The sequence below is a fragment of the Ahaetulla prasina genome, chromosome 2, assembly GCF_028640845.1.
Source record: "Ahaetulla prasina isolate Xishuangbanna chromosome 2, ASM2864084v1, whole genome shotgun sequence".
NCBI classification, from domain to species: Eukaryota; Metazoa; Chordata; class Lepidosauria; order Squamata; family Colubridae; genus Ahaetulla; species Ahaetulla prasina.
The window spans coordinates 160,286,126-160,430,304 of record NC_080540.1 but is presented as its reverse complement, the minus strand read 5'-3'; the positions used below and the strand labels follow the sequence as shown (position 1 = coordinate 160,430,304).

The window sequence follows — 144,179 nt, the reverse complement described above, 5'->3', positions numbered from 1 at the left end:
AAGAGCTGAAATAGTTAGAATAGAATAATAGAGTTGGGAGGGACCTTGGAGGACTTCTAGTCCAACCCCCTGCTTACACCACTTCAGACAAATGGTTATCCAATCTCTTTTTAAAAACTTCCAGTGTTGGAGCATTCACAACTTCTGGAGGCAAGTTGTTCCACTGATTAACTGTTCTGTCAGGAAATTTCTCCTTAGTTTTCTATGTTGCTTCATTCCTTAATTAGTTTCTTCCCATTGCTTCTTGTCCTGCCCTCAGGTGCTTTAGAGCAGTGGTCTCCAACCTTAGCAACTTTAAGCCTGGAGGACTTCAACTCCCGGAACGGGAGTTGGAGACCTCCAAGCTTAAAGTTGCCAAGGTTGAAGACCCCTGCTTTAGGGAATAGCTTGACTCCCTCTTCTTTGTGGCAGCCCCTGAGATATTATTGGAACACTGCTATCATGTCTCCCCTAGTCCTTCTTTTCATTAAACTAGACATACCCAGTTCCTGCAACCGTTCTTCATATGTTTTAGCCTCCAGTTCCCTAATCATCTTTGTTGCTCTTCTCTGCACTCTTTCTAGAGTTTCAACATCTTTTGTGTGGTGACCAATACTGAATGCAATATTCCAAGTGTGGCCTTACCAAGGCATTATAAAGTGGTATTAACACTTCACATGATCTTGATTCTGTCCCTCTGTTTATGAAGCCTAGAACTGAGTTGCTTTTTGGCAGCTGCTGCACACTGCTGGCTCATATTTAAATGGATGTCCACTAGGATTCCAAGATTCCTCTCACAGTTACTACTATTGAGCAAGGTACCACATATACTGTACCTGTGCATTTTGTTTTTCCCTAAATGTAGAACCTTACTTTTTTCACCATTGAATTTCATTTTGTTAGATAGCGCCCAATGTTCAAGACTCTCAAGATCCTTCTGTATCTTAAGCCTGTCTTCTGGAATGTTGACTATTCTTGCCAGCTTGGTGTCATCTGCTAATTTGATGAGTTCCCCATCTATCCCCTCATCCAAATCATTGAGGAAGATGTTGAAGAGTACTGGGCCTAAAACAGAGCTCTGCGGTACCCCACTGCATACCTCCCTCCCAGGGGTGAAATGGTCCCGGTTCGGACCAGATTGCCCGATCCTCTAGCGATGGCGGCAGGTGGTTTGGAAAACTGGTAGCAAAAATCGCTGCCCCACCCCCGCCCCACGCAATCATCAGAGGTGGTTTTTTTTACTTTTAAAAGCATTTTTCTTCTACCAAAAATGTTTTTAAAAGTAAAAAAAACGCCTCTGATGATCGCGCGGCTCAGCTGGGATTGTCAGAACCCTTTAAAAGCTTTTTTTCTTCTGGCAATCCCAGCTTAGTTGCCTGATTATCAGAACCCTTTAAAAGCATGTTTTCTACAAGCTCTTTGGCCAAAGAGGTTATAGAAAAAATGCTTTTAAAAGTTAAAAAAAAAAGGTGGCCACACCCACCCAGTCACATTACCCCTCCACCAAGCCATGCCCACAGAACCAGTAGTAACGAATTTTACATTTCACCCCTGCTCCCTCCATGTAGATGCAGTTCCATTGAGGATAGTTGATAGGTTAGACCTGTGGAATGTGAATTGGTTCCTAAATTCTTATGTAGAAAGCAATTGTGCATTATACGATGAAGCAGAAAGCATCAAGGTTATTTTGATTGTGACAAATCATAGAATGTATGTCAGGAGGTATTGGGTAGGTTATTGCAGGAAAAGGCTAAAAATCTATTGCTGGTCTCTACCTCTGGCCCAGATGTCCCACTGCTGGGTCAAAGTGATGAATGTTGGAGATCCTGGCTCCAAGTCTAAAATAGTGAACACCAGGTACGTGCAATATGACTGCATTTATCCATTGTTTGACCATGGATGAGCAAACAGTATGTGTTTAGGTGAATTCATCACCTTTATATGAAATCCCAATGAATTGTATAAAACATGTTCTCTGTTGCACAATCCATAAATATAAACTCAACAGTTTTAATGGTTGCATATATGCTTTATCTCCTGAAGGAAGTAAAATAAACTTCTATTCCTACAGACCTGATGTACAGTTGTTGCTCTTACTAATAAATTTCCAGGTACAATTGAAGTGTTGGTTGTGACCCACAGTACTGTATGAAGTCCTATATGATTTGGCACTGGGGTACATAGAAGACAGTTTTGTCCAGAAACAGCCCACTCAATTCATTAGTCTGTCAGTCTCACTGTTGGCCTTCTGGAGATTATTAAAGACAGAGCTGTTATGGGAGTGAATGGTCACCATTGTGCCCACTGTATTACGCAGATTTGAGCCTTTATTGGTGTTTAGGCATTTATTATGTTTATATGCTTTTTATGATATGAATTTCTGGGAGATGTTTTCCGAGTCCAGCAGTATGTCAACAAAATGATAGCTAGCTAGATATCGCTAGCCAGTCTACGAGCCAGCTAGAGAGGCTGACAGTATTATTTGCTGCCAGCAGTTATGGCATGGCAGCCAATGGAGGTGCTTTTAAAGAGACACTGGACAGGTTTATGAAGGATCAAGCTATCAATGGCTACTGGTATTGATGTTTACTACCTCCTTAATTATAGACAGCATTCTTTATATCCTGGTTGCTGGGAAACAACAGCAGGAGAGAAGTAGCACCCTGCAACCTACTGTGTGACATAGATGGATGGCTTGATCCAGCAGGACCTTTCCTTAAGTACTTATCTTAACATGTTTATTTGTTTTTCCATTGTGGAAGGATCTGCTGTTTTTACGTTTTTTTAAAGCAATATCTTCCATCTGCTTCCCTTTCCTTGCACTGAGGCATTTTGCAACAGTTCCACACTTTCACCAAAACCTTCTCCCCTGCCTCCACACGGCTTTTTTTATTTTTCCTGAGGAAGCACTCTGTAAACTCAGTGTGTACTAAGCTTGTTCCTAATGAATATTTTACTGCCTGGGGGGTTTTGCTTTTAAAAAAAATACTGCCAGGGATTCCCCGTCCCCTTTTCTCTTTTAGATTCGTACATTCATAGATTCATGGGATAAAAGCATGGTTTGGGTTTTTTGTTTTTTGTTTTTACTTTGGAAATTTTGTGATAATTGTCCCAGTTCTCTAAGCAGTAAAAATTCCCAGCCGCACTTATCTGGGTTTGATGATGTTTGGAATAATGTCACTAACCATTTATGAGACTGGGTAGTATTTGTGATTATTACATTATTGTATTTACAGTATTAACTATACAGCCTAAACAGAGCTGGGGGTACAGTATTCATTTGCGTGTACATTGCATCTTTTTTAACAGCTAGTATTCCAGATTGCTTTTAGGTTTTTCACAGCTCAGCCTAGGTCTCCTTTGTGTTCTGAGTCTCTTCCAGCTTGCTTCCTATTTGTGCACATTTAGTTGGCGGAGAGGAGAAAGGGAGAACCATTCTATTCTTCATCAATGATTTGGATGAGGGGATAGATGGGGAATTCATCAAATTTGCAGATGACACCAAGCTGGCAGGAATAGCCATCACTCCAGAAGATAGGCTCAAGTTACAGAAGGATCTTGACAGACTTGAACATTGGGCGCTATTTAACAAAATGAAATTCTATGGTGAAAAAAGTAAGGTTCTACATTTAGGCAAGGAAAACAAAATGCACAGGTACAGTATATGTGGTACCTTGCTCAATAGTAGTAACTGTGAGAGGAATCTTGGAGTTCTAATGGACAACCATTTATATATGAGCCAGCAGTGTGCAGCAGTTGCCAAAAAAACCAACACAGTTCTAGGCTGCATAAACAGAGGGATAGAATCAAGATCACGTGAAGTGTTAATACCACTTCATAATGCCTTGGTAAGGCCACATTTGGAATACTGTGTTCAGTTTTGGTCACCACAAAAAAAGATGTTGAAACTCTAGAAAGAGTGCAGAGAAGAGCAACAAAGATGATTAGGGGACTGGAGGCTACAATATTTGAAGAACTGTTGCAGAAACTGGGTATGTTTAGTTTAATGAAAAGAAGGATATGATAGCAGTGTTTCAATATCTCAGGGGCTGCCGCAAAGAAGAGGGAGTCAAGCTATTCTCCAAAGCACCCAAGGGTAGGACAAGAAGCAATGGGTGGAAACTAATCAAGGAGAGAAGCAACTTAGAACTAAGGAGAAATTTCCGGGCAGTTAGAACAATTAATCAGTGGAACAACTTGCCTCCAGAAGTTGTGAATGCTCCAATACTAGAAATTTTTAAGAAGAGATTGGATAACCATTTGTCTGAAGTGGTGTAGGGTTTCCTGCCTAAGCAGGGAGTTGGACTAGAAGACCTCCAAGGTCCCTTCCGATTCTGCTATTCTATTCTATTCTATTCTAAAATTTAAAAGCTATCAGCCTTACAGGTAGGGTAAGCTTGTCCAACCAGTCTGAATAATATGTTATGCCTCTTCAATAAGTATGTAGAAAGAGTCCTGCTAGATCAGTTCAACTTCAAAATCGATGTAATCTAACATTTGGTGTCACACAGTGGCTGACCAGATGCCTCTGGAAACTGTCAAGCAGGATATGAAGGAGGCATTCTCCTTCCATGGTTTCTCCCCTAAAAGCATATAGCTATCAAGAGTGGCAGCCAGTGATATTCTTCCCTGGTCTCCTTTTAAAGTCTCCCATCACAGAGCACAGAATTGGAAGAGTGTCAGATTATTCATGAACTGGCAGAGAGACGTGGTAACAAGGTCAGCCAATGAATAGGCATAGGAACTAAAACAGCCAATTGGGAGCTGAGACAGACTGGAGCCAGGGTGTGCCTTAGTCTGCAGCTCCTCAGTCTGTGCAGAGAATTGAAACTGAAACCAGTGTGCATGCTGTCTGCTCTGCTGAAATGAAACTGTTCTCTCCTGCCTTGTGTTGTAACTGCTACTACGTTGAAAAACAATCTGTATTGGTATTGTAAATATTTCATCTGTTATTATGTATATAAAGAAGTTAATGAATCCAGCTTAATCAGTTTATCTGTGTGTGCTTCTGGATTTGATTTTTGAAAGAAACTCTGACAAAGCGTAGCCTTACTTGTTTCCTAACAATACTTTTAAGAACAAATTCCTTATCTTGTGTGGTCCTTTTGGGCTAGATGTATGATAATTTTATTAAGGGGAAGATTAAAGATCTAAGACTCAGCAATTCCCAGATGACATTTGTGATCGCCCTAATCAACTGTCTGGATTTAAAACAGTGCACTAATTCATAATGTGATTTGTAAAAAGTAGTTTATGGCTTAATGTGATAAGCGAAACTTGCAACTGAGATATATTTAATAAACCAGGGCTTAAAATGTTTTTGATTTGATGCAAAGTGTGATCCCCAATCTTTGAGCAGTTGAACTGGGGAGATGCCATTTTAAATTCGCTACAATACCAAGCAGCAGTTTTACACTGCATATCTTGAGTCATGATGCTTCCTAGCCACTCACCAGACAAGGGGATATGGAGTGTCCACTATTCCTAGATTATCCTTTCCCAGGGGCACCTTGTTTACCAAAACTGTAATCTAAGAGGCAGGAAAGGCAAAGCTTCTCCAATCAGGAAAAATATAGCTGCCATCAAGATAGTTTTGGTCTGCTGCTTTTTGTCCTCCACAGATATACCTTTCCCTGTCTGACTGGTTTTTGGAAGGAGTCTGTTATAATTCTCTTCCAATAGTACCCATGGGATTAATATTATCCATAATATTATCCATAAAGTTATCCATAATAACTTTATGGATTTTTATACTCCCTATGCAGGAATTCATGATTGTAACTAGCTGAAAGAAAGATAATTCTGAATATAAAGCCTGCTTCCAATTTCCCCATTTCAAAAGTAAATTGAAAATTAGGGGTGGGGGGAATTAAATATTTTTTCAGAGCAGCGTACAGGTAGTCCTTGACTTGCAACCACAACTGGCCCCAAAATTTCTGTTGCTGAGACGTTTCTTAAGTGAGTTTTCTCCCATTGCACAACCTTTCTTGCCTCAATGTTAAGTGAATCATTGTAGTTGTTAAGTTAGTAACTTGGTTGTTAAGTGAATCTGGCTTTCCGCATTGACTTTGCTTGTCAGAAGGTCGCAAAAGTTGATCACGTGATCCCAAAACACTGCAACTATCATAAATATGAGTCCGTTACCAGGCATCTATATTTTGATCACGTGACCATAGGGGTGCTGCCATGATCAGAAGTGTGAAAACAGTCATATGTGCCATTGTAGCTTTGAACAGTCACAAAACAAACTGTTGTACGTTGAGGACTATTTGTAATATAGGCAAGGATTCTTAGTGCTTCTCTTCTCCAAAATACGAATTAAAGGCAGGCTGTCAAAAAAACCCAAGTGAACTTAATCCAGCAACAGTATGTTTACTCTGTCTGATCAAAGTTCTTGAGGGGGAGGCATGTATTTTTTTCATAACATGGTAAATGATAGCAATAGCACTTAGACTTATATACCATTTTACAGCCCTCTCTAAGCAGTTTACAGAGTCAGCATGTTTCCCCCAACAATCTGGGTCCTCATTTTACCGACCTTGGAAGGATGGAAGGCTGAGTTCAATCTTGAGCCTGGTGAGAATTGAACTGCCGAATTGCAGGCAGCTGGCAGTCAGCAGAAGTAGCCTCCAGTATTGCACTCTAACCACTGTGCCACCATGGCTCATGATCATTAACTCTTACCTGGAATGCCATATTCTTCTAAGCAAACGCTTTGCTGCTCAGCTAGTGTCTCCATAGGAAAGAACTGATAAGTCAGAGGTGCTTATTGTTACTCTAGCCAGCCTGACAATGGATTTTGAAAATTAGCTGGGCTGCAGTTGAACTGGTTTTGGCTCAACACTAGCAAGACAGAATGACTCTGGGTTTATATTTCCTCAGCATCCAGCAGAATTGGACACAATGCTCCAGCTACAACCTGATCAGTCAGCATAGAGTCCCATTTGCCTTGTTTGCTGCATTATATAGCTCTGCTGTTGTCACCAGTCTGCCCTGGTGTTGTTTTGGTAGCTGTAATTTGTAATCTCTGGTTTACCAGGATGCCCAGATCCTTTTCATAGTAGTAGTATTGCTCAGCAGGTACTTGTATCTTGCACTTAATCTTTCCTACGTAAATGTAGAGCCATGCATTTCTCACCACTGAACTGCATAGTGTCGGGTGCTATTCTAAGTCTTTTGAGGTGTTAGGAATTCCTCTCCTCCTGCTTTGTGTTGTCTGCAATTTGATGAGCATCTTCTCTATGACTAAGAAGGTGTCTAAGTCATTTTCAAAAATATTGAAACACAATGAGCTCAGGACAGAATCCCTTAGACAACCCACTGCATCTCTCTCTCTCTTCATGTAGACACAAATCTATTATGGACCACATATGGGATATGGTGATTCAATCGACTCTAAATCCTTTTGATACAGTGGTAGGACTAATGATCCCACATTGTTCCGTTTTATTGAGAAGGAGGCTGTTTCTTATTGAAATCAAAGTACACTATATCCAAAGCACTTCCTCGGTTTACTACCAATTTAAGTTATTTCTCAGAAACAGCAATAAGGTTTGTCTGGAACCAACTTTTTTTAAACAAACCCATAATGGCTTCTAGTAATCATCTAGTTCCTAAGTGCTTAGATCTTCCCAAGTACTGATGTCAAGCCAATTGGTCTGTAATTTCCTGGGTCTATTTCCCCCATTCGGCAGGTTCTGACAGGTTCTGGAGAACCGGTAGCGGAAATTTTGAGTAGTTCGGAGAACCGGCAAATACCACCTCTAGCTGGCCCCAGAGTGGGGTGGGAATGGAGATTTTGCAATATCCTTCCCCCAGGAGTGGGGAGGGAATGGGGATTTTGCAGTATCCTTCCCCTGCCACGCCCACCAAGCCACAACACACCCACTAAGCCACATCCACAGAACCGCTAGTAAAAAAAATTGAATTTCACCACTGTGTCCCACCCCCCAATTTTCTTTTAAAGGATGCAACAATATTAGCTCTTCTTCAGTCAACTGAAACTTCTTCCCCTGCATTCCAGGAGCTCTCAAAGAGTACAGCCAGCGATACTGAGATCACATTTGCCAGTTTCTTTTAACATCCTGTCCCAGAAATGTTAACTCATTCAAAGCAGCGAGGTGTTCTCTTGCCAGTTCCTTATCTTGCTTAACCTGCATTTCTCTTCTGCTTCCCATGGTGAGGCTTCAGACACATTGAACTATGCTTTCCTCGTGGGAAAAAACAGGTGCAAACTAGGAATTAAGCAATTTTAACCCCTCCTGTTGTCCGTCAGCATCTTGCCATCTTTTGCAGCCAAAGGATGCAAACATACCAAAAGACCCCTTATTTGCCATTTTTTAGCATTTATTTCAAGCCTCGGTTCTTAAGAGTGTTGTTTTTGTGTGTGTGTAACAAGGACTGTAGCTATTTGCACTCTGCCCTCTATGGGGAAAAAAGTGTTATTTCAAATTTTATTTCTTTTTAAGTGAATTTCTCCCATTCTTTGGATCATGCTTTATCTTACTATAAAAATGTTTGAAAATACTATAAATAAATTTATAAAGGAAAGGCCATAGATATAAATATACTTGACTTGAACATTTACCGTATATAGAATAGAATAGAATAGAATTTTTATTGGCCAAGTGTGATTGGACACACAAGGAATTTGTCTTGGTGCATATGCTCTCAGTGTACATAAAAGAAAAGATACGTTCATCAAGGTACAACATTTACAACACAATTGATGGTCAATATATCAATATAAATCATAAGGATTGCCAGCAACAAGTTATAGTCATACAGTCATAAATGGAAAGAGATTGGTGATGGGAACTATGAGAAGATTAATAGTAGTGCAGATTTAGTAAATAGTTTGACAGTGTTGAGGGAATTATTTGTTTAGCAGAGTGATGGCCTTCGGGAAAAAACTGTTCTTGTGTCTAGTTGTTCTGGTGTGCAGTGCTCTATAGCGTCGTTTTGAGGGTAGGAGTTGAAACAGTTTATGTCCAGGATGCGAGTATATACTTCTCTATAAAATTTGTACCTAGAAACCCCATCGATTTTCGCTCCATTCCTCCACATTTTTATTAGGACACTATGCCTGTGGCCCTTTCCTATCTTCCCTCTACTGTCATTTTTTTCCCTTTAAGAGTCAATTGTTTAAACCTTAATAGGTAAAAGTAAGGTAAAGGAGTCCCCGCGGATTGTATTCTGCTAGTCATTGCCGTCTATAGGGGGCGATGCTCATCTCTGTTTCAAGGCCATTGAGCCAGCGCCGTCCAAAGACATTTCCACGATCATGTGGCTAGCATGATGCCATGGAGCACTGTTACCTTCCCACCAAAGTGGTACTTATTTATCTACTCGCATTTGCTTGCTTTCGAAATGCTAGATTGGCAGGACCTGGGGCGAGAATGGGAGCTCACCCTGTTTTGTGGCACTCAGATCTCGAACCTGGGCTGCCGGCTTTCCAGATGAGAAGCCCAACTTTTTAAGGGCTGAGCTACCGCGCCACCCCAAGCTTAATAGAGCTGTCTAATAGTACGATACATTAATTTTCCAATGCAAACGGTTACGATGTGAACAGCAACTTTGAATCCAAAGTAAGTGTGATTCAAAAACAGCTAATATTTCAAATTATTTCAGATATGAATATTTGAAAAGATCTATTCTCTAGGTTACGTTACCGACATCCATTTGGAAAAGGCCCAGAGGATTTTCCTCAAGTTCCCTAGCAAAAAGTTTCATACGCTTTGAGAGTTTTGTTTTCATGACCATTGTGTCACTCAGTCTCAGGAGGAGGAGGAGGCAGGAGCCTTACAGCACGATCTGTTCATCCTGGGTGGCTGGTCTTGCTCCAGGTTTCCAACCAATACACCTGCTAACGGGGGTGGCTTACCAGTTTGTGCATCTGCTTTGAGGTCCCCACCAAAAGCTGAAATCATGGTGGGCCTGACTCAGCATTGGCATGCTTGTGTGGGAGATAAACTCAGCTCTGCCAAGCTTCTGGGAATAGGCTTCGGTCCCAGTGAAGGCAGGAGGGAGGTGACTGTGGTAGAGAGAGGCCTCAAGGCAAATGTTTTCTTTCCAAATAATTTTGCCAGTCTTGAATTTTGAAACATTTTGATATGTAGATGTTATGGCTACTCCCCCCTTCATCTCAAAAATACATTTAGAGGAAAATGTTTACTGGAGAAAAATGACATTTGATTGATAGTATGCTGACAGCCGTTCTGCAATGTATTTCTTCATTTTTTTGTTTGCGGCAATAAAGATGAGACAACTGACAACAAGGTTAGGGTAACAGAAAGGCATGGTGTAAAAAAAACCAACCCTATTACTAGGTTTAGACCTGGAAGGGGATAGAGTGTGACTTAATGCGATTCGTATTGGTGCATCAATAATTACATTGGTGTGTTGGTAAGATTCGGTTAAGGCTATCTTGCTGTTTTAAAAAAGAGTAAAATTCTATCTCCAATTAATGTGCCAGCTATAGATGAATTTGGCATTGTATGACTATTTATGGATTGTTGTATTTTTGTCCATATTTTTCTTATTATGCTGATTCATATTTGTATGAATCAAGGGTAAAAGAACAAAAGAAATATGTAAGACATAGAAACCTTTAACGGGATTTCAAATCTTACCAGTCTTTCTAGATCTTATTAACTTCCTTATTTCCAGCAACATGGCCCTCGTGTTTTCAAACAGATTTGTACAACTGTAGCCTTAGGAACTTTTTTTTTTAATATAGACCTGCTGAATGCTGAAAACAGCATTAACATTCTTTGTTATGATTTACTATGATTCTGCAGAATCTATCTTGCAAATCTCCAGTTTTAGGAGATAAAGCAGTATCTGTCTGCTTGTTTCTGTCTATCACAGATACCAGAATTCATACCTAGAACCAATTTCCACTGACATGCTTGTCACGGAAGTGGGCAGCCTGTGGCTTTACGAAAGGTGTTGGGTCATTAGCACTATAATTCCTTAGGACATGGATGATGGGATTTATAATCCTATAGCTAGAAGACAGCGGGTTGCTCATTCTTTTCTAAAAGAAAAAGAAAAAGACAAGGCTTTTAAAGAGCTGAAGGTTTAATAAATAAAGAGGTCCAAACCATCAATGTGACTTGCAGCGAGGAATTTGTATTACTGGGAATTATTGTTCTACGTGCACCAAATTACACGGGATAGGATAATTATAAACAAGAACGACATATCAACAAAGATTTCTATTTGCACAGGTTGAATCAGGGAGAGATGTGGATGGATGAGGCAGAATATGAATTTTCTAATGTTACTTTCCATGGTCTTTAATAAAGAAGTAAAATATTGGATAAGATTTTAATGATTAGAGATAAATGTTTCTGTGCCCAAATATTGGGATTAATGCCAAAACACATTTGGAAGCTGGGTCAAGTCGGCCTAAAATTTCTCTTTTGCCTAGTACAGATGGTAGCAGGCTTTCTACTCTTGTTTTGTCCAATATCCTCGTATATTATCTGGAAGCCTGGTGCACAGCTTTCTGTTGTACATAATTAGCTATTCAACTTTGTTGTCTTTATTCTCACCCAGCTTGCCTGAGGTCATGCAAATATTTTTATAACACAAGACACCCCCCTAGTGCTCAGTTAGACTTGCTGTTGCCCTGGCTGCCAAGTAGGAAGCGAGTTTCAGTAATCAGGAGCTAAATGGTATTACAATAATGATTTCGCAACTTGATGTCCTCTAGTTATGTTGGACTTTCCGGCTGGGAATGATGAGAATTATCATTCAAAATAATTGGAGGGCACCAGGGTGAAGGAAGGTGATACTGAAAGTTTGCAGCAGAAAATGAACTATAGCACTCCTCTGGGTTCATGAACTTACCAAGAGTTAGCGTTGTGCAGGTTGGCCACAGTAAGTGAAATTGTAAGTAAATAAATATGGTACCTGAGCTTTAATCTTTCAGATTAAGAGCTTCTTCGTCAGATGCATGATCCGACAGCACAAAATTCAGAATTGTTCAAGGCATGCTGGCAGTGAAGTCAGAGGGGGGTTAACAATTCCAATTGAAGCCCTTTGTTACAAAGCAGGTTGAAGTATTCAAGCTGGAGGCAAGGAACAGCTTTCCCAGGCCGGCAGAAAAGGATGTGACAGAACCATGGTGTGGCGCAGAGTTATGCTTTTGTTATTATGCGGAGTACGAAGTTGGGATTTTTTTTCAACGGAACCAAGAGATATACATTTCTCCAAGGTTAATAGTGTCCTCTATAAAGCCAAAGGGCACGCACCAGCAGTAATTGTGGTTTTATTGTACAATTTTCTTCTAAACAATTGCCTGTCCTCTGGTTATGCCCGTTGCTACTGATTGATTTCTAATTTGCCCATTAAGTGAAGTTATTTATTTACTTTGTTTCTTTTCATCTCCTGTCTTTTCTCTGGCAGCTGAAGATACCATAGACATGAGAAACTTCCCTACTGCGATTTCCCACAGCAACGACCCGCCAAGCTGCGGATGGACTGAGGGACAGCCATTGGCTCAAACTCGGGAATTCGAATCTGGGTTCCACACCAATCCCCATTAGACTATCTTGGTGTGAGAAAATCCCCAGAAACGGGTCCCTCATCTGAACTCAAACTTCCCTTTTGATTTTTTAAGCTTGCCACTGACTTCACTGCTTTGCTTTCTTGGTTAAAAGCCAACAGGTTGAGCTTTTCCCCTTTCCTTTTGCTGCCCTGAGAGAACAATCTTCGTTGATTCGTTTCTATGGGTGAGGTAGCTAATAAAGGCCAAGCTACCTAGTATATGATTGGAACACTCGATATTCTTTCTTTTTAAATCAATAGCTACAAGGGACTGTCAATTGTATTAAATCAGCGGCGGTGTTGGGGAATGGTCCAGGGCCATTTTTCTATTAAGTATTTGCTCCTCCCACCTGGGTCCTTTTTCCTAGTAGGGGAGAACAGTAATTCCCTATGGGTTAATGAGATTAGGAGTGTTTTCTCCCTGTGTGAAAGATTTTGTTCTGAGAAACTATAAGCGGGGCGGGAGGGCGGGGGGAGAAACCCTCCTTTGTTCCTTATTCAACTCTGATCCAATTGGCAAGTTGCCTCCACTTCATTTTATTAAAAAATGGGGGGAGAAAGGGCAGACAATCCATTATGCACCCTCATGTAATATAATTTGATCCCAAGTGTCGACCAGACCTATTATTAATATAATATCAGACTTCAGGGCCAATACTAAAGCACAGGATGGAACTATGTCTATCCTTTTGAAACAACCATACTCATTTGTCTCTTTCAGGGAGAAGATTTCATTATCATTGTTGCTCTTTGATGTCTAGGAGAGAATCTGACTGTTCACATAAAATCAGCCCAAATAGCTGCATCCTTTTCTTGCTGATATAGAAGTTGGTGTTAAACCTTAAGAGCCTTTTAACCAGCATTCCCTCTACCCCCACTCTGAATACAGTCTACCAGTTATGAATTCTAATGGCTTAGAATTTTAGTGGCTTTAGAACTCTCTTTTTTTTAATCAGATAAAAATCAAAGGGAGGAAATCTGTTGAATTGTGTATGGGCACCCATCGGCTGGTAAATTTTACTTGGCTAGACAGGTCAGCAATTGTCTGTATGTGTATTTTATAACCGTGGAGTAACAAGTGTGGACGTTACAGCCTTGTGCTATAAGATTAGCTTTGCGTCACACATCATTTAGCACAGCCTTTCCAATTGGGTATCTATAGATTTCCCCAATCCGTGGTGATAGTTTAAGAACATCATTCTGTAGAAGACTGTTATACTAGTGTGAATTATCCTCTGAAGGTTGGGCTCTTCCCTCAATGTTGTCGTATATAAATGCCAGGTTGAACAGACCACTACAGATACTCTTTGACTTACAGCAATTCGTTTAGTGACCATTCAGAGTTACACAAAAAGTGACCTATCACCCTTTTTCACACTTAAAACCATTGCAGCATCCCCATGGTCACATGTTCAAAATTCAGACACTTGGCAACTGACTCATATTTATGACCATTGCAGTGATCCAGGATCATGTGATCTTCTGACAAGCAAAGTCAATGGGTAAGCCAGATTCACTTAACAACCATGTGGCTAATTTAACAACTGCGGTGATTCACTTTACAATTGTGGCACGAAAGGTCTTAAAATAGGGCAAAACTCACTTAATAAAGTTGTTAGAAGTTGTTGAAAAAGTTTGAGAGGAACAAAGGACCAGTTTTTTTTTTTTTTTATTCAAAAAGTTTTTATTAGTCAAAAAAGGTTTATACAAATACATATCAGGTATGGTAAATTTTCATTTTTCTTATCTAAAATAAGAATTTTACTCAAATTTTTTAACACATACAACAGCCATAAGGCAAGCAGGTGACACGAAGTAGCTAAGTTTGCAAATTTTAAATACGTAATAAAGAAGAGTCAAGAATAATCAGAATATCGTACAAAAGAGAATAAGGAAAACCAACACAATCCCAAATATCTTTATCACTTCCTAGTTTTGGATCTCAGAACTCTGGGTTCAGCCTGACCCAACTCCAGGGCCGCAACAGCAGCCGCTCAGCCCCATGATCTCTCACCTCCCCTTCTTCAATTCCTGCATCATCTGATTCCAGGAAGGCTTTGTGTTCCTCCACATAGGCCGTAGCCTCCACAATTGTACTGATTTTTTTCGTAATGCCCTCCCGGAAAATCATCAATCCTCTGGCATCAGCCATCTGAAGCCCACTCCTTCTGGTACAATTTGCTTGACAAAAATAATATTTCTTTCTTTTTCACGTACCTGTCTGGGAATCTGCCTCAGAATGGCTATCTCCTGCCCCTGTAAATCAGTGCCCCACTCCTATGTTTTCTAAGAATTTCATCTCTCGCCTCTTCTCACAAATTTGACATGAACCTCTCTGGGAACTGCATGCTATGCATATTGCTAATTAACTCTATAAACTCGATCCACATCCCACTTCATGAAATCAACACCTCTCCCAAGAAATTCTCCCAACAATTTGGTCACAACATCTCTCAAGTCTTCTTGGTCCACTTCTTCCAAATTTTGAAACCTAAGGAAATAAGACATTTTATCCATCTGTAGTCCAAGCACAGCATTGCCTGTCGCCTCCTCTCTTTCTGCACTGCCCGCATATCACCCTCCAGACCTTCCACTTTCTGCTTGTTTTCTGCTGAGACTTGTTGAGTATCCTTTAAATCCTTTTGGATAGTCACAATTTCTGCTCTTATTTCCGCTTGGCCTCTTTGCAAATCATCCAATTTCTTGTCCATATTGGATAACTTTTCCAGAATTCTCCATCTCTCCAGCAGTTGGTCTCTGACCTTTGCCATTTGAAAAAAAGTATTCAAAATCCTCAGGCAAGCACAGTATCCTTGTAATTTCCTCCGGATCCACCAGGGGCACTCACAGGAGCAACGAGTCCAGAGTACAGTTAGTCAACCAGGAAGTCAAGGGAAGTGATGTCATCAAAATTCTCATAGTGAAGGCGGAAGCTGGACGCCACCACTGTTCCCCAGAAGGAGGGGGCCTCAAACCTTCCCTCCTAAATTTCTCCATCACCTCTTCTCCAGAGCTCCACAAAACCGTAATCTTCTTATTTTAAGTTCTCCTCTCCAGAATAACTCGTGCTCCTTCCAACCGCAGGGGAGAAAACCCCCGCACCGGAGCACTCCACCACGCCACCGATATTCCCTTCCCTTCTCCTCCTCAATTCTTCTCCGTGCCCTGTTCACCACCAGGCTGCTGCAGTTATAAATCCAATGCCCCGTGTCACCGGGCACAGCGCCCAGGCGACGACCAAAATAATGGCCGCGCCTGTGGCCTCGAACCCCGCCAAGCCTAGGACGCGCCAGCATCGGGTCCCCACAGTCCTGTATGTCGGCTGGGAGACCCTGGCGAGCCGTCCGTACGGCAGGTGTCCTTTTCGGAACACCTGGCCCCTGAGGGCCTCGGCGGCGGCCGGATTCGGGCGCTGGAGGCAGGAGAAACCTTCCAGACGTCCGTTGCCGCTGGATACCGGAAGTCGTCTCCCAAAGGACCAGTTTTTGATTGATAAACTGGTTTTAAAGAATTTGGGGGGGAAAAGAACAAATTTGTTTATGGCTTGGATAAATTATAAAAAGGCATTCACTTCTGTTTCACATAGTTGGATTGAAAAATGTCTCAAAATTTATGGAATCATCAGAGACATTTGGCAATGTATGAATACTTCAATGAAATTTTAGCAAAAAAAGCTAGTGGCTAATGGGGAAAAGTTAGAAGTTGAAATCAAATATGAAATTTTCCAAGGTGACTCATTATCACTTTTACTCTGTCAATTGCCTGCTGACAACGGTTTTGAACAAGACAAAATGTGGATATGAATTAGCCAAAAAAGGAGTAAAAAATAATCACATCTACTCCATAATTTACACTAATTTGTAAAAACAAAGGCTGAACAATGCAAAACAAACAAGAATTTAATGAAAATATTGGAATGCGATTTGTGCAACCATAACAATGAAGGCAGGACAAATTGATGAAGATGCTGGAATAAAGCTGATAGTAGCTGATGAAGCTACTACCTTTATCTAATGAAGAATTGATAAAGATAGTAGCACTAGAACAGGGCAGTGTCAAACTCACGTCACGGTGTCATCCTGTGATGTATTGTGACTTTTCCCCCATTCGCCAAACCTTGCATCGCCAGTGTGTGACACCTCTGGCCCACGGGCTGCAAGTTTGATAGCCCTGCACTACAAGGTGGTTACAAATATTTATAAATTTCAGAAAACTTTGAAATCAAAGCTAAATGATGGAAACCTCATTAAAGCAATTCCTGGTATTCAGTATACTTATTTATTTATTTATTTATTTAATCATATTTATATACCGCCCTTTCTCCCAAGGGACTCAGGGCGGTTTACAGGCACTAAAAACAGATAAATAGAATATAAATACAATATAAAACATTTAAAAAACTTATTCTAAAGCCCGTCCAATTAAAAATAGAAATAAAACCCAATTTAAAACCCAAAATTTAAAATCTAGCTCAGTCCTGTAGGAATAGTTGACTGCTCCCTGATAGAACTTGATCATCTGGATCGGAAGATAGAAAAAGCTAATGACAATGTGCCATGCTTTGCATCCAAAAAGTGCTATTGATCAACTATATTTGCCAAGAGCTGATGGGGGTAGAAGTTTTGTACAGGTGAAGCAAACTGTAGAGGAAAAAGCATGGCCTGAATGACTATATTAAGAAAAGCTAAGAACGCTTGCTAAAAGAACTCAATCAAACAAAGTTCTTGAAAACAACCACAAAGATGAAGGTTGAATACAGAAAAAAAAAAAAACCCAACTTGTTACTTGAATAAACAAGCCAATGCATGGTCAATATTTGAATGATCTACAAGGAAAAGCTGATAAAAAAATACCCACATAGAGTTGGTTAAGATCAGGAGTGTCGAAGAAAGAAATTGAAGGCTTATTTTAGCAGCTCAAGAACAAGCTTTGCCAACTAATTTCATGAAGGCAAAAATCGAACTTACAACAATCAACTGCAAATATTGCTTTTGTAGTGAAAAGGATGGAACAACTGACCATTTGATCCGTGGCTGCAGCAAAACTTCACAAACCCAACTACAAGCGATACGTAATGCCATTTGCCTGCACACAAGAACTAGTGAGATTACAAAATAGGGCAATAGAAAATGAAGAAACAAAAGTGCTCTGGGATTTTAGAAATCCAACAGGCAAACAATTGCCACATAGCACCTCAGATTAACAATAGTTGATAGGACAGCCAAAAGAGCCTGGTTAGTGGATGTTGCAGGACCCGGAGACAAAAGAATAGAAGAGAAAGAGCCAGAGAAAATCACAAAATACAAAGACTTGCAAACAGAAGTAGAACAACGGTGGCAAAAGAAAACAAAGATAATATCAATAGTGATAGACAACTTGGGCACATTCCCAAAACATCTGGAGCACCACAGTAACACCATCCGCATTGACAAAATCACCAGTAAATGCAAAAGACAACTTTACTTGGAACACTTTACATTCTGCGACCATACTTTTAACATCAAACAATTGTTCGATGGTCGTTTTAATATCAAAGGACCATCAAACAACATCGGTCTGTCCTTGGTCCTTGGGAAGGACTCCGTTAAAGGTGATTAAAAATGCCAAATCCAGTCTAAACATCTCATAATGCAACCAAATAATAGCACTAATCATGTTACCTAGCTATCAATCGTTCTAAAATCGGACAGATTAATTTTCCATTAAGATAGGTTGCAAGAAGAAATGATGAGAAATAGTTCTACCGATCTTGCCAATATTTCTACTCCCAAAATATGCTCAGCCAATACATGTACTTGGTTCACCTTCCTTCTCCTCAGTTCTGTTTTCACTTGTAAAAGCAATGTGCTCTCAGATCTTCAATAAACGCACATCAATAGTTCCCTGTATTTACATATCTAGCAAATTTCCTATCACCTGTTTGGGCAGCTAGCTTAAAAGCACTTAGCCCCTTGTTCTAAGTGAAATGCTCCATTAACTAGAACACTTCTCCATTGATCTCCTGTTCTGCTGCCACAAAGAGCAAAGACTGAGTTCTTGAACTCTTCGTGAAAGAATTAAGGCCATAAATGTGAAACAATATAATGATGTTGAGGAAAAAAATGCTGAATCTTACGTTTGGAGAAAGAATGGAATGCTGGTGGGCTCAAATCAGAATAGATTCTCCCCCCCCCAAAAAAAAAACAAATCAGAATTCTGACTGAAGTTTACATTTAAACCATTCTGGAACCTTGCCACCAATTCTTCATACATTACGAGCCTACTCATTTCAGTAGGAATTCCAGTTTCTAATATATAAAGAGCAAATGTAAGTATATTGTCAACTCTCGAAACAACTTTGGCTCTAGCTGAAACTAAATATTTCTTGCTTCATTTCTTAGTTGCCATACTTATTGGGGGGAGGAAGGGGACTTATAGAATGTAGAATGTTTTCCTCCAATGTGCCAGACATAACAATAATAAGGCTTCTGAGAACCAAGGCCAAATCAGCAGGCCCTAACAAGGGCAGGAAGGAGTGCTGAGAAGTTCATCACTTGCTTGGTTGGCTAACATGACCTATGACATGAGGGGCATGGACAGTATCTATTCTTTAATTATACCAAAAACATGGGAATTATTCAGTGTTGGTTTCACCTTTGACGGTGCCGATATGATGTACCCAATAAACCACATTTTTGAGGAAGCCATGGCCTTAGAGTCTTGGATTGGTTGGGACCATAATATATATATATATATATATTATGGTCAGGCAGCATTTGCAACCTGGATAGAACATTGCTTTAAATCATTCTCAGGCAGATTTCACAAACCTCTACAAATTTATCTAAATTCCTCTTAACATAACATAATAACAGAGTTGGAAGGGACCTTGGAGGTCTTCTAGTCCAATCCCCTGCCCAGGCAGGAAACAGACAAATGGGCTATCCAACATTTTCTTAAAAATGTCCAGTGTTGGAGCATTCACAACTTCTGCAGGCAAGTTGTTCCACTTATAGATTGTTCTAACTGTCAGGAAATTTCTCCTTAGTTCTAAGTTGCTTCTCTCCTTGATTAGTTTCCACTCATTGCTTCTTGTCCTGCCTTCAGGTGCTTTGGAGAATAGCTTGACTCCCTCTTCTTTGTGGCAGCCCCTGAGATATTGGAACACTGCTATCATGTCTCCTCTAGTCCTTCTTTTCATTAAACTAGACATACCAAGTTCCTGCAACCGTTCTTCATATGTTTTAGTCTCCAGTCCAGTCATTGATGAAGATGTTGAAGAGTACTGGGCCTAAAACAGAGCCTTGGGGTACTCCACTGCATACTTTCCTCCATGTGGATGTAGTTCCGTTGAGGACTACACGTTGAGTGTGGTTGGTCAGCCAGTTACGAATCCATCTGGTGGTGATGCTGTCTAACCCACATTTTTCTACTTTATCTAGTAGTAGGTTATGGTCTACTTTATCAAATACTTTACTGAAATCCAAGTAAATTATATTGACAGCATTCTTCTGGTCCACTAATTTTGTCATTTTGTCAAAGAATGCAATGAGATTAGTCTGGCATGATCTGTTTTTGACAAATCCATGTTGGCTTTTGGTTATTACTTTGTTTGCTTCTACGTTTTCAATGATTATTATTCAATGATTATTCAATGATGTTAAAGCGTATAAGCTTGTATTTTATCGCCAGAGAGTGAGATCTAGCAATACATCCCATCAAACCTTTAAGACAATCTCTTTTCCCTTTGGAAAAAGCAAGATAAACTTAGATCTGAAATTGCAATGCTAGATGAAGAATCCACTATGAGAGTTCTGTTAGCTGCTCTCTTTCCCTGCCAGTTTTTCTTTGACTGCCCTTCTCATCCCTCCAGCTGAGCTTCAACTCTGTAGGCACCAACAGTTCCTTCTGTTTCCAGAGCCAGATTAATCTTTCAGTCTTCCAAAACCCTGTTTTCCACCTGCAGGTGCTTCTGGCTTAGCAAGCACTTCATGAGCTTGTCCCATAAATAAAGTTTAAGAAAGGCTAAAATGCAAAGTTGCCTTTTTATCACATTATAGGTAGTCTTCAGTTTATGATAGTAGTAGAATTCTCAGCTCCATAGCACAATTTGGTGAAAAGTTACAACTTTCAAGTGTCTTTTTAACAATGGTTTTCTTCATATTCTCTTCCAAGACCTCAGATTCTTCCAGTCTTCCCATTTACACTTGGAGGACACAGGAAGATAACACTATAGAAAGGAAGCCTCAATGTATATTTTCTGAGTTGACAATCACCGTTTTTAGTTCTTTTCCATGATTAACAAATCTGAATTAGATTTGTGGACCAGCCTTCTCTCCTACCGAGACTTGTCATTGCTTTTTGTTTTATGGATTAAGTTATTTTATTATATTCACCCTCCAAGGAGTTCACTGTGGCAATTCATAGCTCTAGTTTCTATCTCATTTTATCCTTGCATTAGCCTTATGTGACTTTAACTGGGCATAAATGATCTTCATGGCTGAATTGGGATTTTCCTATATCAATGTAATACCCCCCTCCCCCCAAAAAGGGCCTGGTAATTTCTGGCTTTAGTATATTCTGAATTTGGATAAATCTATATCATCAGTGCACAGCACTGGTCTACAGTCTGCTCTACCATAGCATTAAGCACAGTAAACAAAATGAGCAAAATTGTTCTACCATATTTAGTAGAAATAGTAGAAATTCCCAGTTCACTCATTTGTGGCATCTCTTGCAAGCCACCTGATTCTATACTTTTGTCCTCACCTGGCTGATTCAAGCTAAATTTAAAAGCATTACGTCTAACGTTCTGTTCTATCTCCCCATAGATTGTGGGGGGGGTTATGTTAATTAGCATATATTAAAAAGCTTGCAGGACTAATTAATTAATTATAATAAAAATCACCTGCACAGGGGTTTTCTCTGCCATTCCTCCAAAGGGTTAAAGATGTAAGGAGTTTCTCTCAGCTCAGGGGAAATTTCTTCGGTTGCAGTTCTGGCTATACTTTTGCCTTGTCCGTTACCTTGATTGCTTTGGAATGTGCTAATAGGAGTATCAAGCATCTGGTAGATCTAATCAAAGTTGTTGTCTGGAAAGACAGGCACTAAAGGTTGCAAGCTGTCTCCTTCCAGCCTGTACCTTTCCTTGCAACCCTGACTTCACAGCATTAGTTAAAGCTCCCAGGTTTACTAGGTTGATGCTTTTCCACTTGAACAGCTCTGCCAAGAGACAAGTGTTGAATTGGACTAGACAGGTTGCTTCACAAAGGGTTATGCGATTCCAAATGGATTCCCAGGTGAGACAGCTAGATTTGTGTGTGTGGGGAAAACACATCCATCCATTTTTCATCTGAACTATATTCGTGGTGCATCAAAGACTCCCTAGACTTCCTTTATTACTCCCAGTCCAATTTGATCAAAAACCAAGTACTGATTAAAATCATAATGCCTAAAACTCTTGGTGTGTGTTGTGCCTTCTCCTGTTCATCCCACCATTGGTTTCTCAGGGCAGGCTAAAAACTCCATTTTAGCAAATGCTCCCAACTGTTTTTCCTCGGAAGCAGCAAAATCTGCTTCAAACGAAATACAGCTAGTCCTCAACATACAACAGTTCATTTAGTGAACCATTCAAAGTTACGACATCACTGGAAAAAAGCGACTTATGACCATTTTTCACACTTACGACCATTGCAGCATCTCCATGGTCATGTGATTTATATTCGGACAGCTTGACAGCTCGTTCATACTTACGACAGGCTCATGTGATCATCTTTTGCGACCTTCTGACCAACCAAGTCAATAGGAAAGCCAGATTCACTTAACAACCGTGTTACTAAGTTAACGACTGCGGTGATTGACTTAACAAATATGGCAAGAAAAGTCATAAAATGGAGCAAAACCAGTGGTGAAATCCAAATTTTTTTACTACCAGTTCTGTGGGCTTGGTGTAGCTTGGTGGGTGTGGCAGGGGAAGGATATTGCAAAATCTCCATTCCCACCCTACTCCAGGAAAAGAATACTACAAAATACTACATTGCCTTACACAATGTAAGCCGCCCTGAGTCTTCGGAGAAGGGCGGGATATAAATTCAAATTAAAAAAAAATAAATTCCCATTCCCTCCCCATTCCATATTGCAAAATCTCCATTCCCACCCCACTCTGGGGCCAGCCAGAGGTGGTATTTGCTGGTTCGCCGAACTGCTCATAATTTCCATTACCGGTTCTCCAGAACCTGCTGGATTTTTCACCCCGGGGCAAAACTTAACAAATTTCTCACTCAGCAATATAAATATTGAGCTCAACTGTGGTCGTAAATTGAGGATTACCTGTAAAGTTAATATATAACAATATAATTGCAAATAATAAAGGAAGCAAAGAAGCAGTAAAAACACTGATATAATTAGATTAGAATAGAATAGAATAGAATAGAATAGAATAGAATAGAATAGAATAGAATAGAATAGATTAGAATAGAATAGAATAGAATAGAATAGAATAGAATAGAATAGAATAGAATAGAATAGAATAGAATAGAATAGAATAGAATTTTTTATTGGCCAAATGTGATTGGACACACAAGGAATTTGTCTTTGGTGCATACGCTCTCAGTGTACATAAAAGAAAAGATAGGAAAGGGGCTATCAACTGCAACAACAGTCCAGAGATTTCACGAGAAGAGTCTTCCAATCCTCTGCTCACAACAGAATACCTTATGCCACCAGGCTTGAAATTTTGGGCTTAGACAACTTAAAACTACACTGCCTTTGGTCTGACCTAAGCGTAGTACATAAAATTATCTGCTACAACGTCCTACCTGTCAATGACTACTTCAGCTTCAACCGCAATAATACACGAGCACACAATAGATACAAACTTAAGGTAAATCGCTCCAAACTCGATTGCAGAAAATACAACTTCAGCAACAGAGTGGTCGATGCCTGGAATGCACTAACTGACTCTGTGGTTTCATCCCAAAACCACTAAAAATTTAACCTTAGACTGTCTACTGTTGACCTCACCCCATTCCTAAGAGGTCTATAAGGGGCATGCATAAGCGCACCAATGTGCCTACCGTCCCTGTCCTACTGTTCCCTTTTATTCGTATCCATTTTCTGTATTCCTAATCATGTTTATATTTATATCTGTTATCTTATACATGTTTGACAAATAAATAAATAATAAAAGGGAGAGCTGCCTTCATAAACCTCTGTGAGAAGTCCGAGGCAATGAAGGTCACTTCAACTTTACGCATGTCCAAGATGGCGCCGCGCCGCTGAACGGGAGATGCGGCGACGGGCCTCTTCCGGACCTGACCGGGCTTGGGGGGGTCTTTTTAGGAACTTGGACCCCCCGCCCGGGTAGAGGGCAGTGTGCGTCGTCAGGGAAGGGGTAGAGTGGGGCTGGGCGGCTCCGGGTTGCTTCAGGAGGAGCCCCGGAGCGCTCTCCCCCCAACGGCGATGGCCTGGCGTTCTCCAGCGACGGCTGCCGCGGCCGGGATTCTTTGGATTCGCCGGCGGCGGTGGCGGCAGCCGGGCGTCGCATGGCCTCGGGGAGAGCCCCAACGGCGATGGCCCGGCCTTCTCCAGCGGCGGCTGCCGCGGCCGGGCTCTTTCGGGATTCCGGATTTTTCGGCGGCGGTGGCGGCGACCGGGCTTCACATGGCCTTGGGGAGGGCCCCGGAGCTCTCTCCCACCAGCAACAGACCATCGTCGGGGATGGCGGCTTGGCCTGGTTCTCCCCGCTGGTGGTGGCGACGGCGGTGGTGGCCGGCTCGGCGATCCCTTGGGAGGAGCCTGGAGCTCTCTCCCTCCCAGCGGTATGATCTTCAGTGGCGGCAATGGCGGTAGCGGCGGCCTGGCCTGGCCTGGCCTGACCGGTCTGGAGATGGCCTGGCCCGACGGTGGACCGCTGGGCCCGGCGAACTGGCCTGGGGGTCGGAGCCGGTGGTGTGGCCCAGCGGGCCCAGCGGGCGAGTGGCCTATTCCAGCGGCCTATTCCAGCGGCCTATTCCAGCGGCCTGGCGGCCAGGCCGGCTGGGCGGCCTATTTGGAGAGTGCAGGTGGGCCCGACGGACGCCTTGCTGGTACCATCTGGAGGCTGTCCTCGGGCCTAGTGGACGTCCTCTCTATCATTTTTTACCACCTAAAGGACGTCTATGGACCGCCTGCAGGGGGGGGACCTTTTTAAGACCCTGCTCCCCGCCCTCGGATTTTGGGAGAGACATGGCTTAGCGGCTGAGCGGCCTTGCCTGGTGGATGTCCCTGGCCTAACAGTGTAACAGCTTCCCCCTTCCTTCTTTAACCACCCCTCGGGACTGTAGAATGAGGGGTTGGTGAAAACGACTGAATTATGGCGGTGTTATTCATCTACTGCCCAAGAACTATTCCTCAACTGTGCCTACCCGGAATTGCCGGAATTATCAATTATCATCTTGACTGGTCCAGGATGGGCTTGTTTGCCGGACTCTTAGTATGCGGACTTTTACAGCGGCTGACCTTCTTGCCCTCGAGATTCCCTCTCTGGGTTTGGCCCCTACACTATCGAGGGCCCATCTTGAGGACGGGTTTTGGAACCCCGAGAGGTGGCATGCCAAAATAGGAGACTTAGGGATTTTAATTAATTGTTTTAATCGTTTTTTTAAGGGGAGTTTTAATGGGAATTTTAATGCGGGGGGGTGGATGGGTGGGGGGGAAACCCCGTCGGGGAGGGGGCTAGGTCCACCATGTGTTCGTGGCGGTAACTTAAAAGGTCCTGGGATTATGGCGAGGGGTGGCGTTCCAGTTTGACAGGGGCGAGGTATTAATACGGTAAGTGGGAGAGGCAGATATGACGAAAGGGGGGGCCACATCAGGTCTCGGGGCTCGCCTCGCTGTTCTGACGATTGCGTCCCCCAGCCCCCCGGAAATTTCCCGTGACCCAAGTGGCCAGAGTAATCGGGACCTGGGCCTCCGGCTGATGTTATGTAATGCCAGGTCCACGGTTAATAAAGCCCCCCTGATTGCAGATCTTATTCAGGAAGGGACCGCGGACGTTATGGGCATTACGGAGACCTGGTTGGGCACCGAAGGGGGGGTCCCCCTAGTGGAGATGTGCCCACCAGGCTTCCGAGCATTCCATCAGCCGAGGGCCCAGGGTAGGGGTGGAGGGGTGGCGGTTATCATTAAGGAGAGTCTCGAGCCGAGGGAAACCACTGTGCCTCAGATAGCTGGGTGTGAATCCCTCTTCATGAAGTGGGGTCGTAGAACTCAGGTGGGCTTGTTGATCACGTACCTGGCTCCTTGCTGCGTGACTACAGCCCTGCCTGAGCTGTTGGAGTTGCTAGCCGGGTTGGCAGTTGAAACCCCCAGACTGTTGGTCATGGGGGATTTCAATTTGCCATCAGCCGGCGTAGCATCTTCGGCAGCTCAGGAGTTCATGGCTTCCATGACGGCCATGGACCTGATTCAGTTAATTGACGGCCCTACCCACGTCGGGGGAGGTACCCTAGATCTGATTTTTATCTCTGGCCAGTGGTCTAATGATCTGGTTTTAAATGATTTAGTTGTTGAACCTTTGTCATGGTCAGATCATTTTCTCCTTCGTCTAGACTTTCTGACCGCTACCCACCACCGCAGGGAGACGGAACCAATGCGCTGGTTCCGTCCCAGGTGCCTGATGGACCCGGAGAGGTTCCTGACGGAGCTTGGACCGTTCCCCGAGCACCTGGCCCACGACTCGACTGAAGAGCTAGTTGCGGCCTGGGAACGGGCCGCGGCTGGAGCTTTGGACCGTGTCGTGCCTTTGCGGCCTCTGACCCGGCGTCGGTCTCAACCAGCTCCTTGGTTCTCTGAGGAGCTGAGGGAGATGAAGCGCCGGAGAAGACGCCTAGAGAGTGCCTGGAGATCCAGCCGCTCTGAGGCTGACCGGACACTAGTTAGGTCCTATAGTAGGACCTACCTAGTGGCAATGAGGGTTGCGAAGCGTTCCTACGTTTCCTCCCTCATTGCGTCGGCAGATAACCGCCCGGCCGCCCTGTTTCGGGTGACCCGCTCTCTCCTTCAACAGGAGGGGCGGGAGGACCCCCTACAAGGGCGTGCCGAGGAGTTCTTGATTATCTATCGACAAAATCGTTCAGCCGGGACAGATTGGATCAAAATTGGGTAGATCCAGGCGAGGGTTCTGAGGCCCGTCTTGTTGAGGTGGTTTGGGATGACTTTGATCCTGTGACTCCCGAGGACATGGACAGGTTGCTGGGTAGGCTGAACGCCACCACATGTTTACTGGATCCGTGTCCCTCCTGGTTAGTACTGGCTACTCAGGAGGTGACGCGAGGCTGGCTCCAGGGGATTACAAATGCTTCTTTGCGGGAGGGGGTCTTTCCCGCGGCCTTGAAAGAGGCAGTGGTGAGACCCCTCCTCAAGAAGCCTTCCCTGGACCCAGCTGTTTTAGGGAACTACCGGCCAGTCTCCAATCTTCGCTTCACGGCGAAGGTTGTTGAGAGTGTGGTGGCATGTCAGCTACCCCAGTACCTGGATGAAGCTGTCTATCTAGACCCGTTCCAGTCCGGCTTCTGGCCCGGATACAGTATGGAGACAGCTTTGGTCGCACTGGTGGATGATCTCTGGAGGGCCAGGGATAGGGGTTATTCCTCTGCCCTGGTCCTATTAGACCTCTCAGCGGCTTTTGATACCATCGACCATGGTATCCTGCTGCGCCGGTTGGAGGGGTTGGGAGTGGGAGGCACCGTTTATCGGTGGTTCTCCTCCTACCTCTCTGATCGGACGCAGACGGTGTTGACAGGGGGCAGAGACCGCCTCCAAGGTGCCTCATGTGTGGGGTGCCGCAGGGGTCGATTCTCTCACCCCTCCTGTTCAACATCTATATGAAGCCGCTGGGTGAGATCATCAGTGGCTTTGGGGTGAGATACCAACTGTACGCTGATGATACCCAGCTGTACTTTTCCACCCGGGCCACCCCAGTGAAGCTGTCGAAGTGCTGTCCCGGTGTCTGGAGGCCGTACGGGTCTGGATGGGGAGGAACAGGCTCAAACTTAATCCCTCCAAGACGGAGTGGCTGTGGATGCCGGCACCTCGGTACAGTCAGCTGCAGATGCGGCTGTCTGTCGGGGGTGAATCATTGGCCCCGATGGAGAAGGTACGCAACTTGGGCGTGCTCCTGGATGGTCGGTTGTCCTTTGAAGACCATTTGGCGACCGTCTCCAGGAGAGCATTTTACCAGGTTCGCCTGATCCGCCAGTTGCGTCCCTTCCTGGACCGGGATGCCTTATGCACAGTCACTCATGCTCTCGTTACCTCGCCTGGACTACTGCAATGCTCTCTACATGGGGCTCCCTTGAAGAGCACCCGGAGACTTCAGCTAGTTCAGAACGCGGCTGCGGGTTATTGAGGGAGCGCCCGAGCTCCCATATAACCCCTATCCTGCGCAGACTGCACTGGCTACCTGTTGTTTTCCGGGTGCGCTTCAAGGTATTGGTTACCACCTTTAAAGCGCTCCATGGCTTAGGACCGGGCTATCTACGGGACCGTCTACTGCCGGCTTCTATCTCCCATCGTCCGGTACGCTCCCACAGAGAGGGACTCCTCAGGGTGCCGTCAGCCAAACAGTGTCGACTGGCGGCCCCCCGGGGGAGGGGCTTCTCTGTGGGGCTCCACCCTGTGGAACGAACTTCCCCTCGGACTTCGACAATTACCTGACCTTAGGACCTTTCGCCGCGAACTTAAAACTTATTTATTCCGTATGGCTGGACTAGCCTGATTCTTATTTTTATTGGATGGGTTTTTAAAATTCTGTGATTTTACGGGGAAGTACGTTTTTTAATATTTTGGGCATTTAAATTAGTTTTTTAAGGGATGTTTTTAATTATTGTGTGTATGTATATTTTATCTGCCTGTTCACCGCCCTGAGTCCTTCGGGAGAAGGGCGGTATACAAATTAAAATATTATTATTATTATTATTATTATTATTATTATTATTATTATTATTATTATTATTATTATTATTATTATTAAACAAGTAAGCATTATTGGAGGTAGATGGGCTTCCTAGGAAAAGACATTGCCCAGAGTTGGCTTCTTGTTCCAAAAGACCTGGTTCCTTGTAGAAAGGTCACTTTTGAATTCAAAAAGTGAATTATCACCTGCATCTGGGTTGCCATGGTTTAAGATGAATTATACTACAGCTATGTTTCATGGATTAAAAAAAAAAAGGGGGGGGGAGAGAAAAATGGTTCAATAAGCATTTTTATAGCCCTTAACAACCCTAAAGCATTTTCAACTAAAGGACTTAAATAAAGAAGTTAAAGCTAAATATTAATCATCTTTAAAAGTATGTGATTTCAGCTTCCTGCTTCCATCATCCACTTCCATTTAAAATATAAGAATGTGTACAGTCATTCAACAATTAAGGCATAACTCATCTTTACACAACAAGAGGGACCAAGTTCAAAATGTTGGCCTTATGTTTTAAAACCTTAACTTTCTTGAGAGCTGATTACCTGGACTTCCTTTACTCATAACTGCTCACTGAGGAAAAGCCAAAGTTCAACTTCATTCATCCTCGGTGAATACGAAGGACATCTTGTAAACAGGTAGGAAAACTGCTAACAATTAGTTTTCGCTTGTTTAAGCTCCAGATTGCTACTGCCAACCTAACCTATATGGACAAGGAAATTAGTGACCTTTGATGGGAAGACAATTTGGCTCAGATTGTATAGATACCTATGTATAACATGTTATACTTACCAAAGCGTAAAACATATGAAAATGAAAATAGTGGGAAAATGGGGAAGGAGAAAAGAAGTGTAGGGTAAAGGGGGAGGAGGCATTGACTTCTAACTTTAAGAAGAGTAGAATAAAAATTTATTTGCTTGCCACTCATCTTGCTGCAAGGCAGCTGTGGGCGGAAAGGATAACATTACAGCCTCAACTTTTTACTTTTTGCATATCTAATATATATTATTTCTATAACAGAAAACTTATCTAATTGGCAAAACCCAAAGTGTCTCTGTTTCTCTCTCTCCTCTCTCTCTCTCTCTCTCTCTCTCTCTCTGTGTGTGTGTGTGTGTGTGTGTGTGTGTGTGTGTGTACACATATATACATATGTTTTCTGAGGTTTTCACGGGTGTTTGTATGTAGGTCTTTGGTCATTCGGGTTTTCTCCCGCGTAAAATTGGAAGTGTCTTGGCGACGTTTCGACGAAGTCTCATTCGTCATCTTCAGGCTTCAGCTTCGTGCTTCTGGGAGCAATGTGTGATTGCAGCTGTTTCTTCCTTTTTAACTCTAGTGGGGGTTTGAACTGATTGGGTGGAGCTTGGCTGTGCTCTGATTGGATGGGGTTTTTTTGTGCTCTGATTGGATGGGGGGGTGTCCTGTTTGGGTGGGGGCTTGGTTGTGCTCAGATTAGTCTGAGTTGCAGGGGGATTTGAGCTGGTGAGTTGTATTGTTGTTGTTTGGCTTCGTGTTTGTGGTCGTGCTACATCTTCATAGTGGGTGTCTGTCTGCTGCATGTATGGATTGGAGGGGTTTGAAATGGCTAATGTTGCAGCTGCAGTCTGGCTTCTAGTCCTTGGTCGTGCTTCATGATTAGTGTGGATTTGGGTCTGCTTTCTGGGTGGATGTGTGGTGGTGACATCCTGTGTGGACCTTGTGAGTGTGGGTCTGGTGTCATTCCTCATGTTAGGGACTCGTTTGTCAATAAGGGCGGGTTTCCAAATGGCTGGTAGGCGGGAAGTATCATCTCGTTTGTTCATGCTGTGTGGACGTTTTTCTATCTCGATGGCTTCTCTGATTATTCTGTTGTTAAAGTGTTCAGTTTTGGCAATAGTTCTGGTTTTTTTAAAGTCAATATCGTTTCCTGTGGCTTTAAGGTGTTGGGTGCTCCTTCTATTTGTTTGTATTTTTGTCCATTATAGATGAAGTATGTGTTGGATAGGCAGTGGTTGGTCAGATCTAGGATGTGCTTGGGGGGGGTTATATTTGTTTTGGATAGCTGTCAAGGCTTCTTTGATTGGCACTTGGGTGAAGAGGGATATGACATCAAAGCTCACGAGTAGGTCGCTGGGCTGTAAGCTTTGTTTCTTTATGATCTCTATGAACTGGAATGAGTTTTTTACGTGTGAGGCGATGGATTCTGCATAGGGCTGTAGTTGTTTGGCGAGAAATTTGGCCATATATAAAAGGCACCACAGACAGAATCAGCAAGATCCTCCACAAATATACCATCAAGACAGCATTCTGCACAAACCGAAAAATATCCACCATCCTAAGAAACCCCAAAGACAAAATTGAGTTAGAAAATCAAGGAGTATATGAAATCCCATGCACCGCCTGCCCCACCACATACATTGGACAAACCAACAGAAGAATAAGTGTACGCATTGAAGAACACAAGAACTCAGTCAAAAAAGAGGAACCAACTTCTTCCCTGGTCCAACACCTTAAAGCCACAGGACACGATAAAGTCACAGGACACGATTAAAAAGACCAGAACTATCGCCAAAACTGAACACTTTAACAACAGAATAATCAGAGAAGCCATCGAGATAGAAAAACGCCCACACAGCATGAACAAACGAGATGATACCTCCCGCCTACCAGCCATTTGGAAACCCGCCCTTATTGATACTTAGTAGGTAAGTATCAATAGTAGGTTTCAATTTTCTTTGCTACTGGTTCACTATTGGGAGCGTACAACGCTTCTGTGCATGCACAAAAGTTTCTGCACATGCACAGAGCATTTTTAATGACATCTGGGTAAGTGGGCGGAGCCTCCCACTGCCGCCACTACTGGTTTGCCCGAAATGGGGCGAACCGGTAGCAACCCACCATTGTTAAGTATGAAAGGAATCTTCAGCAGATTTTGGAATGTTTCTGAAAAGGAGCTTCCTTCTGGCTTGCGTTTACAATATTACCCCTTGTTAAAAGATTTCAGTATCACAAATAGCGTTTGTGTAGCAGCGGATGTAATGCTCCACCATGGCATTGGCTCTTTCTGACGTTCCGTTAGTAGCCAGATGGAAAGCCGAACTCAGGACCTGATCATTCTCAGGAACTCCCGCCAAAATTTGGCCATGAATTGCAAACACCCAATCTGAGATGATCTGCCATGGAATGCCGTGGAGGCGGTAGATGTGGGTGAGGAACATCTTTGCCATTTTGAATCCCAGGCCACGAAGTGGGCTTGCTTTGAGAAGAGGTCAACAACCATCCAGATAATGGCGTTCTCCTGGCTCTCTGGGAGCTCGACGATGAAGTCCATGGCTGTTTCTTCCCATGGTCGGGTGGGATTCACCACATTTTGCAAGAAGCTGGGGGGGGTTCCCCAGTCATTTCTTCATCGTTGCACAGACTGTACAGCTCTAAACATAGTCCTCTATGTCTCTTTTTCATCTTGGGCCACTAAAATTGCTGGTTGGCCAGATGTAAGGTTTTCAGAAATCCGAAGATTTCTTCCTTTAAATTAAAGGCTTTTAATATATCTTTTACCAGCTTCGGACCGTGGCTGCAAATAGAGGTACCAGATGATGGTCTGGGAATAAGGAACAGATTCTGCTGCCTCTTATGAAGGCGGTGTTGGATTTGGATAATACACTAACACAATCTTTAGAAATTAAGCTTGAGACTTTGTGGGGAAATGGATAAAAGACTGGACAAGATGTCAGGGGAAATCAAGCAAGTTAATGATAGGATGGAACTTTTACAGAAATAGTCATTAGAGATTTGGACTTAGAAAGAGGGCTGGACATTTTGGCTATGCTGGAACTCGAGAGAAGAGATTCTGTCTGAGGTTTATGAGTATTTTGGAGGATCTTTCTGAAAATATATGAAAAAAGCTTGTTCAGGAATCAGCTGATTTATTGAGCTCAGAAGAGGAATGGAGGGAGGGAGAGTTGGACAATGTCTATCACTTAAATGCACGTTGTGTTGTAATGAGACAAGTATCAAGAGATGTTTGGGTACGTTTTCTGAGGAAAAGAATAAGGAATTTATTTATTATTTATTTATTTATTTGATTTCTATACCGCCCTTCTCCCGAAGGACTCAGGGCGGTGTACAGGCAAAAATAAAACAAACAGTGCAATATATAATTTAAAATGCAATTAAAAAACTTATTTTAAAATTGGCCTGAAAATTAAAATATACAGTGAGCTAAAAACCCCATTTAAAATTAGTTAATAAGAATTTTAAAAATTTGATAAAATTCAATTTAAGACAGCCCCGCGCGAATAAAAAGATGTGTCTTCAGTTCGCGACGAAATGTCCGAAGGTCAGGTATTTGGCGTAAACTCGGGGGAAGTTCGTTCCAGAGTGTGGGAGCCCCCACAGAGAAGGACCTTCCCCTGGGGGCCGCCAGCCGACATTGCTTGGCGGACGGCACCCTGAGAAGTCCCTCTCTGTGAGAGCGTACGGGTCGGTGGGAGGCATGTGGTAACAGCAGGCAAATTTTGCAATGTCATTTTGAGACAAGATTGATAATATTGATGTACCGTATTTTTCAGAGTATAAGACGCACCTTTTTCCCCCCAAAAAGAAGGTGAAAATCTGGGTGCGTCTTATACTCCGAATGTAGCCCCACCCAGCTTCTCCAACTGAGGTTTCAGAGGCTGAAAGAAGCTTCAGAAAAGAAGCCCCCAAACAGAGCTTCAGAGGCTTTTTTTCTGAACTGTTGCGGAAGCTTTTAGAGGCAGGAAAAAAAGTTTTTTCTGAAACTGAGTTTCAGAAGTTTCAGAGGCAGAAAAAAAAGCAAAAAAAAAAAAAAAGCAAGGCACAGAGCTCACAACCAAGGAACCTGTTGCTAAAATTCACTTCTGGGAACAGCTGATTGGGGGTATTCCGGGAAGCGGATCCTACCCACCAATCAGCTTTTTTCTTATTTTCCTCCTCAAAAACTAAGGTGCGTCTTATACTCTGAAAAATACACTAATTGTTTTAAAGGAGATTTTTATTAGGATCCTGACTAAGAGGGAAAGATTATTTCTTCCTAACATATATTTTGAAGCAGAAAAGGATTCCATTTCACTGGGATAAATTGGAAGGAGTAACTCTTACTTTTCAACATCAAAGCTATAGACTGATTACTGTCCAAAAAGTTAAAAGATTTTCTGTAAAAAATTAAGGAGGAACCATACTTCAATGGAGGTGGTTGATAAAGATTCATAAAGACTGCAACCGACTAAAGATACTGAGAACTACTTTGGGAGCTACAGTTTTAAAGACTTTGATAAAACCTTCTCTTGAATATGGATTATAAAATTTTAACATAGAATGCAAGTGGGGGAAAAAAGAAAAAAAAGTCTTTTCACTATAGCAGGGGTCTCCAACCTTGGTCCCTTTAAGACTTGTGGACTTCAACACCCAGAGTCCCTCAGCCAGCAACTCTGAGAGTTGAAGTCCACAAGTCTTAAAGGGACCAAGGTTGGAGACCCCTGCACTATAGGTAGTCCTCAACTTATAATCATTTGTTTAGCGGTCCTTTGAAGTTACCGCAGCACTGGAAAAAATGACTTATGATTGGTCCTTGCACTTACCACCTTTGCAACATTCCCAATGGTCACATGATCAAAATCCAGGTGTTTGGCAACCAGCATGGATTTACAATGGTAGCAGCGTCCCAGAATCATGTGATTGTCATTGGTGAGCTTCCCAGATGGCTTCTGACAAGCAAAATCAATAGGGAATGCCAGATATATGGCCACGTGATTCACTGAACAACTGCCATGATTCATTTAATAACCATGGCAAAAAAAAAAAGGTCATAAAATTGGACTCAATTGTACATTTACCATTACATTTAACAATTTTACATTTAACAACTTGCTTAACACAATGGAAATTCCAATCTCAACTGTCATAAATTGAGGACTATCAATATTTCAGAAAATTGAAGTAAGATGTGATTTGTTCATAAGCACATATGAGAAAAAAGATGTGAAGGATTTGATCTGTAAGACTCTGGGTAAAGAATTTGTATCAGTGGGCTTAAAAAAAAAGACTAATGGAGTAGTTTTGTACATCGATCCATAATTAAAACCTAAATTATTATTGACTGATGAACTTGGTAGATACGTTGCAGTTGATGTTGACATCCAAGGGATTAAATCTATAATTGTTGGTCTTTCTGTTCCAAATGAGGATTAAAGCAAAGTTCTTTAGTTATTTAATAATATAATATAACAACAGAGTTGGAAGGGACCTTGGAGGCCTTCTAGTCCAACCCCCTGCCCAGGCAGGAAACCCTACACCATCTCAGTCAGATGGTTATCCAACATTTTCTTAAGAATTTCCAGTGTTGGAGCATTCACAACTTCTGCAGGCAAGTCGTTCCACTTATTCTAACTGTCAGGAAATTTCTCCTTAGTTCTAAGTTGCTTCTTTCTTTGATCAGTTTCCACCCATTGCTTCTTGTTCTATCCTCAGGTGCTTTGGAGAACAGCCCGACTCCCTTTTCTTTGTGGCAACCCCTGAGATATTGGAATACTGCTATCATGTCTCTCCTAGTCCTTCTTTTTATTAAACCAGACATAACCAGTTCCTGCAACCGTTCTTCATATGGCTTAGGACCCGGGTACTTACGAGACCGCCTGCTGTTACCCTATGCCTCCCACCGACCCATACGCTCTCACAGAGAAGGTCTCCTCAGGGTGCCATCTGCCAAACAATGTCGGCTGGCGGCCCCTAGGAGTAGGGCCTTCTCTGTTGGAGCATCGACGCTCTGGAATGAACTTCCCCCTGGCCTACGTCAAGTGCCTGATCTTCGGACCTTCCGTCGTGAGCTAAAAACATATTTATTTATTCAAGCGGGACTGGCATAATGGTTTTAATAGTTTTAATCTTAAACTGGGGTTTTTATTGGGTTTTTTAAATTCTTTTATAATTTTAAATTTAAACTTTTAATTATCAGCCTTTTGTAATTTGCTAGGTTTTAATTGTTGGTTTTAATTGTATATGTATTGTGTTTTATCTTTGGCTGTACACCGCCCTGAGTCCTTCAGGAGAAGGGCGGTATAAAAATTTAATAAATAATAATAATAATAATAATATGTTTTAGCCTCCAGTCCCCTAATCATCTTTGTTGCTCTTCTCTGCACTCTTTCTAGAGTCTCAACATCTTTTTTACATCATGGCGACCAAAACTGAATGCAGTATTCCAAGTGTGGCCTTACCAAGGCATTATAAAGTAGCACTAACACTTCACATGATCTTGATTCTATCCCTCTGTTTATGCAGCCCAGAACTGTGTTGGCTTTTTTAGCAGCTGCTGCACACTGCTGGCTCATATCTAAATGGTTATCCACTAGGACTCCAAGATCCCTCTCACAGGTACTACTATTGAGCAAGGTACCACATATACGGTACCTGTGCATTTTGTGTTTTTTGCCTAAATGTAGAACCTTACTTTTTTCACTGTTGAATTTCATTTTGTTAGATAGCGCCCAATGTTCAAGTCTGTCAAGATCTTTCTGTAACTTGAGCCTATCTTCTGGAGTGATGGCTATTCCTGCCAGCTTGGTGTCATCTGCAAATTTGATGAGTTCCTCATCTATTCCCTCGTCCAAGTCATTGATGAAGATGTTGAAAAGTACTGGGCCTAAAACAGAGCCTTGGGGTACTCCACTGCATACTTCCCTCCATGTGGATGTAGTTCCGTTGAGGACTACACGTTGAGTGCGGTTGGTCAGCCAGTTACGAATCCATCTGGTGGTGGTGCTGTCTAACCCACATTTTTCTACTTAATCTAATAGTAGGTTATGGTCTACTTTATCAAATGCTTTACTGAAGTCCAAGTAAATTACATCGACAGCATTCCTCTGGTCTACTAATTTTGTCATTTTGTCAAAGAATGCAATAAGATTAGTCTGGCATGATCTGTTTTTGACAAACCCATGTTGGCTTTTGGTTATTACTTTGTTTGCTTCTAGGTGTTCGGTGATTCGTTGCTTGATTATCTTTTCCAGAATCTTCCCCGTTATTGAGGTCAGGCTGATAGGTCTGTAGTTTCCTGGATCTGGTTTTTTTTTCCTTTTTTGAAGATGGGAACTACATCAGCTCTTTTCCAGTCCTCTGGCAGCTCCCCTGTGCTCCAGGATCTTTGAAAGATATAGTTCAGTGGTTCTGAGATCACGTCTGCCAGTTCCTTCAGAACCTTGGGGTGTAATCCATCCGGTCCTGGTGATTTGAACTTGTCTAGGTAGACAGGTGTTCACTTACCATTTTCTTCCCTATTTTAACTTGTGTTTCTAATCTGTTTTTTATAGTGCTGTTTTTGATAGGTTGGATTGTTTTTTCCTTTTGTGTAAAGACAGATGCAAAAAATGAGTTAAGTAGATCTGCTTTCTCCCTGTTGCTTGTCATCTTCTTGCCACTTTCTCCCAGCAATGGGCCAATTGTTTCCTTGACTTTTTTCTTGTTTTTAACATGTTGAAAGAAGCTTTTTTGTTATTTTTTACTTTTGTCGCTAGCCTTTGTTCACTGTGAGCCTTAGCTTTCCTCACTTCATCTTTACAGGCTCGGGCTATTTGCTGATATTCTGCCTTAGTTATTTACCCCTCTTTCCACTTTTTATATTTGTCCTTTTTGTCTTTCAATTTGTCAGATAGTTCTTTATGCATCCATGCTGGTTTTTTTTATAAAAAGAAACCAGTTTATATTTTATAAACTAATTAACTGTTTTTTCATATGATATGATGGGGGATTGTGTATGGTGGGGATTGAAATGGAGTTGTTGCTCCACACAATTTGATAGAGCTTCATATAAGGAAAATAAACTTAACCAAAGAAATGTCTCTAAATATACCCTGACAATTTGAGACTTAAGAAAAAAAATCTATAACTTTTAGGTGGAGATTAAATGAAGTGTTATTACAAAAGTTTTCGTAGTCAATGACTGCAGGAAGAAAATCGCTGAATTCTTTGACAACTACCTCGAAAAAGGACAGATTTAAAAACCATTTCAGATGCCAAGAAAGCTTCGGATGCCAAGAAAGTTTTATTTTATGCAATATGATCAAGAGTTTAAAAGAAAGTCTTGAAGGAAAAAAAATGCAAGTTACTTTGGAGGAAATTAAAAAGGAAGAAGATTTACAAAAGTTACCAACAGATGCATGTATTATATAACAGATTAAACTTTTACGACAAGAATTATCTATGCTGACTGTTAAGGGAAATAGAAATGAAGTTGAAATATGTGAAACAAGAATGTGTATGGAAATTCTCAATCATGGTTGTCCCAAAGATGCTTTTTCAAAAGGCAACTAGACTTTTTTTGTTTTGCTTGAAGACGTTTTGTTTCTCATTTAAGAAGTTTCTTCAGTGTCTTTTGAAAAAGCAACTATGGGTGAAACAGAAGAATTTTGAGCTTACAAATAAACCTGAGAAACTGAGAAAGGAAATAGAAAAGAAAATAATAGTGAAAATTCAAGAAGGAGATAAGGAGTTAGTGGACAATTCAATTATAGAAAAAACTTTTTATTATTACTACTCCAATTTCCATAAAGCACAAGGTATTTTTTTAGGAAAAATTGGGTAAAAAACCAAAATTTTACCAAAACTTTCACAATCCCAGAAACAAATTATGAAAATTGTGTATCTGTTTCAGAAATATCAGAAGCTATAAAAAAAGGAACTAGGACTGGACAGACTACCCGGTTTTTATCATAAACATTTTGAAGACCATCTTGTACAAGTACTTCAGAAAATGATGCATTCTACTTTACAAGGAGATGCAATGCCAGAATCTTGGAAAGAGGCCAATATTGCATTGTTACCAAAGGAAGGGTAATATGTAACTTCTACTAAAAATTATAGACAATTTCTTTATTGAACAATTACTATAAAGTGTTGTCATCAGTTTTGGCAGACATGCTTTTTACTAGAGTTTATTCATGAAGATTACTTAGATTTTTACCTAAAAGACTGTTATAATATGTGAGAAGTGTGCTGGATGTAACGGAATATGTACAAGATAATGAAAAACAAACGGCATTAATTTTTGCTGTGATGCTGAGAAAGCTTTTGACAATTTTTTTTAAAAAACATGTTTTTATTTGCAGTTTTCTTTTCACACCATACATATTTTGTAGACAGGGTATTGACTGGGTCAAATCTTTTTTAAACAACACTTACAACAATAATACAAATAAGTATGTGTAATCCTAATCTTCCAACTTCAACAATACTATTCTCTCTTCATAATTCATCATTTTCCCCATTAATTCATTTAAACATAGATAGTATTTCTTTGCGCCTTGTATTTGTTATCTCCTACTAAATTACTAATATTTAATATTTTAAGAATTACTCATTATTCCACCATAACTTCAATATTCCAAATGTGTAGGATTACTAATAAAGCCAAATATTAACAATATTTAATCAATCCTGGAAGTTTATCTCAAAATCCCCACAAATTCTAAGCCTTAATATTTTAAATTCACAATATACTTTAACACCCTATTATTGTTAATAATACTATTAAATTACCTAATTCTAAATTTACTAAACTTATTTTTAGTTATAATAAGTTGTATTATCTATTAATATATATACTACTATTTCTCCTGTTTCTATTTTTCCATTTAATTAATATATTTTCTCATTATCCATCATCTCTTAATCTTTTTAAAATTCCATTATTTATTGACTTTTTTCATATATTTCTCCATATGCCTCTATAATCCCCTGTAAATCCATTTGATAACAATTTAGTAAAAATTACTCAGTATATTTCTATAGTTCCAACGTCTCAATATTTAAAAACTCCTGCTTAATAAAATTTCATCAATCCCATAATTATACCTCCAGAACCCCTAAATTTATGATCTTTAAACTTCTTTAGTAATTTACAGCCTTATAGTTTCCCAATTATATATCTTCCCAATTGTGCAAATGTTAAAGTCTTGTTTAATTTTCCTTCTTTTCTCTTTTCTTCTATCAGCTTTCTTCTTTTGTCTCGTAGAATGTTCTGTTGGATAAGATTAATAGTCCAAATCCAAGTTAATCCACTAGATTCCTCCAGTCTTTCAGATCCATAATCCAATAGCCAATTTTAATAAAGTTTAGTTATTTGCAAGTTAGTTCCTTTTAGAAGTCTTCAGAAGGGGGGAAATCTCATTAAATATTCTCAAATTATCCAAGTCATCTTCTAACATAAAGTTAAGGTCAGGCTGTCTTCCAGATGTTATTACTTCTATTCTGTGTTTTAGACTTTGTGTGTATTGAGTTCACTTTCACTGAGTATCAGCTGTAGTAGTTCTCTTTTTCCAGTAGATGGCTCTCTTATTCCCAAATGCAACATAAAACAGTCTGTCAAAAACAGCTGATTATCCAATAAATCCAGGGGGGTTAGAAATACAAATAAACAAGACAGTTTCTCCCAAAAATCACTTTCAAATTGTTTAAGCTTTTTTCAAGCTTTCTGTGTTTTAAAGCTTCCATTGGGCTTCTTTTGTCTCTCAATTTTCAGTTTTTTTCCCCTTCTCTCCATGTATTTAGTCACTGCTTTCTTAGGCTTGGAAGTTATTTTTTAAAATTCTTGTACTTAAATCAGATCTTTAGAGTAAAAGTTGGTAATTATCTCATCCAGTTTCAATGCTCTGTCCATGAACTGCTAGCAGCACAAATATTGTGGTCCCGATTGTCCCAGTTTGTAACTGGCAAAAATGGCCGTTGTCCTTGCTGTCATTTGGGAGACCTTGCTTTGGACCTAACAAGGAAATTGTGGGTTCCTCATGGTCAGTGAAGCACCTCTTCTTCCTTCACTGCCCATACAAGGTGGCTATGACCCCGTTGGGTCTCCCAACAGCGGTTACTGACTGGATTTTGCAAGCCTCGGCAGAGCCCGCTATTTTCCAGCCGTTCTCACCGTGACATCAACCGGAAGTCAGAAAGCTTTTGACAATTTGAACTCATCCTTTTTATTTAAAGTTCTGGAAGATATGGACTTTGGTGACAATATTTTTCATGGAATCAAGTTGATATACAGCCCCAAAGGTTCAAGTGATAGTTAATGGTGAATTAACTAAACCATATCATATTCAGAAGGGGACAAGACAAGGTAGTTCTCTGTCCTCTTTGTTGTTTATTTCGGTTCTTGAAACTTTACATAGAAATTTTGTTGTGCAACGAAGAAGTTGGTTTAAAGTAAGATTACAGAAGATCACGGTTTTCTGATGAAGCAATTTGGTTTTAAAATTGAGAAAAACATTAAATGTTTGGGGGTTATTTAGTAATATGGATCATATGTTATTTCGAATAACTATGTTCAGGTATGGAATGAAGTTAATAAAAGATATGCTGAGATGGGAAAACCTAAAATTATCATTGTTGGGAAGAATTTCTGTGATTAAAACGAATGAATTAAAACGCACATTCTTTACTTAGAATGTTATTTTTTCCCCAGACAATAGAGGTTAGGAATAGCAAATCTGAAATTGTATTTCACAGCTTGTTGTTTACTTTGGATGAAAGAGTGAGTGACCTTAAGAAACAGGAAGTTATTGGAATAGGAAGCATACGATTTAAGATTAGGTTGTCATGGCTATCTGTGGTTTGAAAAAGAGGTAAAAAGACACAGGAGGACCCATAAACATCCAGGATTACATGCTAAATTTTCATGTACAATTTACTTACTCTCTTCATGGATCCAAATTATGTTTATACTTTTACCTGTTATCTTATATATGATTGACAAAATAAATAAATAAATAAATAAAATAAAAATAAATAAATACAGCTTGTGCATGCACAGCTTGTGCTTGTCTTCCATTCTTTGTTGTGGAGGGGAAAATTATATATATGTAAAGAAATATGGACATCCTTGGTCTATCGGACTGGGGAAAACCCCACCAACAAGGAACAGATATCGTTCTAAAGAAAACCACAACAATAACAATAACAGGGAAGTTAAAACTGTCAAAACCAAGTTTAAATAAATGTTATTATTTTATTTTATCCTTATACCACTTCAGAGATTGCCAACTGTTAAGTGGTTTAGTTACACAATATTTTTTAACCCCTTGGATATTAGAATGGGCCTAACCCTGTTGGCCTTTCATAAGGCTTTAAAAACTTGGCTGTGTTCCCAAGCCCGTGATGCTGAGTGTGTTAAGGTCCCAGTTTCTTGGTTTTACTGGTTAACTATTTTGGCTGCTGTATTTATTCTGGATATTTTTTTTATTGCTTTATATGTTTTTTGTTTTGTTTGTTTGTTTGTTTGTTTGTTTGTTTGTTTGTTTGTTTGAATTTATATCCCGCCCTTCTCCGAAGACTCAGGGCGGCTTACATTGTGTTAAGCAATAGTCTTCATCCATTTGTATATTATATACAAAGTCAACTTTATTGCCCCCAACAATCTGGGTCCTCATTTTACCTGCCTTATAAAGGATGGAAGGCTGAGTCAACTTTGAGCCTGGTGGGACTTGAACCTGCAGTAATTGCAAGCAGCTGTGTTAATAACAGACAGACTTAGTCTGCTGAGCCACCAGAGGCCCTTTTTGTTGTTTTAATTATTTTTTTATAATTTTGGAACTGTAAGCCTCTCCAAGTCATTGAGATGGGTGGCTGTAGAAATTGAATAAATAAAACTAACATTAAAAAGAATAAATCACAATCAACAAATAAGGCTACCCAAAATGCACCAGAGAACAATTAAAATGCTTAGCACCATAAACATTTCAGTACAAGAAGAAAGCCGCATCAGATAATACCTATGTCCAAAGCTTCCTGATATAGACACATTTTGATGGCTTTCCTGAATCCCATCAGGGTTGGATCCAATTGGACAAGGGGGTTGAGGTTCCAAAGGGTGGGAAGGAGAGAGGGAAGCAGCTAAGAAAACTTCCCTTCCACGCTCTTGCTGGAGGCATTCTCTGCTCGTTTTTTGTTTTATTGATCAAGCACAAACAATTGGGAGAAGGTGACTCTGAAGATATCCAAATCCTGATCCAGGTAGGTAACATGATAACGTAACAACCAATACCTTGAAATTACAGCCAGAGCAGTGGTGAAATCCAATTTCTTTTACTATTGGTTCTGTGGGCGTGGCTTGGTGGGCATGGCAGGGGAAGGATATTGCAAAATCCCCATTTCCTCCCCATTCCTGGGAGAAGGATATTGCAGAATCTCCATTCCCATCCCACTCTGGGACCAGCCAGAGGTTGTATTTGCCAGTTTCCGAACTACTCAAAATTTCCACTACCGGTTCTCCGAACTGCTCAAAATTTCTGCCATCGGTTCTCGAGAACCTGTCAGAGCCTGCTGGATTTCACCCCTGAGCAAGAGCCAACTACAGGCAGTCCTTGACTTACGGCCACAATTGAGCCTAAATTTTCTGTTACTAAGTGTGACATTTGTTAAGTGAGTTTTGTCCCATTTTATGGCCTTTCATGCCACCGCTGTTAAGTGAATCACTGCAGTTGTTAGTGACAGTGGTGGGCTGTTGCCAGTTGCAAATACCGGTTTTCCCGAACCGGTCTGAACCAGCAGCAGTAGTAACATGGCTGTTAAGTGAATATGGCTTCCCCATTGATTTTGCTCGTCAGAAGGGGGTAAAAGGGGATCACATTACCTCAGGACACTGCAACTGTCATAAATATAAGTGAGTTACAAGCATCTGAATTTTGATCACGTGACCACAGGAATGCTGCAGTGGTCGTAAGTGTGAAAAACAGTCATAGGTCACTGTTGTGACTTCATATGGTCACCAAATGAACTGTTGTAAGTCGAGGATTACCTGTATAACCGATGTAGACCCTGAAGTAGACGTGCTGTATAGCTGGAATAAATGTTCTCATAATTATTCAAGCTGCCACATTTTGGACTAGTGGGGGGTTCCAAGTAGCCTTCAAGGGCAAGTCCATATGGAGTGCCTTGCAGTAGTGCCTTGTTGTGATTGAGGCATGAGGACAGTGTAATCAATGTAGAGGAATATAAGCATACTAGTGAAAAAGTATGCAAGGGCAGTTAGCTAAACATCAGCATAGCCCTCTCAGAGAAGAAGAAACTCAAGATTTACCTGCCTTGATTCTCCTTAGTTCAGGAAAGGGGAAAAGAGGAACTCTGCCAACTTTGAAGATTATCGTTATACCTTTAGCAACACAGTTCAAATATGATTATTCTTTTTAGAAGAAATTAATCTTGGAGACTTTTTCATGACAATACATGAGCATGTGAGACATACACATACATGAATGCATGCAACTTGTATTTATATTTGTACACATACATACACACAGCACATAGAGTATATATATACATACACTCTAAGAAGGGTAAAGTATGATTTATCCAATCTTAACATTCAATTAATAATTACCAATTCAAATTAATTGAATGTAAAATGAGATATCCTATCCTCATATTCCAATCATTCTCTCTCATGCACAAACCATTGTGACACAGAAATACACAGGTATACATGCAGACATATACAGTACATACAATCCTCTCCCTAAGATTTGCACACTTAACGGTATATTAGTAATTAGGATGCAAGTAATGGCATTAGCAGAATGTGAAAGGGTCTAGATTTAAGTAAATCTGTTGTGAGATTGTGATGTAAACCCTGTCCCTTTCCTATGAGATGTAATGTTGCTTGTCCACCCAAGAGTCGAAGCTTGTGATATGACTGCAATTGTGGTGTGACGCCACAATTCTGATGAAAGCAACAAGATCCTGTGGATGACACTGGTCACAATACATAACGGTGATACTGTATTTGCATGATTTGTTTAATCATTGCACAAATGTGTCATTTTGACACGAATTTGGTTTGCCTCAAGTACTGCTACCCCCAATTCATTTGAGGATAAATTTCTTCGCGGTAAATGTGAAATTTCAGATCTTTTTACAGAATCCATTTCTCTAGCAGTAGAGCATCATCTAGTTAATGCTGAAAATCACATTTAAGTGACCTTCAACACTCAGTGGTGTATCTCTGCTGATATGAGCAGCCATTCAATCTTTACTGACAAAAGGAAAGAAAGCAGATCTGATGTTTGACAAAGATCCAAGTCTGATGGCATCCAGTGTAGTAACCTCCTTGCTGCTAAGCAGATTTGGTTGCCTTTCTAGTACCTAGGAAGGAGTTGCTTTAAAATATCGTATCTATGCTATCTTGAATTCAATAAAACAAAGGAAAATAATAAATTAAAATTGTTACTTTGCTTTGACGTAGCTTTGCCCAACTTAGAGTACTTGTATTGTGGATTACCTTATAGCGATAAACAGTGCCAGAAGTGGTATTCAGCACAACATTTTACATAGGTTTTCTTTCACCTTTTCTGTCATTTCCTTGCTGCAATTATATAAAAATTCCAGATGCAACTCCGAGTTCAAGAAACCAATTGTGTTTTCTCTGCCAAATTAGTCGATTGGTTTTTAATGCAAATCATGCCCTGTGTGACCTTCTGCCTATAGGACAGAATGTAAATTTCAGAGGCCAAGCAAGACCAAACAAAAGCCATCAAGAGTTTTCAGCGAGAGACCAAAAAAAAAAAAGACAAGTATATTCCAAAATCTGCTCCTGCATTTGCCAAAACATTGTGTTGAAGGTAAAAAATGGTTCTCCCTTTCTGAAGGATGTACCAAGTCTTTCAGTATTTTTTTTCAACTTTTATTTATTTTATTTATCATACTTTTCATCTCCATCAAACAGTGTGTGAACTGGATAGTTATTTGAATATTCATAGTTCGCATACTTGTATTCATTATATTGATAATATAACTCTGTATCAAGATAATATACAATAGCATATAACATCATCATAAACTTCTCTCCATAGTAACTTCTGTTTCTGTTCTCTAGCCATTGATAAAATACATCCCACGTCAGAAAATATTCAGTTTCTTCTCTGTCCTTAATAATAAGCATTGATCTGTCCATTTCCGTGCATTCCATTATTTTCTGAATCACCCTCTCATCTGACGGGGTCTCCTCACACTTCCATTGTTGCGCAAATACAATCCTAGCTGCAGTCAGTACATGTAAAATCAAATATGTAGTCCTTTTGTTGTATTTTTCTGGTAGAATGCCCAACAAAAATGTCTCTGGTTTCAGTTCATTATGCTTCTTTGCCATCTTTTCCAGCCAGATATGTATTTTTGACCAATATTTTTTAGTTTTGGGACACGACGACCACATGTGGTATGAATTGTGTGTCCAAATTTTTAGCCCAAGCAATCATTGTCTCCTTTACCTGCTCACTTTCTAATTTGATATGCAATAGGTAACTATATAATTTCTTTATCAATTTATCATTTGTTCTGATTAATATCTGGTCTAATTCTGTTGGTTCTTTATTAAAGCCGTACATTTTTGCATCTTTCTCATAATGCGGTTGTATTTGCATTTTTGGCCACCATGCAATTTCTGTTCCTTGCTTACTGAGTTCCTGTTTAGTTTTTAATTCCCCTTCACCATTCTAAATGTCATTGTATCTTACCATTTTTCCCGTACTGACAATATTAGGGTGTACCAGTGCCTCCCCAAGCCTTTCAGTATTAATGAAGGATTGTAGAATGCAGCATGGAATATAGGTAGTCTTTAACTTACAACTACAATTGAGCCCAAATTTTCTGTTGCTAAGGGAGACATTTGCTGTGTTTTGCCCCATGTTATTATCTTTCTTGCCACAGCTGTTAAGTGAATCAGTGCACTTGTTAAATTAGTAACACCCAGTGGTAAAATCTAATTTTTTTATTCCCGGTTCTGTGGGCGTGGCTTGGTGGTTGTGGCGGGGGAAGGATACTGCAAAATCTCCATTCCCACCCTACTCCAGGGGAAGGATATTGCAAAATTATACATTGTAAGCCGCCCTGAGTCTTCGGAGAAGGGCAGGGTATAAATATAAACAAAAACAAAAAAAAATCCCCATTCCCTTCCTACTCCGGTTCTCCGAACTACTCAAAATTTCCGCAACCGGTTCTCCAGAACCTGTCAGAACCTGCTGGATTTCACCCCGGTAACACCGCTGTTAAGTGAATCTGGACTCCCTGTTGACTTTACTTGCCAGAAGGTCGCAAAAGGGGATCACACGACCCTGGGCCACTGTAACTGTCATAAATATGAGTCAGTTGCCAAGCATCTGAATTTTGATCACATGACCACAGGGATGCTATAATGGTTATAAGTGCGAAAAACCACCATGTCACTTTTTTTAGTACTGTTGCTACTTTGGTCACTAAATGAACTGTTGTAAGTCGAGGACTACCTGTACACTAAAAGCAATCCAAGGACCAGTTCACATGCAGGTCAGTAGTGGGTTCCTCTTACCTTCGCTACTGGTTCGGAATCGGGAGTGTGCGCGCGTGGTCCTTCTGCACATGCACAGAACCTTCTGCGCATGTGCAGAGCGTCTGTGATGATGTCTGGGCGGGTGGGCGAAGCCTCCCACCGCTGCCACTACCGGTTCGCCTGAGCCGGAGCGACCCGGTAGAAACCCACCACTGGTGCAGGCCCCAAAGCCCCAAACTGGTGCACTGCAAGAAGCACAGAATTTAAAGGTTGCTCATCCCTCTCACCCCATGAGAGATGTGGGGACCTGCTCTTAGACGACATCTCACTCCAGCTCAATTTGGGTAGGGGAAGAATACATTATTTCTCCTGTGCTGAAATTTGGACATGAACATAATATCGAAACATGGCTATTGTAAAGGCGGCGCTCCGAAAGATCTTAGTTAAATTCCTTATCTAAAGGGCATAGATGTTCTGACCCAGCCTTAGCAGAAGCAAGAAATAGACTCCTTGTCATGAAAAACCCCTCTTTATTTACCTCTTGTGAATTAATTGCATTCACCCACCGAAAAGTCCAAAAGGCTGTGAGCTCCCAGCCAAATGGCTTCAAATCAAGTTCTGGCAAGCAGTCTTTGTGGCACGAAACACAATGAGCAAAATCTTCAGAAATACGAACTGTTGTCTCCTACGACAACCACCCCTTTCCTTCTATTTATTCCCCAGCCAGGGAGGGGCCATTCAGCATCCACATGTGCTTTGCTTCCTGAGTTGACATCTTGTCCTCCGTTGTTCACCTCTTTTAACTGCTCTGCTCATATGTGCATCTGGAATCGGCCCCAGCTGTTCTTCCTTCTCACTCATATCAGCCTCCAAAGGCAGCTGCCTCTCCTGTGGCTGGGAAATGTCAAACGGCCCTAGCTCTATCTCTGCATCCAACGCAGAGCATCCATCAGAGCCTTCCCCAGACACCAGAACTGGCCCAAGTTCCTCCCCAACCTCCCCACTGTCCGAGTCTGCTGCCAGCTCTGCTGGCAGCTGGTGGGCCACAACAGTAGTATTATACAGTATAACAGTTGAATTTAGTTGCTGGTTTGGAAAAGGAAAGAAATTCCATCCTCATTCACATACCAAAGTTTACTGAGTGATTTTGGGACAATCTCTCTCTGGTGATTACTTCACATGATTGTTGTTTTAATAATACAATGAGAGAAAATTGTCTGTGTCTTATGAATTGCTTACAATTTATCAGTGATTTCCCATTGCCTCTGCTTTTGGAAAAAAATTTCCTTATTTCTACATTCTTCCTAGTGGTTCCAAGCTTCTGCTATTTTTTAATGACCTCATCTCATGTCATTGCTCCTCCAACTCTATAACCATTGTCCATAGTCACAACTATCTGGCTTTCTTTCCATCTTTCCTACTTGCCACTCTGTTTAGGCCTCCTTCCCAGAAAACATGGTGCTACCTTGTCCTTTTCCTTCAAACCCCTTTTCAAAACTCAGCTTTTACCAAAACATTTTGTAGGTATGGGGTCTCCTGCATGAGCAGGGGGTTGGACTGGGCCCGTTCCAACTCTATTCTGATAGATTGATTGGTTTTATTTCTTATAATCCGCATTTCCAGACCTAACTATATTCAACAGTACGTGCTCATATTCATTTTTCTGCCTGTAGCCTTTCTTTTGTCAAAATCTTGGTCGTAAGATTGTTCAGGGAAGGGAAATTATTTTTACTCCATTCTTCTCTTGCTTTCTGCTTACCTATTAACATTAATAGCACTTTGGCGCTAGGAATAAAGCAATACTTTGTTTACTTTTTGTTCACCCTTGTTACTTAATTGTAGTGTGAAATAAGTTCATCTGCAATCAACCCCCCCCCCTTCTCATCCACCCCCACCTCTGTGCCTTCTGCCAGGTTGGTGACTATGTTAAAAACAGCCTCCCCCAAATTTTATTACCAGCCTACTTTATCCAACTGCTCTTTAAACCTCTCTTTTTACCCCAGACTTAGTGATAACCTGCCTCATTTCAGATGTTGTGCTGCTTTAACAGTTGTGTTAAAGAGATTGTAGGAGATAAAGTCCAAAACATTGGGAGAGCACCAAATATAATCTATTCCTTCCCTAATCCTTTCTCAGTTTCTTCCCTGAACCTCTTTCCCTGTCCCTGTTTTATCCATTACGCATATCTTGCGGGTGTTTGGGCAGGGGTAATTTTTATTCCGAATGATGGAAAGTCGGCTGGGGCTTAAATCCTATTTAACTATTTAGGGAAGATTGTTATCTATCCACCCATCCAGGTATCAAAATACCACTTCTACTTCAAGGCTGAGAAGGCAAATGAATTATAAATACAGCCTGGGAAAAGAACACTTGCTTTATCTGCCCATGTTCCTTTGTTCCTCAACATCCCACCTGACCCAGAGCCTCACATGCGAACAATAGCACTGGAGCAAGCGAGGTCGCCAAACTTCTGGGTCAGGACAGAGATGTTCTTCCTAAGACTAAATTTTAGCCTGCTGAGTTAGGGAATGGCTTTTCGGAGAAGAGGTCCTTTAGCAAGGCCCACTGTCAAATTCTTGCAATGAAATGAACATGCCTGGGTAGGGCTGTGAGGCGACTGAAAAAAATCCGGGTTCCCCCCCCCCCCGCCTCAGAGATGCTTTCCCAACCGTCTCCATCTCTAGAAAGGGGAGACGTCCGGAGGCTGTTTCTTAGGGCACTTTTCGCATTTCCCGGGGACTCGGCCCCTCTTCCACGTGGTTGAGGTCGGCCGAGAGCCGAGTGGCGCAGCGGTTACGCATCAGCCCCCTCGGTTTTCGTCCGACGCCGGCGCGCCTCCGAGGCCCCACGCAAGCCCCGCATCCACCCCGCTTCGCGCTCCCGCTCTCTCCTCCCGAAAATGTTTTATTTAACATGCTGTACCGGAAGGAGAAGCCATCTTCCCTCTCCTCAGCCCTGAGCCGCCGCCGCCGCCGCCACCGCTGCCATTCGGGCTGTCGTGCGCCCCAGCCCCCGGATCTCGGGGGCGGTGGGAGGAGAGGCGTGGGGAATCGGCTGGCAACCCCGGACGGCTGGGGGCGCCCTGGGACCGAACCCAAGCGCCCGCTGGGGCCGGCTACATAAAAGGAGCCGAGGAGGGGAAGAGGGCTCCGCACCTCAAGACGCTGCCGGAGCCTCCCTTTCCCTTGCGCACGCACGCACAGACGGACGGACGGCCCCGATCCCGGCAGGCGAGGGGTGGAAGCGGCCGCCTTGCCGGCGCAGAGGGGAAGGCCAAGCAGCTCGAGCCGCGCAGGGATGCGGTTCCTTCAGCCCGGCGGCGCGGCTGCAGTTGAGGCTGCAGCAGGGAACGGAGCTACCGGTAGCGCTGCAGACAAAAGAACCGCCTGCGCCTGCTGCTGCCCAGCCAGCTCCCGGGGGGAGGAGGAGGAGGAGGAGAAGAAGAAGAGAGGGCCCTGTCGCTGGGGCTGCGGGTCCTAAAGCGGAGGAGCCGCCTCCCCGCCGCTCTGGCGGCCCGGCAGTAAAGGGAAGCTCGCGAAGAAGAGGCGCAGCCCGCCGTTGCAGCGCGTCTGCTGAATCCTCAGCCTCCTCCTCCTCCTCCTCCTCTTCCCCCTCCTCCTGCTTGCCTGCCTGCCTCCCTCCCTCCCTCCCTCCCCGGATCCTCCGCGTAGCCGATTGCAGGCCCTGACGGCCGGAAAGCTCTCCCTCGGCTCGCCTCGCTTTACAATGGCCCGAGGAAATCCGGACGCCGGCCTCCCGCGGAGGCTCCTGGAGGGACTTTTGCAGCGCGCCGAATCCTAGCGGAGAGCAAACCTTCCCCCTTTCTTCCCCACCCCGGCTTCGGAAAGAGGGAGAGCGCGGCTTCTGTCCCAGTCCTCCCGTAACACCTGGACCTCGCGCCGGGACGACTGCCCAACTCCACCCCACCCCATCCCTCACCCCTTCCCCGACCCGATCGCCCATCCCGGCGGGACCCGGAGTTGTAGAATTCCGACCTCTCGGTTAACCCTTCGCCGTGCGAGGCCGAAGCCCTTGCTCTCCGTCATAGCGGGCTGCAACCTCCCCCCTCCCCATTTCCTCCTGCCCTTCATCCATTTCTGCCCCCCTCCCTCCCTCCCTCCCCGACACCTGTAAACGCGCAGCTTGCCTTTCCCATTCGCGGCGAGATGTGGGCTGCGAGTCTCGCTCCTGCTGTCCCCCCGTCTTCCACCTGCCGGGCGCTTTCCCGATCTTCTCCGTCACCCGATGCTAGGCAGGAGGGGCGCAGCTAGACGGCGGCGTCCCGCACCCCACCTCTCTCCGTGGCTCTCTTCCCCCCCACCCCCACATCCCCATCCCGAAAGGTACACGCTGCTGCCGCCGTCGGGGAAAAAAAAAAGGTAAATGATGTTCAAGTACAGGATCCGCATGTTTTTCAACGAGCTGAAGCTGCTGGTGTTGATGCGGCGGGGCCGCCCGGAGCCCGAGCCTGGAGCTGGGGGAAGCCGGGGTGCGCTGGGCGGCAGTGGCTGCGGATGGCCGCCCTTCGCCGATTGCTCGGTCCAGCAGGACGATGAAGCGGAGTATTACGGCGGGGGAGGCGCCGAGACCCGGCCCCGGAGCCTGGCTTTGGAGGAGAAGGACCCTCGCCTTCAGCCGCCGGGACACCAGCCGGGGCATCAACCCACCGCGGGTGGGGCCGGAGGAGCTTTGGACTCAGTATCGCTCAGCAGCAGCTTGGATAGTGGGATGAGGACCCCGCAGTGCCGGATTTGCTTCCAGGGACCAGAGCAGGTCAGTGGGATGAAAGAAATGTCGGGTGGGGGGAGGGAGGTTGTCTTGGGTTTTGAGGTGTGGCTGAGCCCCAGAGGGGAAAAAAAAAACCCTCAAGTTGGAGCCTGATGGCAGGATGCCAGACCAGATGGATGCTAGGGGAGGATCGGCCAGGAGGATGGGCTGGACCATTGGACAACTTCCTCCCCAATTTTCCCTAGTGCCTTCATACTGTTGGGGACTCCTGTCAGTTCTTGGTTTCAAATGTCCTGGGGGCCAGAGGGTAGAAACACCCAAGGCCAAGATAGTGGCAGGAGTGTGTCAGACATCAGTGCTGCAAGAGCCATAAAGTTATCAAGATGTCAATGAAGTTAGTCACTTAAAAATATATATATGCTGAGATCAAGGGGCTTGGATGCCTCTGTCACCTGGTGTCAAGGTGGAGACCACATCCTCTCCTGCAACCTGGTTTCCAGGATGCCAAGAATTTGAGATCCGTTTGGGGACACCAGCTGATTGATAGCTTCCAAGACTTGTTTAAAGGTTTGTTTTATTTTTGTTTCTGGAGAGGCTCCCAGGGTGCCATGGGATGAAACTAATGGCAGTGCATGCAAAAGTGATAACAGTTCTTAATCCCTGGGAAATTACAATGGCTTCCCTCCGTTCCTGCCAGCTCTCTAATCCCACATGTGGGTTTGCTTGCCATTTATTTCCAAGGAACTCAAAAAACCTTTTGGGGGAAGCTATAGCTGTATTAGATAACCTCATTATGGATATGGGGACAGTCTGGGTATCGACCCAGGACACTTAATCTAGGTAGAGAACCACAGGAGAAGCATGCTGTCTCTCTCTAGCATTTCAGGAAGTGGAAGCTGCTCTGAGACTACAAAGAAGACCCTGGGTTTACCAAAGGTGTATCGTGCTATTTAAAATGCTTGGAAATGCAACATTCCTGAGCTGCCAGGATTAGAAAGCCAACCATTGGGACCTGAGAGCAACTGTGGTGCTCCCTGTGAATGCCTTTTCCTTGCCTGGCGTAGAGCCTTATATGTTTGCACATGCTGACAGGGTGCCTTTAGGATTTCTCCTCCCCTAGCCAACTGCCTTTAAGAGTGCCGAGTGATGGGCTTTATGCACTACTAAGACAAAGAAGGAGACTTCTTCTTTGGAGAGTGCCTGTGCAGCAACATCAGTTGTAGTGGCTCCCTGCAGGGATGGGGAAGGCTATTCTAAAAAAGACTGGGCAGTAATTAGCTGCTGAAAGGAGTCTGGGTGGAGAATTTGGGGGGTGGGGGTTTCCAGTGGATAAAAAGCAGCAGGAGGCTTAAACGCCCGAACCTGGCAAAAGGCCTCTGAGTTGTGTGTCAATGAGAAGAAGACCACACCTCCAGGAGTTGTCTGGTTGGCTCAGAGAAATGCCACCTATTGATCCCTGTCGCCACCTCTTGCAGCAAAGCTGTGTTTTCCTGCAAGAAGCAGGCTGTTCCAAGCATGCCAGTGATGGTCACCTAAGGCTTAAAGCTTTGAAATGCACAGAAAAGACAACAGTTTGCAAAAAAAAGAAAGAAAGAAAGAAAAAGAAAGAAGAAGTAGACACTGGGTGCCTCCAGCTTCCTTGCCTCAGAGATACTCGTGGGAGAGACAATGGGAGGAGGATCATTCAAAAGCGTCTAAGTGTCCCACTTTAGAGAAGTGAGGATCTATGAAATCGATACTGATTGTACTGTGTAGGGAGAATAAACTGAAGATGGGCATTGCTTACCTTTACAATTCATACGTTGGGCTGCTTCAGCCTTCCCTTATATGGGGACTCATTTAAACATAGATTGTGGAGTACGTTGGAATTCATAGTTAATCACTTTATTAGAGTTCAGGCAGCCACAATAGTTGATACTAGCTAATTCTCCATCTGTGTGGTCCTGGACAAAAGTGAGAATATGTTGTTACTGTCCCATTTGACATAGGGAGAGCATTGGTCTGTGGAGTTTGCATTTTTGGGGAAAGGGGAAAGGGCAAGGAGAGTGGCTTTATGTCCTTTATTTAATATGTCCCAGTCCTGAATCCCTCCGGATGCATTGGACTTCAGCAGTTCCCCTAATTCTCAGGGTTTAAAGTCACGTTGGTCGGGAACTATGAAAGTTGAAATCCCAACACATCATAAGGTTATTAGGCTGGCGAAAGTTGTCGTACGCCAAGATCACCATGAGTGGGAAGGGCAGCATTTATGTGAAACAGCCCTGAGAAATGCAAAAGCAGTAGTAACCCTGCAGGTTATACCCAGTGACGGAGTTGGACTGGACCTGCACTGTTTCCCCCCACCCCCCTTGATTAGTTAATGTAAAGTGATCAGATAGGTGAGTCTTGCTGAGCATTGCCTATTCTAGCTAGTATTTGCTCTTCAAGTTCTTCAGCAAGAAAGAGTTGCTCCTTCTTGCTGAAGTCATTTTAACTAGGGATGCCAGGAATTGATTCCTTCCTCCTGCAGAACATGTGCTTTACCTACTGGGGAAAGGGCCCTTTCAGAAAGGTCAGCCAAAGTGTGAAAAGAGTTGGTGTACCAGGGGAGAAAGCGCTGAAGTCAAGCAGGTGACCATTTGACGATCCCTTCTGCAGGGTGGCAGTTTAGCCGGTCTGATGGGAGACGGATGGTTTCCTCCCTTTTTAGCTGAGACGAAGAGGTGGAGAGAAGCCGGGTGTCAGTCAGGCATGCAAGAAAAAGCTCTTTTCAGATCATGCCCTGTGCATGCTTGCATTACGCCAGGATTCAGTCTGAGGAAGGGAATCTATTGTGTGGAAGGCAGCATTGATTGGAAGGCTGCTTGCATCCTTTCACGTATTGAATGAATGGAAAGCTATGAAAGCTCTATGAAAAAGCCAGGCGACTGAGCTGGCATGATTGTAGGGTGTGGCTGATTTTTTTTTTTTTTTTTGTTTGAGTGACTACACATGTCGGCGTGGAAAAAAAACACCCATTCTTGATTTCCTTTTCACAAATTGGAGGGAGGGAAATAAACCAATGCGTGTCCGTGCACTTTTGTGTGCCTGTTGCTCAGATAAAAAGCTTTTGATGTGCCTGTGCAAACCGGGACCGCGTTTTGACGTGCTTCAAAGAATGAGGGTAAAACTGGGTTCGCACAATGAGGCATGCGTGTTCCTTGGCGTCTCCCTTCCTGTGTCTTTGGATTTGAGGAATATTGTGAGCCTGTTGTCGGGCTCACGTGGATGCACACTGTGCATATATAGCAGTGCTGGTGAACCTATGGTACGCGTGCCGGAAGCGGCACGCAAAACCATCACACAAAGAATGCGCAGCCTCGCTGGCTCCTATTCTGCGTTCCTGTGATCACACGCATGCTGGTCAGCTGGCCGTCGTGGGAGCGGGAGCGGCAAAACCCAGAAGAGCGGTGTTCCGTCACACATGCACAGGCTGGCACCCGAACTTTCGGGTTAATGTCACGCACATGCATGATGTCCAGCTGTTCGTCGGGCGCACGTCCATGCCAGTTTCCGGGTGTTCGGGTGCTGGCTCGCACATGCGCGATGGACTGCCGCTCTTCCAGGTATCAGCACTGCTGCACACACGAAGGCCAGCAGGGCAACACATACCTAACAGGATGGTTTTGTGTACCACTTCCGGCACGCAGGCCAACAGGCGGTGATGTCAAAGGTTCACCATCACTGTTATATAGGGTGTACAAGGTTACAAGTACAGGGTATACAAGTATTATCTTGGTGTTTTCTCTACCTCAAGCTTTTTGGTGTGTTGAGTATTGCCTCAAACCAGCCAGACTATGTGTCTATATAGCCAGCTTCTCATTTCTAAGTTGTTATGTGTTTTCCTGAGACCCAGCTTGGAGTCAGGAGGAGAGGCATAGGAACCTATGTGTATATTGTACCACCTGTGCGTGTATATTGTACTACCTGTGCGTGTCCACCTATATGTGTATATTGTACCACCTGTGCGTGTCCACCTGTGCATGCACGTGATCTTCTTTCCATGTGGCCATTCATATGCACGTAAATGTAATCTTTTTGCAAGCTAGAGCTCTCCAGATGTACTAACTATAACTCCCATCACATACCCAGCAGGACAAAGCCTGCAATGCCTAGGAGGTAGTGAGTGCCTATGCCAGGGGTCTCCAACCTTGGCAACTTTAAGCCTGGCGGACTTCAACTCCCAGAATGCCCCAGCCAGCAAAGCTGGGAGTTGAAGTCCTCCAGGCTTAAAGTTGCCAAGGTTGGAGACTCCTGGCCTAGGAGATAGTGAGTGCCACACTTCAACACAAGTGGCTGCCCCCGCCATGGAGAACCCTGGGATAGATGATGTGAGCGAGTTCTCTAACTCTTAGCCTGCCTGAATGAACTTTTAATTTGAGTCAGAATTAGCCCCAGACTATTTTTTCTTCTTCTTTTATTCTGCCAAGCTTCAACTGTGCAGCATGCAAAATAACGAGACAGGGGCAAGCATATTAGATGGCAGAAACATAATAGGCATCAAGTGGCACTTCTCTCTCTCACCCTCCCTTTCGGCACCACAAATGCTTGTTAATAAAGGGTTAGAGTCCAGCTGAAGTGGCTTCGCATGGTGAAACAAGAGCATCTTTGCATAGCTTCCCTGGATTCCAAAAGGGCTTGGGCAGAGCACCTCCCTGAGGGATTATGCTGCATAGTTCAAATTGATTTAGTTCTTTTCTCCCCACCCCCCATTTACATGGCCTAAGTGCCTTGACTCTTGAAAACACTCCTGGATTCAATTGTGCTTCTGTCGTACATGTATTTGGAGTGCATAAAATGACTTCTGGTGCCTCGCAATAGGTTTATCTGTCTTGATTCCCTTATGACAGTGTTGGCGATCCTATGACACGCGAGCCGAAAGTGGCACGCGAAACCGTCCCGTGCCGAATGTGTGGCCTCTCCGGCTCCTCATCGCGTTCCTGCACTCAAACGCGCGCCAGCCTGCTGGCCGTCACATGCGCGATGCTGGCGGACCCCGGAAGTGTGGCGGTCCATCGCACATGTGCAAGCCGGCACCCGGCCTTCCGGGTTGGCCTCACGTGCACGCGCAATGGATCACTGCACTTCTGGGGTCACCGGCACCACGTGCGCAATGGCCAGCTGGCCGTCGTGCGTTTGAGCGCACAAACATGACAGGAACTGGCGAGGCCGCGCGTTCGGCACAGGACAGTTTCACGTGCCACTTCCGGCATGCGGGCCAGCACACAAGAACGCAAAAGTTTCGCCAACACTGCCTTATGATATCGTTGAAACTTATTCCCAAATGTAAAATAGTGTAGGTGACAAATATTACATTCACCTGTTTATAAAACGTGTACCTTCATCTATCTATACGTGCACCTTGGACAGGGAACCACGACTGGCCTCAAACTCTCTCTCTATGTGGGCTCACGTTCGCCAGCAGACCCAAGTTTGTTTCTGCATAATGTATGAAGTATCCCTCTCCTTAGCAAATAAAAAAAAGAAAAGATAAATTAAAGCTTGAAAGTCCTGCTAGGAGCACTAGCGATGCTTGCCATTGATTCAGGAGAGTTGCCTAACATTTTGGCTTCATGGGAGGTGGTCTGAAAATGGAAGGTATTCCTGGAATTATTAAAAAGTCATGTGGAAGTTGAGCACCGCTCCAAAAACAGAAAAGAAAAGAAAAGAAAACACAGTTTAAAGTTCTTGGGGCATTTTATTATTATTATCATCATTATCTAGCATTTGGAACAGTTTAAGGAAGAAACTATTGTAGTTCAGCTCGTGCCAATTTCGGCTCCTGGCATGTCTAATTAAAAGGATCAAGCAGCAGATGATGGGAAAAGCTGCCTTCCAGCTGAGATCCTGGAGAAGTTCATTCCCTCAAAGGGAGCAATACTGGATAAAGCAAACAGATTGTTTCACCATGTTGGTAGCAGCGGCTTCTGTCCCATCATCAGAAAATCCCTGCCACACCCACTTTCAGCCACAAAATCTATTGTCCCCTCTTTCTGCTACCCTGATATAAAATGACTCGATCTTTTCTTTGTTTTCATAATTTCTCCTCAGAACTAAATATAAGTTCTGTGGTAACAGAAATGCTGGATTTCTGCTCTTTTGTTATCTGCCAGAGGCCGAAACTGTAATCCATGTGTTTGTGGTAAACCTGATTCAATCCAGAGAGTCACTCAGTCATACCTGAGTGAATATTAATATTGTAAAAGTTGCTAAGCTTACGCAAAGTCAGGGGTTAGGGGGCCTGTGCACGTTCCAAAATACCCAAAGATCTGACAGGTCTATTTTTTTTTTAAATGGTTGATTTTTTTTCCCCTGAAGAAAATACTCCCATTTCATAAGTTTAACAACAACAACTGTTACTACTGTTACAGTGTTGAGCGAGATTAGTCATTTCTAAATCTAATTATGTTTTTGTCAAGTGATTAGCTTTCTTAAATATGTGAGATCAACATAAATGTCATCCGTCAGAAACTTTTCCAATGCAAATTGGACGTTTTCTGTGTAAACTGCCTAGTGCAAACTAACCTAGTCACCATAGGAAAAATTTACAATTTGAAAATTTTCAGAAAACCAGTTACACATGTATGGAATTTTTTTTCCATTCTACTTTTCATTGTTAGTCTGCTTTCAGTATTGTCACTCAGTGCTCCCATGCATATAAATATGTGAGTGTTCTGAATTATGGCTGTAGATTAAATTTGGGGCCCTGGTAATGATATATAGGAATACAGAATCTTACCACATTATTTATTTGTGCTGTTCCGCGCTTCTCCCAAAAATAATTCATACACGATTCCAAATCTGCTTACCTTTTTATGTGCTTATTAGATGGCTCTTGGAAACAGGACATAAATGTACACATTTACGGGACTGAAATCCAATTATTTCTGTTCTAGTGCTTTAACTGGGCCCTGCTGAGGCCACAAGGAGAAGATTCTCTACCCAAATGTGTAATCACCAACCAATACCCCCAAGGAAACATTGTTTCCAGGTCAGAAACTCAAGTACACATCTTGATTTGGCCATCATTAGATGACCTTAAGCCAGTGGCTATTAGTCAGCTGAGTGCACCTCTAGTTGGTTCGAGAGCTGCATCAACTTTACATAGCACACACTGTGGGATACACTCTGAAAAATATCCATTTTCATTGTTTTAAGGGTAACAAGGATATCCTAAGCCTTTGTAAAGCTTGTAAAGAGCATATTGCTTTTTAATGTACACCCTAGTGCCCCCCCTAAATGAAAGAAAAGACAAATGTTCTTGGTTTGACTCATTTTGGAGAGCTCTGAGGCAGCTGAAGAGATGCTAGTAGGTTATAACCGGCCAAATGTATAATAACCAACCAATACCTCCAGGGAAACATTGTTCCTCGGTCAGAAAACTCATGTGCAAATCTTGATTTGGCCATCAAGCTCCTTAGAAGACCGTAAGCCAGTGGCTATTTTTTAGTCAGGTGAGTGGACCTTCAGTTGGCTCAAAAGACTGTGGGACACAATCTGAAAATATCAGTTTTCAGGGGAACGCAGTTGCTCTAAGCCTCTGTAAAGCTTATGAAGTGTATACAGGTAGTCCTTGAGTTAAGAACAGTTTGTTTAGTGACCCTTCGAAGTTTCAACGACACTTTAAAAAGGGACTTATCACCATTTTTCACACTTATGACCATTGTAGCGTCCCCGTAGTCACAAGATCACGGACTCACATTTATGACAGTTGAAGGGTCCTGGAGCCATGTCATCATCCCCTTTTGTGATTTTCTGTCATGCAAAGTCAATGGGGAAACCAGATTCACTTAACAACTAATTTTGGGCTCAGTTGTGGTCATAAGTTGAGGACCGCCTGTATTGCCTTTTAATGTGTACACCCCAGTGCCCACCAGATTTTTTTTTTAAAAAAAGACATTTTTGGCTTTACTCCCTTTGAAGAGCTATGAATCTGCTGAAGGGATGTTGGTAGCTTATACATGCAGGTCACAGTGTTTAACCCTTAGCTTAATATATTTTACAGTTTGTTACTGAGGTAGAATGGGTAGGAGCAGATCTGTATACACCAGGCTGAGCTCCTTATTTATTTATTGCTTCTTTAAAATGTTTTTATCTCTTTTTTGGCCACGGGCCCTCCCATCCAACATTAGTACATGATTAACAGAGATGACTATAAAACAGCAACTTGAAGGAGAGTATAATAGCCAACAGAATGAGATAAAACGAGCCGAATCTCAAATCATAAAAACAATAACACAGAATGTTAATCCATAAGTCATGATTTGCAAACCACAATAGTTAGAATTGTACAATAATACCAAGCCAAAAATCAAACAAACCACATTATGGCTTAGGGCAATGTGTGAAGCCCATCTGTTTGAATCAAACATTCAAGCACATTCAGAACCATAAAGACAACAAAGGATGATCCACAGAGCTTTCCTAGGAAGGGAGATTTGTAATCTAGGATGGCACTACTGAACTGGATTACTGGAAGTCCATTCGGAAGAAGGTGAATGGTCTTCAGGGATTGCAGATGTAAACCATCTGAAATCATGTAACAGGAATCAACCAACTTTGCCCAACCTGGTGCCTTCCTAATGTGTGGTAACCAAGGAAGAGGACTATCCAATTTTGCTTCCTGACTCATCAGACTTACATACACCAGCAACTCTAGCTGAGCAAGACAGCAGGATTTCCCATTAAAGGGCACCTTCAATAGTTTCCTCTATCTGTAAACAGGCCAAGTGTCTCTGAAGAATGAAAGCTTAAGGTTGAGAGAAAGGGCTCCTAGAACAATACTTCATTGTCTTGGTTTTCAGAAATATATTTTCAGGACTTCGCAGGGTCATCCCTTTTGGGTAGGTTGTGATGGTGCAGAGAGGATCAACATTTCTAAGTGGCACCAAATGACTGACGTTTACAGTCAACAGACATGCCTCATCTCATTGTCAGATGGTGAGTTGTAGGAGTTACAGTCCCTCGCACTTTGAATTGGGAAAAGACCAATCTACTTGATGACTTGATTTATAAAATGCCTACCCTACTTTTTCATTGCTAAAATCAAACTCAAAGCCCATCTAGTGGTAATTACAAAATGCAATCAACTTCCCTAAGATGCAGCAATGAGGTCAATTAACTTAGATGATCTTTTTGTTTGGCTTGGTAGGGATGAGGCACATTCCATACGCGTATGTTGCACCATGATTAATGACCCCGTAATTAAACATACCTTACTTCTGCGGGAAGTTTGCGTATATTCCAGTTTGCAAAGGGCAACCCTCTCTTGCAGAGCTTGACTCAAATCCGATTTAAGAATAAGGATCATTACAACTTTATGGCACTTCATTTAGTGACACTCAACATTATAATGGCACTGAAAAAAAGTGACTCGTGACCGATTTCGCACTTATGACCATTGCAGCATGCTCACAGTTACAAGATCATGATCCAAGTGCTTGGCAGCCAGCTCGCATTTACAATGGTCTCCCGTGGTCACATGCCACCATTTGCCACCTTCCCAGCTGGCTTCTGACTTGGCAAAATCAATGGGAAAGTCAGCAGGGAAGATTGCAAATTTGTCAAATCGTGATGTCTCCTTTAACAAGTGTGGTGATTCAGTTAATGACCGTGGCAAAAAAAAAAGGTTGTAAAATTGGGTGGGATCATGTGATGCAAAATGTTGTGGTCTCACTTATAGTTGTAAGTCAAGGACTACCTATAGAAGGGACTGTAGAGCAGTCCCTCCAATCGTCAGCACCTGGACAGCTCCTACACCGACTCCACTCTTGTATGCGGTTTTGATTTAAACCAGTTTCCCAATCATGGCAACGGCTTCTTTTCTTTATTAAATGTACTGTATATCTTGCTTTTCGTTCAGAAGCTCAGGTTGGTCCTCAACCTGAATCTCTGCACTCATAGCCCAACACCTTAGTCACCACAATACATTGGTTTTCTTCCAGATTTGTGGGCTTCCAATCCCAAAATTCTGTAATCAGCAGGGCCATTGCTGAGACTTCTGAGAGTTGAAGCCCATGCATCTGAAAGTTACCAAGGTTGGGAAACATTGATTTAAATTATACCTTCTAAATCAGCATTTGCAGATCTAAATTAGTATAAGGGGGGTCTACATGTAAACCTGTGGTGGGTTTCAAATTTTTTTACTACCGGTTCTATGGATGTGGCTTGGTGGGTGTGGCAGGGAAGGGATACTGTAAAATCTCCATTCCCATCCCACTCCAGGGGAAGGATACTGCAAAATCTCCATTTCCTCCCGATCAGCTGGGACTTGGGAGGCAGAGAATAGATGGGGGGTGGGGCCAGTCAGAATTTTGGATGGGGAGGAACAGGCTCAAGCTCAATCCCTCCAAGACGGAGTGGCTGTGGATGCCGGCATCCCGGTACAGCCAGCTGAGTCCGCGGCTGACTGTCGGGAGCGAGTCATTGGCCCCGATGGAGAGGGTGCGCAATTTGGGCGTTCTCCTGGATGAACGGCTGTCTTTTGAAGACCACTTGACGGCCGTCTCCAGGAGAGCTTTCCACCAGGTTCGCCTGGTGCGCCAATTGCGCCCCTTTCTAGACCGGGATGCCTTGTGCACAGTCACTCACGCCCTTGTGACGTCTCGTCTGGACTACTGCAATGCTCTCTACATGGGGCTCCCCTTGAGGGGCATCCGGAGGCTACAGTTAGTCCAGAATGCAGCGGCGGGTGATTGAGGAGCCCTCGTGGCTCCCGAGTGACACCTATCCTGCGCCGGCTGCACTGGCTACCTGTGGCCTTCCGGTGCGCTTCAAGGTGTTGGTGAATGTCTTTAAAGCGCCCATGGCATAGGGCCGGGATACTTACGGGACCGCCTGCTGCTACGAATACCTCTCACCGACCCGTGCGCTCTCACAGAGGGGCTCCTCAGGGTGCCATCGGCGCGACAGTGTCGTCTGGCGACACCCAGGAAGGGCCTTCTCTGTGGGGCTCCGCCCTCTGGAACGAACTCCCCAGGACTTCGTCAACTTCCGGACCTCAGACCTTTAGCATGAGCTTAAAACCTATTTATTCATCTGCGCTGGACTGGGGTAGTGTTTTAATGTGTTTTAATGGGTTTTAATGGGTTTTAGTTCCAAATTTTTAATTCTGGCCAATTTTAATAAGTTTTTAATTGTATTTTTTAATCTGTATTTATAGTATTGTATTTTTATTTGGCTGTGAACCGCCCTGAGTCCTTCGGGAGAAGGGCGGTATACAAATGTAAATAATAAATAAATAAATAAATAAATAAATAAATAAATTTTACTATCAATTCTCCGAACTACTCAAAATTTCCGCTAGCGATTCTCCAGAACTGGTCAGAACCTGCTGAAACCCACCTCTGATGTAAATTTGTAATCTATTTCATGAGCGGCTGTCTTTTGAAGACCACTTGGCCGTCTCCAGGAGAGCTTTCCACCAGGTTCGCCTGGTGCGCCAGTCGCCTTTCTGAACCGGGATGCCTTGTGCACAGTCACTCACGCCCTTGTGACGTCTCGTCTGGACTACTGCAATGCTCTCTACATGGGGCTCCCCTTGAGGGGCATCCGGAGGCTACAGTTAGTCCAGAATGCAGCGGCGCGGGTGATTGAGGAGCCTCGTGGCTCCCAGTGACACCTATCCTGCGCCGGCTGCACTGGCTACCTGTGGCCTTCCGGGTGCGCTTCAAGGTGTTGGTGAATGTCTTTAAAGCGCTCCATGGCATAGGGCCGGGATACTTACGGGACTGCCTGCTGCTACCGAATACCTCTCACCGACCCGTGCGCTCTCACAGAGAGGGCTCCTCAGGGTGCCATCGGCGCGACAGTGTCGTCTGGCGACACCCAGGAAGGGCCTTCTCTGTGGGGCTCCGCCCTCTGGAACGAACTCCCCAGGACTTCGTCAACTTCCGGACCTCAGACCTTTAGCATGAGCTTAAAACCTATTTATTCATCTGCGCTGGACTGGGGTAGTGTTTTAATGTGTTTTAATGGGTTTTAATGGGTTTTTAGTTTCAAATTTTAATTCTGGCCAATTTTAATAAGTTTTTTAATTGTATTTTTTAATCTGTATTTATAGTATTGTATTTTTAATCTGTATTTATAGTATTGTATTTTTATTTGGCTGTGAACCGCCCTGAGTCCTTCGGGAGAAGGGCGGTATACAAATGTAAATAATAAATAAATAAATAAAATAAATAAATAAATTTTTACTATCAATTCTCCGAACTACTCAAAATTTCCGCTAGCGGTTCTCCAGAACTGGTCAGAACCTGCTGAAACCCACCTCTGATGTAAATTTGTAATCTATTTCATCTTCTTTGATGTTGCGCCTTTTACCTTTCAAACAGAGGCATCATATCTTTGTATACCAGAAACAGTGGAATACTGTTTCTGCAGAATGTTTCATCTGCATTTTTGGAAAAACCCCTAGCTGGCTGCCATTAAGTGCAGAATAGTACATGACTGACCTGGCTCTGATTTAGGAAATCAATTCTTTAATTTTTAACTAAGGGAGTTTTAAACCTTTGTCCAATCTGCTTTGGCCATTCTCCTAGTCCCCATGGCTGACCAAAAGCAGATCCCAAAAGGGGACTCTTGTAAAAGGCTGTTTGTTAGCAATAAGCCCCTGGGTTTTGCACATGAAGCAGATGGATCACAGCTGATTTCCTTCCCCATAAAGGTTCTTGGGAGGAGTGAGTGGGTGTGTCTCCACTGGGACAAAACATATGGTTCAAATTTTTAATGAATTTTAAAATAAACTGATCTTGGGCTTCGCTGTTTGATAATCTAGTTAGTCTTTTCTAAAAATCATTTCAATACTTTCACCTGAAGCATTTGCAATGGAAATGGCTAGTAAAGGTGATAGTGTTTCACAACCAGGTAGTGAAGCTCAGGTGTATTGGACACATAAATGTGAGGTTGTGTTATCATTTAAGAACATATAGAAATAACTTTCATGTGGTCCAGCGTGCTTTCCCTCCTCCTAATGGATGAATCTTCATTCCTGCTTCTGAATGGCGGTTGTTACTGTGACAGGTAAATGCTTGACTTACGACCACAATTTAACCCCAGATTCCTGTTGCTAAGTGAGAGACATTTGTTAAGTGAGTTTTGACAACTTGGCTTGCCATAGTCGCTAAGTGAATCCCTGCAGTTGTTCAGTTAACTTAACAACTCGGTTGTTAAGTTAATCTGGCTTCCCCCATTGGCTTCGCTTGTCCAGATGGTTGCAAAAGGGGATCGCATGACCCTGGAACATTGCAACCATCATAAATATAAATCAGTGTCTAGCAGCTGAATTTTGTTCATGTGACCATGGGAATAGCACAACCTTCGTAAGTGTGAGAAATGGTCATAAAGTCATTTTTTCAGTATCATTGTAACTTCGAACATCCGCTAAATGAATTGTTTTAAGTGTAGAAAGTTAACACCCACCCCTCTCCTCGAAGAATGAAATATTCTAGGAAATATTAAAAAGGCAGAATATTATACCTCCCTGGATGAGAAATGGAGAAACATGTTTTTTAGGCAGGAAGCAGACTCATTCTTAATAGCCCCCACCCTCCTCAATAGCCCACAGCAGATGTCAGCACTTAAGAGATAAGGAGATGGCTAGGTCTATTCATAAGCAAATGTCCTCACCCAAGATCCAACAAAGATAGGATTAGCTCTCCTAATCTACTAGCAACACAACTCACCACATGGCACCTAGAGAGATTGCATCACCCAGCAAGGCTCAACCACGTCTGGGACTCAAAAGACAACCTACAAAGTTACCCCTGCATGGCCCCATGTGAGTCTGACAACCAATCAGAATACAAGTTCAAATTCAAATACATACATCCCCCCCCCCTCTCTCTCTCACCCCTGTGGCTTTTTACCCAGGACTTCCACCATTAAACCATTGTTTCAAGCAGCCTCCATGTTTCCAGTGTCTTTCTCCCCACTTGGAACTGAACCCAGATGGACATTTCTTCCAACATAAGTCAAGGATTATCTGTATTTTAGCGTATGATGGCCTAGTTCCAACAAGATACCTAAACTCTCCTTTGCCACCTCTGGAGCCTGTGATTTGGGCCTCTCCTGTTTCAGGTGGCATAGCCATGTGCCCAATGAGAGGTCTTTCCTTGAGCGAATTTGCTGTTAGCGCCAGAGGCTTCCAAGGGAATGGAGTCTAGTGAAGGAATGAGTCATTTGGAGAGGCAGGGTGCACACTGAAATGTCACTTTAATTGTAGGGCTGACTTATCCTACTGGCTTCTGGCAATGGCTGAGACATTTCCCAGCTGATGCAGAGATGTCCGTGTTGAAGCTTTGGCTAACCGATTGATAAGAAGGACTTAAAATCAGTTGAGTTTTACATACTTTGTGCCAGGATTCAACCCGGGGTGAAATGTAAAATTTGTTACTACTAGTTCTGTGGCCGTGGCTTGGTGGGGAGAGCAGGGTAATGTGACTGGGTGGGCGTGGCCAACTTTTTTTTTTTAACTTTTAAAAGCATTTTTTCTACAACCTCTGGCCAAAGAGGTTGTAAAAAAATGCTTTTAAAAGCTTGTGATGTTCAGGCAACTCAGCTAGGATCGCCAGAGGGAAAAAAGCTTTTAAAGAGTTCTGACAATCCCAGCTGAGTTGCCTGATCGCCAGAACCTTTTTTAAAGCATTTTTTTCTACAATCTCTTCAGCCGAAGAGCTTGTAGAAAAAAATGCTTTTAAAGGGTTCTGACGATCCCAGCTGAGCCACGTGATTATCAGAGGCTTATTTTTTACTTTTAAAAACATTTTTTCGGCCGATCTGATCACATGCACTTAATCGGATCACATGCACTCAAAAATGTGATAGAGGTTCTTTTCAAGATGGGTCGTCTTTTTGGAGAAACATGGTATATGTATGTATGTATGTATGTGCATGTGTATCTATATGTATATAACATATATATAGTATGCATACACACACACACACACACACACACACACACACACACACACCACACATACACATTTATGAGCAGATCCAAAATGCCAAAAGTCCTCAGATTCCTCCTGTCTAGAAAATGGTTCCAAATTTTCACCTTTCTTGGTCCAGCCATGCCTTTGCCACTTGTTTTCATGTCATGGGCATTAAACCTGACATCTGAGCAGGGTGTAAGTTCCTTGGCTGACATCACAGGACTTAAATAAGAATTTGAGCATGTAAGTTGTTTGGCTAATTCCCAGGAGGATGTCGGTTTGCTGTCGGTTTCCTCGACCTCAGGGCAGGTTCAGGTCAGCCAAACTAAGCCAGAAAGGAGAAGTAAGACAAAAGCATGGATCTAGCAAAGAGAGTAGCAAATTGGCTTGAAAAACCACGGGGACACTGTTGCTATATGCTGAAAAGGCAGAACAAGAAGAGAATAAAAGTGGGGAAATGTTAGGAAGCATAATCTGAATCAGAATACAATAGAGGAGAACAGTTAAAGCAAAACTGCAGGGGCAAGGGGAAAAAAATAAAAGAGAGATGGAAAATCTTTTGTAGGTCAAGAACTAAATTTCCAGGGAGACGGAAATCTCTGGGGGCATAAATCAGGAAATCAGTGATGGGCGAATCTGAAGCCTAAAGTGGATGAAACCAGAATTGGCAATAATTCATTGATTCTCTTTCTTTCCCCCCCCCCTCTCTCCCCTGTCATCATCATAATCTTTCTCTCCTCTTGTTTATTGTCTTTTCCCCTTTTTCTCCAGGATTTCTCTGTGAGGCCTTTGCAAATTATGTTGTGGATTGTAAGACCTATCATCCACGTGCAGCTTTCATAGTGACTTTAAATGAATGTATTTACGTGACAAGCACTATGAAAGAATTCCTTCTTTTCCAGATCATCTGATCCTGCTTTTAACTTGTTCTGGAATTTTGGAGTTGTTGTGTCACTAAATTAAGGCCACCTAGAAACCTATTGTCATCAAGGCCACATTGGCCACGATTATGTCAGTGTCAATATTAATTTCTCACCTTTCTACAGTATTTCTCCTAAACAGGGAGTTTTCTAATTACGCTAATTGTTGTATCCCCCTTTTCTCACAAGACTGAAATCAGTAAAAGATCGAACATGGAAATTTTCTGAAACCCACACCAATTAGTAGCTCCAAAACATATTGAATTGCAGCTGCTGCTGCTGCCACTCCGTGGAATTAATGAGTGAACGGTATAACCTTTCTGCGTTCCAAGGTAACTGTGTTTTGAACGAGATATGCAGGGTGAACTTTGCAGCATTTTTCCCAGCTATAAATTAATTACAACATCTGTTCAGATAGCTGAGTTGAGCTTTGGCACTTCAATATTATTTTCCATGAGCCACCTATGGGTGACTTTGGGATCCAATGTATCATATAAGGCAGGGGTGTCCAAACTTGGTCCCTTTAAGACTTGTGGACTTCAACTCCCAGAGTTCCTCAGCCAGCTTTGCTGGCTGGGGGGCTCTGGGAGTTGAAGTCCACAAATCTTAAAGGGACCAAGTTTGGACACCTCTGATATAAGGAGATCATAACGTATGTCATTATTTATTTCTTTATTGTCTTCTCGTTAAAAAAAAGGTGCAGAAAAAAAGGGTTTTCAAGAATAATAATAATAATAATAATAATAATTTAATTTTTATACTGCCCTTCTAGCCTAATCCAGTTTGGTTTCTCCACAGACTACAGGTCCTCTACTTATAACTATTCACATAGCGATTGTACAAAGTTACAGTGCCACTGAAAAAAAGTGCTCATGACTGATACTCGCGCTTATGATCATTGCGGTGTCCTCACGGTCACATGATCAAAATTTGGGCACTTGGTAACCGACATGCTTCTATAGCAATAGGACTAGCACTTAGACTTATATACCGCTTCACGGTGCTTTACAGCCCTCTCTAAGCAGTTTACAGAGTCATCCTATTGCCCTCAACCCTCTGGATCGTCATTTGATCAACCTCAGAAGGATGGAAAGCTGAGTCAATCTTGAGCTGGTCAGGATCAAACTCCTGGCAGTTGGCAGAATTAGCCTCCAATACTGTATTCTAACCACTGAGCCACCATGGCTCGTACGATTGCAACATCCCAGGGTCATGTGATCATCATCTGGGACCAGCTTCCCAGCAGGCTTCTGATAAGTAAAGTCAACGGGAGAAGCCAGCTTCACTTAATGCCCATGGGATTCACTTAACAATGGTGATGATTCACTTAATGGCCTCAGCAAGAAAAAAAAAAGATTGTAAAATCAGGGATTTAACGACTGCATTGCTTAGTGATAGAAGTTCCGGTCCAAATTGTGATCGTAATTTGAGGACTATCTGTAGTGAAGCTAGGACATTTGGGTTTTCATTTACTTAGGCAAATAGCATATCTTGTCCATGTATTTTGTTTCCATTGTATGGTTTATGATTCCAACTGACTTTGAATTTGGTCCCACAGAACAACACTATCAGGGCAGGGAAACAATATGACTACAGGCACTGAGTGACAGCTTGCTTTTACCACCATTTAACATGCATTTAATGCCAAACAGCTTGCTAGGAACAATACTGAGCTTTGAAGTGACACTCTTTGCTTAAGGGGCTAACTATCATGAAGTTATATGTGCACCACTTCTCAAATCCTCAGTGAGGTCTATCAGGACCTGCTGTTGCATGGTCTGAAACGGTGACCTGATTCTGAAATTGTCATTGCATTTTGTTGGTTTCCCTGATTCTAAAGCAGTCACTGTGTGATAGTTGCTGAGAAATATACAAGAAGAAGAAAAATTAAAGCATCAAAGGCATTTGGTGTCAGGCTAATCTTCCATCCATTGCACCGCCATGTTATAACACAATATTATTATAATGTAAAGAAGAAGACAACAACAACAACTGCAAAACTGCAATAGAAGAAGACAAAGAAGATGATGATCAGATTGCTGATTTTTATGTTGACTGCATGAAATTTCATTCTTACGACCTGCATGCAATTCCTTCCCACCTGTGGCTACCAAGCAAGTACTGAAATGCAGGGCTGCAATATTGCTTTACTGCAGTGGTCACTATATTTTAGTCAATTCAGGTAGTCCTACGATTACAACCATTTGTTCAGATTTATGATTGTTCAGATTTACAATGAGGCTGAATAGGAGGCGTTAGGACCAGTCCTTTGATTTCCAGCCCTCATAGCATCCCCTCAGCCACATGATTGTAATCCATACACTCAGTACCCAGCTCACTATTACAACATCATGGCAAGCATAGTCACATGATTGTGATTTCTGACGTTCCCTGCGGCTTCTCACAAGTAAAGTCATTGGGGAAGCCAGCAGGAAGTCATAAGTAGCAATCACATGAGATCCTCAGTTAGCAGTTTCATTTAACAAGGGTAACTAGAACTTCTGGAATTGCCATCAGTAAACAACCCAGTCCTATGACATCCTACGTTATGACTGTGTCAGTTATCGATAGAGTTCCTAGTCCCAGCTGCCATCACAGTCCAAGGATTATCTGTATGGTGGAAGGCTAGGTTGCAGTCATAAGATCTGTGACTTGGCAACATACTAAGGAGGTCCAAAGTTAGTAAGAACAGGCCTATGTGCAGCTGTCAGTCTTGCATATATACTGCTGGGAGCTGTAACATTGAACATAATTTTTTTTCATGTGACTATTTATTGACAGAATATATAACTCTGGTTTGAGGTCAACCACATTGCTATTTTTTTTTTTAACTAGCAGCTGTGTCTCACAATAACATGAGAACAAAATTGGTGTAACATAGAACACCAATAAGGAAGAGACCGATTGGAATTTGTTGGTAGATTTTAGGCCAGCGTTAGCAAACCCTTTTGGCACGAGTGCCGAAATGGGAGTGTGTGTACAGGCGCGGGGGAGCACTGGAAACTGGAAGAGCAGTTCCCCAGTGCGCATGTGTGCGCTGGGAACTTGAGCTTCCAGTTTCCGGTGTGCGCATGTGCGCTGGTCACCTGGTCTTTTGGTTTCTGGCATGCATGCATGCGAAGACCAGCTGGCCGGTGCGCATGCACACACCCGGAAACTGGAAGCTCAGCTTCCTGGCATGTGCACGCGCACCAAGGAGCTGCTCTTCCAGTTTCTGGTGCTCCCTTGTGCATGAAGACCAGAGCAATGGGCGACGGCTGGCGTGCCCGGAGAGAGATGGCTCTGCGTGCCACTTCCGGTACGCATGTCATAGGTTCGCCATCACGGTTCTAAGTGATTGGCACTGGATTGGTTAAGTTTTTGGTAATTTATTCTCTGTAGTAGTAGCAATTTAGAACCATTTTTCTTCCTAAATGTGACTGTTGGGGGGGGAAAGAGAATGCTTATGGAAAAGCTAGGAGTGGCATTTTAAAACATAGATTAACTTGATTCATAATTTTGGCCTAAGTTTGCATGTAGAGTCATGATCCCTGTTTCTTAGCTGTCTGCCAATATATTTCATGAGACTGTAGATGGGAGGTTCTATTAAAACATAAAACAGTTCTTGTGAGCCTCAGATCTGCCCGCCTTCAGTTTAGCAGCTAGAAATTTGGACCATTGTTGGAAAAGCCATGGTGTGAAAGCTCTACTTAGCCACCTGTTTTGCTACAGACGTTCATTATCATCATCATGAGTGTATTGTGGTCGTACTGTGTGCCATGCTGCGGAATTGAGAGAATGGCGCAAACGAAACATTCCCCCTTTTAAACTCTCTAGGCAGAATGAATTTTTTGTTGTTGTTTGCTTACCTGCAAAATGAGTGAATTGTCTCAACAGATATGCATGCCATAAAAATTTCAGAAATTAAAGAAGGAACAGAGCAGGGTTTTCTGTGATTAGGCTGTAGGATGTGTAGATCTTTGCTAATACTTTGGTTCTTTGTTGCTTTGTGAGAGAAGCAGGAAAAACAGGTGTACAAAACACTGTGCCTCTAAATCCCTAAGTAAAGATGTTGTTGATCTTCCCTACCCCCCTTTCTGACACCCATAACAAAACAGCAAACTATCTTGTCCCAGGTCAGACTCCTGGCCATGTCAACTGGTATTAATGGAACTAAAGTCCTCTGGAGTAGCCTCAGTGGAACCTGACATCTTCTGCATACAAAACAGGTGCTTGATCCAAAGAGCCACGGTGGCACAGTGGTTAGAGTGCAGTATTGCAGGCTACTTCTGCTGACTGCCAGCTGCCTGCAATTTGGCAGTTCAAATCTCACCAGGCTCAAGTTTGACTCAGCCTTCCATCCTTCCGAGGTGGGTAAAATGAGGACCCAAAATTGTTGGGGCAATAGGCTGACTCTGTAAAACTGCTTAGAGAGAGCTGTAAAGCACTGTAAAGCGGTATATAAGTCTTAAGTGCTGCTGCTACTGATCAGTAAGCAGTATCTGATCCTCAATTGCAATCCACCGAGTGTGTGAATGCGCCACTAATTAGAGGAAGGCATGGTAGCAAAAGTCTTGCTGAAGTGGTTGTTAGGGAGAATCCTAATGGGTTATTCAGTTTGGCAGGCTGAATTCCCTTTTGGTGTAAAAGGAGTAGTGAGTTTGAGTGGCTTGGAAATGGGCAGGCAGTTCACAGCAACACAACTTGCAGGTTGTGGGGCCAGTGGATTCTCCTGCGGCTGTTCCTCACTGGCAGATAAGCAAGCAAATGACAACAAATTCACTCACTTGCTTTCCCTTTTTCAATTAATCCCAACCCTGGCACTGACAAGCAGACTTGGGCAGCATCCTTGTAAATAATCTTGCTGTTCACTTGCCTGCTTTCTCCCTCCAGTGAGGGCGAGGAGAGTATTGGTCCCACTAAAGGCATGCTACTTGGGGCATGTTGCCAAGAACTAAAGAATAATAATAATGGGATTCTCCATATCAACCGATATGAACCCTCAGAATCTGCCAGTGAATAAGTCAGAGCTTTTGGCTCACAGGCTGAGACTCTGATTCAAGGTTTTGCCTCCAGCTTGAATGTTCCTACCATCCAGGGGTGAAATCCAGCAGGTTCTGACAGGTTCTGGAGAACTGGTAGCAGAAATTTAGAGTAGAACCGGCAAATGCCACCCCTGGCTGGCCCCAGAGTTGGGTGGGAATGGGGATTTTGCAGTATCCTTCCCCCAGGAGTGGGTAGGGAATGGGGATTTTGCAGTATTCTTCCCCTGCCACGCCCACCAAACCACACCACGCCCATCACACCATGCCCACAGAACTGGTAGTAAAAAAATTTGGATCTCACCATTGCTACCATCCCAACTTGCTGTGGACAGCAGGATTCCAGTCTCTTTCTACTTCCTGGACCGAAAACCACCCATATTGGTTTCAGAGGGAGAGCCATGATGACTGGTTTTGGAGCCTGCTAAGAGAGCTGCCGGGTTATTGCCAGTTCAAAGCCTTGAACTCACTTTGGGGTCATGGAAGAGCCTCTGCAATCTCATCTCACCATCAGACTTAGGGGAGAAGAACACCAGATTACTTGGAAGGGTTTCTGAAACTGACAAAGGTTTTGCTTTACTTTAAGCCAAACCAAGGCCTCTTGTGAGCACATTGGCATGGATTTTAGAGCATGATCTAGATCAGGGGTGTCAAACTCATGGCCTGCGGGCTGGATGTGGCCTGTGGGGTGATTAGATCTGGCCCGCGGGGCCACCCTGCAAAGAGCAAAGGACCGGCCCATGGTGCCTCTGCCAGCCTCCCCTCCCCCCCCCAAGCTCCATTTTCGCTGGAAATGCAGGAGGCCATCGTGGCCAAAATGGGGCCCAGGGTTGCCACACATGGCCCCCCGGACTCCATTTTTACTGGTAGAGGGCTAGCAAAACAAATTAAAAGCAAAAAAAAAGGAGAACTGTTTCCCCTTTTGCATTTGAGCATCCAAGAAGGGACAGGAAAGGAGAAAGGGAAAGAGGAAAGACAAAGAAGAAGGAAAGAGGGGAAGAGAGCAAGGAAGAAGAAAGGAGAATGAAGAGGGAGGGAAAAATAAGAAAAGAGGAAGGAAGGAAGGAAGGAAGGAAGGAAGGAAGGAAGGAAGGAAGGAAGGAAGGAGTTTATAATGAGAGGGAGGGAGGGTCTGAGGGAAGTCCTGCCTTAGCACTTGGCCACCACAGATGCCCCTGACCCTAGTTGTTGAGCTGGCCTCGCCCACCCTGGGCACGCCCACCACACACACACACACCTTGAGGTCAAACACAACCCTGATGCGGCCCTCAATGAAATTGAGTTTGACACCCCTGATCTAGATAGAGGCCATCCTCTAGTGTTTTCTGGGGAGTCCTTGGTAGTCTCCAATCTTGGTTGTGGTTGTTTTATTGCGGGTGTGTGTGGAGATTTTTCATTACCCAACTGGGTAATACCTTCAGTGCTACCCTGTTTCCCCAAAAATAAGACCCACCCGGAAAATAAGGCCTAGAATGATTTTTCAGGATGCTTGTAATATAAGCACTACCCCAAAAATAAGCCCCAGTTGAGATCGCCAGCAGATGGAGGCGTTTAGTACCGTATTTCCCCCCAAAAAAGACCTAGCTAGAACAAAAATTAATATAAAACCCGGTCTTATTTTGGGGGGAAACACGGTAGAAGATTTGCTCTCTGTGTTTAATGGCTTGCCCTGTCAGTCTTGATGGGAGTGTTGTTTTCTGAGAACAGACCACACTGCCTTTCAACACTGAAGACGTTACCTAGTTGGGAAATGAAACATTAGCAAGAAAACAACCAAGCTCAGAAAGCATCAAAGACGCCACAGTTCAACCCTGAGCTACAAATATTCTCTTCTAGTGTTTTCTCTTGCCTTTGATACTTGCAATTCTGGCCTAACAAGCGATTTTTCAACTGAGAAGAGGATTTGACTACATGGATCAGCATCCTTCAAGTCAGGGGTCTCCAACCTCGGTAACTTTAAGCCTGGAGGACTTCAAATCCATTCTGGGAGTTGAAGTCCGCCAGGTTTAAAGTTGCCAGGGTTGGAGACCCCTGCTTCAAGTCATCATGACATCTGTCCTCAGCATTGTCCATGCTTTATTTTTACCCAACGTGGTCTTCTCACGTTTGAGGAGCTAAAGGTCCTTGGTTGAACATAGAAGTCCCTGGATATGCCATAGATTAATATACCCTTAGCACCTAGGTATGATAACAGACAGAAGCTGAGGTGGGCAGCTGAACTAAGCAGGTCAGCAAGGATACTCACATCTTGTGAGCCTTTGACATATTTCCAGATCTTTTCTATTTTCAGCAGCCCTGAGTTTTTCCCCCCCAGTAAAGGTGCGTGTATGTGTGTTTGTGACAGAAAGGCAGCGCACACACACTGGAATGAGGGCGAACAAGGCAGCAGCAAAAGGAATTAGCTAGCTGTGAAATCGCCGATTACAATATCCCTCCATGCCGATATAACGCTCCTGGCACGAATTGGCAAATATATCCTGGGCACAAGTTGCTAGTGAGAAGTATCATTAACTGGCATACATGCTTTCTCTGAGGGGTGGCAGTGGTTTTGAGCTTCTATCTCCCTTGTAAGCCCACGTTGGGGGCAGGTAAATTCCAGTTGGCATTTAGCAGACGGAGGAGGCTGGTGGCCCATCTCTGTCCGTGAGCACTGAGAAGCTGAAACTAAGGGGGAGTGTGGAAGACTGGTGGAAATTGGTAGTAACAGCAATTGGGGTAATTTTCCCTGTAGTGTAAAATGGATCCCATTATACCACCAGAGCCTACGAGTATGTCATAAATAGCTAAGCAAAGTGGTTATCACCACACAGCGATTCCGCAGCTTAAAATGGGCTCCGCGAACAATCGATGTGAATCGTCATACAGATATAAATGCACAAAAGGCATCCTTTGCCATCTACTCATCGGCAGCTGCCGACGATGATGTTTGAGAGAGCCAAGACGTATTTCCACGAAGGGGTTACCAAAAGTCATTTTAGGGAAAGAAAGCCACTTTCTTTCCCGGTGAAAATCTGGAGACAGGCTGCTGGGAGTCAAGATGCTCTGCATTTGTGGCTTGGTCATGAGTAGACAGCAGCGGTCTTGAGTGGCTCATGGCCTGTTCCATGGAACTGAAAAATAAGCCCGCTGCAGGCGACTGAATTTGGCTTGCCCATTTTGAACTGCAGTCTCTTGGAAAGCGAGATTGAGGTGGGGGGGAATGGAAGTGCCAGTTTGGCTTGTAGAGTTGGAGAAAACTTTGGCAGCCAAACCTGATGTTACATGGGGCTAGTGATGCATAATACCTGCTGCTTTTTGCAAAATACCTGTTTCTCAGCTTATATCAGGGGTGCCAAACTGGATTTCTGCGAGGGCTGGATCAGCATTGTAGTTCTCTGTGGGCCGTCCGGTGGGCAGGGGGGGAGATGGGAAGGATGCCTCCTGCAGTGCCCTGTTTTGACTGGCAGAATGCTCCAGGAGACCATCCAGGCCGAAAATAGGGTGCAGGGGGGGCATGTGCAGCCATCGCGCACCCCGTTTGACTGCTAGAGGCACCGTGGGCCGGTCCATTGCTATTTCCAGACCGGCCCCACAGGCCAGATTTAAGCACCTCACAGGCCGGATCCAGGCCACAGCCCTTGAGTTTGACACTCCTGGCCTATATAGTCGCTCTCTCTCTCTCTCTCTCTCTCTCTCTCTCTCTGTGTGTGTTTTTGTGTGTGTGTGTGTGTGTGTGTGTGTGTGTGTGTGTGTGTGTGTGTACGAATTATTGAGTTCTAATTCTCCCTTTCCTTAGCAAAAAAACTATGTTACAAACTGTCTTAAATTCTCTTTATTGCTTAGGAGAGCTGGTGAGAACCCAAAACATTACAGTCAGTCCTTGACGTACAACCACAATAGAGCCCAACATTTATGTTGCTAAGTGAGACATTTGTTAAGTGAGATTTGCTCCATTTTATGACTTTCCTTGCCACATTTGTTAAGTGAATCGCCGTGGTTGTTAAATCAGTAACAATGGCTTCCCCATTGATTTTACTTGTCAGATGGTCAGAAGAGATAATCACGTGAACCCGGTGTCAGAGTTCCAAGTAACACCCCCAACGAAAGAAGATCCTGAGGCCAGAAATTCCTCAAAGTTCCATTTTATTAGAGATGTCATATTGGTACATCTGGGAAAACCCGAATCTGAAAGCTTCCAGGTTTTCCCCATCCAAAAGAGAGTCCAAGTCTCTTTCCCCTGCATCCACATGTCCATCACATGGTCCAATCATTGCACCGTCTCAACTGGAGATGCCTCCTAGTCACACCACTCGAGATGCAGGGCAAGATGTCCTTGACTCCCAGAGAAAGGAGTGTTATTATGGCTAAATATCTCCACCGTTCTATGCAATTCCCCCCTCCCAGTTTCCCACAGCACTAAGTGTGGCATCCCTGAAGAGCCAAAGAAAAAGATGGCCTCCAGGGCTGACACCCGGGACATTGCAACCGTCATGAATATGAACCAGTTGTCAAGCGTCCGGGTGTAAATCCTCATGACCATGGGGATGCTGCAACGGTCATAAATGTGAAACATGGTCATAAGTGGGGGGTTTTTTCAGTGCCGTTGTAACTTTGAACAGTCACTAAATGATCTGTTGTAAGTTGAGGACTATCTCTATTACTTGCCATTTTTCCCCCTGCCTGCTTACATTTTTTTTGTAACTGTAGGCAAATACGCGTAATTATGTGCAGGTAAAGATAAATCCATGTTCACATAGTTTTGAGCCCTATTGCACAAAAATGTTCACCTCTGCTATAGGCGAGAGCTTTAATTTTATCCCAATTAAAGAAAACGATCACCAAACCTGAATAAATGAAAGGCAGGGTTAGAGTTCAAATATAGCCTCTGTGCAATGCCTTAGCAGCAGCACATACCAACCTTCAAGAGAACAGCTCCCATATGCCTATTTTAAGCTTAGACTTAGAATAACTTTATTGTCACTTTGAATCACTGTTATCGGATTTGGGTTGCCTTATGCTGATCTACCACTGTCATAAGAATGTGATTTGGGTTGCCAAATTCTAGTTAACCAACATTTCTTTGTCTGATTGCTGCCATTTAGTGACCATCTGCAGTTTTGGTTACAGAAATATAGAGTAACAGAGTTGGAAGGGACCTTGGAGGTTTTCTAGTCCAACCTGCTGGTATAGGTAGGAAACCCTATACCAGTGAGGGCTAACCTTTTTGCCATCGCGTGCCAGGAGGGAGGGGGGGGGTTGCGCATATGTGTGGCCACACCCATAATTCTATGCACCCCGCCCCACACATGTATCTATGACACTCCCCCCACTCCTGGCACAGGATGCCCCGGTAGGCTCGTTTTTCTCTCTCCCCTGGCTCCAGAGCCTTTCTAGGAGTCTGGGGAGGGTGAAAATGACCTTCCCCACCCCCCAAAGGCCCTCCAGATGCCAGAAACAGCCCATTTGCCAACTTCCGGTAGGACCAAAAGTTGGCAAATGGTCCATTTTTGGCCTCTGGAGGACTTCCGGCGGTGGGGAAGGTTGTTTTTGCCCTCCCCAGACTCCTTAGAGAGGCTCTGGAGCCAGGTGAGAGAGAAAAACGGGCCTTCCCCACCACCCCCCGAGGCCCTCTGTAGGCAGAAAACAGCCTGTTTCCATACTTCTGATGGGCTCAGAAGGCCCGAAAATCAGCTGGCTGGTGCTGATAGCGTGCCATAGGTGTTGTGTCTCGTCCGATCTCACCACAGCTGGGGCCTTTTTATCTGCTTCCGAACACGGAGGAATGTCCTAGTATACCTCCCGGCCCCAGCCCTGGCTCCATGCCCAGACAGGCTGAAGAGGAGGAAGTATCTCCAGCCCCCAGCTCTGGCTCCATGCCCAGGCAAATGGAGCAACTAGACCCTTCTCCCTCCTCCACAGCATGTGAGCCTGAGGGAGGTCAATTACCAACAGCTGCAGACTGATGTGACCCTCGCGTCAGAAGACTTGATAGGCGGAGGCAACAGAAGGAAGGGAGGGGCAGGCCTGGATAAGTGCTGAGTCATAGAGCCACACCCCATGGCCTATATAAAGGATCTGCTTTCTGGCATTCTCTGAGTCAGGCAAAGTCTAAACATATCTTGCTGAAGTCACTTTCTGGTCTCCTGCCTGCCCTGAGGACTTTGCTAGGACTTTGGCAGAGCTGCAGAGGCACGCCTGATTCGGATTTCCCTGACCCGGCCGTCAGCGGAGGAGTGGGACACGACAATAGGTTCACCATCATGGCCCTATACCATTTCAGACAAATGGTTGCCCAATCTCTTCTTAAAAACTGTATTGGAGCACCCACAACTTCTAGAGGCAAGTCGTTCTACTGATTAATTGTTCTCAGTGTCAGGAAATTTCTCCTTAGTTCTAGGTTGCTTCTCTCCTTGATTAGATTCCATCCTTTGATTCTTGTCCTTCCTTCAGGTGCTTTGGAGAATATAGGTCTTCTTTTTGGCAGCCCCTTGGATATAGGAACACTGCTATCATGTCACTCCCCGGTCTTTCTTTCCATAAAAGTAGACACACGCAGTTCCCGCAACTGTTCTTCATATGTTTATGTGCTTGTAAAGGATTCCATATTAGGAAGAAGTATAGTCTCCCTGAATGTCTATGGAGAGTCTCAGCCATCCAGGTCATGGTTGTCCCCTTTCTGAAGAGACTTTCTGGTTTTCCTTTGAAGACGTTTCACTTCTTTTTTTTTTTTAATTTACATTTATATCCCGCCCCTCTCCGAAGACTCAGGGCGGCTTACAGTGTATAAGGCAATAGTCTCATTCTATTTGTATATTTACAAAGTCAACTTATTGCCCCCCCAACAATCTGGGTCCTCATTTTACCTACCTTATAAAGGATGGAAGGCTGAGTCAACCTTGGGCCGGGCTTGAACCTGCAGTAATTGCAGGCTGCTGTGTTCTAATAACAGGCTTCTTACCAGCCTGAGCTACCACGGCCCTTCAGAGCTGAAGAAGCTTTTTGGATGAGAAAACGTCTTCAAAGGAAAATCAGAAAGTCCAATTGCCCCTTGAAAAAAAAGCACCTTTGGGACGTTTATTCTCCCTGCTTTCCTGTTTTCTACAGGGGAGGCGTTTTCGGTGGATAGAAGTTCAACACCTGAGATGGAACTAAGGGATTCAGAACAGATTTTCACCCAACAGAATGGGTGGGAGGGGGAAAACCCTCTACACACTTCTAATAGTAACACTCCTTTACACGAGCACAGCCAGCACCATCAGCGCAACTGAAATGTATGAAGCTGAGACACAAGTTAATCATCTTAGTAACAGTCTGTGCCTTGGGCGGGCGGGCTGGCTATGAATTTGGGAGTTTGCAGTTCTGACACATCTACAAGGTGCCAGGTGGAAAAGGCTCTCGTTGATGTTTCCTTGGGGAAACAAAAAGTGTGAAAAAACAAATAGGGGCAAACTTGTTTGCAAACATACATTCATTAGGAAGCCAGAGAGATATCTGCAGCTGCTTGTCAGGTATATTTTTAGGAACAAACTGGAGTTTTACCGCTTAGGAATGTGTGAAAAGGCTCGGTGTCTTTAGGATTTGTATCGGAGGCTTTAATGGTTTGAGTGTTAAGAGGCAGGAGGGGAATGCCGAGAGGTTGTGGGTTTTTTTGTCTGTCGGATTCTGCAACCAACCCTGACATGAGCGGAATAATTATGAAAATTGCACTGTAACATTTGACTTTCCCATTTAATTAAATTTGATTTTATTAGATGCAGATTGCCCTCAGCCTCAAGAGAAGTAGTTAAGACTTATTTAGATGACAATAGCTATACTCGTACGATTCCGCTGTACAATCATGGTGGCAGGTGCTGTGGGAAGAAAGCCTCATGCCCCTCTCAACTCGGGCCCTATTGTTGGGTAGAGTGAAGCCATAGTTGCTGGGTAACAAGTGAGAACAACCTGTTGGAAGGCATAGGTTACTCTGAACTTCGGGCTACTTCTAGTTATGCTGAGATTCAGCTGTTCTGTAAGGTCAGGACAATGCTACCTTAGCCTTCCAACGTTCCAATCAATTCTGAACTGTGCATTCAAAAATGCGCATGATTAAGCTTCTATGTCAGTGTTGGTGAACGTTTTCAGCACCGAGTGCCGAAACGGGAGCACACCCATGCGCAGGGGGGAGCACTGGGAAGTGGAAGAGCAGCTTCCTGGCGCACGTGCATGGGAGAGCAGTTCCCTGGCATGCATGCGTGCATGCGCTGGGAACCTGAGCTTCCAGTTTCCGGTGTGCACATGCGCACTGGTCACCTGGTCTTCTGGTTTCTGGCACGCATGCACATGCATGTGCATTGACCAGCTGGCTGGTGTGCATGTGCATGCCAGAAATCAGAAGAGCAACGAGTGACGACTGGCTTGCCCGGAGAGATGGCTCTGTGTGCCACTTCCAACACACATCCCATAGGTTCGTCATCGCGGTTCTATGTGATCTATTTATTTATTTATTTATTTTTGTCACAACAATATATGTAGGTATCATACAAAAGATTATATAGTATATAAACACATATATGAGTAAATATAAGGAGGTAAAAGCATATATATAGGAAGAAGAAAAGAAAAACAATAGGACAGGAACGGTAGGCACGTTTGTGCGCTTATGTACGCCCCTTATGGTCCTCTTAGGAATGGGGTGAGGTCAATAGTAGACAGTTTTTGGATAAAACTTTTAGGATTATGGGAAGAGACCACAGTCAGGTAAAGTATTCCAAGCACTGATGATTCTGTTACAGAAGTCGTATTTTCTGCAATCTAGATTAAAGCGGTTGACATTAAGTTTAAATCTATTAGTTGCTCTAGTATTATATTATTATTATTATTATTATTATTATTATTATTATTATTATTATTATTATTATTATTATTATTATTATTATTATTATTATTATTATCTAGTGCCTTCCTTATTCCAAGTTCCAGATCAGACATATCATATACCAGGATTTATGCAGCATCCTTGAAAGCCTGGCCTTCCTTATTTCATGGATAGTAGGAACAGGGCTAATGGTTGCTGGGCTACAGGAGTGACTTACTGATGGCTTTCTTTGAGTTCATTCTGGACAATTGTAAAATAGAGAGGCACGATCCTTTAGTATATTCTGGTAGTGACCAAATGATTCAATTGGTCAAGAATAAAGAACAAAAATTAGTTTGTATACCTGCCAAACTCACTTAAACATGACTTTGGCCAGCATACATCTATCAAAACAACAACAAAAAATTCAATTATTGTACAATTAAAAGTACAACAATAGTTAAGGGATGGAGGATCTCCTGTCATTCTGGCCGCACACCATGGGGATTTGCGAGAAGAACCAAATTTGTAATGTCTTTCAAAAATGAGCAAGGTCAAGACCATCTGTATTTTGGTGGGTGGGGAGACGTAATTCCAAGGGGAAGGAGTTGGCAGATAATCAGAGAAAGGCAGTCCCACAAAAAATCCAGTCCCGTACCATGTAGAGCTTTGTAGGGGTCAGCAATCCAAGGCAAAATAACTGAGAAAATAGTAATGCTAGACCTTTATTGATTTAGGCTACAATAACAGAATCTTGAAGACCTAATAGGTTTTCTCCTTCGTTCCCTCTTATACTAGAGTGTTGATATGAGGGCAGTCTTGAGGGTTTTCTTCCCTGAGTCTTCATGTATTTCTAAGCTAAAGCCATATTTACCTAACATTTGTCACCTGCCTATTTTTTCCAAAACCGTCTCTGTACAGTAGCACTAGCGTTTAGACTTATATACTGCTTCACAGTGCTTTACAGCCCTCTCTAAGTGGTTTCACAGAGTCAGTGTATTGCCCCCAACAACAGTCTGGGTCCTCATTTTACCAACCTCGGAAGGAGGTAGGGCTGAGTCAATTTTGAGCCCGTGAGAATTGAACTGCTGGCAGCCGGCAGTCAGCAGAACTGGCCTGCAGTACTAACCACTGTGCCACCTCTACAATAGGCAATATTCAAAGTAATCTGGAAACTAACCTGGAACCGGTGGAGCTCATGTAATCGTATTGCATAGCTGTACTGAGGTTGATTGCTTTTTCAAGCTGGTTCCTTCCAAATGTGCTCACTCCCATAATTCTCTGTTATCCAGCTCAAGAAGGTACCAAGGTGCCTGTTTGGTTTGGTATGGGATGGATTCAGACAAAGGCAGCCATGTTCACAGGAGGCTAAAAATCCCAATTTATATTTATAAATGTTTTTAAATTTATAAATGTACGTCAGCTTTGTATTTCCAATCCAAAACAGGTCTGCTCAGGAAGTGACACGAGGCTGGCTCCAGGGGATTATAAATGCTTCTTTGGTTGAAGAGGTCTTCCCCGCCACCTTGAAAGAGGCGGTGGTGAGACCTCTCCTGAAGAAGCCTTCCCTGGACCCAGCTATTTTGGGAAATTACTGTCCAGTCTCCAACCTTCGCTTTCTGGCGAAGGTTGTAGAGAGTGTGGTTGCATGGCAGCTCCCCCGGCACCTGGAGGAAGCTGTCTATCTAGACCCGTTCCAGTCCGGCTTCCGACCCGGCTACAGCACGGAGACTGCTTTGGTCGCGTTGGTGGATGACCTCTGGAGGGCCAGGGACAGGGGTTGCTCCTCTGCCTTGGTCCTATTAGATCTCTCAGCGGCTTTTGATACCATCGACCATGGTATCCTGCTGCGCCGGTTGGAGGGATTGGGAGTGGGAGGCACCGTTTATCGGTGGTTCTCCTCCTATCTCTCCGACCGGTCGCAGACGGTGTTGACAGGGGGGCAGAGGTCGTCCTCGAGGTGCCTCACTTGTGGAGTACCTCAGGGGTCGATTCTCTCGCCTACCCTGTTCAACATCTATATGAAGCCGCTGGGTGAGGTCATCAGTGGTTTCGGGGTGAGTTATCATCTGTACGCTGATGATACTCAGCTGTACTTTTCCACCCCGGACCACCCCAACGGCGGTCAGTGCTGTCCCGGTGCCTGGAAGCCGTCACGGGTCTGGATGGGGAGAAACAGACTCAAGCTCAATCCCTCCAAGACGGAGTGGCTGTGGATGCCGGCACCCCGGTACAGTCAGCTGCGCCCGCAGCTGTCTGTTGAAGCAGTTAGTGGCCCCAAAGGAGGTGGTTCGCAACTTGGGCGTCCTCCTGGATGGTCGGCTGTCCTTTGATGAACATCTGGCGGCCGTCACCAGGAGGGCCTTTTACCAAGTTCGCTTGGTCCGCCAGTTGCGTCCCTTCCTTGACCGGGATGCCCTATGCACAGTCACTCATGCTCTGGTTACATCTCGGCTGGATTACTGCAATGCTGTCTACATGGGGCTGCCCTTGAGGTGCACCCGGAGGCTGCAGTTAGTCCAGAATGCAGCTGCGCGAGTAGTAATGGGAGCCGCTCGAGGCTCCCACGTAACACCACTGCTCCGTAGTCGGCACTGGCTTCCTGTGGTCTTTCGGGTGCGCTCCAAGATTCTGATTACCACCTTTAAAGCGCTCCATGGCTTAGGACCCGGGTACTTACGAGACCGTCTGCTGTTACCGTATGCCTCCCACCGACCCGTACGCTCTCACAGAGAGGGTCTCCTCAGGGTGCCGTCCGCCAAACAATGTCGGCTGGCGGCCCCCAGGAGTAGGGCCTTCTCTGTGGGGGCATCGGCGCTCTGGAATGAACTCCCCCCTGGCCTACGTCAAGTGCCTGATTTTCGGACCTTCCGTCGTGAGCTAAAAACATATTTATTTACTCAAGCGGGACTGGCATAATAGTTTGATTTTATATTGGGGTTTTATTAATATTTTAAATTTTAAATTCATTTTTAACTATCAGCCGTTTAGTAATTGCTATATTTTAATTCCTTTTAATTGTATATATCTTGTATTTTATTTTTGGCTGTACACCGCCCTGAGTCCTTCGGGAGAAGGGCGGTATAAAAATTTAATAAAATAAATAAATAAAATAAAATAAATAAATAATTGAAACTTTCCTAAGATTGCTTAGAGTGGTTCCCTGAAACGTTTTCTTTTTTCTTAGAAAGTATGAAATCTCTGTGCTTTGTCACTATTTGATTATGGCATTTTATTTGTAAAAAGTGTATTCATGTGTACTGTGCATTGATGCATTTTTGTAGAATTTTGAAACTAGAATAGAATAGAGTAGAGTAGAGTAGAATAGAATAGAATAGAATAGAATAGAATAGAATAGAATAGAATAGAATAGAATAGAATAGAATTTTTTTATGGCCAAGTGTGATTGGACACACAAGGAATTTGTCTTGGTGCATACGCTCTCAGTCTACATAAAAGAAAAGATACATTTGTCAAGAATCCTAAGGTACAACACTTAATGATAGTCATAGGGAAACAGTCAATATAAATCGTAAGGATACCAGCAACAAGGTTACAATCATATAGTCATAAGTGGGAGGAAATGGGTGATAGGAACGATGAGAAGATCAATAGTAGTGCAGACTTAGTAACTAGCTTGACAGCGTTGAGGGAATTATTTGTTTAGCAGAGTGATGGCATTCGGGGGGAAAAATGTTCACGAAAAAAACTACCTACAATTTAAAAGTAAAATAAAGTAAAAATCATGATAAAGTGTGATGATCCTGATAAAATTTAGTGGAACTATATCCACTGAAAAAAGCCAATGAAATCCACTAAAAAAAAAAAAAAAGACTAGTGTCAGTTAATCCAGAGGTACTATTTTGGGTCTTCCTAAAAACCCTGAAAGATTGTAAGTAACTGGCTAAAATTCAGAGGCAAACTGGTGCATTCAACTTGGAAAGTGCTATAATGGAGGAAGTTTTGAATGCCAGTATAGCGTGAAAGCTAGTGTATTGGAAGAGACCAAGGAAATTCATTGTCCAAGTCCATTCTGTCAGCAGTAGAAGCTGATGTAGCAGCTTGGAGCCAGATTCTCTCTTTCTCCAATCAACACGTTTCACAGAGTGATTGCTGTGGGAATAACCTTGGAGGACAAAGGCCTATGGATGCCATTTTGAGCTGCCAGATAAAAAAATGGGATAGTAATCAACACTTAGAGGCGCACAGATCAGGACCATAGGACCTGATCGTTTTTAATAGACAAGGAGAAATAAGAAAGAAAAAACAGTGCTGTGTGTAAACCAAGATGGAGACTCACCTAATCTAGTGTCTCGTTCCTAACCAAATCCCAACCAGACACTACAAACTGCAACAGCAGGATTCTGCTGCTCATGTTTTACAACCACTAGTACTGAGAAGTTTTGAAAATGCAGATAATATGTAACCATTTTTCTAATAGCCACCAATAGCCATCATCCTTCATGAGTGAACAGAAGGAGGTATTCTTGAGGCCTCCAGAACTTAGGCTAGAAGCATGCATGACTATAGGCCCGTGATGGTGAACCTATGGCACCCTCTCTGTTCGCACATGAGCAGTCACCTCAGTTCAGCTCTGCCATGCACATGCGTTTACCTCCCACTAGTCAGCTGGTCTTTGGGTCTCTGCCACGCATGCATGGGGGGTGGGGGTGGGGTGCGGGGGACGTATGCGTGGGGGTGGGACGTGTACAGAAGCTGGGGCGCATGTGCGGGGGCTGCACATGCATTGCATTTGGGGGGTTTGGGCACGCACACACGCATTTGCATGCGCTTTGGGCACGCGATCCAGAAAAGGTTAGCCATCACTGCTATAGGCGTACTAGACTGTGTACAGCCACACTGCTTTGAAAAGTTGCCAGCTCCAGATCTTGGTTAACCAAACAGAGGCTTGATTGTACTGCGATGTCTTTGTTACAACACCTAAAAGTGGGGTGCCACTTTGATGGCAGAGTGGCTTCCAAGGGGTGCTTAAAACCCCAATAGCTGAGCGAATGTGTACATGTTTCATGTCCCACTCCCCCTCTGATGACCAGGTCAAGGAAGTCCGTATCAAACATGGCAACGAAGCCTCTGCAGCTTGCCAAATTCCTTCGAGGTTTATCGGGGCAGGCAGGAGTCCAAGTTGTGACTTCAGCGATAGAGTCCGATATCAGCAAACTAGATGAGACTTTGCTTGACTCAAGGTTGGAATGCCAAAAGCAGGTCCTTTATATAGGCTGTGGGGTGTGGCTCCATGACTCAGCATTTATCCAGGCCTGCCCCTCCCTTCCTTCTGCTGGCATCGCCTCTCAGATCTCCAGAAGCGAGGATCCTCCCACTTTGAATTGTCTTCTGCTGTTTGGGAAAGGGAGGGGTCAGAAGGAGTAGACCCAAGCAATTCCAATCCGTGGCTGACTTCCTCTGATGGCTGAGCCAAAGGAACACACGCCTTATCGGGTTTGTTCATTCCTGGAATCCTCCTCCCCAGCCAGGGCCGGGGGCTGGAGGCATGACAGGCCGTTCATCTTCATTATCAGACTCGGAGTCTGATAACAGGCCCAGTTGGAGACAGGAGGGGCCCAGCTGAGGAGAGGAGGGAGGACAAGTCACAACAACAATTGTCAGTAGGGAAGATATCTCACATGTCCTATTCCAGTGATGGTTAACCTTTTAGGTGTCGAGTGCCCAAAGCCGAACCCCCAAAATGCAATGCGAGCGCTCGCTGTGCATGCACACGCATGCACACTGATGCGCCCCAGTCCCCCTGTGCCCCATTTTGGCTTCTAGTGACATGCCCCGTTTTGGGCCTGGAAAGCCTCCTGCACCAACTTGGAAGCCAAAATGGGGCGCGGAGGCGCAGCACGAAGCCCCCCCCATGCCCTGTTTTGGGCCTGGAAAGCATCCTGCACTAATGTGCACCCCTGTGCATGCACCCCGCCCCCCTGTACATGTGCATGTGCGTCTCCTGCATGCGCCCCCCGCATGCGCGGTAGAGACCCAAAGACCAGCTGGCCAGAGGAAGGTGCACACACAAGCGCGGTGGAGCTGGGCTGGGTCAATGGCTGGCGTGCCTGCAGAGAGGGTTTTGCATGCCACGTGTGGCACGTGTGCCATAGGTTCGCCATCATGGTTCTATTACATTGCAAATACTTCAGGGACATCAGATCAACATACCTTCTCCCTCTATTAGAGAAATTTCTAGGGAGATCAGACAATTTCTACGTGAACCATCTCCTTCAAAATTCAAAGCCAGCCATCCAACATTTGAAATGTTGTGCTGCGGCAGTGATATTAAGGGGGAAAAAAACCACCTAAAGAACTAAAGATCCTTATTTGTATCACTTAGTTATTTTCTAATAATTTTTAGAGAATGGGTTTATTTTAATGTTTAACTTTTGTGCTGGTCTGTGACCGTAATAAAGATGGATTCTGAGTCAAAGGGGTGCTTCATTGAAGGTCCATTCAAAGCTGAGACCTCTGAGGCTTCTCATAGGTTCAGCATCATGGCATTGTGTGCATCATGAGAAGCCAGAGTTAGTTCTTAGTGAAGATTGTAGTTGCAGAACTACGATCTTGTAGTGTTACAGTGTATGATTGCATATGGAATTCATATTCTACCTAGGAACCAATTAGACTTCACCTGTGCTGTGACTATACTGTACTGTGTGCCTGAAACAGGAATTGCTCTTCTGACCTGAAGCTTTTAACTCCTCACCCTGTTGGCAAATGGAAATATATACTCCCCCTTCTCTTTCCTTTAACAAGTCCTTTAACTGCTCTTGTATCTCTCTGTGTGTTCATATGTTGGGAGATATTTTTCAGCAGGACAGTATAGAATGCAGTGTGGGTAGAGGTCCATTACTTCTATTTTTCTTTCAAAGTAAAAATTCCCAGCATCTTAAATAAGTGTGTGGGTGTGCATCATCAGTAGTGGGTTTCACTTATCTTTGCTATTGGTTTGGAACTGTGAGTGTGCACGCTTGCGCTTGCTTCGCTCATGTGTGGCACTTCTGCGCATGCGCAGAACCTTCTGCACATGTGCAGAGCGTCTGTGATGATGTCTGGGCAGGTGGGCGGAGCCGCCCGCTGCCACCGGTACCAGTTCGCCCGAACCGGAGCGAACCGGTAGAAATCCACCACTGGTGTGTGTGTGAGTGTAGGTGTGCATGGGTGTTGTGTCTCGTCCGATCTCACCACCACAGCCGGGGTCTGCTTATCTGCTTCTGAACGCTGAAGAATGTCCTAGCATGCCTCCCGGCCCCAGCCCTGGCTCCATGCCCAGACAGGCTGAAGAGGAGGAAGTATCTCCAGCCCCCAGCTCTGGCTCCATGCCCAGGCAAACGGAGCAACTAGACCCCTCCCCCTCCTCCACAGCATGTGAGCCTGAGGGAGGTCAATTGCCAACAGCTGCCGACTGGAGTGACCCTCGCGTCAGAAGACTTGATAGGCGGAGGCAACAGAAGGAAGGGAAGGGCAGGCCTGGATAAGTGCTGAGTCATGGAGCCACACCCCATGGCCTATATAAAGGATCTGCTTTCTGGCAGTCTCTGAGTCAGGCAAAGTCTAAACATATCTTGCTGAAGTCACTTTCTGGTCTCCTGCCTGCCCTGAGGACTTTGCTAGGACTTTGGCAGAGCTGCAGAGGCACACCTGATTTGGATTTCCCTGACCCGGCCGTCAGCGGAGGAGTGGGACACGACAATGGGTGGCTGATTTTTGCTTTACAAATGGGTGACCCCAGTCAGTGTCTTCTGGTCTTTTGTACTCAGTCTCCGCTTTGTTGCTATGCTTAGAGTAATGGGATTCATCAGGCGACCAGTCGTATCTGAAACGGGATGTGAGAGAACTCTTGATGACTCCTTGTGTTGCCTGTCCTCCATTTGACAGGAACCCACTGCAGTTTCCTTTCCGAGGCTCATATCCATAACACATCATTAATACTTCCTGCAAGCGGGTCTGAAATATTGATGCTAATTGCTCTTCTGGTTTGCCTAGCAGCACATTAAGCAGGTAGAACTAACAAGCCACTTTTAAAAATAATGAAACAGGGCTAATGGACAGCCAGCCTAGAGATCCTGGGCCTTATAATCCAGAATTCTCTGAGTAGGCTTTGAAGGGATTGTTTGCTCGGATTGGATGTTCTTGGCATGATGGGAGATCAATCAATCAGAATAGAGCTGGAAGGGACTTTGGTAGTCTTCTAGTCCAATCCTCTGCTCGATCAGGAGACCCTATATACCATTTCAGATAAGTGGTTGTCCAGTTTCTTCTTAAAAACCTCCAGTGATGAAGCACCCACAACTTCTAAAGGCAAACTGTTCCACTGGTTAATTGTTCTCACTGTTAGGAAGTTTCTCCTTAATTACAAGTTGCTTCTATCCTTGATTAGTTTCCATCCATTGTTGCTTACCCTGCCCTTTGGTGCTTTGAAAAATAAGTTGACCCCCCTCTTTTGGGGGGCACTATTGTTGTTGTTCCTGTTGTTGTTGTTATTATTATCTCTTTTATTAATTAAACATGAAACTCAGTCAACTGAACATTTAAAAATGTATCATAAATATCATGGACTGGCGCCAATGGTTGATATGTGTTGTTGTTGTTGTTGTTATTAGATATTATCCAAGATATAGAAGGAATACAGGTTAGGAATAGGGAACTATAGTTTTGCAGATGTCGCCAGATGCCAATACCCATCATCCCCAGCTAGCCTGGATCATTATTGGGGATGCTGGGACTTAGGAGTCCAGCCAGAGACCATAGAGTCTGTTCCTCTGCTGTAAGCAGTAAAGGATTCCCTGTTTTAATGCGATTCTTCCAACTCTCTTTTCTTGCAGGGGGAGCTGCTCAGCCCCTGTCGCTGCGATGGTTCCGTCCGCTGCACCCACCAGCCTTGCTTGATTCGCTGGATCAGTGAGAGGGGCTCCTGGAGCTGTGAGCTCTGCTACTTCAAGTACCAGGTCTTAGCCATTAGCACAAAGAATCCGTTGCAGGTAAGCCTTGCCTGGCGACTGAGCTTTAGGAATAGTGGCCGGAAGGGGAAATACAGGAGTCAAGAGCAGAGGATGGTAGACATGGTGCATAATCTTTGTCTTCCTCCACCTCCTCTCTCACGTGCGCGCGCACACGCGTACACGCACACACACATACATATGGTTACCATCACATTCAGTTATTACTCCGTCTATCCCCCTCTGAGATATGGGGTAGATGAGAAGGTTCCCTAGAAATGCCTGTGTTCTTGGATGCACATCTCCCTTCCCTCTTGTCTTTTTTCTTCCTCCACCCATAAGCTATCCTTAGCAGCCCCGAATGCTGCTGGAGGAACTTCCCAGAGGGAGCAGGTTCCGCTTTGAAGCTGTCATTCACTTCAGATATATCAGCAGAGGCAGTCGGGTGACCTCCACCAGGAGTGTCACGCTGGAAGGGATCTTGGCAGATCAAGATATATCTGTCCGCATTCCCTTGTTCTCTTCTGCAAGTGCAACATAATCTGGCAGGCAACATTTAGGCTGGAAAAGTCTCATACATAACCTTTATTTTTATTTTTTTTGTCACGATGTAAGCATAACCGTCTCCTTCAACTTTGGCTGCTCGGTTCTCTCTCTGTGTAGCCTCTCTCGCCTGGTGAATTCCAGCTCCATCCACGTAAGGGGTGAATCATGGAGAGGGGAGACTGTACCAAGTGACAGGCGAAAAAGTCGAGTGGTGGTGACTCTGCCAGTGACAAAAGAAATGAATTGGTCCTGAGTCATGCACAGGCGGACAGTTTGCTTGGTAACATCAATCTTTGTCCTTAATTCCAGGACAAGCTGTTCAGAGGGAAGCTGCTTCCTCTCTCCCTAACTTGCTCCTTCCTCATGGAAGGAACTGTAAAAGTGTTTTTGAAATATATATATATGTTTTCTGAGGTTTTCGCGGGTGTTTGTATGTAGGTCTTTGGTTATTCGGGTTTTCTCCCGCGTAAAATTGGAAGTGTCTTGGCGACGTTTCGACGAAGTCTCATTCGTCATCTTCAGGCTTCAGCTTCGTGCTTCTGGGAGCAATGTGTGAATCACACATTGCTCCCAGAAGCACATCACACATTGCTCCCAGAAGCATGAAGCTGAAGCCTGAAGATGATGAATGAGACTTCGTCGAAACGTCGCCAAGACACTTCCAATTTTACGCGGGAGAAAACCCGAATAACCAAAGACCTACACACACACACACACACACACACACACACACACACACACACATATATGCAAAGAATATAGGCGTTTCAGCAGCGGGTTCTAGCACTGAAAGTGGACTAGAGGAGACCAACCGACAACTTACCTTGCAAACATGGTGCAAATATTGATTTATTTAGATATTTTGTCTGGCTGCCCAACTCACCACAGTGATTCTGAACAACTAACGGAACATGAAAAACTAAACAAACAATATGTGCAAACCAGTGGTGAAATCCAATTTTTTTTACTACCGGTTCTGTGGATGTGGCTTGGTGGGCGTGGCAGGGGAAGGATACTGCAAAATCCCCATTCCCTCCCCACTCCTGGGGAAAGGATATTGCAAAATCTCCATTCCCACCCCACTCTGGGACCAGCTAGAGGTGGCATTTGCCGGTTCTCTGAACTACTCAAAATTTCTGCTACTGGTTCTCCAGAACCTGCTGGATTTCACCCTTGGTGCAAACCCAGATCCATGACACTTAAATCTAATTGTGTCATACCCCCCACCCCACAAAGACAAAAGCCACAACATCTCATGGACACAGACTAACCTCCCAAATGATCGGATGATCCAAACACACACCCTTTGGGATGGATAAGAGTAAAACTTGTGTGACTTCCTTATCAACTCTACGCACATGCATGCTCTCCCTTTTTATGCAAAGAAACCACCCTCCAATACTACAATTAATGCTTTTTAACTTGACAGGGGGTTGAGTTATGACAGGGAAGGATAAGGAATTGGTGGCTCTCAAGATGTGGCCGAATGTCTTTGTTAGTCCCAGGTGATGGATGCTGGAATGGTGCTTCAGCAATCTCTGCCTCTCCCACCTTACTACAGAGAGAAGAAACCGTGAATAGAACTTGCATCTAGGATAGGAGAGAAAGTAACATTATATTTACTCTGCTAATCCCAAAGGTGATCTGTATCTCCTCTGTGATGAAGGGGGATCTTCACATTTGGACTTCTCGGTCCTGTTGGGTAGGGATGCCCATCACAAGAGTAACCCACCCAAGACCAACCCTTTTGGCTTGTTTTCTCCTTTACAGTGGCAGGCAATTTCCCTGACGGTGATTGAGAAGGTGCAAATTGCAGCCATCATCCTGGGTTCCCTCTTCCTCATTGCCAGCATCTCCTGGCTGATTTGGTCGTCACTCAGTCCCTCGGCCAAGTGGCAGCGGCAGGACCTGCTCTTCCAGATCTGCTATGGGATGTATGGTTTTATGGATATCGTCTGCATAGGTGAGAACTTCCTTTTCCCAAGCTTTCTCCTGTTGCTTGAAAAATGACCGTGTTCCCTTCTCACAAACAGAGGATGCCATGGGCAGACAGAGGCAATTTCTCATGTTTCTCTGGTTCTATGAAAATCAAAGCAAAGAAGTACCAGGGTAGATTTCAGCAGAATTTGTATCATGGTCATTAATGAAATCCAGAGGTTTCCTGGAGTGTCTTCCAGTAATAGTCTTAGGGTATAGAGACATGCTGGATGAAACTAGGGACGGGCAGTGACAGACATATTTTTGTTGCAGTCTTCTTGAATTTGAGTTTGCAAGAATCTGCTGCCATGCCTTATCATGTTTTTGTTTTCATTCTCTTTTTTGCTCTTTTAAATAACTTTGAAAGCTTAGAGTCCTTTGCATGTTTGCAGTTTATGCAAACGTACTATACTCTGAGCTCAGCATCTTGAAAATCGATTTACGGTATTTCTGTTTCTCCCAATGTGGTTCTGTTTCTGATTCAGAGGGCTAAAATCTCTAGTTCATCTCCAGAACATATACCTGTAGCTATAACTCAAATGTAAGCTCTTGATATAGAGATAATTATATCTGGGTAATTCTAGAAGAGACGCAGATTGAAACAAAGAGCAGATTTGATTGGTTAGTTCCAAAATCCTTTCCCATTCTCAAAAATAAGCCAAACACACTAATGTGCTTGGTTGTTTTCTACTTTGTTTCATAACCAAAGTAAGTAACAAGTCATCATTCTTTGGTCATGAAACATCTGCAAGAAAACAACCAAGCTCAGAGAGCACTAAGGACTCCCATAATCTTAGCAGACCTCAACAAGCCAAGTGGGGTTGAACTTGGCTAGTGCTTGGCTGGGTGACTACCAGGAAGTCTCCGAATTATAGGCTAAACTGTAAGAATTAAAACAAAAATACTTGAAAAAGGCAAGAGACAAATATTGTTGTCAAAGAAAGCATATCTATGAATTCACCAAAGTTCAGCTTGAGTAGGGAGACTTTCATCTTTCATAGGAATATTTAAGGAATACATCTAACAGTAATTAAAGGAGCTCAGCATTGTTCAGGCTTCAGGGTGAAACGGTGGGGGCTGAAAAAAAAAAGGAAAGATGCTGCTACTTTAAAGGACCCAGAGGACTCTTAAAGCAGTGGCATATATTATTTTTAGGGTAAGCGATAGCCTGCGAAAGACTCAGCTCTTTTAAAGGGTATCAGAGGAAAGCTGTGCTTGCGAGCAGTCAGAAGCATTTCTTCTTGTGACGCATGCATTTTCCTAATATTAACTGCATGACGCTACACATCATGCAGCTTAGTCATAGCCCTAGAATTTGCAAAATATTTCTGTTGAGCCTTCAGAGCCGAACACACGGCCCATCCCTGGAGAAACCGTCTGTCATCTAGGCTGGCATGCCATCATTGTTTACTTTACAAATCACCCCGCCCTTCTCGGCTACCCACTCTCATCCATGGGACAACCTTCTGGTTCCATCTTCCCCCTCACTTCTGCTTTACCCTTACATGCCAAATACTCCCATCATAGCCGGTATAAGCCATCCAATCCCCTCCCTTGAAATCCCTAGCAGATTGAAAGGCTATAATTCCCATCCCGGTACTTTCCAGCAGGCAAAATGAGTAGCATTATGATGGAGGGAAGCGGCAGCTTGAATATTTCAAGACCACATGGGCAGGGTGACCAGTTCAGGACTGTAGGAATCCAGACCACTGTTGGATGGTAGCAAAAAATAAAAATACTCAAAACTCTCTTGGACCACCATGTAATGGTCAGTTATAGGTGTTACCCTGCTTTGGTAACTCTATATGGGCAGGGAAGGAATTGGGAATTATAGTTCCTGAATGGTCATGTGGTTGGACCATATCACATGGTCACAGGGCCATGCCAGATAGTGACAGAGAAGGGAAGCCACCTTTCTTCAAATACCTGGTTCTCCAGAATATTTACTTGGGTTTCTTACTTATTAAAAAGCTTTAACTGAATTTCTTATGAACTCTTAATAATAACCTGCAAGCAAGAATTGGTGGGACCACAAAATAGATAAAGTAATATAAAATGAAGAAGGTAAAGTGCTCTGGCACTCTAGAAGTGCAACAGCACCTGCCACATAACATCCCAGACTGAACAATTGTTGATAAGAAAGACAAAAACATCTGACTAATGGTCATGGGAGAACCTGGAGACAGCAAAATAGAAGAGAAAGAACTGGAGAAAATCGCAAACTACAAAGGCCTGCAAATAGAAACAGAACTGCTGTGGCAAAACGAAGCAAAGATAGTGCTGATAGTGATGGGTATCTTGGGTGAATCCCAAAAAATCTGGAGCACCACTTAAACACTATCAGCATTGGCAAAAATCATCAGCCAATTGCAAAAGGCAGCTTTGCTTGGAAGAGTTTACACCCTATGACAATACCTTTAATACTATAAAACAACGTGCATATCCCAAGTCCTTGGGAAGACTCAGTAGGCAGACAAAATGCCAAATCAATTGTTCCAACAATAATAACAATAATTAAATTGAATATTAAATTATTATTATTATTATTCCATAGATGAAATGAAATAACTGCTCCCTTTTGGGTCTCTAAACCCGAAGAAATAAATGTGGCGCATCAGGGTTTTAAAAAAAATCTTGATGAGTCTTGCCACATTATTATTACTATACTATTACAGTAAACTTCAATTTAATAACCTAACAGGGTAAAAGGAATATCCATTAAACCAAAGTGTCCATTACATCCAATAAGAATTTAGACAAGAGTACTTTTTGTATTTTGTGCATATGTAAAATGGCATTGGATCCACAAAAAAGAAATTTGGTGTTTTACATCCAAAATCTTCTAAACAGAGATCTATTAAATAGAGCAGGGGTTTCCAGCTTGGCAATTTTAAACCTGGAGGACTTCAACTCCCAGAATTCCCCAGCCAGTTGGCTGGGGAATTCTGGGAGTTGGAGTTTGCCAGGCTTAAAGTTGCCAAGGTTGGAGACCCCTGAAATAGAGGACCTTCTTTACCATCGCCAAATGACATTGTCATAATCCATCCCAAAACTTTTCGTTATTTAAATTATTATTGAATTGAATAACATTTGTAATACATACTTTCACATAAGAATCATTGGTTTCTATTGAAAAAAAAAACCTTCCCGAGATATTTCCATAAACAACAGTGACTTCCAAAAGCATTTCTTGTGGATTACAAATATGATTTAATTGCATTAATTGGTTATGCTTTAAGAATTGTATTAATTTTAAGGGGTAGATTCCTTAAAAGGATTTTTTTTAAGGCGCACCTAACAATTGAAAAAAGCTGACCCTAGGGCTTTAATGAATGACAAAAAAGGTGGTTCCTTTTTCCCCCCTGAGGTCTGAATCATTTTTGAAGCATATTCAGCCTTAGTAATTTGTCCTCGGTGCACCCTGTGCTGTAGTTCTGGTACGTTTCTCATCAGATGACTGGATATTTTTCCTTTAGCACTACACACTCTCGATTGGAAAGAAACCTGTTTTAAATTGGAAGCTGGTGACATTCACTAAAGAGACCGAGCCAGGTCTATGGCACTGATGGATGAGCTCTGTTGAGATGGGCAGGATAACAGGCAGACTCTTGTGGGCAGGAGCCAGGCACTGTCACTGAGAAGTGAATGAATGATTTTTCTGTTTCCCCCTTGATTTGACTGAATTACCTGTCTTGCATGGTAATGACCCACCTTGGGAGATGGCAGCAGGGCGCTCAAGTGAACGCCACTGGGTATTGCCTCTTTGGTACATATTTATATTTGATGGGTATACTAGGAGTTTGTGAACAGAGAGGGAAGACTTGCATTTCTTTCACAAAATTCTCTCTTTTTTAATTAAAAAAATCCAGGTACCTGTGATCACACAAACATAAATCAATTTCACTTGGTGAAATACATATCAACCCTATTTTGATATCTCATCTAGTGAACGGTTCTTGGAAAAATTCTGATTAAACATTCTGATCATCCCATTTATTTACTATATAAGAGAGTTGAAGGAGAGTTTTGTTTATTCTTAAACTCAGTATCTAAAAACAAAATCTTTATACTGTCTTTAATGACAAATGGCTCACAAAATGTGTGTTTCCCATCAATATTTCAGCTTGAAGAATTAATTTGATGTCAATTCCCTATGCATGTAAAATACAGATTTCTAACTGAAAACTGTAAATATTCATTATTTTTTCGATAATTTGTGCTAATAACCATAGACAGAGTGAGTTTATCTAAGGTGGGGTGGGGAACAATGGACTTTTTATGACTTGTGGACCTCAATTCCCAGAATTCCCGAGCCAGCCTCAGGAATTCTGGGAGTTGAAGTCCACAAGTCACAAAAGGGCCATTTTTCCCCACCCTTGATCTAATTTGGTGGCAGTTTTCCGAAGCAAAGATTTTGTAACAGAATAGTTATCTCTTCACCATCATTAGGACTAGTAACGAATAAAGGGATTGTATTATGCCAGGGTATGTGGATACATTTTTATGTTCAATTTCTTCTTATTCTATATTAAGAGCTACATGTGGCTTACAAGAATTTTTAAAAACACTGTTTATTTACATATTTGATAGCCATTATATGCTGCTCCAGTCATAAACAATGGACAAAATACAAAAAAAGTGCATCCCTAAACACAAAATAATAAAAACAGTGGGCAAAACTAAAAAGAATATTTTTTACAAAACTAGTGATAAACGAATTAGAGAAAAGGAAAAAGTATGAACAATCTAAGTAGATCACCTATACGTCAATTTTAAACAATATACAGGTAGTCCTCAACTTATGAGCATAATTGAGCCCAAAGTTTCTGTTGCTAAGTAAGACATTTGTTAAGTGAGTTTTACCCCATTTTACATTTTTTCTTGCCACAGTTGCTAAGTGAATCACTGCAGTTGTTAAACTAGTAACATCGTTGTTGTTAAGTGAATCTTTGCTTATCAGACGGTTGCAAAAGGTGATTACATGACCCCAGGACACTGCAATATATTTATAACTTATAATAATGGTCACATGATCAAATTTCAGACACTTGTCAACTGTCATAAATATGTCAGTTGACAAGTGTCTGAATTTTGATCACGTGACCATCGGGAGGCTGCAACAGTCGTACGTGTGAAAATGGTCATAAATCACTGTTTTCAGTTCTGTTGTAACTTCGAGCAATCGCTAAATGAACCATTACCTGTATTAGTTTTCAAATTTAAAAGAGAATAAGAATCTATTATTATAAATATGAAGACATCTGTGTCCAAAAAAAGATATTACATCATTTTTAATTAGTAGGAAAAAAAATCTAGATAATTACCCTTAATGCCTGGAATAATAACAACAACAACAACAGCACTGACAATAATGTTAGTATTATTTTCCAATTTCTTAAAATAATTTTCTTAATTCCACGTGCCCCATTTAGCCAAAGCTGCTCAAAATCAATCGAATTCCACATTTTTGAAACATGATCCAATATTAACATTATTGTCTTTAACATTAAATGATTTCCTCATAAATTGACTGACGTATATTAACCTATTGTTCCAAAAAGATGCCAACTCAAAAGAAAATATGATACAAGTCAGTGATCTCTTCCATAAAGTTAAATATTCATGAGCGTCAATGTCAGCAATCCAGTCTACAATCCAACAGGGGCCAAATATCTCCGCCTCTTTACAGTCTCAGAATTGAAAGGTCCATTTTACTATACATTGACCCAAGTAATTGCCAAGGCCTTAATGGAAATAAATCAGAAAGTTTCCAATGAGATCCACAAAGGATGACAGCCTACTAAATTTCCATTCCGCATAGACATGGCTGATACGATAAAAGCTCAGTGATATTTTTGAAATCACCAGCATTAAAATATAACCTCAGTTTAAGCAGGGAAACCCTTGGCAGCCTGTTTTGCATATAAACGTGCTCAATAATTTGTCTTTCTGAAGAAAATACTTGGATGAGGTTTTAATGTTCAGTTTCTTCCTGTTCTTTATTAAGAGGTATGTGCAGTTTTAAAAATTCTATTTTTATATCCAGTCCTGAAGACTCAACCCCCTAAGGCTGTGTAAAGTACAGGTAGTCCTTGATTTGTGACCACAGTTGAGCCTAAAATTTCTGTTACATGAGACATTTGTTTTTCACCATTTTGCCACTTTTGCTAAGCGAATCAGGGCAGTTGATAAATTAGTAATCCTGTTGTTAAGGGACTCTGCCTTGCCCACTGACTTTGCTTGTCGGAAGGTTGCAAAAGGGGATCACATGACCCTGGGACCCTGCAAGCGTCATAAATATGACTCAGTTGCCAAGCATCTGAATTTTGATCATGTGACCATGGGGATGCTGCAAAGATTGTAACTGAAAAACTCTCATCAGTCACGTTTTTCAGTGCTGTTGCAACTTTGATGGTCACTAAATGAATGGTTGTACGTCGAGGACTACCTGTAGTAACTTGCCGAAGGCCAACTCAATTTTTGTAGTCGAGCAAGAGATTTAAATCTTGTTTTACAGAAATGGAGATTTTCCTCCCGCCCCCCACCTCTAAACAACGATCCAGTAGGGAGAAGATTAATTTGAATTTGTTTCTTGGGGGGGGGGGAAACGGAACGAAAGTTCTCATACCGATTATGAATATTTTCCTTTAGAATGATGAATAAAATATATATTCCACTCTTTTCCTGCCCATAAGTTACGTCTAGGACTAGGCAACCAGAAGACTTTGTTTACCCAGAATCATTAAAATTTTATGCTAAGAACATGCAATCGTTGCAGGATGCTCCAGCTTGTGCTGCAGTTTTCACCAGAGAAAAGCAAGAATTCAGTACCATTTTTCTCTGAGTGCCTGTCTGTTTGCTGTAGTAGAGGTCAGCGGGACAGAGCGGAGCCAGTGGCAGTCCTGCCTCCTCAGAAGGGGCAGTTCTTAAAAGTTGGAAGGAACTCTGCTTCTTGTCCCTGTTAAAATAACAGAGAAGGTCAAGGAACTAAAAGAAATGAAAACATATACTTCTTCACTGAACGTTTGGAATACTGAATTCATCAAACTGTATTGTAGCTACGATAATATGTATTTTAGACGAGAAGCCAAGTTAGTCTTCCGCAAAAACAACAATGAAGCACTTGTAGCACTTTGATGCTGGTGCCTTGTCCATATTCACGTAGTCCTTTAGTGCCCACAGTTGGGAACCAGCAACTTGATCGTTAATCAAAATGATCGCTAAGTGATTCGTCACGATTTTACAGCTTTACTTCAGCTCTCCTTTGCTTCACAGGCCTGTAAATGCAAGGATTATTTTTTTTTAATTTCTTTTTGTCACAACAGTATACACAAACAATTGTCATAGATAAAACAACATATTTTGAAGAAAATATATACATATATGTAAAAAAATATGCATCAACTATATCAATTTGATATGATGAAGGGAACAATAGGACAGGAACGGTAGGTTAGTTCTTTGTCACTGTTGTAACTTCAACAGGTCAATGCGTGAGGCAGTCACTAAGCAAGGACTCCCTATAGTTCGTTAGATGGATTGTAATCCATAAAAGGATATACGTGATCATAAATATGTTAGTCTTTAAAAAAATAAAATTGAATACATCAGGTATTCTTAAACAGACATTGTTCATACAAACTACAGAAGTAGTTTGCAATTGCCTTCTGCATTTTTTTTCAACCTTCCAATTCAGCATCTGATCTTTAAGATCCCTCGAACCTTTTTGTTATTATTTTTTCTAACTTATGTTAATAGTACTAGAATTCTTATTTATTAGAAGTTTTTGTCAGCTTTGGAAGCCATATTAGGCCGGAAGCTTCCGTGCTGCCACCTTCTCATGTGTGGGAAAGTAGGAGGGGGGATTTAGTAGAGGGATTGTCTTTAGACATAATAGCCTTCTTCCTGTTGGTCAAGGTCAGGCCGATCCTGCATCTGGAGGAGGAGTGGTCGGAGTGCTGTCTCGAGATGGGACAGTTGGCGATTTGAGCATGTGATCAACTGAGGAGTGAGGGGATGGTTTTGGGGTTTTTTGATTTACTGAGGGAAAACCCAGACCTCTCAGATTCAGGTTTTCCCAAATGTGCCAGTTTACCTATCCTAGTAAATAGAACTTTGAACAATGCTTGCTTCAGAGTTTTTATTTGGTGTTGGGGGGTTGTTGTTTTTCTGGAATGCTGACAGTTTTGTGGTGAAAGCTAAAACACTATACACATTTTAAAATGAATGGATCCTTATATTCTTAAACTAGAGAAGCCAAAGATTAGGATTTTAGAGCATACCAAATCATGTATAATATAATTTATATTCAAAAAGTAACGAAGGGATTTTAAATCTACAGAGAATACTGAAACAATTACTTCAATTTCCCCCCCAAAAAAAATTTTCTGTATCATTTTTGTTGGCTTCCGAAGGTATGAAAATCTTTAGATCTCTCATATCCTGAAACAGAGCTTTGTTCCTCTGTGAAAATTGAATGTACACAAGTACATAGCAGAAGATAAATGATCAGAGAGATATGGGTGTTTTGTGGCAGAGTGATGAATTTCACTAAAGTTGGAGGTGGAAATAAAAAGAAGGACTGCCCAAGTGCATTCAACGCATCAGCCTGTTATCCCTGAGCTTTATTTCATTTATTCATTCATCTAATTAGGTAATGTCATAATGTGCCCAGCACTGTATAGGAAAGGGGGGGGGGGGAAACCGGACAATTTCCTGCTCTAAAGAGCTTAGTGTGACGTTCAGGAAAATGGAGAGATGGAAATGGGGGAGGGGGTGTTCACGCTTTGGTGCCGATTCAGTTGGAAATAAAGCAAAGAAGTAAGGGGAAAGGATAGCTTAGCAAATACTAGCAAACCCAGTCAGCTTTGGCTTATTGGTCAAGCCAATCATGGCTTCATACAGTGTGTGAATCCAGACAGGGTGAGAGGTGGCCTGCAGGAACTAAGAAGATGGGCTGAAGTATTTAGGGAAGTGATTTATCCTGCATGGCAACTGACTGTATATGCAAAATGGGTGATTGGTTGATTGATTGTTGCATTTCTACCCCAACCTTTCCTCAAGGATTGAAGGCAAAGCACATCCTTGATTTAATCCTTACAATAATTCTGTGGGATGGACTGGCCTGAGAAGTAACGATGTAGCCCAAGCCACCCACTTCCTGGTCTTGGCTCAACCTTTTAAAATGTTAGATGAAATAGCCTATGACTGTTTTTCTACTGGCGGCTGAGTCTTTTGCAAATAAGGCAATGCCCTCTAATCTAAGCGTATTGGTTCAAGCCAGCCTTTCCTCTCCCACCTTTGTCTTTGCAAGGATCACAGTTGTCCCTCGTCTCTTTCCACAGGCCTGATCACTCACGAAGGCTCCTCGGTGTATCGAATATTCAAGCGCTGGCAGGCAGTGAACCAGCAGTGGAAGGTGCTGAATTACGACAAAGCCAAGGACCTGGGGGAACCCCTCGGCGGGAGCACAAAGACAGGGGGGCGGAATTCACGGACGAATCCCTCCTCAGGGAGTGAGAGGACCTCCCAGCGGGGCCAGCGGGTTAGGACTATTTTGAACCATCACTGTGGTTATACAATTCTGCACATTCTCAGCCACCTGCGGCCTAATGAACATCGCGGGGGCTCCGGTTCCGGCCGCGAAGTGGTCATGAGGGTGACGACCGTATAATAACCGCTTAGGGAGCTTTTGTCAAGAGGGAGAGGCTCTGCAGATCCGATGGAAGGAAGACACCGATGCCCTTGCTTCCACACAAAGGCTCCGTTTTGAGCCCCTACGGGGTTGGCCACACATTGAATACTGTCTGATGAAGAAGGCACCCGGCTCTGTGGCGTTGCCGCAGACCCCACCCAAGCCTTCCTTGTAAGGGAGGAGCGCCTCAATGTGGTTTCCTCTTCCTGATCTCCCATCAATGTGAATTCTTTTCCTTTCCATCCAGGCCTGTGATGAAAGGAGAGACAACCCAGCCCTCCCCCACCCTAGCCCAGCCCTCCTGATGCCACCTCCCTGGCTTCTCTTGTTATGATTAAACTCTTTGGAAGTTGGGTGGGCTTTTATTTTATTTTATTTTATTTATTTATTTATTTTAAAAATGGCCCCTTGCTGGGTCCCTTTCTGGACAAGTCTTGGCGCCAACCCATCCAGAAATTTGGAAACATTTTTACCTCATCTTTCAAAGGAAAACCTGCCAGAAGAACCACGCCTTGCCACCCTCATCCTGTTGCTCTCTTTCTCTCTGACCAGGAGATGCCAACCAGAGAGGCTCTGAACTTTATGACCATCCCCTCCCGAAAAAAAAAAATTTGAAAAATGGTGCAATAAACATGTTTCTTAAAGCAAAATGGCATCTTGCAATAAGGTTGCTGCACGTTTCATCTTTAATTTACTGCATGAAAATCTGTTTCTCCTGTTCTCCCTTCCCTCCCTTCCCTTTCTCTCCAATTATGGAAGGATAAAAGATTGTTTATATACAAATAGGTGTCTTCCATTTGCATTGTGCACTTTCCTTTTTAAAGTTCTATTCCAGAGAGCTGGACATGTGTGTAATAGATCCTGGAAGAGAAGGGGAAATATACGCTTGGGGGAGTCAGGCAGGAAGGTGGGTGGAAACCTCACCGTGTCCGGCCTTTGGGTCTGTTTTGAGAAGAAAGAGCTTAAGTCTTGTTTAGGATTAAGCTACTTTGAACTGGATGGGGTTTGTTTCTGAGTGGGCATTCATAGAATTTCTCTATATATCCCATTGATGCGACAATTATGGCAATCGTTTCTTGCATTTAAGAACTTGACTTCAACTGTAGTCCAATCCTACGTTTGTTGATTTGGAAATAAGTGTTACTTTAAGTTCAGTGCAGTGGTGAAATCCAAATTCTTTTTCTACCAGTTCTATGGGCGTGCTTGGTGGGCGTGGCAGGGGAAGAATACTACAAAATCTCCATTCCCTCCCCACTCCAGCGGAAGGATACTGCAAAATCCCCATTCCCTCCCCACTCCTGCAGGAAGGATATTGCAAAATATCCATTCCCACCCCACCCTGGGGCCAGCCAGAGGTGGTATTTGCCGGTTTTCTGAACTACTCAAAATTTCTGCTACAGGTTCTCTGAACTGCTCAAAATTTCCGCTACCGGTTCTCCAGAAGCTCTCAGAACCTGCTGGATTTCACACCTGGTTCAGTAGCAATTTACTATGGTGAATAAGCAGAGGATGTGGACATTAAGTGTCACTGGTATCTCCTTCTTGTTTTAGCTGCACATATTACAATTATGTTTTTTTTTAAATTTAAAAGTTCCATAGTTGTGGTTTCTTCCCACCAAATTCTTCCCCAAAAGGATGTTTCTGTTTTATGGTTTATTGTGTAAATGTACGATTCACTCCTGAACTTGACCATCCAAACATCTTTACTTTGATTTTTTAAAGATGAGTTTCCTGGTCTTCTGGTTATAGAGATAATATTTGTTACCTTAACATGGATATTCAAAGCAAGGATCTGTAATTGCCCTGGTTGACTAAAAGGCAGGATCTGGATTGCCGAGAGACATTCTCCAAACACATTGTCTTTTAAAACAGTATTATCAAATTCATAAGAGAGTACTTATACTTTTCATCTTCTAAAACTAGAGATACGATGTAAGAAATGTTGGAAGGCAAATGAGATCAAATTATATAATTGAATTTTAGGCAAGAGAAATACAAAAAAAAGTGCATCATGTGACAGGAAAAACTACAGTAAAATTTATAGAAAGCACAAGATATTTCTTGACATAGAGGCAGGATATATATATACATAATCAACCCAAATCAATCCACTGCACTGCTGAAGGCCTCTTCACTGAAAATTATGAAGCATGATTATAATCTATTACCTGACTCAGTTGGATTTATAAATAGATACCTTTCAGCTTTCTAGTCCAGGCTAAGGAGGAATAACTGGCCCTGAATCAGCCTATGGAAGGACTAGAATCTGGGTCTCCCTGCTGTTAGTTCAACATATTAATCGCTAAACTATATTAATTATTAGTGCAGATGATATGGATATAAATATATATTAATTCAATTTAACTCTTAGCGGACTTTTCAACTATCATTTAAATAATGATGCCAGGCAAATGTATGCCAGGCAAAATTAACAGCTATTTTTGAATGTTTAATTTTCAGTTTCACTTAATTATATACCACTTCAAGTAATTAATACAATCCCTTATAAATATCTGCATAGCAGTGTCAGTTAGAAGAAAAGGAAGTTTTACAGTGATGAAATCCACAGCAGGGGAAATGAACAAAATGAATGGTGAGCCAGAAATTAAGAAATCACAGTCACAACATTGCCACCAATACAAATCTCCGCAAAGTGGAAATGAGTGGTTATTATTGTCACTAGCATTTTTCCACCCCTCCTAAGATTGTAATGTAGCGTCTAAACTGGATGAGGCTCCTGTTGGGCCAACATAGGCCAAATTTATTTATTTATTAAATTTATGTGCTGCCCATTTTGTCCAAAGATGACTATGGGTTGCAGCATGGGTAACCATTCATCTTAATGCTTGGCTATCCTATGCTTACTAATCAACTTCTTCACAAAATCTGCAAGATGATCTGGAACTGTATTGCACTGTTCGGCAATACATGCAAATGGCTGTTCGTTGAAGAGCTGAATCTATACAGCAGGGATGTTAAACTCTGTTTCACTGAGGGACACGTCAGGATTGTGTTTGACCTCAGGAGGCTGGGTGGGCATGGCCAGCTCAATGTCACATTTCAGGGATGCCTATGGTGGCCTGAGCGCTCTGCCATCAAAAACGGAGCTTGGCACAGCCGTGCATGGCCCTCCTGAGCTCCGTTTCCCTGACAGAGGCACTGCAGGCCAGTCCTTTTCTGTTTCCAGGGCGGCCCCGCGGGCCAGATCAAAGCACCCCGTGGACCGGATCCAGCCCCCAGGCTTTGAGTTTGACATCCCTGCTAGATGGGAGTTTCCAGAGAATGGATGCTTTATAAAAATGTAGAGCGAGCCTCACATTCAACACTACGATACGTAGCAACACTAATTTTAAATAGTACAATGATTTTTCAAAGTGTTCCCTTGGGCTCAGGCCCCAGCGGGATTACTATTAATGCCTGTCCTGGAAACCCCTCTAACCACTCTGTGCCAATCCAATTGTCAAGATGAAAACAGCTCTGCTATTGCCAGGTCACCGTGCTCTGTTACAGCAACATCCAGGAATGAAGGCACCACCTACACTTGACCGCCAGATACGATCACGGCAACATGGAAGTGGATGGTGGAAGACTCCCAAGGGCCTTCTCAAATCCACCTTCGTGTTTCTACACCATCCAACGTTCCCTAGTTTTTCCTATTCTTGATTAATTGTAACAAAGTATACATTGCTGGCTATGATTGTCCAGTCATAGTTTGATCTTCATCCATTTTCTGCTAGTAAAACACTCGCTGGATTAAGTTTCTAGTCCAGAGCCATAAAGAAGCAGCAGTGCCCCCACTTTTTCTCCAGGCAGCTTAAATAGCACCCTCTCTTCCCAGTTTTCCCATCCCCTCAGATTGAATATTGACTTAAACATGGTTTCCACAGTTCTAGTTCAAAACTATAATCACTATTTCCCGCCCCCACTGCGTGTCACCTGCAGCTTACTGCCCTAACAAACTCAGCTATCTGGATGCTGCATCTCAGGATAGGGAATTAGAAAGAGGAGCCAGATCAATGAGACAAAATTGCAGCTGTGACTTCACGGCAGGGCCTTCTTGCTGCTGGCGTTATATCTCTGTTAAAGAGTTCCTGAGATAGGTGAGGGGCTCTTCCTCCTCATTTACAACCATTGGAAAACTTTCTTTGAAGCTGATCAGTTCGGACGCTGCTGTTCTTGCATAATGAATGCCATGATGAGGACGTAGCAAGGGCCGTAGAAATAAAAAATAAACAAGAACTGTGTGAAGAAGTATCATTGACAGGTCCTTGGTGCTCTCTGAGCTTGGTTGTTTTCTTGCAGATGTTTCGTTATCCAAACTAACACTGATGATGTTACCTAGTTTGGGTAGTGAAATGTTTGCAAGAAAACAACCAAGTCCAGAGAGCACCAAGCATCCCTCATTTCAACTCTGAGCTACACATATTTTCCTTTAGAAGGATCATCCTTGGACAAAAAGGCTCCCACATAGTGCACATGATTGAAAGATGATGGTGCCAAGGAGAATTGGGTGGAGAGAAGAAGGGTGGGCAGTGGAGGGCGGACTAGAGCTTTCACTCCACTCAAAGGGTCAATATTCCCACTAGAAATCATTCTGACAGCCTGGAAATGCTGAAAAAGTGTTTGAAGGAGAGGAAAGTCTGAGTAGAAGGGGAGGAAAGACCCAACCTGGCATTTCTCTTCTCTACATACCATGGTTTGAGCTTCACTGGTTTTCAATATTTTGAAAGGAGAGGCCGTAGGACAGATGAGTGGGAAATGGTACTGGCTTTTATGCACAGGTAAGAAGATCCTTTTGGCAATGCTTCTAGTAGTTAGGCATAGCTCCCTGAACTTGTCTATTATTTTGGCTCATTCATAACATTCAGATGAATTATGCCTCCATGCATAATTGTGCATCCATGTTCTTCCCCAATGCAGGAAGTTATATGGATTTTTGTTTTTGTTTTAGTCTCGTACATCATGGGGCTATATGGCATTTTACACACCTTTTAATTTCAAAGGCCTGAATGTTTAAATATCCCCAATACCCCCTGCCCCAAACATGAATTTTTAATGATATTATTTATTTATTTATTTATTTATTATTCGAATTTATATACCGCCCTATCTCCCAAAGGACTCAGGGCGGTTTACAGGCATATAAAACATCAATATCAATATACAAATTAAAATAATCCTTAAAAAACTTATTCTAGCGCCCGAATTATTAAAAATAGAAATATAAATATCAAATATAAATATTAAAATCAATTTAAAACCCCTCTAAATTTAAAAATCTAAGCCAGTCCTGCACAGATGAATAAATGTGTCTTGAGCTCGCGACGGAAGGTTCGAAGGTCAGGAAGTTGACGGAGTCCTGGGGGGAGTTCGTTCCAGAGGGTGGGAGCCCCCACAGAGAAGGCCCTTCCCCTGGGCGTCGCCAACCGACACTGCCTAGCTGACGGCACCCTGAGGAGTCCCTCTCTGTGAGAGCGCACGGGTCGGTGAGAGGTATCTGGTCGCAGTAGGCGGTCCCGTAGATAACCCGGCCCTATGCCATGGAGCGCTTTAAAGGTGGTCACCAAAACCTTGAAGCGCACCCGGAAGGCCACAGGTAGCCAGTGCAGCCTGCGCAGGATGGGTGTTATGCGGGAGCCACGAGGGCTCCCTCTATCACCCGCAGCCGCATTCTGAACTAACTGCAGCCTCCGGATGCCCTTCAAGGGAAGCCCCATGTAGAGAGCGTTGCAGTAATCCAGGCGAGACGTCACAAGGGCGTGAGTGACCGTGCAAAGGGCCTCCCGGTCCAGAAAGGGGCGCAACTGGCGCACCAGGCGAACCTGGTAGAACGCTCTCCTGGAGACGGCCGTCAAATGATCTTCTAGAGACAGCCGTTCATCCAGGAGGACGCCTAAGTTGCGCACCCTCTCCATCGGGGCCAATGACTCGCCACCGATGGTCAGCCGCGGATTTAGCTGACTGTACCGGGATGCCGGCATCCACAGCCACTCTGTCTTGGAGGGATTGAGCTTGAGCCTGTTTCTCCCCATCCAGACCCGTACGGCCTCCAGGCACCGGGACAGCACTTCGATAGCTTCGTTGGGGTGGTCCGGTGTGGAAAAGTACAGCTGGGTGTCATCCGCGTACAGCTGGTACCTCACACCGAACCCACTGATGATCTCACCCAGCGGCTTCATGTAGATGTTGAACAGAAGGGGCGAGAGGATCGATCCCGGCGGCACCCCACAAGTGAGGCGCCTCGGGGCCGACCTCTGCCCCCCTGTCAACACCGACTGCGACCGGTCGGAGAGATAGGAGGAGAACCACCGATAAACGGTGCCTCCCACTCCCAATCCTCCAACCGCGCAGCAGGATACCATGGTCGATGGTATCGAAAGCCGCTGAGAGGTCTAATAGGACCAGGGCAGAGGAACAACCCTCTCCCTGGCCCTCCAGAGATCATCCACCAACGCGACCAAAGCCGTCTCCGTGCTGTAACCGGGCCGGAAACCGGACTGGAACGGGTCTAGATAGACAGTTTCATCCAGGTGTAAGGGAAACTGATATGCCACCATACTCTCAACAACCTTCGCCGCGGCGGGTTGGAGACGACGATAATTACCTAAAACAGCCGGGTCCAGGGAAGGCTTCTTGAGGAGGGGCCTCACCACCGCCTCTTTCAAGGCGGCCGGAAAGACACCCTCCACCAAAGAAGCGCTCGTAATCGCCTGGAGCCAGCCTCGGGTCACCTCCTGCGTGGCCAGCACCAACCAGGAGGGGCACGGGTCCAGTAAACATGTGGTGGCATTCAGCCTCCCCAACAACCTGTCCATGTCCTCGGGAGCAACAGGGTCAAACTCATCCCATAAAATGTCACCAAGACCACCCTCAGCCGTCTCACCCGTATCACCGCAATCTTGGTCCAAACCATCCCGAAGCTGAACGATTTTATCGTATAGATAAAATATTATCATAAATCCTTTAATGATATTATCATAAATCCTTTATCCTTAATAAAAATGACAAATTGAACTCAAGGTATATATAAAAACATAAGAAATTTCTAGCGATATTTAAAATTCTCCTTTGGTTTAAAAAAAAATTGGGGGGGAGGGTAATATTATTTATGACTCTGTCCATGGTGCTGAAACTCCAGCTTATTTTATACAACGAAAGAGGCTGCCAAGCTCCTGAGCAAAATTCAAATATTTCTCCATGAATGATTATCTCACTGGGTATGATAATTGAGTGGAAAGATGCATCATTAATCATTCAGATTATAATATAAATGCTTTAAATGCTGGTATTTTGCAGGGTTTTCTCGGTGCCAGTTGTGATTGGTTGCATTCAGATAAGAGCCTCTATGCAGTTGATCCTGGAATTTTACTGTTGAAGCCAGGTGTTCTTTGAATCCATTCACCTCCTGCTTTTTAGCATTCCTAGGAATTACTGAACAGATGAATTGCAATGAACAGAGGGATAGCTACCTGAAAGGTGGGAAGTATTGAAAGAAGTAAATGCAAAAGAGTGCAATCCAGCTCTGTAAATGTGTTGTGAAATCCTTCTGTCTTTGAAGCATTTCACCTTTGTAAGTCCTCTGGTCTTCTATTTTGCATTTTTACATAGATGGGAGTCTTGCTGGTTTCGAGAGGCTATGAATCAGGTCCTGGATACCTTAATATTGTGTATGCATACTTCCAATTGGTGGCATAAATTATAGAGTGGATCGAATGATGTAAGTATTATTTGCTGGACAGTCCTGCATAATCCTAAATGCACTTGCTTGAAAGTTAGCTCACTTCATAGGAAGTACATTTAGGACTAGTAATGTGAAATACGACATTGTTTCTATTCTATAAATCTAATTGATAAACTTAGCAAAACGCAGTTTGTTTATTTATATTTTTTGGGGGGACGACGACATTCCTCTCCCCAATATATGCTGATAATTGAAAACACAAATGAGTAAACTTGGTGAAGAGATCTGCATTTCTTGCTTTACAAGGGACATTTTAATTGCCTTTCATATGCCACCTCCCCATATCATGAGGAAAAATATGCAATGTTCACCAACAATAGTAAAAGGCCCCATGCATGTGTATTTATTCACGGAGGTGCACATTTCACAATTCTCCCCTTCAACTGCATTGTTTCCACATCTGTTCCCTGGCCACGTGACTAAACATAGCACATGTTCTGATGTGTGTGTCTTAAAGCATCTTTTAATACCGGCAAGTAGCATATTTTGGCAAATTTACTCCATGACTCATTCTTATATCAGTTTCTTAAAAGGAGAATGACATCATGTAATTAATACCCATACACAAACAAATCGAGATGTTCCAGTGATTTAGTTGGACTTCGTTTACACAAATTCTAATGGGAAATAGAATGATCTCAATGAGTATTACCTGCTGGTGTTTACAATGAGAAGCAGCCATTCACTTACAGAAAGACTAAAGAGGTTGGCAATAAAACACCACTCCTGCTGTGTAGACTGGCACCTGATAAAGGTCCTGATAGGAAAATAAGCTGAAGGAAATGGTGTTTATCACTTTGGCAAAAAAATGTGACATTAATGGGATATCAGGTTGGGTAGCTATAGTTCAACTCTGTTGCTGATAAACCCCAAGAAGAGGTGTGAGGGTGAAGCTGATGGAAAGTGTTTGCATGAACTGAAGAACCTTCTTGGATGAGAAGTGAAATGTCTTCAAGCAAAAACAAAAGAAGTCCAGTTGCCTCTTGAAAAATTACCTTAGGGACAGATTGCGTGTCTCATTCATGACAATAACACCCATTGATTCAAAAGTGATTTTCTCAATATCCACATGCATATGGAGAAGAGATTGTGTAAAGAGATGGAAGCTACCATTCATGCTATTTGAAGTGAAAGGATTCTAACCATCAAAGTGAAAAAATAATTTTGCATTGATCTATGTTCACTTTTGACATAGGCATATAAGTTGCCATGAACTTGAGTAGCTTAAAATTAAATGAAGAGTTTTTCTCTAGACTCTAGAGTAGGGGTCGCCAATCTTTCGGACCTCAGGGACCACTAAATTCATAATTTTAAATACCGCGGACCACTAATATGGGTTTTTTTAAAAGATAAATAGCATTTAGTGCAATATAAAAAATGCAAATATTTTTTCTGCGGACCACCAAAATTTTCTCGCAGACCACCAGTTGGTGACCACTGCTCTAGAGTCAACTGAAGCTGCCAAAACTAACTTAAAAATAGAAGTTCACACCCACAAACCCTGAGGATGCCTTTTCCATAAAGTTTTAAACTGATAGTCTAATTATTTCTCCTTCAGTCTACAGGTAGTCCTCAATTTATGACCTGTTGTGTCTGCACCCCCCGAGCCGGGCCCCCTGCCAGAAAGTGACTTGGAAAGTGAGGGGGAAGGGCCATCAGGATTTACCTCGGGAGCACCGGCTTCCCTGGCTCAGCTCCAGGAGCCAGAGGCAGGCCAGGTGGAGGAGATAATGAAGCCTCCATCCCCTGACTCTTCCCCCCCCAGGCCACACCTTCAGACCCAGCTAATGGCAATCAGGCCTGGCTGGACCCTAGGTTTCGTAGGCAGGAGAGGCGAGAACAACAGAAGTAGGGATGGGGCAGGCCTAGGAAGTGCTGAGTCATGGAGCCACACCCCACAGGATATAAAAGCAGCAAGGGCTGCTATGCTTCTTCATAGCAGGCAAATCAACTGCTTGACTAGAGCTGAAGTACTGTTTGTTGACTCATCGGCATCAAGGGAGATAACAGAGACACTTGGCATATGCTCACTAGTTTGCTGCCAGAGCTGATAGTGCTGGCTAATTAAGTCATCGCTCGGACTGAGGCGAGGGGGACGGAACATGACCACAATTGAGCTCGAAATTTCTGTTGTTAAGTGAAATATTTGTTAAATGAATTTTGCCCCATTTTACGACCTTTCTTACCACAGTTGTTAAGTGAATCACTGTGGTTGTCAAGTGAAACTGGCTTCCCCACTGACTTTGCTCGTTAGAAAGTCATAAAAGGTGATCCCATGATCCCGAGACACTGCAACTGTCATAAATGTGAATCAGGCTGCCAAGCGTCCAAATTTTGATCATGTGACCATGGGGATGCTACAATGGTCGTAAGAGTGAAAAAAGTCATTAGTCACTTTTTAGAATAGAATAGAATAGAATAGAATAGAATTTTTTATTGGCCAAGTGTGATTGGACACACAAGGAATTTGTCTTGGTGCATATGCTCTCAGTGTACATAAAAGAAAAGATACGTTCATCAAGGTACAACATTTACAACACAAATGATGGTCAATATATCAATATAAATCATAAGGATTGCCAGCAACAAAGTTACAGTCATACAGTCATAGGTGGAAAGAGATTGGTGATGGGAACGATGATAAGATTAATAGTAGTGCAGATTTAGTAAATAGTTTGACAGTGTTGAGGGAATTATTTGTTTAGCAGAGTGATGGCCTTCGGGAAAAAACTGTTCTTGTGTCTAGTTGTTCTGGTGTGCAGTGCTCTATAGCATCGTTTTGAGGGTAGGAGTTGAAACAGTTTATGTCCTGGATGTGAGGGATCTGTAAATATTTTCACGGCGTTCTTCTTGATTCGTGCAGTATACAGGTCCTCAATGGAAGGCAAGTTGGTAGCAATTATTTTTTCTGCAGTTCTAATTATCCTCTGAAGTCTGTGTCTTTCTTGTTGGATTGCAGAACCGAACCAGACAGTTATAGAGGTGCAAATGACAGACTCAATAATTCCTCTGTAGAACTGAATCAGCAGCTCCTTGGGCAGTTTGAGCTTACTGAGTTGGCGCAGAATGAACATTCTTTGCTGTCCTTTTTTGATGATGTTTTTGATGTTAGCTGTCCATTTTAGATCTTGCGATATGATAGAACCTAGAAATTTAAAAGTTTCTACTGTTGATACTGTTCTGTCTAGCATTGTGAGAGGTGGAAGTATGGAAGGGTTTCTCCTAAAGTCTATCACCATTTCTAGGGTTTTGAGTGTGTTCAGTTCCAGATTGTTTCGGTCGCATCACAAGGCTAGTCGTTCGACCTCTCGTCTATATGCGGATTCGTCATTGTCTCGAATGAGACCAATCACTGTTGTGTCATCTGCGAACTTCAGTAGCTTAACAGATGGATCGTTGGAGATGCAGTCATTGATATACAGAGAGAAGAGAAATGGGGAGAGCACACAGCCTTGGGGGGCCTCTGTGCTAATTAAGTGTTGTAACTTTGAATGGTCACTAAATGAACTGTTGTAAGTTGAGGACCACCTGTACTGAATAATAAAGTGAGTTGCAGCAGTAAGGATAAACATGGACAAAGTAGTTATGTGGGCAAGAATCTTTTTCTAGGAATAGCAGATGGTAACTCATGGAGATATATCTGGCCCTAAAGTCCATTTTCTACATTTCCCAGCACGCAAGGATTGTGCCAAAAAAATGAAAAATCAGAGAAACATCATTCTAGGCTATGCAAGCTAGAAGGCTTGTTTATGAAACAGAAACCTAATAAACTTTATAATTTTTAGCAAACATCAATAAATAACAAACAATTAGTAAATAATAAAAATAAACATTAATTTTAAATAATAATAATGCCACACAATACCCCAACAATTGTTGGTTAAAAATAATGTGGCTAGGGGACTTTGTGATACCTGGATACAGCAGACGAGAAGAGAAAGAATAGAAGAAAATCAAATAAAAAGGTAAAATCCTGCAAATAGAAGAGGAACAACTGTGACAAAAGAAAGCAAAGATAGTACCAATAGTAATAGGTGTATTGAGTGTGATCCCAAAATAATTGGAGCCCCATTTTAGATAAGATAACTTTGTCATTTTTTTTATTTTGAGTGCATCAGCCCACATTAAAAATGAAATTCTTTTGCCTGCTCTCAAGAGAAAGTATATATCTACCCCAACACATAGATAACACACATACACACATGCTATATGCATACATATATAATGATAAAGATAAAGGTTCCCCTCGCACATATGTGCTAGTTGTTCCCGACTCTAGGGGATGGTGCTCATCTCCATTTCAAAGCCGAAGAGCCAACGCTGTCCGAAGACATCTCTGTGGTCATGTGGCCAGCATGACTAAACGCCACAGGCACACGGAACGCCGTTACCTTCCCACCAAAGGTGGTCCCTATTTTTCTAGGTGCTTTTGAACTGCTAGATTGGCAGAAGAGATAGAGATAGAGATAGAGTTAGAGATAGATGATAGAGAGAGAGAGAGAGAGAGAGAGAGAGAGAGAGAGAGAGAGAGAGAGAGAGAATTATTCACTGTCCATTTTGAATACATAGTGGAAAAAGGAAGCCTTAACATCATCAGCATTGGCAAAATGCTCTCACTTGCAAAAGCTGCCCTTACTTGGAAGAGTTCATATCCTGCAATTATACCTTTAACACTATAGAATAATAATATCTACTTATCCCAGGTCCTTGAGGATGACTCAATAGATGGATAAAAATGCCAAATCTGATCTAAATATCTGGCTGACTGCGTGACCAACCTCAATAATAACGTAACTGAACTCTCCTTCCTGAACATTTTCCCAGTTTTGAATTAATTTCTGCTTCCCCTGGGGAATAAAAACCGTCACAATGGAAGGCGTACTAAGTTATATCACTCAGGTCAATCAGGGACACATACATATATTTGGGGAGAAGGGATTTCTGAGCTTTGCAAGGCGTTCATCTGAGAAACTCAGAACAGCAAGCAGAAAAATGCCAAGGAAAGTCATAATAAAGGCTTCAACAGTCCACCTGCCCCAATGCTTTGAATAGAATGCCCTTGAGGAATGGATATCCTACTGTTTCCCCCTTTTTTAAAAAGGGAATTGCAAGTTTGCTGTCTATCTTCTTTGTTAAGACAGGTAAGAATAAATCCACCTTCAAGCAGAGGTCAGTTCCCAGGGACCTGAGGAATAGGTCCACAATTGTTACTTATATAGTTTTATACCATTGTGAAAGCGATTTGCCATTAGTTTCTTCTGGAATGTTTTTTGAGTTTCACTTTAGCCTAGAGTCCTGGGATTCCCTGGTAGTTTCCCATCTAAATAGCAACCAGGGCTGACTATGCTTAGCTTCCAATCCAGATAGACAGCTACTGCCACCTGCTGAGACATGTGCAGTTTAAACAGAATGCTTCCCTCCTTCTCTTTTCCATTTGGCCATCACAGAAAACAATTTAAGTTAATTAATCTAACCATCTATGTAAAAGTTGTAAAAAAATGCAATACAAATGCTTAGAAATTCACTGAAATTGTGGCTGACAACATACGGACACAAAAGATGCAAAATAAATCCAATGAAAAATTTAAATTGCTCAAGAAACAGAATAAAAATACCTGAGAATACAAGCAAAGTGAAACCTTTAAGAAATCTAGTGATTAGAACAACAGGCATTTATTTTTGTGATATAAAGGGGATTAATGTCCATAACTATCAAATATTTGCTGCATAGCAAACTTTCTTCCAACAGCATATAATTTATTTTTTACAGAGGTAGGGGAAAGAAGTAACCGACATTGTTTTCCTAAGATGAAAATAGTGACAACATAATCAAAATCGAGATCTTTTTAAAAAAAACCAGAACGCATTACATTTATTACAGCCATCACTCCAATAAACACTGGGCAGCTTACAACATTGTTAAAAGCATGAAACAAAATGGAATAGCCTGACTAAATAGCCATAACAATAAAAACATGATAGAAGCTCCATAGAGACTTTACCTCAGGCATGGCAACAAATGAGCTAGTTTCTCTTTCTGAATGGAAGATGAACATGAATTTGTTAAATGCTTGCAATTTTGTAAAAAAATCTCTCCTGTTGATTGATCCAAGTGCTAGAATAGGTGTCCTGTTTTCAAATTCCATCCAAATAAGAAATCTAGCTATTGTTCTGCTCATCACAATTTGGAAGAACAAATGTTTGATGTTTTCCAATAACTCTTAATGGCCTGCAGAATGAATGGGCGCTATACTGTTACCTTTCAATTTTCTTTATTCTTTTAGGTTCTTTTTTTTTTTAATCCTTTCAATGCAAGCAGTCAAATCCTTGTACCATACAGTCAGCAGCGTCAATTCTCACCAGGGGTGTCAAACTCGATTTCATTGAGCACCGCATCAGGATTCTGTTTGATTTCGGGATTGGGGGGGGGGGGAGATAGGTGTGGCTGGGATGGGCGAGGCCAGTTTGACATCACTCGTGTTGGAGGCACCCCTCCCAGGCTCCATTTCGGCTGCGACAGTCTCCTGCAGTGCTCTGCCAGTGAAAATGGAGCTCAGGAGGCGTGCGAGTGCCGTCAAGCAGGCACAAGTGCCGTCGAGCTGCCAGAGGCACCGTGGGCCGGTCCTTCACTGTTTCCAGGATGGTCCCACGGGCCAGATCTAAGCACCCTGTGGGCTGGATCCAACCCGTGGGCCTTGAGTTTGATACCCCTGATCTAGGCCAAACTCCTGCTCCGTGAAGCAAACTCAGAAACCAGATTTTTCTCATTCCTAGGAAAGTCGTCGCAGTTCCGAATGGTCGCCTGTATTCTACATGCCTTCCTTGAGTTTTATTCTGATCAGTGGTGGGTTGCCCCCGGTTCGCTCCGGTTCTGTAGAGCCAGTAGTAAAACTCTGCTGGCATTCGGAGAACCAGTGGTAATGGCTGGCTGGCCACGCCCCCATACCGGTTCTCTGATCATCAGAGGTTGTGGTTTTTTTTACTTTTAAAAGCCTCTTTTCTTCAGCCAAAAAGGGGCTTTTAAAAGAAAAAAAAACCCTCTGATGATCGCGTGGCTGAGCAGGGATCCTCAGAGGAGCATTTTAAAAACTTTTTTTCTCTGGCCACCCATCCCCCCTCCTCACTTACTTAATTAAGCAAGCTCCTTTCGGGCTCGCTTTCCTTCGGCGTCTCCAATCAGTTACATTGTCTGGAAGGTAGAATCAGTTGCAGCTAATGTAATTGATTGGAGTTCCCCAGGAACTCTGGGAGTTGAAGTCCACAAATCTGCCTGGAATCCATTGCTCAGCCAAATGCTTTGCTGGCTGAGGAACTCTGGGAGTTGAAGTCCACAAACTTTAAAGTTATAAAGTTGGAGACCCCGATCTAAAAAATTTAAATAAAATAACAAAATATTTGCGCAGCTTTCTGAGATTTGGTGTGTTTCTGTAGTGTTTCACTCTAACTACATAAACACACAGAATCTCACAAAGCTGTATGTGGCATTTTGTGTGTGTGAGTCTGTTGTGTTGTGATGTGTATGTGTGTAAAGTGTGAAACTTGGTTTTTGGTACCTCTTATTGTTTTGTATACTTTATTATTTTTATTATTTTTTGTTATTGGCCACGCCCACCCAGTCACATGATGGCCAAGCTACTCTCACCCAGTCACATGACCACCAAACCACACCCAGTGTCACATGACCGCCAAGCCACACCCACAAAATATGCCACGCCCACAGAACCGATAGTAAAAAAAATTGAGAACCCACCCCTGGTTCTGATGCTTGAATACAGTAACTGCCTTCTGATTGACATTTAGCCAAGCTTTTATTCTGCAATGAAGACCAAAACCAGGAGAATAGTCTTTCCATCATCTGCTCCAAATTAAGTTAGCAAGCCCACCCTTCCCAGGCACTGGGCCTTTTTCATGGAAATATTGGTTAAGAATTAATGAGGAAATGTCCATAAAAATCACTCTGCAATCAGGCCTATCACCAGGAAGTGACAGGTATGTGAGTTTTACTTAAACTGCAACAGGCAGGGAAGGGAAATGATCAGAATATATTTTTTGGATTGGACTAGAGGAAACAGGCTGAGCCTTAAGAAAAACATTCAGCTCAACTCCAAGATTATCTTTACAACTAATGAAATTTGTGACACAAAGATGGAAAAATACTGAAATAGCCACAACCGGTGAATAGATTGTAAAGATGATGAAATGCACGGAAATGGCAAAATTGATCTGTTTGATCAAGGATAAGATAAGTACTTTTATTAAAGACCGGAAACCTCTTATGGACTTCTGCTGAAAATGGAAAACAGCAAACTGGTGATTTATGGATTTGCTAATTAAAAGGGGTTGATTATGGGAAGAAGAGAGTAATGATGTAACTTTAGTGAGGTAAGCGAGAAGGTAAGTTTGTTTGTAATTGCTGTAAAGGACATTGGGAGTCGTTTCTTTATAGATCTTTTCTTTTGTTCTTGTTTGTATTTTCTCACATTTCTTACTTTTTCACTTCATTCTGCTCTTTCTTCTTTTCTGTAATCTCACTTTATCTTTTATCTCAGATTTGTTTTAAATAAAAAATTATATTTTAAAAAACAGTTTGGGAGCCAGCAGTCAAATCCCAGCAACCTGGTCCTGCTCAGCCACGGTTTGCATAAATAATAATAAACAACAAATAAGCTTGCATAAAGTCAATTTGTTGAGAACATGGCTAGCTTACCACTGAATCCCCTTCAAATAGTTGCTTGGCCAAAGATACAGGTAAGTGCCTACTGCATCACATCAATGTGCCATGTCCAATGTCTCTTCAGGAAGAAATGTCCATAAGGGTTCAGTTCCAAGTGGGAAAAAGACGCTGGAAACATGGAGACCGCTTGGAAAGATGGTTTTTAATGGTGGACAGGATCACATGCCTTGATGATGTCGAGTGAAGGAGGAAAAAAGGGGAAGAGATGCTGAGAGTGCCTGAGTTTTATATCCTCTCTGGGCTTTTGAATTTGAGCTTGTATTCTGATTGGTTGTCAGACTCACATGGGGCCATGCAGGGGCAACTCAATTGGCTGTCTTTTGAGTTCCAGGCTTGGCTGAGCCTTGCTGGGGGATGATGTAATCTTCCTTCCCATGTGATGAGTTCTGTTGCTAGGTGGGTAGAGGGCTAATCCTATCTTCCTTGGATCTTGGGTGAGGGCATTTGCCTATGAATAGACCTAGCTATCTCTTCATCTCTTAAGTGCTGATATCTGCTGTGGGCTATTGAGAATGGTGGGGGCCATTAAGAGTGAGTCTGCTTCCTACCTAAAAACATGTTTCTCCATTTCTCATCCAGGGAAATATAACATTCTGCCTTTTTAATATTTCCTAGAATATTTCATTCTTCTAGGAGAGGGGTGGGTGCTAACTTCCTACAAGGGTTTCTTCATGGAAAAAACTTGCCTCCTGCTCCTTACCAGTAAACTACAAATTATTGAGCAGAGAAATGGATGAATAGAATAGAATTTATTGGCCAAGTGTGATTGGACACACAGGAATTTGTTTTGGTGCATATGTTCTCAGTGTATATAAAAGAAAAGAAAAAGAAAGAAAAAAAATACCTTCATCAAAGTTACAACATTTACAACACAAATGATGGTCATAGGTTGCAATTTAACCCTTAGTCAGTTTATATTATATATATTATATTATATTATATTATATTATATTATATTATATTATATTATATTATATTATATTATATTAATTATATTATATTATATTATATTATATTATATTATATTATATTATATTATATTATATTATGTCAGCTGATAGATGGGGGAAAAATGCAACTTAAACAATACTATACTTTGAAGCGGAAAGCTATACAAATAGGGATCAATATTGCCATGCACCAGAATGGAAGGGGGTGGCATACTGAAAGTTGGAGCAAGTTTTTTGGGAGCCTGAGATGGAGCAGAAGAATGGCTTTGGGGCTTCACTTTAACCAAAAGTGTCTTGGCTGGACATCATCTATAGAACATCTGCAAGCCTCAAGCTTTCTGTCACTCTGTCCTTGTTTGTTTATTTCATCAAATTTCTAGGCCATCCGATTCTAGAACGACTTTGGAAATGCAGCATTTTGGAAAATGGGAAATGTTCTTGGCTGTGAATGGTATTAATCGGAGGCTGCCAAAACCTGGAGTTATTGCTTTCATAATGCACTGCTTGTATAAAGCAGAAAAAGATCATTTAAAGATTAGCTCGTACAAAAATAATGTAGTTTGGGGACATTTTTTTCCCAATTCCTGAAATGAAAAGAATGATATTTGAAGATTTAATATGTGCTATGTATGTTCCTCTCTTTTTATATATTCTAATAAAATAAAAACTAAAAAGAATTGTTCCCATTAAATGTAAGGTTTACCAATTCTTAATAATTAAATATTTATAGTTGCTCCTATATCAATAGATTTCAGGATGGAACACAAGCAATAAAGTAATCAAATCACACTTAAAATACAGAAAATACTTGAGGCTGGTTATTGCATAGACAGGGATACCTTGGTTCTCATGGTTAATTGGTTCTGGGATGTGCAATGAGTACCAAAAATGATGAATACCAAACAATTTTTTTCCATAAGAAATGTAGTGAGTCACAAGGGAGCCAACCCCAACAAATTCTAGCTTGTGCATTGAGTACCAAACAAACGGTGAGTACCAGGACAACAATTTTGCATCAAAATGCATTGAGTACCAAATTTGTTGAGTTTCAAAACAGTTGAATTACCAAGGTACCACTGTAGATATTATGCAGCTTCTGCTATTCGCAGAAACTTCAGCGTTACATTCCAATAAATCTTATGGATATTCTTTTGAGTTGGAGGAAAGTAAGCCCTGAGGAAATTATTCTGATCATTTAAAATTTGGGAATTTTGCCTGAACTGCATTTTTTCTCTGCCGTCCATGTAGAGGCTTGCTGTTCACCTCCCAGGATATGTGTAAAAGTCATATCCGTTGAGGAGTGGCAGTAATAGTTGCCCAGGGCAGACCAAAATAGGACATTTGCCAGGTATCTCCCAGAACTATTCACCTGGTGCCAATGCTATCTACATAGCTATGACTCTCTATGACACAGGAAAATGTTCTGGAGAGCCCATCATTTTAATTGAATGAGCACTCCAGGGTTAGTCCTAGCCTTACCCCATATCTTCAGATCTTCTGATAGCCCCTGCCAATTCTCAGAATTAACAGCTCTTAGGACATCAGAGCCAAACTGTGTTGGCTTTCACACTCAGAGGAGTCAGCAAATTGCTTCATTCCTTTCCTCAAGCAATAGAGTATTACCGTAATACTTAACGTAGGAAAAGTCATAACCCTTGACAGAAAAATTGTGTTGGCTACATCCATGACACCAAGGACTCTTTGGGGGTAATGTTTGGAGAATGAGTCAATTCATTCATTCATTCATTCATTCATTCATTCATTCATTCATTCATTCATTTCCTTCTTCATGAAGGAAATGAAGAGCCATTAAAACATATGATATATGGTTACATGAAATTGGCATGGCTAGTCTAGTGATGAGAAGGACCAGGGAAGACATGATAGCAGTGTTCTAATACTTGAGGGGCTGCCACAGAGAGGAGGGGGTCAAGCTATTTTCCAAGGCACCTGAAGGCCAGACAAGGAATAATGGATGGAAACTGACTAAGGAGAGATTCAACCTAAAAATGAAGAGGAACTTTCTGACAATGAGAACAATCAACCAATGGAACAGTTTGCCTTCAGAAGTTGTGGGAGCTTCATCACTGGAGGTTTTCAAGAAGAGATTGGACTGCCATTTGTCAGAAATGATATAGGGTTTCCTGCTTGAGCGAGGGGTTGGACTAGATGACCTATAAGGTCCCTTCCAACTCTGTTAATCTGTTAAACTACATATTGGCAAAAGCTTTTTTCTTTCTTTCAATGGTATCTGTAAACTATTAGTAGATACTGGTCTCTCACTCTCAAGAGTAGCCTGTAATTTAGCATCACCTCCTTCTCTGCTAGCTTCACCAGCATAATGAAAGCCTTCTGAACACACCACAGCCAGGAAACCTTCGTTGAAACAGGAACAGAAAATGCCTTTGACCCTATAGTCGGAAAAGTCTCTTGCCATCTAGAGGCAGAGCTGTACAATAACATTTCACACATAAAGGGCTGTATAACAAGCAAAATTGAGGGGCTGCCACAGTTGCGTCAACTCCCCGACCTCCGGACCTTCAAACGCAAGCTCAAGACCTTTTTATTCCACCGTGCGGGGCTGGCCTAACGAAATTTTAATGGGGGTTTTTATGTTGGTTTACAATAGTTTTAACTTATTTGGCCAATTTTAGAATCAGTTTTTTAATATGTTTTTAATTTTTGTTTATGTCTATGTTGTTTTTATTCTTGCTGTTAACCGCCCTGAGTGCTTCGGGAGAAGGGCGGTATAGAAATCGAATAAATAAATAAATAAATAAATAAAAATTGGGGGGGGGATCATCCTCATCCTTAAATCCTGAAGATCCTAGTATAGTTCCTGCAGCTGCTAATATACACATGAACTGCACCTCCTATGCTTACATATGAGACAACTTGGAGCTCTTAAGAAGTTTTGGACTACTGAACTTCTGCAATACTTTGTCATCAGTTGCGGAGCTGATGCTGATGGGAACTGAAGTCCGATCATTCGGGTTTCCTTCCCCTTCCCCAGTTTTAATTTGAGTTGAAATGGTACAAAGAAAAATGTCCAGCTTTAGCATTCTCACTATTTCCAAGAGTACCTCCGAGACATTCAGAGATCACGACTAAGGGTTCACTAGGAAGGGTGTCCATCTGCCAAGGATGGTAGAAATCTTCAACATTTGGCATGTTATTTGACCATCAAGGAACAGTGTTTATCGGGACTCATCCAGTACCCACAACCTTTGTAGTTATATGGAAGATTCTTCAATGTTTTGCTTCCTGATAAATATTTGTAATTCTTTTTTTTTTTTTATTGAAAGAGTTTTAAAAAACAAAAACATTTCCCCCCCTTTTTTCCCCCCTCCCTCCCAAAAAAACCCCCTCCCCCCCCTCCGGCTTCCCGGGTCAATCACAAGGTATTGTTATACATAAACCAAACATAGAATAAAATTTTCCCTTCCAATCCAAATAACCACATCCAAAGCTTTTCATCTCCCAACCCCTCCCATTACATAAAATAACTTTCTAATTATTCAAAGGCAATCTGATATTTCTTAATCTGATATCTGTTTTGTAGATAATCAATCCATTTTTCCATTCAATTAAATATCTTTCCTGCGTATTGTCTTTTAAAAAGCTGAGATTTTAGCCATCTCAGCCAAATTAATAACTTTCAGTATCCATTCTTCTATTGTAGGTACCTCTTCTTCTTCCAGTATTGTCCAATCAACAGTCTTGCTGCTGTTATTAAATTCAGAATCAGTTTAGTCTCAATCCCTGTACAATCCGTTATAATTCCCAAAAGGAAAAATTGTGGCAGGAACTTTATCTTCTTCTTCAGTACATTTTGAATAATCCACCAAATTCTTATCCAAAAGACCTTAATTTTTTTGCAAGTCCACCAAATATGAAAATATGTAGCGTCATCACAATCACACCTCCAACATTTCGCTTGGATATTAGGATACATACATGATAATTTTTTGGGATCTAAGTGCCATCTATAAAACATCTTATAAAAATTTTCCCTTAAATTCTGTGCTTGTGTAAACTTAACATTTCTAACCCAAATTTTCTCCCATGTTTCCAACATTATTGGTTCCTGAATATTCTGTGCCCATTTTATCATACAATCCTTTACCAAATCCTTTTCCGAATCTATTTCAAGCAACACATTATACAATCTCTTTATATGCTCCTGGGTCTGATTTCTAATTTGCTTTATTAAATTTTCCTCCCATTGCATTATACCAATTTTTTGATCTTCTTTCCATCTAGCACTTATTTGCCCATATTGAAACCAAGTATAATTCCTCCCTTCTTCATTTAATACCTGTAATGATTTTAATTGCAATCTACCTCCTTCAGCATGCAAAAGTTCTTTATAAGTAATCATTTCCTGTTTCTGTTCTATATTTATATTCTCTATTGCATGTCTAGGGCTCGCCCATATAGGAATCTTGTAATCTAATTTATAGGAATATTTTTCCAGACCATAAAGAGCACTTCTCAACACATGATTCTTAAAAGCCCTATCCACTTTTTTCATAAAATAAGTACGCATGCCATCCATATAACAAGTCATAACCTTCTATATTCAAAATTCTTTCCTCTGTTAAGTTAAACCAGTCACTTATTACTGAAAGGGTTACTGCTTCATAATATAGTTTAAAGTTAGGCATTCTTAAACCACCTCTTTCCCGTGAGTCCTGTATTATTTTCATTTTAACCCTCGCCTTTTTACCCTGCCATATAAATTTATTAATCCCAATCTGCCAATCTTCCAAATTTTTATCCTTTTTAATTATTGGTATCATCTGGAACAGAAACAAAAATCTAGGTAACACATTCATTTTAATAGCCGCAATCCTTCCCAATAGCGATAACTGCAATTTTTTCCAAACACTCATATCATTCTGAACTTTTTGCCATAGCAAGTCATAATTATTCTTATAAAGTTTCTTGTTCGATGAGCTAATATAGACCCCTAAGTATTTAACCTTTTTTACTACCTCAAATCCTGTCATTTCCTCTAGTTTTTGTTTCTGTTGTATAGACATATTTTTAATTATCACTTTTGTTTTATTCTGATTTATTTTAAATCCTGATACCTTTCCATATTTATCAATTACTTCCAACAAAAATCTACTTGAATTTATAGGATTTGTTAAAGTAACCACTACATCATCTGCAAAAGCTCTAACTTTATACTCATATTGTCTAAAATATTTGTAATTCTTCACAGCATGTTTTACACATTTTGTCCATTGTCCAAAGATCCTAAGAGAGAGCTTACTGTCTGTTCAGTTAACACTAAGGCAATGGCTTTTGGACTATATGCTCCGGAACAATGAAGAATGCTCGGATCCTCTGTTAACAACATGGTGACCACAATGGGGCAGCCAGGCATAACCACAGATTTACCAGGAGGCCAACTGGTCCCCTCCACCAAAAACTCTGTGGCTTCTCTTTTGTCTTCTGAGGATGGTGGGGAGTATCCAGTGGTGGAATTCAGCTGGTTCAGGCCTGTTTGGGCAAACCGGTAGCTAAATTGCTGGCTAGCCCCACCCCTCCCCGCCCCTTCAAGGAGTCCCCACACGCCCCCTTTTGGCTACTAGGTGACTGCAGGAAAGCCTACTAGGCCCAAAATGGGGCATGGGGGGTGCAGTGAGCCCCACCATGGCCCATTTTCACTCCCAGGAGGCTGCAGGGAGGCTTACTAGGCCCAAAACGGGGCATAGGGGATGGCATGTCCCCTCCGCGGGCCGTTTTTGCTCCCAGGGGGGTGCAGGAGGCCAAGTGCTGCTGTCACATGCTGTGGCCACGCCCACCATGGCCACGCCCATCCAGCTGGTCATTAAGGCAGAGAAATATTTGTTAAATTATTTGAATCCCACCACTGGAAGTATCCTCTCTTCACCCCAAAGTCACAGGCAACAGCCACTCACTTACTTTATGCAGTGGTGGGATTCAAGTAATTTAACAACCGGTTCTCTGCCCTAATGATTTCTTCCAACAACCAGTTTGCCAAACTGCTCAGAAAGTTAACAACCGGTTCTCCCAAAGTGGTGCGAACTGGCTGAATCCCACCAATGACTTTATGTCTATGATACGCAAAGGCTTTCTTATAAATATGATATCTAAACAGCAAGCCATAGTCGCTGTAGTAATTGCTCATAAATAATTTAATTTTATGCATAATTTTATTCATCTGTGTTTTATATTTTGATACACGTTTTGTATGTTGTCCCAAAGGTGTTTTTTTCTAAAGGCAAATGGACTTTGTTTTTCCTTGAAGACGTTTCGAAAAATAAACTCCAGTTGCCTTTTGAAAAACCACCTTTGGAACAACTGGATGACTGAGACTCTCTATAGATGTTTTGTACGTTGTTTCTGTGAATTTTTATGCACCGATGCTGTTGTGCCATATGAAATAATAATAATTGTTGAGGCTAGGCCTTTCCTTTGCAGCATCCCATTAAAAATAAATTTCTCAAGAAGCTGATCATCTGGGAAGTGAGGCTTATTAGAGCCAAAGATAATATCTGTGGCACATTGGTGACTACAGCATTCATTGGTCTACCTATGGGTACATTTTATTGCACACAGCAAATGGAAATTTCTGGAAGGAAGAAATCATTTTCATCAAAGAACTCCCCACACACACACACACACACACATTAAATTATGGAAGATCCCAAACGGAGACTTCCTGCATATGGGTAGCCTCAACTTACAATATTTCATTTAGTGACAGTTTAAAGTTACAACGGTACTTTAAAAAAAAAGTAACTTATGATCATTTTTTACACTTAGGATCATTGCAGCATCCCCATAGTACGTGATCAAAATTCAGATGCCTGGTAACTGATTCATATTTATGCCATAACTATGCAGTCAAGCAAAGTCAATAAGGAACACCTAGCAACCATATTTCTAATTTAACAACTTCAGTAATTCACTTAACAACTGTGGCAAAAAAGGTTATAAAATGAGGCAAAATTCATTTAACAATTGTCTCACTTAGCAACAGAAATCTGGGGCTCAGTTGTGGATCATATGTCAAGGACTACCTATATTCAGTTTGACCTCGGAAGACTCTTTAAATCAGGACTCCTATAAATGGCAACCTTTGGAGAAACCTTCAAGAGACAAAAACAAAGCCTCCATTCAGGGAAATTGTTCTTACGTTCTTTCCAAGAAGGTTCTGTATTTCCATATGAAGAAATTTAGAAAAATGCATTTCAAGCCAGATTTAAATTAACTGATATGTGTATGTCTGGTCTTGTGTCTCTAGGATTTAGCTCAGGAAGTTTGGGAAGAAATTTCTTTTTTTGGCACTGATGGGCTGCCTCACATGCATCACTAATTAAGTTGCTGTTCGCTTAGTCACAATTTGGTGACGGATGGCTGCATGTGCAAACTGCCTCAGCTGAAAAATATGGCACTTGATGTAATGTGGGCAAATACAGGCATGCTGGCTTGTCTAGTGCTCCTTAACCTTTACAAGCTAGTAACATGTAATGGCTCTCTCCTCTCTTTGCCACCATCAAGGAGATTCTACCCAGTGGTGGCATTTAGCCGGTTCTGACCGGTTTGGGGAAATCGGTAGTGGAGATCGCGGGTGGGCCTGCCCACCTGCCCCACTGTTATGTCATCCTATTTAGCCATGTTTTCGAGGCCGGGCACATGCACGGAAGGCATGCAAAGCGCATGTGCTGAAGGGGCATGCACAAAGTGAGCATGCGTATACGTGGCGAACCGGTGGTAAAAATATGTGAAGCCAATGGTGGGACTCAACTAATTTAACAACCAGTTCTCTGTCCTAATGATTTCTTCCAACAACCAGTTTGCCAAGCTGCTCAGAAAGTTAACAACCGGTTCTCCCGAAGTGGTGCGAACTGGCTGAATCCCACCACTGTGTGAAGCCCACTTCTCATTCCATTGTAAACAGTGATTTTATATAGATGCTTTTTTTTTACATTCAGGACATGCTTAAATATACCAAGCACAGCACAAGACCTATTTTTACCTACAAAAACCACCCTGTGAGGTAAATAGGGTTGAGAAGAATCACATAAAAAGAAGTTCAATCACATAGTTGTGGTCTTGACTCTCTCTTTTTTTTTATTCCCAGGAGGCCTCTGCTGCATTGCTGGCTGGATCCCACTTGTTTGTGAGAATGACAGAGACAATCAAGAGAAATTCAAAATCAGGGTGATGGGCAATATGAATGTTTATCTTTAATAGTACTTCTACTCACTGTGATTGTGAGTGGCCTGTTCACTAAATCAGCCTTTCCTCAGTCAAGTATTCCAGGTTCTGGATGGACTTCAGTATCCATTTCACTTTCCTAAAGAATGTTCTAACATAACATAATAACAGAGTTGGAAGGGACCTTGGAAGTCTTCTAGTCCAACCCCCTGCCCAGGCAGGAAACTCTACACCATTTCAGACAAATGGCTATCCAACATTTTCTTAAAAATTTCCTGTGTTGGAGCATTCATAACTTCTGCAGGCAAGTCGTTCCACTTATTAATTGTTCTAACTGTCAGGAAATTTCTCCTTAGTTCTAAGTTGCTTCTTTCCTTGATTAGTTTCCACCCATTGCTTCTTGTTCTACCCTCAGGTGCTTTGGAGAACAGCCCGACTCCCTCTTCTCTGTGGCAGCCCCTGAGATATTGGAATACTGCTATCATGTCTCCCCTAGTCCTTCTTTTCATTAAACTAGACATACCCAGTTCCTGCAACCGTTCTTCATATGTTTTAGCCTCCAGTCCCTTAATCATCTTTGTTGCTGTTTTCTGCACTCTTTCTAGAGTCTCAACATCTTTTTTACATCTTTTCTATTGAACTTCACAGGTTCAAATCCTTTTTGAGTTCACTGTGTTTCTCTTGTTTTATTATTTGGTCCTTATTTGTGGCTTCTTTGATTCTGGCTTCTAGAAGGCCTCTGTCTTCACCTCCATCTTCCCCCCCTCCCCCCACCTTTCTTTCATGATTATGTTTCCTTCCTTTCCAGCACTTTGGAATTCCCTGCCTCAATCTGTTTGTTTTACTTCCTCATTGGCACCTTTTAAGGAAAGCCTGGAGACCTATTTTTATGTTTGAGCTTCCACCCCAATAAAATCTGGGTTTGAATTGCTGACAATACTGTCTTTGCTTTTTTTTTTCCTGATGATTTATGTATTATTTTATTCATGAGATTGCTCTCGCCTCAATCTTTAATGGACCACAGGCAGTTTGCAGATACTAGTACTAAATAAGACAAACATAGCAAATGATACAAAATCATGGTAAATACAAAAGTTGCTTCAAATCATTAAAACTAATACTGGCATCAATACTCAGATTGATATTCAAATGCCTTCTAGAAGAACTGGGTTTTTTCAACATCTGGAGCAGTGGCGGGTTTCAACATTTTTTACTACTGATTCTGTGGGCATGGCTTGATGGGCACGGCATGGCTTGATGGGCACGGCATGGCTTGGTGGGTGTGGCTTGGTGGGCGTTGCAGGGGAACGTTACTTTAAAATCTCCATTCCCACCCCACTCCAGGGGAAGGATACTGTAAAATCTCCATTCCCTTCCCATTCCAGGGGAAGGTTACTGCAATATCCCCATTTCCTCCTGATCAGCTGGGACTTGAGAGGCAGAGAATAAATGGGGGTGGGGCCAGTTAAAATTTTTACTACTGGTTCTCTGAACTACTCAAAATTTCCACTACCGGTTCTCCAGAACTGGTCAGAACCTGCTGAAACCCACCGCTGTTCTGGAGGCCCATGGGGATGGATGGTCCTCCAGGGTATCCCACAGGAAAGGAACTCGCACAGGGAGGTCCCATCATAAGGTCTCTTCTGCATTGGGCTGAGAAAATTAAATTAAAATTTGGATTAAAATTTTATTGGGGTTATTTATATTTTAAGGTTTTTTAATTTGTTTTAAATTTTCGGCCACCTTATAATATGTACTGTTTTAATCTCTTTTAATGTGTATATAGTGAATTTTTACTTGGCTGTACACCGCCCTGAGTCCTTCGGGAGAAGGGCGGTATAAAAATCGAATAAAATAAATAAAATAAATAAATTAAATAAAATATCCCCGGGAGTGGAATGGGACAATTCGCCACAGCCAACTCGCTGCAGGACAATTCAACAATTCAGTTATTTAAAATAATTTAAAAATTGTTTTAACGTTTTGACATTCACATTTCATTACGTCCCTCCTTTGGCAACTTTTCTTTAATGATTCTATACCACTATTTCTTCAATAATAGTGTAACTGTTGGCCCACATGAGTTGTCCTGCAGCAAGTTGCCTGTGGCGAGTTGGCCACGGTGAGCTATTGTAGACCCCCAAAGGAGACAGAAGGAAGAGCCACAGCCAGGGCAATGGTCAGACAAAAGATATCTCGACTACAGAAGAACTGGGGATGGAGAAAGGAAGTCAGAAGAGACCCTCCCTAGTAAAGGGATTGATGTCAGCCTGTCCTGCTCCAGGTTTCAGCCACACGCATACACTCACAGTTTCTCGGGAGATTATCAGTTTTACTTCAAAGCTGAAGAGTTAACAATGAAGCAAAGGAATGAAAACAAAGCCTGCAACGTTTGTTTTGAAATAGGAGCACACAGAAGCCTTGTTTAAAGTCAGTCCAAGTTTTAGAGCCAGGTCAAGGTTTGTCAGCCAGTCCAAAGTCAGAGGTTCAAGAGTAGAATCCATGCATGTTTCACACACAAGCCAGAAATCAGACAATCCGATGCTTCTAGCAAAGAGAGTTTGACTCAGAACTGCTTCTTAAAATAAGGCTGCAGCCAGCTGTCAATAATTTGAAGTTTGCTTCTTTGCCTGGCGAGGAGCCTAAGAGAAGTTTGCTGTTCTGCTATCTTCTCTGTTTGTCTGGTGCGGGAACTGGGAGGCCTTACATCATCCTCATTCTGATTTTTCAGCTGTTCAAGTGTTCATGTTTAATCAGTTTCAGCTAATATCTGGCATTATCCTTCCTGAGTTGGAAGGGACCTTGGAGGTCTTCCAGTCCAACCCCCTGCCCAGGCAGGAAACCCTACACCATTTCAGACAAATGGTTATCCAATCTCTTCTTAAAAACTTCCAGTGTTGAAGCATTCACAGCTTCTGGAGGCAAGTTGTTCCACTGATTAATTGTTCTAACTGTCAGGAAATTTCTTAGTTCTAAGTTGCTTCTCTCCTTGATTAGTTTTCACCTATTGCTTCTTGTTCTACCCTCAGGTGCTTTGGAGAATAGTTTGATTCCCTCTTCTTTGTGGCAACCCCTGAGATATTGGAACACTGCTATCATGTCTCCCCTATTCCAGAGGCAGAGCTGGAACAATTCCTTCAGACTTGGAATTTGAGTCCTGACTCTGGGCTGTCACACAGCCCATCTTAGTAGTTCACACAGGAAACAATTAACAATTCCATGAAAACAAACACTACTTTTACGGTAAAGAATTGTACAAGCCTGAAAGCACTTCTCCCATCCCTTATTTTTACTTTCCAGAAATCAAGGAAGGGTGAATCAAAATTATTTTATGAATGTCCTTGGACCCTAATTATTTTCCTTGTTACATTTTTTTATCCTGTCTTTTATAAAAAAGACTTTCCACTTATGACTGTATGACTATAACTTGTTGCTGGCAATCCTTATGATTTATATTGATATATTGATCATCAATTGTGTTGTAAATGTTGTACCTCAATGAAGGTATCTTTTCTTTTATGTACACTGAGAGCATATGCACCAAGACAAATTCCTTGTGTGTCCAATCACACTTGGCCAATAAAAATTCTTTTCTATTCTATTCTATTCTAAATTCCAGTCAACTCATGGTGGCAAACATACCTAATATCTTGCCCCCTCTTTTCCCCAGTAGTTGGGCTGGGAGAGAGGGTCTGGCCCAAAGCTAGCCAGCCAGGTTCCATACTTAGGGTGTGACTTTTATTCACCATCCCCTGGTTTCTAGCCCAGCACCTGAACCACTACACCAAACTTGTTCCATGACACCAAATTGATCCCCTAGATCCATTCTTAAAACCACATAGATATTCTTGTATGGTAATGGTTCTATCTCAGTATACACACACACACACACACACACACACACACACACACACACACGAATAGAAAAGGGTTGACAGTAGATTCTGAAATTGGTGCTTGCTATTTAATGGATCCATCTTCTACAAGGTTAGTCACTTTGTGAGAGTGTCCAAAACATGCTCTCAAAATGCCAGCCGAATACACGAGTCCTTGGAGTTGCCCAGTTCTTCACTGAAGGGTTATCTACTGTGTTTTCCTGAAAATAAGACCCAGTCTTATTTTATTTTACCTCCAAAAGAGACATTAGGTTTTATTTTGGTGGGATATCTTCCACTGTCTAACTTTGCGGAGGAGGCACTGACAGCCCTTCCCAGCAAGAGCCTGTGTGGCTGCTGCCAGCCCACTTCTTCTGCAGTTGCTTCAGAGGTGGGATTCAACAGGTTCTGACCAGTTCTGGAGAACCGGTAGCGGAAATTTTGAGTAGTTCAGAGAAAGGGCTCTACAGCTGAGAAACAAGCTCCAGAAAGGCTTCTGATAGTGAAACAGAGGCGGGGAGGCACCATGCATGTCAATCCAGAGCTCATGTTTCAGCCTTTCCTGAAGGCTTCTGATGGTGAAACAGAGGCCGGGGGTAACACATGCAAGCGGTAGCAAGCGGTTGTAGAAGTGGGCCGGCAAGGCGAGGCAGGTGTCAGGGTGTGGGAGGCCTGGCTGCAACTGTCCTAAGGTAAGTGGGAATGTGGGGCAGCTTCACCTTCCCCAACCCTAGCTTGATTTTTACCCGTGCACCTTACCCACCTCGTGCAACCAGGTGCAACAGAGTGGGTGGGATCTTAACTAGGGCTTATTTTGGAGGTAGGGTTTATATTGGGCACAGATGTAAAAATCAAGCTAGGTCTTATTCTCAGGATAGGTCTTATTTTGGGAAAACACGCTATATATCACTTTTCTTTCATTCTGCGTGGCTTGGTTTACACAGACCTAGAAGCCTTATTTTAAGAAGTCAATCCATCTATTGCAGTTGGTCCTTATCCACAGAATTGCACCATGCAGACAACTCTAATTTGTTCTCTTCATCAAACCTATAAAGGAAAACAGGCAAATTATTTAAAAACATATGCCAAATTCAATTCTATTTAAATATTATGAAATTACATACACCACATTAACAGGTATGGCCATTTTTATAATTGTACGCCGTTTTAATTGGGCTTTTCTCCTGCCTTGATTTATGTGTCAACACTTATGTGGCCCATTTTACCTCTTATTTCATTGCAAAGAATCAATATGCAGAGTTGCTCTTAAGGCTTCTCTTTCAGTTGGAAAGTCCTACAATCCCTTCCCTGCTTTCTTGTCAGGAACAACAAGGATATTTTCTTCCTAATAGGCTGCTGGGATGTGACCCAGCTGAAGGGATCCTTCTGAGACGAAGCTTGCAATGATTCTTTATAGCTTTTGAAAGGCTTCGCAACCGAAATCCTATGAAAATATCTGGGAAGAAACTACCTCTGTGCTGGATAGTTGAAGATGAGAAGATGTGCACAATGTGTGTGTGGCTGTGCATTAGCTTCCAAAAGCAGCAGCAGCTTCTCTTTCATAACCTTATATACTCCCAATGTTCAGAAGCGGTGAGTCACTGCTCGAATTACCTTTCTGGGGTTCAAAATTATGGACTGAAAACTGTGAGCAAAGAACAATTCTTTGCATCTTCTTTGGGTCAAAACTACAGTGGTGTGAAAGGTCATAGAACTCCCTGTAAAAATGCTGCTGGATTCTACCCATCTCCTTGGGGCTTTTAGCATCGGAGCAGTTTCAAACATAGACACAGCTTTGGTATTTGTGGATCCCAATGAGAAGCCCACCGTTCAAGAAAGGAGGCTTGGAATAGAAGGAAGATATCTCCCTCCCTCCCTCTCTCTCTCTCCCCCTCCCTCCCTCCCTCCCTCCCTCCTTCCCTCCATCTGACCCCAAGGATGAAAAAGAGGCAACACCGCAGAGATAGCTTGTGACAGTTGATTAAAGTTTACTGTAGAGACACATTTGGCTGTTGTCCCATTGAGGTTCAGTTGAACGTTTGAAAAGAATTGCCAGCAGGCAGAAGAGAGAGAGAGAGAAAGCAAAATCCTACAATTTTCAAAGGCAGTGGATCATTTTCTGCCCTGTCCCAATGACGCCGGAACCACCTGGCTTTCTAGTGACTTCCATCTGAAGACAGTAACTCAGGCTGTCTATTCCTCCCTTGGATATTCTCCATCAACCTTTCAGGTGGCGTTATAGCATAGCTGGCTGGGGAATTCTGGAAACTAAAGTCCACAAGTTTTAAAGTTGCCAAGGTTGGACAGCCTAATTTAAATGTTTTAAAAGGGATGCTTATCATTTCAAGCCTTTATCTGATTTATAATCAGTTTATGTAGCTCAGCTTCTCTCCAGAATAGTGGGAGTTACAACTTGAGCAGTGGCAAGTGCTTTCTTTTGATGATCCTGAGTGCCTATCATGTTTTATAATGTTTGAAGAGTCAGAATCACACAATTTTGTTTGATGCTACTTTAAATGTGTAGCACGGGAGTAGATAATCACTGATTTGTCCCTCATCCCAGTTTAGATTTATTTTGACCTTAAAGCACAGGCAGAGTCAGTATTGTATTTTAAAAAACATAGTTCATTATTTAATTCAAAGTTAAAAATAAATATAGCACCAAATGGACTCGATCCATTATGATTACAGAAATGGCTTCAGTACAAACATTTCAAAATACAGAAAACATTACTTCATTTTTAAAGATAAAGTTTCTTTCTTTCTGACACCTTCTGAAACCAATATTTTTCTATTTATAAATTAAAAGCTAGAAAAATATAAATATGTTGAGAACTGCATTAAATATTAAAAATTAGCATGGCAATAATAATAACAATAATAAGGCACCTAGATACATAATTGTTCCATTCCCAAAGTTCTAAATATGGTCGATTGCTTCCGTTTAACTGGTAGTTGCGGAGGCAGGAGGCTCTGCCCACCCACCCAGATGTCATCAAAAATGCTCTGCGTATGCGCTGAAGCACCGCACACTCATGAAGCGAACAAGCGCGCCTGCGCGCTACCAATAGCGAACCAGTAGCACCGGGATTTGAAACCCATTACTGATACATCCACTGTGTTTTCACAGCAATAGAGAAGTTCTGATTACAGCGTGATGGCCTAATGACTCCCACTCAGAAGGTTGAGAGTTCAATCCTAGGTAGCAGCAGATGTTTCTTTCCTAAGACGCAAAGCAAAAGCTATGAACTCCACATGGCATCAGGAAGGGCATCCAGTCAGTAAATGTTCAGCTCCATCCAGTCTCCCTGACTCTACCCCGAATTAAGAGATTACAGAGTTGTAAAAGGGAGTTTTAGAGGAGTTCTGATCACAGCTACAAATCCCAAAAAAGTCTTTTCATTCAAAACCCCGAGTTAAGGAAACCATACTCTATTTCCTTTTAGCAATTTGTGCTATTGTTGTGGCTGAGATTTGAAATGGGGTTTGGACTGTTTCTGTGGTCATTTTCATAGCCAAATGGAGACTGGGAAATGTTCTTGGTTGGAGGAGTCATTTTGAAGTGTCCATGTCCCAGAACTGCAAAGGGGATTTCTCTGGAGCTAACCTTGCTCAGCAACATGGGCCTTCTCCCTCTTTTTATCCTTTCAAACTGAGATCAAGAATTCAGACAGGTAGCTCCACTCGCAGCTACTGGATTCTATACAGTAAGGCTTTTAAGTGCTGGTTGCCCATCAACAGGAAGCCTAAGTCAATGGTTTTTCCTTGTTTTGTCCAGTTTTAACGACTCAGAAACTGCAAATTGATGTCCTTCTCTGGCACAAGCAAGGTCCGTGTCATGGGGCTTATGATTTGTCCCTCTTCTTCAGGTTTCACTTCAAAATGCATCAGGATCTATTTTTTTTTCAAAAGGAAGAGAAAGAAACCTCTTAGCATTCTTTGAGGCCAGGCTAATCTTAACTCAGTAAGACAGTTCTCAATCTTAATGTTGTCCTCTCAAATTATAGTACAAAGTTTAATTATTGCAGGGCAGGGGTGTGTGTGCATTCAGACAGGCCAGTAATAACCTGACCAATCCAAAACCTTCATGCAACTATTCCATCTTTTCCTCTTAGTGATATTTTTACAGAAAAAAGGAAATACAGTGGAATAATTGATGGGAAACATGCGAGATTTAAAAATTTAAGATAACCACTCAGAGTTGCTTCAATAGTGAGATGGGTGGCATATAAATCTACTAAGTAAATAAGGAAGGAAGGAAGAAAGGAAGGAAGGGAGGAAGGAAGGAAGGAAGGAAGGAAGGAGAAAGAAAACAAAAAGAAGGAAGGAAGGAAGGAAGATGGAAGGAAGGAAGAAAGAAAGAAAAAGAAGAAAGAGAAAAGAAAAAGAAGGAAGGAAGGAAGGAAGGAAGGAAGGAAGGAAGGAAGGAAGGAAGAAAGGAAGAAAGGAAGAAAGGAAGACAGATGACAATGTTTTGTCACTGTGCCTCCCCCCACAAACAAACAGAATTCCAAGTTTACAAGCATGTCAGTTATAGAGCAAGAGCTTATCTGGAAGATATCATCATCATCATCATCATCATTAGACCGTACCCTAGCCAGCGCCAGATATACTTCAAGCTCCGCAATACGTCGGCCAATACAACTGCGTTTGCCAAAGCCGAAGGGAATGGAGGCATAGGGGTGGTGTGAAGCATTCTTGTGCAGCCATCGCTCAGGCTGGAATGAGTTAGGGTCCGAGAAGTATTTCTCATCTCGAGAGGTAGCATAATGGCAAAGGGTTATCAGGGTCTAAAGAAAAGAGGAAAAGGGAAAAAAAAGAACCAACGTGAGAAAAGCAATTCAGAAACTCGTGTTCAGAATGTCTACCTATTTCATTGCTCTACATGTTTCATTGCTCTACGTCCACTTCCCTGTCCTTCTTGAAGTGTTATCTTAGTTCCCATTTCTTGATCCAGACCTTCATTGGTCCCCTGTCTTCATTTTGCCCTTTTGCCCTTAAGACAGTATTTCCATTAAGGAATCGTTTCCTTGAGTTCCAATCTAATAAGAATTCCTGTATGCTTATCCTAAACTGTTTATACATTTCCAGAGACTTGGGGACAAAGAGTAACAGGCTTGTTTTGGACCTCCCTGGTGTCCTAGGGTGAATAGTTGTATTGATTTTATGCTTTCTTCCCATTTATTATATGTCAGGGGTGTCAAACCCAAAGCCTGTGGGCTGGATCCGGCCCTCGGGGTGCTTAGAACCGGCCCACAGGCCACCCTGGAAACAGCGAAGAACTGGCCTGTGGTGCTTCTCCGAGTGAAAATGGAAGAGCCCTCCCAAGCTCCCTTTTCTCTGACAGAGCGCTCAGGCCACCACAGGCGCCTCCGATACAAGTGATGTCAAGCGGGCCATGCCCACCTGCACCCCACTCCCCGAGGTCAAAAACAACCCTGATGCGGCCCTCAATGAAATCGAGTTTGACACCCACCCACCCCGTTATATGTTATTAATTTTTTTCTCTTGGAAAGGATTTCACAACTTATAAGTTTGTTGATATTAAAAATCAGTTGCACATTAGATACGTAAGGAGAGTGCCAGTAGCACATCATGGGCAGCTGATAACTGCAGTCCTAGATGAACGCATGTGGTTGAGATCACATTGTGTGTAGATTATCAGCCTGGTACTGTGTAGGTCCGTAGCTTAACTCAGCTGTTGCTCCTAACTGTTGTATCCAAATGACACACGAATCGTTTGTGGCAATATACTGCAGACTAATGGTTACTATGCTTTCTTTCCATTTCCATTTGCATCATCTATGCCCTTGCTCACCTTCTTAGGGATGATATAGTCTCCCACTTGGATGTCCCTGTCTGAGACGACACGCGCATTACCAGGAATCACTGGGTACAATCTGTAAAGAGCAAACAAAAGCAAAAGTTATTTTAAAGGAATCACAGATTTCACTGCTTGCCCAGCTGTCCAGCTCTATAGATACTCAGCACAAAGCACATTGATAGAAATAAAGCTATCTACCTAGGAAGCTAAATTCGTCTCCAAATGGATGCTCCACAGCAAAAATCTAAGCAGGAAAGCTAAGCATCTACTAAGAGCCCTGGTGGCGCAGTGATTAGAATGAAATATTGCAGCCTAATTCTGCTGACTGTCAGCAGTTCGATTCTGACCAGCTCAAGGTTGATTCAGCCTTCCACCCTTCCATTGGTAAATGGGGGCAATATGTTGACTCTGTAAACCGCTTAGAGAGGGCTGTAAAGCACTGTGAAGCAGTATATAAGTGTACATGCTATTGCTATTGCTACTGAGCCATGCGAAAGCAGAGCAAAGAGCTTTAGTAGATTTAAAAATCCAGGTTGGTACACTCTTCTTAAGTGTTATTGAACCAGGAATTACAGTTGCAAGTCATTGCAGTCATTAAGCAGGTCACTATATGATTGGACCCAATTTTATGACATTTTTGTGGTGGTTGTTAAAGGATCACCATGGTCATTAAGATAACCCATTTTATCCAATGGGCATTTTTTTTTAACCCAAACTGGAAGTAAATCCCAAAAACCATCAAAAATTGTGGTCATGTGAACACAGGACTCTGCAAACAGCCATAAAGGGGAACCTTTTGCAAAGTGTCCAAAATGTGATATCTTGACCATGGGGGATATGTGTGTTATATGTGTGATATGTGTGTTATATTATACTGTAACTTCAAAATAGGGTCATAAGTAGCTTGTGATGAGTCCATCGTAACTTTGAGTGGTCACCAGGCAAACTGTGTAAGTCAAGGACTACCTGTACTCAAATGGATTTTTACATGGCCAAATAAGTTGTGGATGATAAAACTTAGCATCTCTGAATGCCAAAGACAGACAAGAATAGAAGGCTGATCTTAAGACAGGTCTTGTGATCAGCACAGTGAGAAAAAAACCACAGGTGACCTTGAACTGGTACCATTCAGCTTCTGCCCTGAAAAGCCCCCTAGCACAGGGGTCTCCAACCTTGGCAACTTTCAGCCTGGCAGACTTCAACTCCCAGAATTCCCCTGCCAGCAAAGCTGAGAAGCTGGCTAGGGAATTCTGGGAGTTGAAGTCCTCCAGGCTTAAAGTTGCCAATATTTCAGGCAAGAAGAAACCTAACCATCTTTTAAGCTTCTCCTCACAAGATCAACATAGGACATTTCTGTGTTTCTACCTTCCATGTACCAACTTCCCATCTGCTCTTGAAATAAGACTCACCTCAGGGCCTCCTTCACCACTGCTTTCAACAGAGGCATCTGAGCTACATCAGCAGCAGTTGGAATGAGGCCGTCCTGCATCACAGTGGTAATTTCCTTATGGAGGGCCGCTTGTATCTGAGGGTGACGAGACAACTCATACAAACTCCAGGACAAAGTGCTTGAGATCTGCAGGGATAGAGAAAGAGAGTTGGATTCAGAACTAGTCTAAGCAGTGCAGAGAATAATCCTCCTACAAGGTTGGAAGCATCATTGCTAAGTAGTAGGTACTGTTTTTGTGCTAGCTGTCTAGGGCATTCTTCTTTCGTACAGCCAAAGTACAACAGCTAAGAATCGTGGATGGAATCCATGTCCTTTTGTCAGATTATGCCAGATCAAGAGTGGATCAGATAATATTGCGAACTGCATTCTAAACAGAACTGAAGAGTTCACAGTGCAGAAAATTATTTACAGCAATTTTTTTAAAAAAAAGCTAAGAGTCATCAACTTTACATATTTCAAAGCAGCCTTCTTCAAATGCCTTGTGGTATATGCTGGGCTATGTTCATCCCTAACTGGAAATGATGGGAAACATAATCTAATACAACTGGAAAGTTTCTGATTGGGGAAAGATGTCCTTGCTTTAAGCAAGGAAATAAATTTCAGGTTCAAGCAAAATCCCATTACACCTACATCCTTGTCCTCCTCTAAAGAACAGCTACAGAAGGGAAGGAATATGGTCCTTTTGACTATTTATTCAAGAAAAGGTTATCGCAGCCTGCAGAAGAGTTGACTTTACCTTAAGAAGATGACATCATCCATCTAACCTTTTGTTCCCAACATCTGTCAATTTCCCCCTCCCCCATTGTATGAACTACGGTAGTTTCAGCTGAAGTTGGATTGGATGTGGCTTCCAAAGATAGAGAGAAATAACGCTTGCGAGTAGAGAAAATATTCTATTTTACAGCATCCCCAAATGCTTACCGTATCCACACCAGCCAGTAGAAGCTCAGTCACATTTCCATAGATGGATTTCATGGACAGTTTTTCTTGTGCCAAATAATAAGTGAGGTATTTTCCTTCAACTTTCTCCCCCTGGGTGATTCTTTCTGAAACTTCAGCCATCCGCTTATCAATGTGTCTTTTGGCTGGAAAAGAAATGGGCAAAAGATTATTCTTTGTCTCCCTGTTGGAGCCATCCAATAAATATTTAAAAACCTTTGCGACCTATCAGTCAGGTCTGAATGTTTCTTGTTGCAAACCAAGCTTGAATATATTTTAATAGGACTTTAGGCAAACAGAAGAACATCACCTTTTAAATAGGCCAGGCCTGGCTCTCTATATAACATGTCAGCAACAGGTATCTATCTGTTTTAGGTATTTACACACTATCCTTTAATCAAATCCTCAAAGTATTGCTATCTAGACTTAGCATTTGGGGAAATTCCTGAATAATCTGTCTCTTAGAAGAAAGGAGAACAAGAAAATTGTAACAGCAAATGAAATGAGAAATAGCACATTTCTGGTCCTTACAAAACCATTCTTTATAATAAATAATAATATGGGCAATATTGATAATCACATCAAAGCAGGAATCTCTCTCTCTCTACCACCCTATATCTAATCTCTTATCTAGCTAGCTAGCTAGCTAGCTAGCTAGCTAGCTATGTAACTATGTAACTATCTAACAATCTAAGTAACTTTCTGTTTATAACATTTATATAGCCACCCATCTTTCAGCCAATTCTTGGCAGCTCCCAATCGAAGATTAGTTAAGAATTACTTAGAGTAGGAAACTTTAGTGGCACAAACACTCACCAAACGCAAACATATAGTCCCAAGATTCACAGAACTTCTGCCACGGCTTAGGAAAGATTTGGTGCAAAAATTTGGGCATGGCCATTGTGAGCAGAGTCATGACAAACATGGTGTTGATGGAGCTAATGAACTTCTCGGTTTCTTCGGGAACTTTGGGTTCCAGGCAGCCAATGCGGGATTCAAAGAGGACCGAAGAAATTCCTAGGGAAGGGAATTAAATGAATGGTCACTTCAATCATTACAGCAGAAACTTTCTCCATCAAACCTCATTCCTTAGTATCCAAGTTTTGTTTTGTTTTTCTAACAAGCACTGGTAAGTCCTTCTCTGCAACCCTCAGGATTTTAAAATTGTAACTGAAGAATTAAATTGAATATTGACGTTAGAGGTTTTCACTTTACAGAATTCAACATAAGTTGCCATTTTTTAAATGCCTAAACCCCTGGTTTACAAGAAACCTGGAACATGAAAATTATTGAGGACTCATTAAGTGATGGTATAATTGTGCTGAAGTAATAAAGAAAGACTTATGGGAGAAAAGTATAAATTAGATATTCTCATCTGCTTATATCATCAACACTATAAAAATAGTGTATAGGTAGTCCTCAACTTACGACCACAATTGGGAGCAGAATTTCTGTTGCCAAGCAGGGTGGTTGAGTCATGCCCGATTTTATGACCTTTTTTGCCACAGTTGTCACTGCAGTTATTAAGTGAATCATGTGGTCATTTAGCAAATCTGGCTTCCCACATTGACTCTGCTTGTGAGAAGCTGGGTGGGAATATTTGTAATTTATTTTTTAAAAAAATTGATTTAAAATAAAATGTATTTATTTTCTGCCCATCTCATATCGAAATGACTCTGGCAATCATGTGACCTGGGACACTGCAACCCATGTAAATGTGTGCCAGTTGCCAAGCATCAAAATTTACCTCACCATGACTGTGGGAAGCTGCAACAGTTGTTAAGTGTGAGGACCAGTTGTAAGTCCCTTTTTTTCCCAGTGGTGTTACAACTTCAAACTGTCGCTAAACAAACGGTTCTAAGTTGAGGACTAATTGTAGTTTATCTCAGATAAACTCAGCCTGGCTCCATTATACCCATTACCAGGTGTGAAATCGAGCAGGTTCTGACAGGTTCTGGAGAACCGGTAGCAGAAATATTGAGAAGTTCAGAGAACTGGCAAATACCTCTGGCTGGCCCCAGACTTGGGTGGGAATGGAGATTTTGCAGTATCCTTCCCATGCCACGCCCACCAAGCCACACCACGTCCACCAAGCTACACCCACAGAACCAGTAGTAAAAAAAAATGGATTTCACCACTGCCCATTACACTACATTATACCGTTATCCGAGATTTCTCGACTTGTGAATGAAGTCACCAGTGTTAACTTGGATACAGGTGAAATGTTGCGAGGCAATTTTATAAAACGGGCATAGCAGTAAGATACCTTCTAATCCAAACTTGTAGAATTCATCGGCCACATTTTTGACCACGTGCCGCTCATGGCGATTTCTCTGGTGCTGCAGCCGGCCGATCAGATCACTGACCACCTCGTTTAGGGTACCAGTGTAAGATTCCACCTCCTTGGGCTTCAGCATGTGTTTTCCTAGGATGCTGCGAATTTGCTGCCACTCCTCACCTTCCCTGCGTGGTAGAAAACAGCCTCCGTTAGTCTGCTGGACAGAAGGGAAGCCCAAAACTCTACAGAGACAAAACTAGAAGCAAGTAAGAACGTTCTCCCTTTTCCAAAGTGGGGTAAGTATCAGCTTGGCGGAGCTACACCTCCAACCTCGTAAAAGAGACTTTCTTCTTCCCCCCCCTACTCTATTATGTCTGATTCTGATTGGACAAGTCCCTGCAGGTTTCCTGACAAGGTTTTTCAATAGTGGTTTACCATTGCATCAGTCCTAGGGCTGAGAGAAAGTGACTGGGCCAAGGTCACCCAGCTGGCTTTGTGTTCCAGGCAAGATTAGAACACAGTTTCCTGGTTTCTAGCTCTAATGCCTTAACCATTACACCACACTGGGATAGATAGTCCACTAACAATCTGGGAACAAACCACCCAAAGCCCCTCCAAAAGGGCTGAGTGCTTATCTCTTGGTTACATTTCTTTTTCTTGTTACTCATATCCTGCATTGGTCCAGGCTGTGGTAACCACCAGCCGAGCAGATGGGAGAACCCCTACTGAGGGAGCCTGAGTCATCTACGGCTTCGTGAGGCCCTCACGGTGATTTCTCACTTCCTAGCCTGTATGCTTGCAGAAGCCTCAGCAAGATTCTGCTGTTCTCACATAACGCATTTCCAGAAAACATGAGGGACTTCTTCCCTCTAGTCTTCCACAGATCAGCTCTAGTGAGCAGTCCTCCAAAGGAAGAAGCACAAAATGAAACGGATGCTTCACAGAGAGGATGTGCTAAGACACCTTGAGGCAGGAAAGGGCCAGTTAATTATGGCTTCAAACTGTCTTCGTGCCCTCAGAGTATGGGAGAAAGCTTGGCCTGTTACTAAGGATTTCAGCTTCCTTGCCAGAGCCACAAAGGTGAGATGCCAGAAGAAAAGAGAAGGATATCAGCTTAGTATTTGAAATAGGCAAGCTGTGACTAAAATTTGGTGGCCAACAGCTTCAGCCAGCCTGGCTAATGATGATAGATACTGTGGTGCTGTAGCTTTGGAGGGTCCATGGGTTACAGTGGCATATAAACCCCAGTAACACATAACAATCGATAAATAAGGTGTGTCCCCTCCTACTACATAACCCAACTGTGAAACAGTTCACAGTAGGAACTTCATGAAAGTTCCTGAGGTCTTTGCTCTAAAGTTTCCATTACTGCCTAATTCTGCTGATTTTGCATGAGAAATATAGAGGGCAGGAAACATCTTATCCCGTGACATGAAAACGTATCTTAAGAACTGGAGACTGCAGTCAGTTGTGTAACTCACCACTACCACCTACACATATGTTTTGTGAGTATGTGTAGGTAGTAGTGATAAATTACACAATTGTCTACAGTCTCTGGTGTCCTAAGATGTGTTTTTGTGTCATGGGAACAGATGATACTGTTAATCTCCACATTGTTTGGGAACAGGATTTTTTTCAGGATGATATGTTGCCTTGTGTGAGAGGCAAGATGGCAGCAGCCCTCCCCATTCCCCAACCAAAACCCAAGTGAACTGGCAGTCAGATCTTATTCGGGCACTGATTGGAAGACAGCACACATCACTGGAACTGAGGGCAGCAGATAGTTGACATGGTTCAGGGCAACTACACACAACTCTGTCCTTTAGCTCTCTGTGTCCCCCACTCACCTCACC

General features: G+C 42.7%; 2 protein-coding genes across 2 annotated transcripts in view; one reads left to right on the top strand and one right to left on the bottom strand.

Annotated features, from left to right (window-relative positions):
• The first annotated feature begins 48,786 nt into the window (after nucleotides 1-48,786).
• Nucleotides 48,787-103,014, top strand: MARCHF9 (membrane associated ring-CH-type finger 9). The gene is made up of 4 exons (XM_058172664.1): nucleotides 48,787-51,515; nucleotides 90,006-90,161; nucleotides 92,436-92,628; nucleotides 101,987-103,014. Exons 1-4 carry the CDS (start codon nucleotides 51,126-51,128, stop codon nucleotides 102,313-102,315), a joined length of 1,068 nt encoding a protein of 355 aa, XP_058028647.1. The 5' UTR covers nucleotides 48,787-51,125; the 3' UTR covers nucleotides 102,316-103,014.
• A 31,435-nt stretch (nucleotides 103,015-134,449) lies between these two features.
• LOC131191545 (25-hydroxyvitamin D-1 alpha hydroxylase, mitochondrial) overlaps nucleotides 134,450-144,179 on the bottom strand; it is a 14,346-nt gene continuing 4,616 nt past the window's right edge. Inside the window, exons 3-9 of the mRNA XM_058169791.1 lie at nucleotides 142,315-142,511; nucleotides 140,865-141,065; nucleotides 140,031-140,194; nucleotides 139,069-139,235; nucleotides 137,654-137,735; nucleotides 136,428-136,625; nucleotides 134,450-135,729 (exon numbers count right to left, since the gene is read on the bottom strand). Of these exons, the coding sequence (XP_058025774.1) occupies nucleotides 135,616-135,729; nucleotides 136,428-136,625; nucleotides 137,654-137,735; nucleotides 139,069-139,235; nucleotides 140,031-140,194; nucleotides 140,865-141,065; nucleotides 142,315-142,511 (1,123 nt within the window). The 3' untranslated portion in view covers nucleotides 134,450-135,615. The remainder of the gene's footprint in view (nucleotides 135,730-136,427; nucleotides 136,626-137,653; nucleotides 137,736-139,068; nucleotides 139,236-140,030; nucleotides 140,195-140,864; nucleotides 141,066-142,314; nucleotides 142,512-144,179) is intronic.

What these genes read in the sequence shown, in the direction of transcription:
- MARCHF9 (XM_058172664.1), top strand. Translation starts at nt 51,126, where the DNA reads ATGATGTTCAAGTACAGGATCCGCATGTTTTTCAACGAGCTGAAGCTG. An exon ending in GCTTCCAGGGACCAGAGCAG is followed by an intron (nt 51,516 to 90,005) that starts GTCAGTGGGATG and finishes CTTTTCTTGCAG; the next exon opens with GGGGAGCTGCTCAGCCCCTG. An exon ending in TATGGATATCGTCTGCATAG is followed by an intron (nt 92,629 to 101,986) that starts GTGAGAACTTCC and finishes CTCTTTCCACAG; the next exon opens with GCCTGATCACTCACGAAGGC.